This window comes from Numida meleagris, chromosome 4 (assembly GCF_002078875.1).
Source record: "Numida meleagris isolate 19003 breed g44 Domestic line chromosome 4, NumMel1.0, whole genome shotgun sequence".
In the NCBI taxonomy this organism is placed as follows: Eukaryota; Metazoa; Chordata; class Aves; order Galliformes; family Numididae; genus Numida; species Numida meleagris.
Genome location: NC_034412.1, coordinates 1,607,034 through 1,751,212, shown reverse-complemented (window position 1 = coordinate 1,751,212; position 144,179 = coordinate 1,607,034). Strand labels below are relative to the sequence as shown.

Sequence of the window (144,179 nt, the reverse complement as noted above, 5' to 3'; positions counted from 1 at the left end):
AGTTTTGGAAGCCTAAACACACTGAACTTTGCTGCCAAACGCATTGACTCAGCCTCCCTGGTGCCTTCTTGTGGTGGAGCTCCCATCGGATCGTTGGGTAGGATAATGCACGGGAAGCAGCCTGTGTTCCTCATAACAAATGGGTTTGTTGCAGCCCAGAGCCTACTGGGAACCCACCACCGGTCCAAGAAAACACACAGCCTTTACCTGACAGAGTAGGGACTTCCAGGAGCCCCTTCTGATGAAGCTGCTGAGTCCCAGGCCAGGCTGACTGCTGCTATTATGCAGCTGGGGCTTTGCCATGGAAATGGTGCTAATCTGCCCTGCAAAGCAACAGCAACGCACGTTTCCTCTGAACAATAGCAGCTCATGTCATGGATTTCCTTTAAGGAATAATAAAAAAAAAAAAAGCCTCTAAAGAGCAGCCCCGTTTCCCGTCCCCTGCACAAGCATCCTGCCACCGCCATGGGACGTCACGGCCACCGGGGGACCATGTCCTGCACAGGGCTGGGCTTCCCATCTCTCAGCCAGGAGCAATCAGTGCGTGCCCCACACGACCGCCTGGCCCCAGATTTGATTCGGGAACCCTTTCTCACCCGTTGCTCTCCAGACACCAGAGTTCTCTGCCACGTATCCCCCAGCAGGGCTGGGTCAGCACGGTGCTGCCTCTTCCCGCAGCCCTGCATTTCTAAGGGAAAATCACCGCTTTCTGAGAAGCTTTTTGAGAGGCAGTGATTTTTTCTTTTTTCCTGAGAGGCGCACGCAGATACCATGGTGACAGACACCTTCCCGTACCGCGAAAGCAAACAGGAACTCAGAAATTTGTGTTTTAAGGCCAGAACTATATATAGGAGCAACGCACGCTCGACGTCTTGCCGCTGTTTCCTATTAGTGCTGTTCGCTTGATGGATCCCCCGCAGCCCGGCCAGCGCCAGGAGGCACCGCTTGGGCTTTTGGGGCTGCGCTGGGGAGACTCAGCAAACTCCGTTCGCATTGGCAGGTTTCAGGATTTAAATTTAGCACATTAATCCTTTGCTTAATTTAGAGTGGGGATGAAGGAAGAGGAGGAAATCACGCCCTGCATGCTGCGGTCCCGCTCGAGCTCTGCTGCCGGCGGAGGAGAGGCAGAGGGCTTCTCCTAAGTATTGCGTTGGACTCGTCTTTAAACATCTCAGGATGAACTCGGTGACAAATTCCCATCCTCCCAACTGGGAAATATTCATAGGATGGCTCAGGTTGGAGGGCACTGTGAAGATCATCAAGCTCCAAGCCTCTGCCCTGGGCAGATAATGGCAGGGAAGGGAAGAAAACGCACGCCTCTGCTTTCAGAAGAACCCAGTGCACCTCCCTGCTCCCGGTGGATTATGGAGGAAACAAGAAAGGAACAAATCCCCTTCAATTCAAGTTATTTCTTGGTCATTTCAATAGGGCAGAATGGCAACCTGCTGGAACCTCCCTGGAGCTGTCTTTCTGGAGGCCAAACCAGCAGTCGGGATGGCTAATCGTACTCCCAAACGGTGTGAAATGTGCTGATACACACACCAGAGGTTTTATCACTGCTTTGGCAAGGGGGGGAGATTACCACCCGAGTATGGTTAAAGTGAAATTATGCTGAAATCAGTAGAAAGCAAATACCGCCTCATCGCTTTAACAAAGGTGCATTAAAGGCAATTACCAAAAACCACTCTTCAAGGAGTAAATGGGCTGCAAGGAGGCTGTCAGCAGCCCAGCAGTGCGGGTTCTGCTCTTCCTTCACCCCCCTGGGGAGATGCTGAGTACCACAGGGAACCAATCCTCCCTCCTCCTCCTCCTCTACAATGAAGGCAGCGATGTGCCACGCTCACACACTTTCCCAGCAAGGACGCATCGATGAAACCAGTGGGGCTGTGAGTTCCCCTTCCCCTGTTTCCTCTCCTGGCTCCAGGAGGGCCAGCAAAACACCCAGGGCAAACACACTCAGTAAACACGGAGGGAGGTCAGTAGGGATCCCCTTATCTCTGCACAGGCCTCTGGAATTTGGTGTAATCTCCAAGGCCACGTGGAAAAAAAAAAAAGCCATTCTATAAACTGGTTTCACAGGCACATTTGGTAAGGAATGTGAGCGAGGAAATAGCTGAAATAGTTCAAATGCACGACGCCAGCGCAGCACCACCGCATCTTGATGTTCTTGCAGTCACTCTAAACCTATTAACCGACCAATTCCAGCATGCACAGAGGAGGTCACATGGAGCCAAAGAGCAGCTCTGTAATGAAAACCCTCCTGCTCTGCTTCTCTGTGTGCATGGGGAGCAGAGGGGGGGTGGGATGGGAGGAACCAGCCCTGTAATTACGTGTCACTGAGCTCAGGCTGCTGCCTCCACTGCCCCGTGGATGCTGTGCAGGGCAGAGAATCACAGAACCATAGAAGCATGAAGGTTGGGAAAGACCTCCTAGATCCCCAACCCCAGCTCTCCAACCACGTCCCCAAGTGCCACATCTCTGTGGTTCTGAAGATCCCCAGAGATGGTGACCCCACCACTCTCTGGGCAGCTGTGCCCGTGCCTTTTGGAGAAGAAGTGTTTCTCAATATCCAACCTGAACCTCCCCGGTGCAACGTTGAGCCCATTGCCTCTCGTCCTGTCGCTGTTCCCCGGGAGCAGAGGCCAACCCCCCACCTCGCTGTGACCTTTCAGGGACTGTAGGGAGCAACGAGTGTCCCCTGAGCCTCCTCTTCTCCAGACTGAGCACAGCACTGGGTACAGTGGGACCATCACTGGGAGCCGAAGGCACCAAGGACAGCAGAGAGAGCAGCGCCCTGGTGCATCCCTGCTACCCAAGCAGACAACATCTGGAGTACAAACCAACACTTGGCAGTTTCTCCAGAGGAGTCCTGGCCAGAGATGGCCCTGCAGGTGCCCTCCAATGCACAGCTCCAGCTGCACCACTCAGCCCAAGCACCACTGTATCCCAAATCCACCACTGCTGCTGCTTCCCACCTCCCAGCCAAGGGCAATTATCTCCCGCTATTCCTTTGCCTCTGCGTCTTTACGAGCTGCTCAGCATTGAGATGCAGTTCAGGTTCACAGGAGTACAGGCTGCTGCTTTGCTTTTCCCTAATGATTTATGATGTGCTTAACGCAGCCGTTTGCAGGAACGTGCCGCGGAGCAGCAGCGGGGCCGTGCCCAAAGCCCCCAGCCCCCAAATTGCTTTTCCAAACCTATGGGACAGACACTCAACAGAGGGCAGATGCCAGCTCCGAGCCTCCCTGGAGTGTCACCTCCTGAGGCTGCTCGCCCTGCTGCAGTCCCTGGGACATGCCCCAGAGCCAAGGGCCGCCCATTTGCCGTGTTAGAATCTGTCCAGCCCTCACTGGAAAGTCTTCATAATCTGTATTACAAGTCAGAAATATAACTTCACAGAAAAAAAAACAAACCCCAAAACCAACCAAAAAAAACCCAATGCAACTGCACACAGACCCAAGGAAAATAAAATACGTAACTACAGCACATGGAGCTGCGAGGAAACAAAACCTCTTCCCTGATGATAAATTATACTTTGCTTGCAACAGATGCAGCTCTTTATATTTGTTTTCTGCATAAATCTACATATTAGCCTGAAAGCAACTGTATGTGCTTTGTCTTGCCTTGGTTACATCAGTCACTGCTCATTTTAGCTGATTGCCTTCGAGTGCCGGGCTGGGTCCTCTGAGCACAGCTTCAGCTCCCAAAAATGGGCCCCTTTTGGAGCTTTACCAGCACCAAAAGTGCATGGTGCTTCCCCAGGGGCCATGCCATGCCACCTTGTGCCGTACCATCCCATGCCATGCCTGGGATGGAGCTGCCTCCCCACCACACAGGTACGGGAGCCACCAAGGTCTGCTTCTACAATGGCACTTCTCACTCATTTATAATTAATTGCTGTTGCTTAATGAGTTGTAGCGCTTGGAAACGCCTCCTGCACCCCGGTTGGCGGTGGAGAAGCACGGGGTGACCGTGCCCACTGCAACCCCAGTGTCCTTGCACAGAGACATGAGGATGCAGTGGGGAGGGGGGAGGGGGGGGATGCTGCAGCCGCCCCAAGAAAGGGAAATGCACGGGGACCCAATGCAATTATGTTATTAAACGGCGAGCGCAGTTTTTCAGCTTTCCATAATCTCATTTAACGCCATCGGTGTCGAGTTAAATTATTTGTAATTGTTTTTACCAAACGCATCTGATGAATTTATGCTTTTCTCTATAGGCTCGTAACTCTCGGGGAAAATTTCTTTTCCTCTCCTCAAGGAGCGTTATTTCATATCCCTGTGCAGGAAATCAAAGTGACGAAGCAAGTCAACAATTACCGCAGCGCTTCGTTAATGGGAACCGGCCCGTCCTACACCCTCGCCCTGACAGCAGAGCCCTCCTGGCTCTCACCCGTGTGAGATGGAAGCAGCTCAGGGGTTGGGGTCACCGCATGGGGCTCGTGCTGGGCAGACGCCAGCCCGTGGCTGAGAGGATGCAGAAAAATGTTTTCTTAATTAATTGAGAATTTGAAACATCTGCAGCTGACAGCGCCGATGCACCGAGCAGTGGGTCAAGTGTACGCTGAACTCAGAGCATCGATGCTGGGGGAGGACGGCAAAAAATAGAAAGCAAATTGCCGTGACCTATTCCTGTAATGAAAAGGTCTATTTCTAATCCATGCGCTATTTAAGCAGAGGTATTTCCAGTTAATCTCCGACCATAACCCACTTAAGGCAGAGCTGTGTGCACGAAGCAGTGACTGTGCCCTCAGCACACTGCAGCAGAACAGACTGACACTGCTGGGTCGTGATAGGGAACAGTGAGCCCCTGCTGGGCACGGAGCAACCCCAGGCCTCTGGGCTGTCCCAGTGGGTGGGGGGAGCTGACCCTGCTGGGATGGGCAAGTGGATCCTCCAGCCTGGGCTGCTTGGATGAGAGCTCTGTGTCCTAATCTCTGCTGCTACCATCGGGGTCATGCTGTGTCTGATGCAAGGACAAGAGGTAATGGCCTCACGCTGCACCAGGAGAGGTTCAGGCTGGATATTAGGAAAAATTTCTTTCCCAAAAGAGAGGTAATGCACTGGTACAGCTGCCCAGGGAGTGCTGGGCTCATTGTCCCTGGAGGTGGTCAGAGCCATGGGGATGTGGCACTGAGGGACGTGGGCACTGGTCATGGTGGGGTGGGCTGGGGACCTCAGAGGTCTTTTCCAACCTTAATGGTTCTGCGATTCTGCTCCTGCAGGTGCTCCAAGACAACACCTGAACAAACCAGCCGTACCTCCTAAACACCTTACAGATCAGCGTGCCCAGCACAGGAGCTCCATGACAGAAGAAGCAATAGATTGGACTCAGCTCCTGAGAGCTCCCGCTGTTTGTTTTGCACAAGTCCTGCAAGGCACAAACTTCAGCTATTCCGAAGGAGCGAGGTAGGCGGGCTGGGTATTTTTGAACACGCTGCAAGAAAGCCTGGTGTCAACATTTGCATTCCTCCTGCAGTGCTACAAAGCCCGATCCTACATTATGCAGCAGAAAAACCTGAAGCTGACTTCCATGACCTACCCAGACTAGATAAAATGGGGAAGGCACTGAAGGAGCAGAAGGCGAGGAGGAGGCAGGAGGGGACGGGCTGCTGCGCTCTGCCCTGCTGCTGACCCAGGGGGTTCCCACTGACACTGGAACCAGTGGCACAGAAAGCCAATAATCCTCTTACCGGCCTGGCACTGCCTGTGCTGTGCTCCAATTAGCGGCGGCGGCTCAGCCTCGCTGGGGTTGTTATTAATTACGGGAGGAAGCGGGATGGAGGAGATTTAGAGCACGTCTGCTGAGGGAAAGGAGGGCAGAGGGGAAAACGATTTGCGGGTTTGTGCTGTCCCACTCTCACTCCACTTTCATTTTGCCCCCAGAACAGATCCCCTCCCCCATTCGGGGCGTAAGACACTCCACAGAACACACCCCAAGTGCTGCTGCTGCTGCTCCATTTGTCACCGTTCCATTTCAGTATTCCCAAAACATTTCCACCCTGGGGAAAAGCCAGAATCCCCCACCCCAGGCAGGCATAGGGGGAGCTGCCTTCCTCCCCCCAGCAAGAGGGCTGCAGGCCTCGGGAAACTCCTCCCAACACTCAACACACAGCACAGCCCTCCCACTTAACAGCAAGGAACCCTAAGCCACGAGAACCTACATAAGGTACGAGGTGCCAGCTGGGTGACACAGGGAACAGCTTTGGTGGGCACAAATCTCCGCTTCCTGCTGCTCTGCCAGATAAAATTGGGCACGTCCCTAAAGGGACGCGGTGCTTAAAAATAGGGTGCTCTGTCCCAAAGGCGTTTTAAGAGAGCTCAAGGTGGTTGCATGCATCACACCCCAAAGGAGGAGGTTTTTCTCTCAATCTGTTCTTGCCAGAAACAGACACGGCGTTACAGAGCCCGAGCACTGACCTGACGCTGCTGCCTAGAGGAGGAGACACCATCATGTTCCACGTGAGCAAGCTTGGAGCAGCATTTTCCAACCCCACATTTTGGTCAACAGGCTCCAGATGCCACTGAGAACGTGGTGCAGAGACCACGTGGTGCCGGCATCGTTAAAACTAATGATCCCTGCTGTGCACCGGCACGGCAGCGCCAGTGCAGAGGGTTTCCCATGGGAATCACTGAACCTTTAGGGTTGGGAAAGATCTCTGTGATCCCCAACCCCACCGTGCCCACTGCCCACGTCCCCTCAGTGCCACATCCCTACAGTTCTGAACACCCCCAGGGACGGTGACCCCAGCACTCCCTGGGCAGCTGTGCCAGTGCATCACCACTCTTTTGGAGAAGAAATTCTTCCTAACATCCAACCTGAATATTTTTCCTAAGATCCAGCATCCCCTCTGGGACAACGACAACCCAACTGTGTTTTATTCTCAAGAGCCCTCAGCATCAAAACCCCGCTCCCAAGAGCCAAACAGCACCCTGTTGCCAAACCCTGCTGGAAGCAGACCCAGGTTGGGGTACCACTTGCCCAGCACCCCAAAATTGTGGGGAGATCCCCCTCTGCCAGGCAGCACTCATTGCCCTCACCGTGCAGCCTTGGTTCTGCCACCCCTTTCCCTGCTTCCACTGCTGTACCACGCATGCATGACATAGCACAGCACAGTTTTGCAAGACACGGTGCGTGCCACACTTATTTCTGCAGCATCACAGACGCGGTCAGCACTGGTTCATGCTCACAGGTCACTGCCATGCAGCCCAGCACCTACGATCACAGCAATACAGGATCTGCTCCTCCTCGTACACGGGGACTGCAGGCAAAAAGCAGAACCTAATGCAACGAGATATCCAAGCACCAACTGCTCCGGGAGGCAGTCAGATGCCCAAAGGCTCTCATTACACTCACAAACGACTGCCACTTCAGAGCCAGCCTGGAATTATTTGCTTTGCCAGACACACAGGTCAAGTCCAAGTCATATTTATCAGGAAACAAAACAAGGTTAAACATATTGCCTTAGGGTGCAGTAGGGTCTCTCTGGAGGCTCCCACAGCTCTGCCTGAAATACACCCAACGCCTGTGCAGGATGCACCCACAGACCCTGCAGGTTGCTGAATCACATCTGCGAGTTGCAGCACATTTTGCTACAAGAAGCCCCAGCCCCACATGCTGCTGAAGGCACTGGGGCTGTGCTGAGGTCTGAGCTGGGTCAGGACCAGGAGCAGGACTGAGGGAGCTGGGCACCATGCTGGCTCCTCGCACCGGGCAGGGATTTTCCACTCGCACCCTCAGGCACTCAAACCATTCGCACGATCTGCCTCCCAAACCACATTTCTGCACAGAAAGGCAAGGAGCCGCCTGAAAGCATCTGACGTGCATGGTACTCACGTTCATCTTCCAGAGCAGCCCTCCTCTTTCAAGCCATTTTGTGAGAAAGCCCGATCGCTCACCGCCGCCTACGGCATCGCTGCCTGCGTGCCCTGCAAGGACCTGGGCTCCAGAGCAGCCCTTAATCCATCCAGCACCAAAGGTCCGGGCTCAGCCCTGCGGCCGAGGGATGCCCAGTGCCACCAGGCTCCACCGCGCTCTCCTCGGCTCCAGCCCGCGATGGATGGAGGTCCCCAGGCAGCGCCGAGCTCTCCAAAGCCGTCCCTTCTACGTTCTCCGACCTTGCGAGGAAAATCCTGTCTCGTTTGAATTATTCATCATACTTTCTGTTCTGCCAGCTCCGGCATACGTTCTGAATCATTAATATGTCATGACTTTTTATCTCTCTTTTTTTTTTTTTTTTTTTGACTTTTATCTTCTCTCCGACGCGGCTCGCTTCTTTAAAAATGACACAATCACCGGTACATTAATTAGCATTCACCTGATTTACCAAATAAAAAGCCGTCTCCGTCCTGATGCACATCCTTCCTTGTGGGAAATACCACTTTAACAGCTCCGGGAACTGGGCTAGCGCTGGCTGGTTCTATCTAAAGCACTGCAAAACATGTTTGGATTTCACTTTTTGGCAGCATTTCCCCAGCCTGCAAGCCGGTCTGGTGACGGAAACCAGGGTAGGCTTCCAGGATAATAAAAGAAGAACAAGGTAACGGCACTGGGAGTGCTGTCAAACAGCTCATCCTCCTCCTTTTTAAGCAGAGCTGATGGCAAACCACTCCAAGCCATGGGCAGCAAGGGCAGCAGGGCTGGCTTGGCTCAGTGCTACGCTACTGCAGCGGGGACGCTGCTGCTGCCAACACCAGGAGCTGGCCCCACAATGTGTACCCGGACTCACATCTGTCCTATGGGGCCCATTGTATTTTGGGAACGCGTTGAACCACCCCCTGGATCCTCCCCACCATGGCTTGGCTCTCCCTTATTAATTTCAAGTCAGATCCAACAAGCCGCCCTTCCCGCAGCTCCTGCCGTTCTGCTCCTGGCTGGCAGAGCTGCATTGCTCACCCCGTTCTCCAAAGAGCTGAAATGACATCTCAGCAGCGGGAAGCTCCTGCCAATAACATCACAGCCTGGCCTCGTGGCTTTCATGAGCCCCTACATTATGTTCTGTGCCAGAGGTGGCTCCTGGAGAAGCCTGGGCTGGGGCTCAGCCTGGCCCCAGTGCCTGCAATCAGGGCTGGGAGCGGACGTAACCCACCCCGTTCCAAACACATTCCTTTCTTTACAGATTTTACACAGGAACCGCACCCGGTTTCATAAATAAATGCAGTGGGAACCTGAACTATTCAGCCCGCTGACCTGACGTTGGGTCTGAGGTTAATAATTCATTTACATGAGCTGGGATGGAGGTTTCTAATTCAGCTCACTTCAGAACCCAAGAGGACGAAGGAACACATCACAAAAGTTAACTTGCCCCGGGGAATCTGAGCATCCCAGGTAACAGCAGCAGGATGAGAGGTGATGGCCCCACACTACACCAGGGGAAGGTCACGTCAGGTATTAGGAAATATTTCTTCTCCAAAAGAGCAACGATGCACTGGCACAGCTGCCCAGGGAGCGCTGGGGTCACCGTCCCAGGGGGTGCTCAGAACCGTGGGGATGTGGCACTGAGGGACGTGGGCAGTGGGCACAGTGGGGTGCACCGGGGTTGGGGATCTCAGAGGTCTTCTCCAACCTTCATGGTTGGAAACCATTGGTTGGAAGCAGCCTTCAGCAGCATCCAACCCTGTAATTCAAAGCACTGGAAAAAGTATTTCTCCGATTTCAGTGGAATTTCAGTATCATTGAGGCTGGAAAAGACTCCAAAAATCCTCAACCCAACCCACCTCCATCATGCCCGCTGCCCATGTCCCCCAGTGCCACATCTAGGCCAGTGTTTTGTGACTGGAGCAAACCGTCAACCCACGTAGCCAAGAGCTGCTTCCTCACTTCCATTGGGCGACGGAAAACAGATGCAGGAGGAGCTGGGGCAATGCTGGCTGCCTGCATGCATTTCGGGAAACCTGCTTCTCCCACTGCTAACCTCCCATCCATTTGGCTGGGAACAGCCACTGGGGCAGGTAACTAGAATCACAGAATTAGCTAGGTTGGAAAAGACCTACAAGATCACCCAGTCCAACCATCCACCTACCACCAACAACCCCTCTAAACCATGCCTCTCAACACAAAATTAACAAACAGCTCACAATGCACCAGAAGTTCAAATGCTGTGAAGCGTACAGTGCTTTGCTGTGCAACCTGAAGTGACAAAGCCTTGCTGAGCTCCGTGTATGGGCTGTGCCCCCGAGGGGGCTCCTGCTCTGATCACACAGCACCTATGAGCTGCTATGGCCGGTGGCTCATTTCCAGCCCTCCCCTGGATCCCAGCTCCCACCCTGCTGGCACTGCAAGGCCCGCGCTGCGCTCAGCCAAGGCAGGTGCAGAAGCACTGCTCCTTTTTGCAAGGCAGTGCCACCCTCGTGCCGCTGGATTTGCATTTGAAGCTGCTATTAACCGCCAGCATAATGAGGAGCATGTGCGAAATTGGGGAAAGCAGAAGAAAAAGCCAAAGGAAAGCAAGTAACCCAGCGAGTGTGCTGGGACGCGCTGTGCTGGCAGCCGATGGGGACATCCTGGGGGTGAGGAGCTGCCCTGCCAGGGGCACTGGGGGCTGCCCACACCCACCTGGGTGCCCACATCCACCCCCTGCAATCACAGCCCCCATGGGAAACAGAAACCAAATGCAGCCAAGGTCCCACGCCATCGCTCAGGGGCTGGCCGACGGAGCAAACCCGCATCTTATCTCTATTTTCTTTAATCCAAGGGCTTTGCTAAGTTGACCTGGCACAAATTGATAGCACGGCCAGCTCGCCCTGAAGGGAGCCGCATGCATATTTCATCCTCTCACCTTTAAAAGTGCTGAAGCGGCAGCGCTGCCACAGCCCAAAAGAGGCAGAAATCCACCTCGTGCTGCCCCAGGTCCCTGCTGTGTGTATGGGCAGCAGCCGCTGACCACACCAAGCTCACACTGCCCTCATGGAGGGCAGCTGCCTTGTGAACATGCCCCATTGACACCTCCCAGACTGCAGCTGCTGTACTGGTTTGTCACCCCTCTCCAGTGGGCATCTAGAGGTCCCAAGGAGCTCCAAACACCATGTCCTGTGCTTCAGGGAGCACCCCACAGGGGAACAGGAGAGCTGGAAGGTGCCAGAAAATGAGCAAGGCTGGAGAAGACCTCTAAGAGCATCATGCCCAACCCCACCTCACCACATCCCTCAGTGCCAAATCCCCATGGTTCTGGAGCACATCCAGGGCCCAGCATCAGCAGTCCTTTTAATTAAACTGCAGCAGGCTGACGGACAGCTGTCACCTCTGAAAGATGGACGGCGCTCCTCAACCCCTCTGCAAACTGCCTTCCTTGAGGCTACACCCTGAGAGATCACCATTACTCCTCAAGCATCAGACACTTTGGGAAGCTATTCACACCCGTGCATGCTAAATCACAATCTTCATTTTAAATCTCTTATCAGAAATACAGTTGCGTGGGGCAGCACTGCTTCCTCCAAGGAAGCCCAAGCGCTGTAGGAATGGGGTGCCCCAAGCACATCGTGGTGGGACACACAAGGATCTAAACCCTTCCATGACTTGTTTCTGCACTGCCTGGCCACCTGCAGGGATGCATAGAATAAAAACATTTTGCAGGCCAAGAATCAGCACTTAGGTTGAACTCCCCATGCTTTGGGGTCACCCAGTGCCGTGCTGTTGCCTGCAATGTGCCTTCAGAGTCACACTTTTTGCTGAAGCAGTAATAAGGTGTGATCCCTGATGCATGTAAGTCTGTGCTAGCAAGCCCCATAGCAGGGGAAGTGCTGGGAGCATCCATGGATGCCAAATACAAATGTATGGGGTTAAGCATTTCCAGGCCTGGGGAACTTTCCCTTCCAAAGCCACATTTTATTTCCCCCAGCTGTTTTCAAAATGTATGCGTTGCTTCATTTTCACGTCTTTGCGTTGTTTTGGGCTTTGAAACATCTCCTTTGCCAGCTGAAGCAGAGCTTGCATCGAGCCATCAACATCAGCCAGCCAGAATTAACGCCAGCTAATATTTCCTTCATCAAAAGAGATCATTTGAGAGAGATCCTAATAATCCTTCATCTTCTGCAACAGCGCTGGGATGTAAAAGCATTAAAGAGCAATTACATGCTACCTGGTATGTAAACTGCTCTAGTTTGAATTTATGAATAAAAGTGCCCTTCTCCCACGGCTGAGGTGTGCAGGTGCTCATCAGGCAGGTGTTGCAAAGCACCTGGGCTTCCGTGCTCAGGATCAATCCGAGCCCAAAGCAGAGGTTGCAAAGGGTTCCTGGGTCCTGTCCTGCAGATGCGTGATGGAATGGGAGAGACCTTCTCCAGGCCACAGAATCACAATCGTTACAGATGGAGAAGACCTCTAAGGTCACCGAGCGCGACCATAAGCCCATCCCCACCACGTCTGCTGCATTCTGTTTCTTCCTTAGAAAAGCTTTGAGAAGCGGAATCATTCTCATCAGTAATGGGTAAGGCTGCTTTGAGTACTAAAAAGCTTTTTTCCTGACGGAGCCCAAAGGAAGCTTTTAGAGCTCTGGCCACAGATGTAGGGATGCGCTCCTCCAGGCTGGGAAGGTGGGGACCCAGGGGAGGTGTCCCCGCGTGCCCCATGCACTGATGCATGCAGAACATGCCAGATGGGCGCCTTGCACAGCCTGCTACCTGCGAGCATCCTCTGGGAGAAAACCACTCTATTAGAAGATATTTGCCCTACATTACGTTTTGCCATTGCTCTGAAGCCTTATGGGATTCCTTCTGGGAAAAGATGCAGGGAAGTTTCTTAAAGCGATTAAGAAAAGGTGGGAAAAACACTATTTGGTGGGGGTTCAACTTACAGCAATTAAAACGTACTCTCAGGGGAGGAAACCACAGAATTTGGCATTCTAGGTCCACCTGCTGCTGCAAATATACAAATATCCTGACCATATTCTGGCTGCAAAGTGTCTGCAGCACAGCCAGCAAGTGGGAAGCCCCAGCAAGTAAAGGATTGCCATGCTGAGAGGGCCAGCAGGGAAACACAGACATAAAGGATCCCAAAAACAGAAGAGATAGGGATGGTGGTGGCAAAGAAGGTTAACAGTGGGAAAGAGAAGCCTGAAAGGAGGCTGTCTGAGGTCTCTCTCCATGGCCTGCGGTGCTGCTGAGAAAAAAAAAAACCCACGTTAAATCCAAAGGTCATTAATTATTAAATGGCAGGGAGGATTAAAAATTGAACGAAGTGTTAGATAATTTAAAAAATAAAACAGGGCCGCGCTGCACAGGGTGCTGAGAGGGATGCAGGGCTCTGAGGAAGCAGGAAGAGACGCTTCGGATCGGTAAATAATTGATGCTGCATTTAATTTATTCATATTTCTTTACTTTGCTAATGTTGCAGGGAGGAAAGCGGGAGCTAAGGGCTGCGGATGCCAGCGATGCGGCCGCTGCTCTTCCCAGGTACAAGAGACAGATTTCTCTAAAGTTGTCAAAGCACGCTTTGATTTCCATCTATATCAGCCAGGTGTCTCAAAATCAGACCCATTAGAAGGCACCGTTAATTACATTGTCCCTTGTGATATGGCTTTGCCCACTTTTTTAACATACAACAGAGGAAGAGCCACCACTGACCGTCTACTTCTCATCTTCCTCCTCAACTTTTTGTAACTGCCTCAGTTTGGGGAGCAGAGCACTTCCCTCCGACACACATAATAGGCTCAATCAGCACAGCCCTGTCTTCCCATCCCCTAATTTGCAATGTGATATGATGGCACTTTTTGGCAATAGCTGCGGTGATCTATAGCCACGAGGATACAGCCCGCGGGTAGAGGGAGATTTATGGCCCTGGCTATAAAAGATATTTTACTGCTCAGCAGCAATAAGGGTATGGCTGAAAGCTCTACAAAATCAAAATAAATGCAGAGAACGAGGAAGCTTGTCAGGTAATAACAGGAGTTCTTTAAATCAATGGCAAGTTTAAGGGAAAGGTGACTGAAGTTGGTGAGCAAGTGCTAGACCGCACTCTTGGGCTCGCGCAATCACTTCCTGCAATGCAGACTTTTGCCCCGTCCAGCTGTGCTTAATCCCACATCTGTTTTGTGGGAGTTTTGAGCTTCATTAAAATGCTTTAATAGATAACACTATTCAATTTTGCAGATCTCTCTTTGCTCCATAGCAAACAACTACCAAACTGTGTGCATAAACGAGCACCATGTCTAGACCAAGGGTCCCCCTGGCACCAGTAGGTTACAGTGAGACAAGGCGGGGAGATCAACGGCACAAACTGGTGCACGTGTGCCTCCAGCTGAACAAATACACAGTGTTACTGCTGTACCATGGCTTCCCTATCTGCCATCCCTTTTTCATTCCCATTTCCCCATCCACCTTTCCCACAGCAACTAGAAAAAGCACAAGCTTGGAAAGCTCATGGACATACTTTTAAGTATTTACTTTGGAGCTGGGACTTGCAAGGCATCCATAGGCTTGCCATCAGAACCTCCACCCACAGCCCAACCCTGCGATTAACCAGCTGATGGTCACCCCTGCCCTGCACATATCACACGCCATTTGGGGCTGGGTGCTCCTCCTCAACCCCAGCTAATGAGCTCCCAGGCCGTACCCATCAGAGAAACATGGCAGGACCCTCCTCTCATTGCTCCTTGTTTTGCAGGGCTGGTGCTAGTCATTAAAGAAAAGCAGGCATTTGTTTCCCTCAACAGGAGCCGGTGAGGGCCATCAGTAACGGGAACCAGGACGCGAGCAGCTGGTGAGCGCTTAATGATGCATTGCTGTGCTGTTCACATAAAGCTGTTACATGCCTTGATAAACACATAACAGGCCTGACGAAATTACAAGAAAATTAAAACGTAGATGTTTACACGAGATCTATTTCCACTCTGTTTTTTTTTTAAGCACTCGTTCACCTGCACGGCAGCTGCGTGATGGTGATGCCCCAGTGCATGACATGGCCATTCTGCATGGTGAGCCCATATGGCAGCTGGTGGATGGGAGGGGAAGGGACACCAGAGTCCCACTGGATTACCCACGGTCTGCTCCATTGGTAATTAGTCAGCTAGCTGTAACAAGGCTGTTTTACTGCAGTATTGTCTCCTAGCATCTCTACAGCAGAGCCACGGATTGATGCTCAGGCAACATGGAGCGCAGAGCAGGCTGCTCCCAGCCAGGACCGGGCAAGAAAAGTGAAATACATGATATAGCCTCTTCCAATTCAAAGATGATTCCTTCATTAAATCTACACTAACTGCATGACTGGAGCCCAGCTTGATGTGAATGTGGGACAGGGCCACTTCTTGAACAGGGTCCATCTCAGGCAGGGAAGCCAAGGGGTCTTGGGCATAGATATCCAACCTCTCAGCTCTCCTGGGCTGCACTGAGTGAAGAGGATTTGTCTGGGGCCACATATACGATATATGTGGTAGCTACATTATATAAGTAACATAACTTTTTAATATATTTTTTTTCTATGAAAGCATAAAAAGAGGGTAACAAAAGCATAAAACTATCAGGTTGGACACGTGTGGTCTTGGGGAAAGGCCACTGGTCACACCATGTGTGTCGTGTCATTAAAGCCATGGCTGTTTGCTGGGCTGTTGAGCAGGAGCCCATAAAAAAGAAGCAGAACAAAGGAAGAGCATGAAAAGCTTCACCCAACACAGACACCCACGCCCGGCCAACCTTCAGCAGCACTGCCCTTCTCAGTAACCATACTAATGAGAAAAAAATAAATTCTCTTTTAATTAACACTCAAAAGATGCCTTCATGTAAATTGTGTTACATTTCCCATATGTCTTCTTCCAAATGGGAATCTTTAATTTGCACCGCAGTGCGGATCATCCCCTGGCCCATGGCGGTGTGCGGGTCAGGTCACCGAAACCATCACACATCATCATTAAAAGACCAACAACACAGCACCACAGTCTCGTGTTTCCAACACAAAAGGCTCCACTTATGAAATAATTTTTTCCCCTTGGTTGATTTTTTTTTAATATAAACTTTACACAAGGAAAAAAAAATCAACTTAAATTCAACTGCTGTGGTGTTTTAATAACAGCCACCCATGAGCTTCCTGATGCCAGCCCATAGAGCTGCTTCCTGCACCAGAGCAGTATGAGGGAAAAGAGCAGCACCTTCACCCCAGTTTGTTGGCCAGAATCACAAAGAGCACGGAACAAAACCTGAAGTCAGCACAACTCACTGGTTTCGGTCATTTAAAAAAATACTTGACCACTGGAAATAAAAACTTGAGGAAGGCCACTTAACAAGCATTTAAGTATAGAGGAATTTCCATCAATGCTTGCATAATGTTTTAAGGCAAGAGGGAAGATGTTCACTCATACAGAAGTGCCTGGGTTTGTCATACCCATTTCGGATGAATTTCACTTTGTACTGAAGAGATTTTGTTTCCATAGAACTTTGTAACACAACTGTGCCCTGCAATCCGTAAGAAGCAGGACAAGCCCGGATCAGCTCGTCAGACCTCTCCCTTTGCAAATGAAGGGGATCACGTAGCAGAGGTTAACTTCATTTTCAGTGTGATGCAAACAACTGATTGCTTCTGTACAAATCCTTCCTATTGATGTATGTCTCATCATTAAACCCCTGCACATCGTTCTGAGAACACAGCTCTTCTGTTCAGTGATCAAAACAGAGCAACGTAAACAATAAAGACCTACTCTACAGTAATCAGTAAGGGACAAAATGATGTTTAAATGCTGAGCATTAAGGGCTTTGCACAGGCAAAAATCACGCTCTGCCTGAGCACGGAAGAGCGCTGAATATTTAAAGGCAATAAAGTTCTGATCAGTCTAATGCTAATTTATACTACGACCTATTTTGTATTTATCAGGATGCTTAACTGGAGAAAAGGCCACCTGGTTTTAGATGATGCAAATCCAATCAATGGGATAATTCTATTTTGCTAAATGATAATCGTGTTGTAAGACACAGAAGACAAAAGAAATACTGTCAGCGCGCATCCCCTCCTGCCCTACCGTCACACCAACCTGCTCTCAGCTCAAATAAATATTCATATTTCATCGCCAGCGAGCTCAGGTAATCAGTGCACTCAATTCAGCTGTAACGAGTAAGTCAGCAAATATGTTAATGCGGATTTTTTTTAGGCAGCATCACTCAGCAGCACTGACAAAGCAAACCTATATTTTCTATTTGTGAGCGCCGGGTGCCTATTCGCTGCGTGCAGGGCTTGGGTACCAGCAATGCCACCATGCTGCTGCCTAGGGAGGTGCCACCACGGCCACCAAGCCAGGCTCTAAGCTAGAAGTCAGCTGGACAAAGCACACACGTGGAAGTGCTGAGAGCGCTTCCCCACCGATTTTGGAACAACATCCCAAGCAAAATTGAAACATGCAAGTGTGAAAATGCCAACATCAGAGAAGCTGCACGCAAAGCTAATTGCTTGATCTGCTAACGGAGATCTAATGGAAAACAAGGAGTTGCACTTCTGGAGCTGCTGCTTATCTCCTTGGGGGCACATCCATCAGCGTGGGGTCATCTCAATGTGCAAGATGTGTCGGTGCCCTTCTCTGAGGGTCAGACTGTGCTGCACAGCTGCCATGGGCACTGCAGCCATCCATCCCACCTGGATGGGCTATCTGCACACCAGAGAACCCTTCCACACTCGGGGTTTTCACTGAATTCTGACTGCAAAGCCCGCAGAAACACACAGACATGCACGTGCAACACGATTCAACCAAAATGTTGCATTTTCACAGTTTAATCAAGCTGTAAAATTAATCGGCGCTGTGGCTTTTCCCACACCACTGCTGACAGAGAAGCGAATGCAATTAAAGCACTGCCCAAATTCGTCATTGCTGAGCTGGGGTAATAAGCAGGCACAAAAGGGGACCCTTGAGATACGCAGCTGGGCCCCAAATTGCTTTTTTATTCCGGATGAGCCCCAGGGTGGCGGGAGCACCGAGGGCAGCACAGCCCTCACAGGCAGCCTCGCTGCTTCAGCAAGACCTGCTCTGTCTAGAAGTAAATTAAAAAATAATAATAAAAACACCAGCATTGAGATCAGAGCTGGTGGCAACACCCATCCTTCACCTGGCAGGCCCCCCCAGGGATGATTTTAAGTGCCTTTCTGGGAGGAGGAGGGGATGGCACCGGCTGCTGAGCTGGGGGAGGAGGGGAAGGAGCAGGAAGAGCTCAGCCCAGGGCTGAGGGGGTGCAGCTGGGCTGCCCCACAGCTATCAGTAATAAAGGACAACAGGAATGAACCCAGTGTGCCATTAACGGGATGGAAGAGATAGAGCTCTGGCTTGAACTGCCACTCCTGGGCTGCACGGGTACCCTGCAGGCACTGGTACTGAGTGCACAGAACTGGTTATGTGAAACAGCCAGGAACAGGTCGATCGGTGACAGTGGTAATTTTCTGGTTAGTGCTTGGCTATCTGCCATAAGATCTGTGAATATAACCTGTGAATCATTTCCATGTTAAACAAGTACTGTACAGGCAGGGTTAAAGAACTGGAATCCTCCAGCCATTGAAATACACAAAGTATAATGTCTGGACCTGACCCCATGCAATACAAACTCAAGAAATGGGTATGATCTTCCATACCAACCACGAGAAACTCCAAGACAGAGCTGCTGTGAAGAATGACCTTTTACATCTCAGCGTGACCAAGATGCCTCTTACTCAATGTCTGCCTTTCCACATCCATTTAATGCAGGGAGATGCAATACTCAAATCCCGTATATCAAATACCCCACAGCTACAGCACAGAGCAGGAAAGGACCATTTTTTCCAGCATCTTCTGCCAAGTGTACTTGTGACAGTGACACCAGCATTGCACAGAAAAGCATCTTACAAATTTGATAGCTCGTGTACTCCCTCTCACCCTCTCCACATGGCATTTCTTGGTTAAATCACTGGCATAAGACCGCTTACTAGGTAGTTTTAACCAAGGAGCTTTGTCCAGCTGCCTGTCCTGCATCCATCTTTTCATCTCCAATGGATATGTTGGGCACCGTGCACTTGGGCATCTTCCTCCAATTTGCAGTTATGCAAACCCAGGAAACCCAAACTGGTGCCCTTGAAAGTCAAACAAAACCCAGTGCTCAGGAGGAAGAGACAGCATAGTGCATTTAAAAGAAATTAATGCTACAAGTCCTCAGCTTCCCCAGACAGACTAACACAATCTGGTTTCCCTTTAAGGTCCCTAACCTAATAAACTCAGCATTAGCAACAGACTCTAACGGAACAGTAAATACTTGCAGTTACACCATGTCAGGAAGCCACTACTTGATCTGGTGGTTCATCACCTCGCCTAAATGCTTTGTGGCTGGAGGGCACCAAGCACTCCCTGTTAATGGCTGTGCCACCTTCCTGCCTTGCAGCCGCGCAGGAGTTAACACTGTGACCAGAGATGCATGCTACTTTGCAATGATTAAGAACAAATAGCTATTTACAGAGTGACTTCTTCAGCAAGTGAAAAGGTAATCAAGGTGCCATGCTGTATGGGGCAACCCGGTCTAGGGGGAAGTGTCCCTGCCTACAGCAGGAGAGCTGCAACTAGATGATCCTAAAGGTCCCTTCCAACCCAAACCCATTTTACAATCATGACAATGCCACATCATGGAGGGGAGGGGGGAATGTTTGGTGTCAGTTCCACAGGTCCTTATGTGCTATCCAAACCCTACAGCCAAGGGAGGTCTCCCTTATCCCTTTGTGACCCCAATCCCCTGGTTCAGGCACAGGCACCACCCCTGCTTCCCAGAAAGAAAAAAATAAACAGGATATGGGAGCAACTGCCTGCACATTAGGAATCATCAAATCAGCAAGGTTGGAAAAGACCCCTGAGATCCTCCTCAAGCCCAACCCCACCCTCACCATGCCCACTATCTGCATCCCTCAGTGCCACATCTTCATGCTACTGTAGCACCTCCAGGGACAGTGATCCCAGCCCTCCCTGGGCAGCCTGTGCAAGTGCCCCACCACCCAACCATGTACACATTGCTAACACCTGGTCACAGCAGCTACACCACAGACAACACTTAGGTCATGCGCTGGTCCTGCATTTGGACACCAAGAAAACAGATGGGCTTGGATAAATAAAAACAAAAACAACAAAAAATAATCAGTGAGCTAGCAAAGGCTTCTCTTGCTGGATTGGTCCAAGCCCCCGGGCAGCAGGAGCAGCAGCACGCAAAGTGAGGTTGATGTGGCACACATACGAGTTTCATTCACAGGAAATACAGTATCAAGGAACTAACAGCAGAAAAAACACAGCCCAGACTATCATTGACCCTAAAGCATTACATGAGAGCATCAGATAATTTAATGAACACTAAAGACCTTTAAAAAGGAACACCCTGTTTAACATCGTTTCTCTCTTTACTGTTTGAAGTTGCATGATGCTATACATCCCATTCGGCACATGTATAACACTCATTGCTTAAACACTGATCTAAAAACTATATTTGGGCTCATAAATTCTTATAGTATTTTCCTAGACAAGTTATTATTATTTTCTTTATTAGATACATTACTGGGGCTTCTTTACCACACAGCATGCACCTTCTGCAGCACTGCACAAGCAGCTCTGCATATGCTTGTCATTGAAAAGCCTCTTAAATAACTCCTCTTGTGGTCCTCATGAGGCTGCCTTTATATCCCCAAAAGCAACGGTCCATTTTTCATCGACTTCAATAAGAGCAACACCCAACCTAGGTACACCTGAAAATTACTATTGTGAGGAACATCCCCACAATCACACAGCGATGCATCAAAGACACCGGACTTCAAAATAATATTGATCTACTCCAGAGATTTACGGCAGTTGTTGAAATATGTCTTTGAGATGTACACAGCAAAAGCTCCAAGAACTTAATGTGCTTGAAAACGCATGGGAGGGCATCACAGCCAGCAAGGTTTGCTGAAGTCAGCCAAAGCCTTCTTTTTCATCCCTAACAGAGCAATGCTCCCAAGCACTCATAGGCATGGTGGACTCCAGCCAAAGAGTTATGGGTGAACTTCTGATGGTTTTGCTCAACAACAAGTCTTTTAGTCAAGGCGCGGTATTGATGGCTGAAGGAAAATACCCACAGTAGACCATGGGCATGGCGCTGGGCCACCAGGTGGCTCTACTTGGGTAGAGAGACCAGACCAGATGGCCTCCAGAGCCTCAACCACTCAGCAACGGCTTTTGTCCCCAAGATGTACAAATAGCAGCTGAGAAACATGCCCAAGAGCTGCCTGCAGACTGACCCCCTTCACCCAGCGAGGTCTTCCCCAACCAGCCCAGCCCCAAGGCAGGTTGTGGGATGGCACAGGGATGGGTCCCCAGCACACATAGCATAACCCAGCATCGCATACAGGCCAGCCTATCACACAGTGAAAAACCACAGAGAATGTATTACTATAAAGCATTACATTCACCACAGCTGAACTTCAGGGAATCATCAGCTCGTCAGGCCCAGGCACGACCACAGGTGCCTGGCTTGCTTCTAAAGTAGCCTGTACATTAAAATGGTGCTGAGTTGCACCCTTCTGCTCCAAAAGGATCCTTTCTTAACAGTCTGAGGGGTTATACAGGTTTGATTCTACCCATCCTAACTCCTGCATCTCTGAAATTTGCAATAATTACTTGTAGTCAAAAGCAAAGTTTCTTTCTAAGAAAACAAGAAACAACGAAGTGCTGCACAACAAAGAATAAAAGCAGTAAGAAGTGGAAAAACAGACACACATTTCATGACCACTTCTGATGAGCAGTTTCCAAGCCATGGCCTATAACCACAGCCACTCAAGCACTGAGCTCTCATGCAGGCGTTACCCTCCCCAATGCATGCTGAGGACTAAGCATGCAGTTTTCATTTCTTCCCCACATCCCCAAGCACTCCTGATCCCAAAGAGCACACGTGCTCACACTGGGCTACAGGGTATTTGGACAGTTCAGCCTTAACTTCAGTTACAAGCAGCCTGCAAAGAGGCACGCTGCTTCATGTCAGTGCACTGAGGAAGGAAAGGAGAGCCTGCCCACACGGAGGACACAACATTAAGCAGGGAGACTGAGCAGAAAGCAGAAACCCAAAGCCCTACCTGAGGTCTCCAGATGCACTCATTCTTCAAGGTGAAGCCTGCAACTGTTCCTAGCCATCTCAGCACTCCAACGTTATCCCTCTATTCTGGGCTGCAGAACCACCACCACACTCTGAAGTCCTCAATGTGTTTCAGAGAGGAGCACAACTCAACATGACCTACCACAGCTCTCTTACCATCAGCACCAATCGGCTCCTTCGCTCCCATCACCCCCCCAACCACACACAGGTGGGGATGGATGAGCCCCAGCTGAGGACCATCTCGTTAACCCACACTGCTGCCCTGATCTACTTAACAGCCCACTAAATCCAGATGGAGTCCAAAAATAATCCACAAAATCACTGCACCACTCAACAGCTCAAGGTTCAACCTGTACTCGACTCCTCAATTCGCTATTTCTGTGCTATTACTGAATGCAGTGGCGTTCATTAAATGCAATTACACGTCTCCTGATTAAAAGCTGCACACGTGGCAGAAGAGAGCCCAGCTCTCGTGGAAGGAGCTGCCTTCCCCGTGCACCGGGGAGGGGATGCTCTTGCTGTAACAAGGACAAAATGCTGACCAGCACCTTCCAACTTTTGCCCTTGTGCCATGGACCCCCCCCCCCCGTGCTCCCACCCTGAGCTCTCTGCAGGCAGCCAGCCTCACGTCGGCATCGAGCGGCTTCCATTCGATGACGGCCATAATTGGAGCAATAAATAACATCAGATAGCAGAGAGCCTGCGGATTACCCTAAGTGCCCCAGCTCCACCTGGGAAAGTTGCGTGAAAAGAACTTCCACAAACAATACAATATCTGTTCAGAGAGATAAACGATCTCCACAGTAATGACCTTTTTCTATCACTGGGGAGGAGAGAAAGGAGCACTGCGCTGGTTTCCATTTCTCAACCTTTTCAGATGAGCAGTGCCAGGTTCAGCTCTCACGTATTTAAAAATCTATTTGAGCCCACCACTCTCTGGTTTATGTTACTCACGGTGAGCGTGATTTGCAGCTCTCACAGTGTCAATTTTTTTTTCCTATTAATTGTTAATGAAACAGCCGGCTCTCCCGGGGGCAGAGAGAGGTGTTGTTTTCTAATTCCTCAAATCAAGAATATTGTAATAATCCCTCATTAACTCAATCATCTTTCTGTCAGGTAACTGCTGTGTAATTTGAGGGGTAAGGCTTTAAATAGAGATCTTGGCAAAACCATCAGACTGATTTAAAGCATACCCTCCATCTGAGAGCAACTCGTATCAAATTAGTCTGAAAATCAAAGGGAGTTGGCAACAGAAAGTCATAACTCTTTGAATATACCTTCTTTACTCTCTTTCTTCCTTTACCTCAGTCTCTTCTTTGCTCAGCAGCAATGTGCCCCAATGGAAGAACCTCACTGTCTTTTCCAACCTTGGTGATTCTGTGATACTCTATCACTCCTGGCAGACAGGACCATGTCTTATTTTGCAGCTTGTCTAGCCAAGCCAACCGAAGTTATCAAAGCTGTCCTGCCTTAATCCTTCTTATTTAAAGGTCAGCACATTTGCTGGCACTTCATCTGAAACATGAGCTCCTGTTTTAAAAATATAATAACAATTAAAATAAAATCATTCAACACTTTGGGCTGGTGTTGGGCAACGTTACATCATGGAGAAAGGGTCAACAGTGAAGCTGACAGTATTTGACATGAATACATTGTTGGGAGGGTACAGAGGAAGCCACCTTGTGTCTTACAGTGATGAAAATCATCATTTAATGCAATTCTACACTTTATTTCCCTGAAATTGCTGCAGGTGATGAGAAAGCTCTTTATTTTCTGAGCCTTGAAATTCACTCAGCAGGATGATCGTTTTAACACGCCCCATCAAGTCATTATTTGTAATTAGAACTATGAGTCAAAAGGTAGAGATACTTGAAAATAAATATATTTCCTAAATGGCTTCTTTTGTAGAAAGAGAAAAATTGGATAATTCAAAGAGTTAAGATGCTAATAGGTTACATAGATGAATAGAGGAAAGACCCATGCCATGTTTAACCCCAATGGAGAGCACCAGAGGACAACAGGACGCTGTGGGTAGGACAGGCAGGCCACCAATAGAGACAACCAGCCACGGGCAGAGGAGGCAGAGGAGAGTATCTCAGCCCTGAACACTGCAGTGGCAAAGGTTGCTCTGCTTTCCACATCCACAAACGGCAGCTTTCCAAAAAAAGACCTCTGAATCTGGAACAAACCTCCTGGGAAGCGCTGTAAACCTGCAGGTTCACCTTCGTTCGGTTTTAAGACAAGCTGTCTCACGCAAGAAGTGCAGAGAGCTCATCAAAATCCCGGTCTGAAAGCTCAGGCTGCCAGGCACAGGGAAACGAGGTTTGAGAAGGGACCTGCAATTAGAGCATTCTCTGGATGCACAGCACTCAGAGGCATAATTAGCATTCCCCGAATTGCTGGAGCCCCGAAGTCTTAAGAATTGGGTGCTGTTTCCTTTGGCTCTGCTGAAATATGCATCTTCAGGGCATAAACAAGCTCAGACACCTATTTCACAAGACGTGTACTGGCTAACGCAGCACAAAGTCCTTCACATGCACTGAGAGTTTTAAATGAGACCTCTGAGATGGAGGGGAAAGGGAAATGGATGGGGAGACTGAGAGGGTGTGAGCACCTGACCACCAATTATTTGAATTAAAACCCAATAAAAATACGATGATGAGGTGGTGGTGATGAGTTCAGAGGCTCCAGAGCTGTTTTCCAGCTGTTCCTTAATAAGCAGTCCAGAAGATTTGGGGTCCTATGGAGAACATGGGGAATGCAGCCCGTCTCTGGCATCAAGACTTACTTCACCTGTGGCAGGGGGTTGGAACTTGATGACCCTTGGGGTCCCTTCCAACCCAAGCCATTCTATGATTCTGTGATTCGCAGCCCTGCAAATATTGCCCTTCTCTGTAGTGATTCTTGCTCTAGACTTCTGCAGAGGTACGTTTGAGGTGTTAATATTTTTAGGATTGCATACATTATTGCGAGAGGATCCAAATATTTTGACTTATCTTTAAATTTCTCTTAAGACCTTAAAAAATGGATGTAGGATCAAATACTACGGACACGAAAAGTCCGGCCTTTTCCTATTTCGGTGCCAATATTATCACACGTGGACAAAAGCCATTACAGAAAAATGTCACGTACCCTCTTCTCCCATACTCAAAGAGTTGCTCACAGCCTGGTGGTGCTGGCTGGGAGAAGGCAAAGAAAGGCAGCAGTCAACAAGTTCGGATTTGTACAGTGCCTTCAGGGCCAGAGCAGGTTGCTGCTAATTCATTTGTTCAGTAATAATAGATGATAACATCACATGGCAATAGCAGAAAATATATATGTGGCCACAAAAGTTAATCTGGATGGCTTCATTCGTACAAAATCATTGTTTTCCTAAAAATGAGGAGCAGATTAAGCTCTGAAATGGCAAAAATAATTCCTTGAAGAGCCCACATTGCTCTCTTAAGACTGATACTTATCAGCTGAGAGGAGAGCATGTCCACTCTAATGGAACAATTTAAATGCATAACTGTTAAAATAAACTCCTTAAAGTCTGTCTGCACATTCCTTATGATGACTAGCGAGACATTGCTTTTTCATAAAATACCATAGAACTGAGAGCAGTTAGAGATGCTGTCTGTCCCTGCCTGGTCTATAACAATTTCTGCACTTAAAGGCATGATTGATTGTGCGAAAGGTAAAGCTAAAATGCACTTCACATAGCTCTGCAGATTTCAGCCTCCTTTTTGGTTTCCCTTATACATATGCATCGTTCCGGGGGCATACATATCTGCAGGGAAGAATAAGGTGGCAGGGAGTGTAGTTAAATAGGTTAAATAAATCGACATCCAAGCAATTTTATTATCAGGATGATTCATTGAGGATGGAAACCTACGATGGTTAAATCCAAGTCACAGATAGGGTAGAAACAAATCAATGAATTAGAGCGATCAGATCTCCGTCATCAGCCATAAAACAGATCCACGGATGGGGCTGCAATGACAAAGAATTATGGTCTGTCAGGGGATTGATGGAGGCTTCACCTTTCTTTCTCTGTCCGCTCCTGACTTCAGCACGGAAGGTGTCTGGGGGAAAGCACCTCGAGTTTGACCTCGCACACAATATCTGCACACGCAATTGCTCCAAGTGCCAGGCAAGGAGACTTCTTTGGGAGGACTGGAGACAAATGGACTTGGCCAGTGGAAAGAGGAGAAGTCTTCAGCCCACCCTGCAGCCAGGGAGCAGCTCAGAAGGGAACAGGTCCATTCCTGTGCCAGGTTTGGGCACAGCAAGACCCCAGCAAGGACACCGCAATCCTGTGCATGACACGGAACAGCGGATGGCAGCATGGGTTTAGTTGCACCCCTGACTTTTCTTTAAAAAACCCGGAAAAGCAACCAACTCTTCAATTTTCAACAGAAAAGTGGAAAATACACATAAAAAAGGACCAATTGCTCCGCTGCATTTCCAGCACAGCTCATAAACCCCGAGCCCCCTGTACTCTGCAGAGCCATTGGCTCCCACGTGCAGCATCACATCCAGTGCACCATGCGAACAGCCCTCGGCACACCTGAGCTCCCATCCCTTCATGGCAGTGTGCCTGCAGCTCCTTCCCGCTTCAATACTCCAACCTGGTGGGCTCTCTGAGTCAGATAAAGCTTTAAATACCAGTCAGGAGAATTAAGAGTAGCTATTTCCACTAATTACGGGTGATATCAGTCAGTTTTATACACGGGTGGTTAAGGCACCAAAGGCTATAAAATCATATAACAATGAAAAGAACAATCCTAACAGCTTTTATTTACTGCCTTTTCTATCGCTGGAGACCACAACCACTGTTGTAAATGTGTAAACAATACCAGTGAAGGCTTTAATGCATTTGATCACCAATTTCCATTGTCAGGAGGCTGCTGAGACAAGGCTTTGTGCTCTGTCTATTGTGTAATTAAGATCCTTTTACCGAAAAGCAAAGCTAAGACAGTTAACAACTAGCTGATGTAGGAAATGAGAAATATCTAGCACAAAAATACATAGCAGAGAGCTAAGGCTTTTGTAGACATCAGATAACTGTGCCCATAAAACACTTAGTTGTGTCAGGGCTGCAGGCAGGGCCCACCCCAGGCCGCCACTTGTGTTCATGGTCAGAGAACGGTAAATCCTACTGAAACCAGCAAAAGGAGTTGGGTTTGAGCTGGGTAGCTGGGAAACACAATCCATGTGGCACATGGGGACAGCCTCCTCCTCCTCTTCCTATGGCACACAATGAGGGGAGGATTGTCCCACACCCCCAGGGCTCCAGGAGAGGGTCAAAGAGGGACTGTGCAGATGAAAAAGTGGTGGGGGGAAGCTCAGGCACCATCAAGGTGATGAACTGTGGTGACACTGTGTTAGGCAGGATTGTTCCAGGTCAATGGCTTTCCTGATGGACCTTCTGAAGGAAGATTAAGGACTTGCTGGCCTTGCCCACAGCCGGAGCTGTGCTACACAAACTGCCCGTCCCCGTTCAGGTCTTGTGTTGGACCTACACCAGGCTGGATTTAAGGCTATCTGCCCAAGGAAATGTGAGAGAAACCTATCTGGAGGAGGAGAGGAAAGGCCTTTGGGGGAAGAGATCTGCCCACGAGGATCAGAGGAGCTTGGGTGCCCCCAAGAGAGGGAATGGCAATTAGCTGCTCCCCTTCCTCTGTGGGACCCAGATGCAAGTCAGGACCAGAGCATAACTAATTGCCTTCAGCAAAATGCACCTGATGTTGCCCTCTTCCCCTGGGCTATTCTGGGAAGTGTTTGGGGTACTCTGAGACCTTAGGCTTGGTTGTGGGAGGTTTTCTTTAGTCATTTCACACAGGTTAGTCAATCTACAGAAAGGCTTTTTTTTATAAAAGTTACCCAAAGAAAACATATTTCACACGTTTTCTAAACGCTGTCAGATGCCTTCAGGCTAAACATTCTTGAATTAATTCTGTTACATCTTTTTTGACAGAACTGTAATTATTGCTGCAGTGGGGATGAGTCATCACTGGCTGTAGTTTACCTCTGAAATACAGCGTGTACTGTACCTACACTGCGTGCACTGCAGCTAAATCAGCCACTTACTCCCATATCTTTATTACAAACAGAGAGCCCAGGGCAGGATCTATCTGTCATTCACATGCAACGTGTAGCACAAACCCTTAATTTGTACTTTTCTACAAGCACTGTAATAAGAGATTTGATCGTATGTTTAACCACCTCTGTGTACCATGTGTGCAAATAAAGAGCAACGAGCTTGGGAAAAGAAACTGAGAAGCTGCTGGAAAGAAGGCATAAGGGAAAGGAGAAGCCCTGCCCTGGTTCTATGGCCCTCGGCACGGGGAGGAGCAGGTGGCCTCACACTGAGCCATGCTCCTCAGGGTGACCGTCCCCATCTCCTCCCAGAGCAGCCCCTGGAAGCTGGGTGTTCATGAGGAAGTACTGCCTCAGTGTTAAGCTTTTATCTGTACATTGGCAGAAGTTAAAAAATATATATATACTTGGTTTCATCTGCAGCTGAAGCACCTTAATTTAAGCTTCCCCTGTTTTGTTAAATTAGCTTCTACATCCTAATTAAGTACTTGTGCACTTCAGGACGGTAACCTCCTATTTAAAGAGTAATGGCTCTTTCCTGTCCTCGGTCCCACCTAATTTGCTCTCTGCAAAAGACTTTAGAGATAGCAGCTTTTAATTACAAGACAAGGTAAGTCGCTGATGTGTCCGTACCACCTTGTTAAGGATTCCCTTTGCAAATGTTATCTTAGTGGCTTACTGCACTGAAGCGTTCTGGGATCTCCTGCTATTCTTAATGGGATAACCAAGGAGCCGTGTCTACTTCTAACTTTTGTTTTCACACAGAAACCATCTAAAATTTCTCTTTTCCTTAACAGAGGGTCTGCCAAAACGTACCTGCTAGAAGCAAACCTGTCCCTTCTCAGGAAAAGTAAGAATACTGCCATGACCACATCAGCTTTCCCCAACCATTTGTGCGTACAACACAAATTTCAGCTGCCCTCCCCATGTGCCACTGGGAAGGTCTACACTGCCCTGCTCCTCACACATGTGGGCAGCGAGGAACTCACAGCTTAAACTACCAGTTCTCATCTCCACCGTTGAGAAGTAGGCTCTGGCTTTCATCAGAGAGCTAAATTAACTTTCAGTTTGGCTTCTGATGGATGTATAATGAACTGTGCATTGTTCAGCTGGAAATCTTTGAGCTATTTTTCATTCCAAACGTCTTCCGAGCAGCGCGTCTGACAGGTTATTAAGATTTCAGTATCATTGTGGAAACATTTTTCTAGGTTTCATGTCAAGGATCAGAGGGGCTCACTGCACCTTCCCCTTCCCCATGCTGTGGCCATCCCTTTACCCAGTCTCCAAAACCAGCTGGTCTTCAAAATTCCGCTTTTTTAGATGACTGACTGAAGGAAACATTTTATAAGCTGTAGGAGCAATGATTTCCAATCCTGGTTTCTTTGGCCTAGTTACTGAGCTGCACGGAGAAGGGCCTTCACATCACCTCATGTACCTACTTCAGCACAGGTCGTTTTAGCTGCCTACCAGTCTTTGGCAAGGTCGGGTTCTCTGAAAGACCACCAAACTGCTCTCTGGTCTGAAAGGAGAGGGTTTTGTCATCTGATTTTCTCAACCCCCTTCTTCTTGTGCACTATTTCCATCAACCTCACTTTCATGAGGTTTTCGTGATTTGCTGTTTTCCAGGCAATTTAAAGAAGGCATTTTGGGTTGCTGAAAGGGCATCCGAGCCAAACTTCACTTTTTTTCTCATGTACCGTGTCCTTAGTACTTATGTACTAAACTCCAAACTTTTCAATCATCAATCATGATGAAAATAGGGATATTTTTGGGATAGAAACCAAAGAAAAGGTAAAAATGGACACATAATGAAGGCATGCCAGCAGGAGAATATCCCAGCCTCCCTGAAGCCCACGTAACCATCAACTTCTGCTTCTCCTGTGTACTCTTATTGTGGCTACCACACTTTCTGGTAACCCAGAGCAGAAGCGTTGAGGTACAAAGTGAAAATCTTTCCTGCTTAAGAGTGAAATTCCTTCCTGTAGCTCTCACAAACAGGGACACAGAAGCCCTGCTGCCCCCGAAATACACCTGCATGGGATGGGTGCAGCAGGAGAAGAGGTCCAAACGGAGAGGTGAAGGATGAGGTGAGCCCTGACGGAGGAAAAGTGAATGAGAAATGGGCTGCAAAGGTGGTTTCCAAGGCCTGCACCTGGCAAATGAATTCCAGAGTTCTTCACGAAGCATAATCTGATGACACAAAATACTGCTTTCTTGAGTAATAATGACAAGATGGATGCCTTTTGCTCACTCTGTTCTGACATAACTGTTTTTCGCTGTCTGAGTCATCTTGTCAGACTGCTCAGCAAGACAGATATCCTTACTGGTTTCCAGTGCCATTGACTCATGCCCTGTATTTCAGAACTTTCTAAAAGAAAGGATAAAAGAGATCCAATATATGTATGAAAATGGCTTTGCACTGTTGGGTTTGGTTTTTTTTAGAGAAGGTGCAAGGAACTTACAGCATCCCAACATCAAAGAAACCCTGGTGACAAACAATTGATTTTCTTCTACTCCTCAGATTTCAGAAATGCCACCTCTTACCTCTGATCCACGCAGGAATGTTGGAGGATTATGAAACATATGAGGAAGAATCACCCACAAATGCAAAGATGGATTGCCGAGCAGGTGGGGCACCTACTACAGCAGTGCTGCCAATCTGCCTAGCAGACAGCAAGCAAAGCAGACAGCCCTGTGCATCAGTGTGTCACGGAGAGAGATACCAGTCCATTAGAGGCAAGGCAACTCTGCAAACCCTTTCTATATAATCCTGTATTTATCAGCTTCCCAAAACAATAAGGCATCTACCAGGCACAGCTAATTATTTGTATAAAGCCTCTTGTATCTGCCAGGCTCAGGATTGCTGTGGGAGAACCACGTACCCTGTGCTCTCTTGCAGTGTTTCCAAGTTGTACGGACAGGGTTCAAATGCAGGGATTCTGGAATTCCACCCTCAGATCATCCCACGTTGGTCTGGACCCCGGGTGTGTGTCCCATATGTCGAGCATATGACACCAGTGTCCTGCCTGAACACAAGGCTCCCTTGGGCCTCAGCTGCCCTGTCCTGAGCCTAGCCCTCACCCTGAGCTCAACCCTCAGTCACTGACACAAAGCACACAGCCCGAGAGCAAAGCTCTGAAAACAGCAGGTACAAGCTTCCATTGGCATTTAAATAACTTGGTACTCTGAAGGCCCCAAGTAACTAAGTAGAAAATAATTTCAAACAGTGAATTATTCCTGCTCAACGCTTTCATTGGCTTCTCTCTCCGAAAATGAGAGCACAAAATATTATTTGCACAAGAGGAGGAACAAGGAAGGTGTCTGAGCTCCGAGGGTCATCTGAATTAATATAACTCCATGTTCAAACCTTGTCAGCTCGTGATGAAGATTAAACTGTAATAGCTTTGCTTTTAACAACCATAATCTCCCCCTCTCACCAGTAGGTCTGATTTTTGCACCAAGATACTTGATGAACGAAATGGATTTTAATATTTTCTGCCATTCCTCCCCCCCAGTGTTATAAATCAGCATTTTATGAATGAATAAACCCCATTTGCCAGCTGTTAAAAACCTGCTTCCAAGCTATAATATCTAGGTCATCCTACTTCGTGACTCTGGTGTTACCAACAATAAATAAACTTGTTAATGGAACCGAGGTTATTTTAGTCTTTCTTTCTCCAAATGAATTGCTAAAATAAACTGCTAACTGCCCAAGGCATTCAGCACTTGCCTTAAAAACGTCCCCTCCCCGTCAGGCTTGGCCCACCTTTTGATTTACCCTCTCCTTGCTCAGCATGATGAATTAACACTGTGGTGGCCACAGCACAGCAAACTTGGGAAATCAGAATCACAGGCCATCCCGAGTTGGAAGGGACCCACAGGGATCATCAAGTCCAACTCCTGCCTCCACACAGAACCAGCCAAAAAATCAGACCGTATCACAGAATAGTAGGTGTTGGAAGGGACCTCCAGAGATCATAGAGTCCAACCCCCCTCCCAATGCAGGTTCCCTACAGCAGGCTGCACAGCTCAGTGTCCAGACAAGTCTTGAATATCTCCATAGAAGGAGACCCCACAACCTCCCTGGGCAGCCTGTTCCAGTACTCCGTGAAGAAGTTCTTTCACAAATTGGTGTGGAACTTCCTATGTTCCAGTTTATGGCCATTCCCCCTTGTCCTGTCCCCAGAGACCACTGAAAAGAGGTTGGCCATGTCCCTTTGTCTCCCACACTTAAGATATTTATAAACATAGACATAAACCGTACACTTGAGAGCGCTGTCCAGACACTCCCTGAGCTCCAGTAGCTCAGGGCTGAAACCATCGCCCTGGGGAGCTGCTCCATTCCCACCCCACTCCAGTGCAGAACCCTTTCCTATATCCAATCTGAATGAGCAGCTGGCCAGTTGAGATAGAGATGAAGGAGGCCACATCTGAAAGTGCTCTTGAGCTACGTGCTTGAGCATCTCTACATCGATCAAAGCTTGGAGGACGGTCTTACATGAGTTTCAGCGTGTCCTACATGAGCCTGGACCCTGTCGTAGTCAGCCCTCAAACACAGCTGGACAGCAAGTATGCTAACATTTGGATGAGGTGAGATCACTTGAAGAGTACGCTGAACGCAGAAGTAAAATGGCATATTCCTGAAGTTTGAAAAAGCATGTGCACGCATTACACCCTTTCCCTGCATCCTGTGCCCTCTTGTAACAGGCATGTTGAGCAGAGCTTCAGACCTAACGGATATCTGTCTGAAAAATGTGTATGTCAGAAGCTACACGGCGCTCTGCCTAATTTCCGTGTGAAGTTATTACTTGCATGGGCAGCTGGAGCCACTGCACGCGCAGGAGATTAATGAAACGTGTAAAAATCCCACAATTGGTTGCTCCGAGTGTCACACTATCTTAACAATGAGCATACACCCTCCAAAAGCCAGCTGGAGCACTAGGAATCCCTCCCCATCACTTTTAGTATGCACTCGATATCCAAGACTGTAAAATGTAAAATCACAGTTTCTTACTGCTAATATCCCTAACGTTCTGTTTACTTTGGGTTCTGGTCAATGCTCACTGATAATATTGTGTAATATGCTAATGAACCCTAAGATTAGAGAAAGCCAGCTATTTCCATGCTGGTCCTGAGCTGGTATGACATTACCCAAGAGAAAATCCTTCCCCGGTGCACGTGCCCATCCCAAATTGGAAATTGTTGTCACTAAAATAATTGATGTTCAGCACTTCTTGACATGTCTGGTTTTAATTAAAGCCTATTTTAATTAAAAAGGGAGAACAATTTTAAGGGAATCTGTCTGCCAGATGGTGATCCTTAATTTACCTCAAACGTGTCAGCTGCAGCGTGATGCCTTCCTGCCTAGCTGAGGTTGGTCAGATGTGTGAAATTATGGTTTTGCTCTGAGAAATAATTTGAAAAATGTCCAATTCCCCACAAAATGACCACGTGTGTCTGTTCTTCCACTGATACTTGGGCAATTCAGGAATTCTGCCTTTGTCCTTAGATTTCTGGTGTGGAAAGTCATTGCTTCAGCAATGAGGGATACTGCGAGGACTCCTTCCTCCTGGTCTGCAGATTGGCAGAGAACACACTAATTATACTCCGTTAAAAAATTACTTGCAATGAATCAACTTAAATGGGACTCAGCTTTTTCCACTGTTAAGACTATTAATAAAATACAAATTCGGGGCATATTTTCTCATCTACCACGTCTCTACTTGGAAGTAATTTGTACAAGTTCTGCTTCTGGCCCATGGAGTTCACAGCTTCAGCTCCAGCAGAACAATTTCAAAGATGTAATTGGAAAATCTGTGCTGCAATATGGATGAATATTAGAAGGCTCCTCTCACTTCTACGTACTTTCCTTTCCGCCAGCTCCTAATTTCGCATGCTCATTGACAGGGAATGAAATGACTGCACAATACTGAAACAGCAAATTGTGCACACAGTGGACATTAACATTTCCAGCATGTAAAATACCCCTTGTACATAAGTAAAATAGTTGCTTTAGAAATTAAATCCAGCCAAATCTGGCACTGTATTAGCAGGCTATGAATTGCCATTTATCGCAATGGCTGAGCGCCAGTCCAAAAACTCTCCAGTTTTGGATCACCTTCAGCACGTTTCAGACTTCCACTTTGCTCTGTGGGATGGTACGTGCAGATTTACACTTTTTGGACTGTCACACTTTTTATTTTAAACACTGAGGATTTAGGCTTATTGCTATGCCAGAGCAGGTGCAGGGCTGCAGCAAGGGGCCAGGACACAACAAGAGGTGGAGAGGCCAACGGGGCAGGATGAAATACCGTGAAGTTACAGGGAAACCAACTGCAGTTACCACATAAAAACTTCACAAGCTAGCTGAGTTTATGTGAGGGTGTAAATCATCCTCAAACAGATCCGACCGCACGCATCGAGGAACTGGTGTTTTATGTATGGGGATGGAGGGATGTGGGAATGGGCAGAGCTGTGAGCGGGCAAAGTGCTGCTGCCTTTTAGCTTTCCTGCAGCTGTTATCTCTTTCTATGGCTGCATAAAACTTCACCTTATCAGTAACTCGCATGAGGTGTAACTGGTAGGAAATCAGATCTCCGCTATCTCGATGTTTTGCTGCTGTATTACTGTATCAAAGGTCAGTTGATATTCCAAGCCCCAACCCCACAGCAGGGTTGTTGAGAGCGCATCCCATGTTTTTGGTTTTGCAATCAGGGCAAACTCCCAATGCGTTAATTTGGTGCTATTTACACATCTCTTGGATCCTAAATGCTTTCCCCCTTGGAAAGAAGTGATGTTCTTCAAAAGCTCGAGAGCTTCCGTGGCGCTCACCCAGCAAAGCAGAACGGCCCCCCAGCACAGGTGGCATTTGGAGATTTCCAGCTCACATTTCACACCATAATCATCCTCTCACACACTGCCACGACAATACTCAGGAGCCAACACAGCTAAATGCTTCCCTGCATATTACTGTATATCTTAGAGGGCGAGGTTTTCGGCTTCGAAACCTCTTTAATTTGAATTTCAAAGTAGCTATAAAATATGAATTCCAGTGCAAAGCATTAGCATAAAGCCATTCAGCATTATATATGCTGTCAAAAGTGCCAGGGAGAATTCCACAACTATTGCATTTCCATCTGGTAACATCTTTCTACCCCGAATATTTGCATAAAATATTTCCGCAATAAAGAGAAATTATGAAATGTAAACTCTTTACGTTATTTCAAATAGATAACTTCCCCACAATTGTATAAGCCGAGAAGCTCTGCAACTGCCAGCCAACGCCGTCCCTCTTCTCTAAGTAAGAGAAGTAAGTAAGTTGGTGCAAGGTATCGCTTTTTCCCCTGCTACTTAATCTACTGAATTAGCCCTACATTTTCATAGCCACACCTCTTAACTTCTGGTGTTATCCTATCTCACAGAGTTAGACTTTTAACGCTGTATTTCCAGCGTTCTTCCAGATCTTGGGTAGCAGGGAAGAAAGTTACTACGCGGCTGCAGCAAAATGTAGAGCAGAATAAAGAAATCAAATACATGCTCCTTGAGTTATTGCTCAGCTACTTCTGTCCTCATGGAAACCCTGACCCCCAGAAGTCAAACCATTGGCAGGAGAACTTGTTCTTATTGTGATGCACCTGGTGGGGGAATGACTGACCTTGCAGTACCTGCAGCAAGAATGCTGCTCTAAGGATTCTCCATGTATCTCCTTCATTTTCTGCAGCATTTGAACAGAGCAGTGTAGCTGTATTTGTACACAGACGTAGATATGAGGTGCTTGTAATGGTGGAGATGAATGCCACGTTAAAGCAAGGGAAATAACCCAGGCATTTCAGCACTGCGTGAATGTTATTCACACTAGTTCTCTTTAGCGCTTATTTCAGCAAAAAGGTCATATGTATTTCTGCCAGAGAAACCACAGATTTTAATGCAAAGCTTATTTTCTTTCTTCTAACACGCACATTTATCCAATCCTTTCCGTGATTAGGTGACAACTTTCAAAGACAAGGAGGAAGGAAATACAAAAAAAGAAGTGTGTCCGTGCTTTGCACACCTCCGTGCAGGTTACACGGAATGGGAAAACGTCTTGCTCATGCAATTATAAATTACTTCCCAGTCATAAATAATTCTATTAAAATATAACTACACCTTCCACTCGGCCACGTCGAGGTTAATTCTCAAACCTCATGCACTCGTAGGCTTTAAATGAAGTTGAACAGGAATCACCTCTCTCGGACACGAGGTGCTGTTCACCGAGGGTGACACCCTATGCAGGACGAAACTGCAGCTGTGGTATCAAACTTCTGCTTAAGTTCCTTTTAAGTCCTAATTTAGGGGGAAACAGATGAAAAGCATGAGAATATGACAAAAAATGACTTCTAACCCAACCACATATTGAGTCTAGACTTGCACAAATTAATAATAGCCAAAAAACCCCTCTCTTTGAAGAGCCACACTGAGAATAAAGCAAGACACAGGCTGAAGCAAGCCTGCCCAGACGTGATTCATTCCGGCATGCTCCAAATGAGCACTTTCTACCAACCTACTTCTCTTTTAATACAGTTTTATGGTCATGTTGATGCAATAATGCTTTATTTGCAGCGAGGTTTGAGTGTCCAGCCAGATTCTACCAGTTCTCAGGACCTCTCACGTTGCTGGCACCAACTACTCCATCACCCAAGAGTTACAGTGTACGGCAAATGCTTAAGACAAAAGACAGTGATGCTGTAGAAGATCCAAATAATGCCCTTCAGTGATGCTAGAAAATGCATTCATTGAAAGCCAGTGGGGCTGGCATTCTTCTGCTGCAGTGAGAGGGATGCAGTAACAGCCTCTAATTTCTTTGGCATGATTACACAGAAACCCAGTTCTTCTGCTCTGCATGACCCCTAACATATGAAATAATGCTTTTCTGTTCAGCCGAGAGCCAGGACTAAAACATGGGGCATGGCAGAAACGCACTCCCAAAGACAAGGTTGAAAGGACAGCTATGCCACAGACAGTACTCAGCAATACAGATCTGTGCTTATGCTGAAGGCTATGAGGGAAACATGGGCAGCTAAAATTAGAGTATCTCTTCATTGAAAAATGTGACTATTCTTAATTTTCTGGATCACTGAACCCCCTCCTGAGAAGTGAGTTAAGAAACCTGGGGATATTTTTACCACGCCAAGTTAGGTTTGAGGATGTCTAATAACATTTTGATTCAAGCTCGCATTTGCAGGAGATTAGTGTCTTCACAAAGCTTCCTCCGTGAGGGAACAAGAGTCTCTCCTGAAAGAAACGCCACAAGTAGTGTCCGAACACCAGTTGCCAAGCTTCCTCTCGTTCAGGTTAAGGGTCACAAAAGGATCTGTTTCATTAGAAGAGAATGAAGAAGACCAGGTTGGATGGGGCCCTGGGCAACCTGGTCTAGTACCGGATCTGGAGGTTGATGGCCCTGCCTGTGGCAGGGGGTTGGAACTTGATGATCCTTGGGGTCCCTTCCAACCCAAGCCGTTCTATGATCCTATGATTCAAAGAAGTTCCTGCAGACACACTGAGCAACTCAGTGTATTGGGATTAAATGTACTGGATGGAAATAGAGAAACAGAAAGCACAAACTGAGAGTGATTTGTACGTGCAAAATCTAAGCTCTCCCGAGCTTAACGAACGATTAACGCCTCACTCAAGGTCTGTTTATTGTTTTGGGGGATTTTTCAGGCAGATTCAAGAAAGCTGAGAAATGCGAAAGGGAGGACAGACCTCAGAACAAAGGACAGAACACATCTTACCATCAGGAAGAGACACATCAAAATGGGCAAACGGACACCAAGAGGGCAAGAAGCCACACTGGGATTTCCAGTGATGTTGTCTACAGAATTAGAATTTTTCCCACTCTGCATGCCACCACGCACAGCACCAGAGTAAAACTGCTGATTTCTCCATTGCACATCCACATAGCATTTCAACTCCCTTTCAGGTCGGAAGGCTGTTTCTGAAACGTGGCTTCAAGATTCAATCTTTGGGTTTTCATCATTCCAACTTCACAAAATTATACACAGAATAAAATTTAAATAACGAGAACTCTGGGCTGCTGAATTTTCAGGAATGTGTGCAGCAGGCTTTTACAAGTTAGGATAAACAGCTCAGCGTTGTACAAATATACCATGCAGTTAGCATGTAAAGTGTTAGCACATGAAAATATACTTACGTTCCACCACTGCACTTACTTTATTTAAAAATAAAATTGTCAGGAAGGATTTTATTCCTGCATGCAAAGCTTCCTCTTCCTTTCCATCCCCAAAGTGCTCTTTAGAACAAGATGCTCCTTCTGCTCCTCACTAAGATGGTAATATTTTATCCAACAAGCATTTCAATATCTAAGACTTCTGGACAACATCATGATCTAATATAATAATATGATATTCTTCTTATCTCCTCAGAGTATCAAAGTCATTTTATTATTTTGAAGATGGTGGTTTGAAAGCATTTTAGCTGCATCCTTATTGAAGCAACACGAACGTCTTTTAAGCTATCCCAGTGCAAATGCATCAAGAACACTCCTGAAATTCCATGTACCTGAAAATCTGTTTGAAACATATCCTACTGTATTGAATTTCTGTCTGAAGCAGCTGATTTAGGCAGCTGATGGAATATGGCAGATGCCCCATTCATTGCGTTATCATTTTATACAATCTGCCCGTAAAAGCCCCAAGAGAAGGATGCACTGTCTGCCCATGAAAAACAACCCACTGCTGTCTGTGGCTTATGGGAACAGCAATAGAATTTTAAATACCTTGGAAAGACCAAAGCTCGACCATTTACATTATTCTAGCAGCATTTTTTCTAGCTGAATGGCCATATTCAATCTCACAATGAGAGGAGTAATGCAATTAAACCAGCACCATAATGAGGAACTGGAAACATGGGTCTTAGTTTGTAAAACAAAAGCTTCTAAATTTTAAAATAATGAAGTAACATGACTGCTGCACAAGATGTGAAGAAAGCCTTATTAGACACAGCGGTAAAATGTCAAATATAATATTCCACAGCAATATCCTACAGTTCAGATTTGGCTCTTTTTATACCTTGCACCCACGTATCGCCTGATGTGAACTGCCCAGTTTTGGTCCCCCCAGCAACTGCCCTGGTCCAACAAGAGCAACTCTGCTTAATTAAATGCCCCCAGCAAGGGACAATTAGAGAGATCCAGGTGTGCCCTAAGTAACAGCTGTCCCATGAGCAGGTGGGCTGAGAGCTGACACGGCTAACTCAGCAGGCAACTCAGCTCTGCGCAAACCCCAGTGCACAGCAGGGGATGCAAGTGAAAGGGTAAGATGTTCAAAAGGATGAAACCACTCCAAACTGGCAGAACAATGTCTAAAATGTTGGAAGCCAACACTGAAGAAAAGGTTAAACAGCAGTCAAGAGGGATAAGTGGACAACGAGTGTGCTGGTGAAGCTGTTGATCAGCTCCTTGAGGAGAACACCAAGAGTTTGTGCCATCAGCCCAAGTACAGTTTTTGGAGACCCGGACACAATGAACAAAATGTTACTGTACAAAAGAGCATGAGATGAGAACAAAGTAATGGGAAAATCCTTCAAAATACACTGTTTAACTACAAGAATGGGTAGGAAGTGGAAGCTTTGGGATACCAAGTTGAGGAGGCTCGTCATGGCGGGGGCTTCAGAGGCAGGGGAGGAGCAGTGAGGGGAGGGGGGCAGCCACCTCAAAGAAGCAGAAAAGAAGGGACTTCTTCCCTTAGAATAACACTCCATGTTCATTAAACATCTGTTTGTAAGCCTCACCATGGAAAAAGCCTAAGAAGGAAATGGCCAAAAGCAATTAGTGGCAACACAAGAAATCCCAAGGACACACAAGAAGGGAATGCGAAGACTGGATCCCCAGCCTAGCAGTGGATTCCAGGTTCCAAACTGACCTCATCCATACCACATGGTTAAATTAGAAGTGTCTTACACTTGACATCTTGGCAACTTCAGCATGGCGTAGATATTGGACAGAAGTCACTTCGTGAACCCCAGCCTGAGGCCGATGCAATCCACTGTTGCAGTGTTTCAGGAAGGAATTTGTTGCTGATGGGAAGCAATTTGTCCAAGGCTGCCCTCCACACAGTTCTTTCCCAGGGTGTGACATGGACCCCATGTACCCCAGTCTGTGTATATGCATGGTGTGGAGCAGATGGAGCAAGTCTGTGTTTAAATTTATGTTATTAAAACCCACATCATTTGTGATGGCATATTCATGATAAGCGTTACTGAGCATGGCAAATTACGTGATAATTTCATACCCGATATCCGCAATATCACTTCTCAAACAAAACAATGACCAAAAACATCAGAAAATTGTATCTTAATATGTTTAAGAAAAAAGGTTATTACCTCAGGGAAGGCTCTGCTTACAAAACTATTACTATTAGCACCCTGTTGTGCAAGAACTCATTTTTGAAATGATTCTCCACTGTACATTAGTGGCAGAGAGAAATAATGCGCGATCATTTTTAATAGAAAAATTGACAGACAGTCAGTATCAAGCTGATTTTATAAAGCAATTTGTTCTTGGAATTTGACCAAAGGAAAAATGGATAGAGAGCATTAAGAGGTCAACCAACCACACAGTAATTTACACTTAACAAATTCAAGTTATGACTAAGATTTGATAATTCCTGTATGGAAAGTTAATACATCACCTTAATGCTAAAATTAAGACCTTTTCAAGAGTACTCAGAGCTCCTAAAATGCTATTCATACAAAGTCGACCTGTGTTCAGTTCTGCCGTGCAGGTGCCAGCCCATCACATCAGCTTTATCGTTACGCCGCTCTCTGTGTGGTTCGCCCTACACTTCTTGCTGTGGATTTAGTACAGCCACCATGTGGGGCATGCTGCTGGAGGCATGCTACGCCATTCAGCAGTTGGCAGAGCTGCCAAATCTTCTCTCAAGAGCAGTGCTCTTGCAGCCTGGGCTTACCTCTGCAGTGCGTGGAGCAGATGGGGAATGAATCACCCCCAAGGAGGCGATTCTCCGCTGCGCCGGCTTTGTCTCTGCTCAAATTGCAACGGCTTTTCTTCCAATGTGGAATAATTCCCCACTTTCAGAGAAATTACCTAAGAAAAGATGGGCTTTTTCCTTAAATATATTCCTTTGGCAGAACTGCTCAGCACATTCACCCTCCTAAAATGTCATATACATCTTACTGATGAACTTGAGCTGACCCTAACAAGTTATTTCATATGCGTAAGCAGTCAAGCTGGCTCAAAAAGTGTAGTTATTGAGAGAGATTTAGAATCTCATGAAGTCCAGAACAATGTATGCTATTTGGTTGCTTAAATTTGCAGCAGTGAGAGAAATAGCTAAAATTGTTAGTATTTATTCAGGTAAAAGTATGCTTTCCCAGTATATTTCACCTAAAAATTTATTTTATGAGCAGAAATAAATACTCTCCACTTTGGGAGAACATAACATATTTGGAAAGATACACTGTTCTTCAGTAATACACATTTCACTACTAATATGGCCACTAACACAATTTGATGGCTCTGGCTCTGGCTGTTCTAACAGGGCTCTCCCTACATACTAAAATGTTTCCATTACATCTATTTTATAGACTGAATTCCTTCTGGTCCTAGCAATCCTGATTGCGTTGGCTATTACTTTGCACATTTCCCCCCCGTTTTGGTAACATCAAAATGTAACTAATAATCACAGTAAGCAAAGTTACTCACTCCAGGGAAATCCTGGTCTCACGCAACCCAGAGTTGAGCCATACCACCATTCACTCTTCCCACACAACTGGTAGAGAAATTAAACAACAGCACATCAGCAGGAACATCCAAAGTTTTTAAACAAACTTAATGTTTTTAAGACGTATCACCAATACCAAACGTGGTAAACCTGTTGTTAGATGCCACCCCAAAGCCACCCCCTGTTCCAGAAGTACGCTGGAATAGTTCTACTTCAACCAAGCAGCACGTCCCTGCTGACTATTCCCACACAATTATGGTTCAGAAATGTCTCATTAGACATTTTGTCATCAACTGAGATCATTTTTGAATTGATTTTGCCACTACTAATCTGAAATGTATCAAACTGTTGACTAACCGCATCAATAGCCAACATTCAATATACACGCATAAAGAAATCTATTGGCATTCTGCAACCACCAGCAAAACCGAATTGAGACGGTCCTTTTGTAAGAGAGCATTACACAGCCCCAGGGGAAATTACTTGTAAGAGTGTTAGATGCACACAGAGTGATCTGGAACGATGATGTTATGTACACAAATATATACAAACACATCGCAGGAACTATTTCTACGTAAAATGCCCATTCAGAAGATAAATGTCGTATTAGGCCAAAAGCTTTGTGTAGACTCTCTTGCATATAGGGCTAAAATTATCTGAAGTAAATTAAAGGAATTGAAAATAACATTTGTTTCCATGTTCACTTAATTTCAAATGCTTTCTGATAGCCCACATCAGCATTAATGTTCCTCACAAAATCATCAAATATTTGATTTCTAATTAAGCCCTTTTCTTTCCAGTGGTTGATTTGTCTTCCTGATCTTTAATTACATTTCCATCTACGTTATTCAACAGCAAATGCAAAGATTTGCATTTTTATGTTATACAGAAATCACTTGGTAAATGTTTATCAAAGACAGCTCCTTCTCTCTTTTGCTGTTCACAGACTGATGAAAGCAGCCTTATAGACACAAGACAGTGCTCCCTATAGAAATATTCCTCTTCCTTCTACGTGTATCTTTGTAAATTCAAGAAACTGCTTGTTAGGATTGCACTTGCTTAAGTAATTCGGTACTCCCCTTCACCTCTGCCGTCTTCTCATTGCTCCTACGTATGCAAAATGTGATTTGCAACCAGTTTCAAATGTACACCAGAGGACAGTCACTGACTTCAGCACAGGGATCCACAAACGTGCAGAAGTTGCAGATATATTCTGTTCCAGTTTTAGAGCCAAACCTTCATAATTCACTGGGCCAGAAGAGTGCAGCTTTAGAGGTACCACACTGATGAGGAAGGACAACCAACCAAACTGGGTTTGTGGGAGCAGAAATAATTCAACACTCAGTCTTTTTCCAAGTACACCTTTCCTTTCCATCTTACTGCCTTCATATCATGTAAAACCTGCTTTTATTTCATAAACCTCTTAGTTTTGGATTCATTTTGCCATGAGGGCCCTACTAATCCATCCTAGACAATCAGAAAGAATAATTCTCTATTTGACCTTCTGGAACAAAATTATAAGATTTTTTTTGGCAAGGGGATCAGTATGTTGCTACAGAGTGCTTTGATTTGAAAATATGTAAAATGTTATTACCGTGAAGAATATTAATTCATTTATCACAGTTAATGTCTCTGAGCTTCCCTGCAATATAGAATAACAGATTCATAAGAATTGAAGCAAGTCACGCTTTCTGTTTGGCTCTGGAGATCATTTTGCTAATCACCACAAATTACATTAGCTCATGGAAGTTTCACCTAAACAAACTACTGCCCTACTGCTAATAAAGCTCTGTTACTGCCAGAGGTAAAAACCTATTTTTACAGTCTCAGCTTGTACCGTGTATTGCCTTCATCCACGTCTATTTAAGATTGCACTGGATTACTGGGGCATGCTTGAGCAATTCCTGCTAATAGTTTAATATTTACTCTTGGAAACAAATTAGCCATGGAGAAAACTAATGGCAGTAATATTTAGCTTGAACAACGGCAAAGCAACAGGACTTAGCATTACTAAATCATGCTTATAGATTCTATTCTACTTTCCAGAAGAATAGCATTTTTCTCAAACACATCCCTCCCACCAGGGCTGTCCTGCACTTGGTGTCAGACAGAGCATGAATTCTATTTGGAAAGCTGGAACTATATTTGTAACCTAAACGTGGAAGTCTAATTTTGTCAGTGTAACTTTAAATGCATGACAGTGTATTCTATTTATTTTAAGTAGGACAGAAGGGCAGGAGCTGTATGTATTGCTTAAGCAGCTAGAAGTAAGGAAGAGAACAGGAAGGGCTCCAAAGGGAAGAAAAATGGGGAGAGCATCAATTGAGGATCCCCTTTTCAGACAAGAGAGACAGCTTGCAGTGAAAGGAATGTTTAGTGTACTTATGCTATACTCAACTTAAGCCAGAGAACATTCATAGTTGCACACAGGGGAGGCCGTGAGCGGGGGGGGATGGAGAAAGCAGAGAGTGAGGGAGGGAATAACAGAACAGGAGGAAAAAGGGGAGATGGAGGACTGTGATGCACTGAGGAAAGTCCCAGACAGCAGGTTCGATGAACTTGGCCTCCTTTCTTGGTGCACCACCTTCAGTCAGTTGTTAGAGCTGCTCCAAGGGATACTAAGCTCAGGGGCATGCACTGATTTGCTCTGATCTAGTGAGAACTAAAAAGCTCCATGGTTTATGTCATTAGGTCAGAGTGCGAGTGCTGCAACAGAGCAGTAATTAAAGTTCAAATGGCACTATAGTGTAGGATATCACAGTCACAGTTCTGCTGGATACCTAAAGGAGTCAGTGCTAGAGACACCTACCCCTTGCTTTGTGTGCAATCTGCTATGGGGCTGGGCAAGAAAACGCACCTGATGTCATCCAGTTCTGCCACTTCCAGATTTTGTATCAGTCTTTTAACCAAAGCTTGTTGCAAAATCATTTCAGACAGGATATAGCAGGGAACATGCAAGTCTCATGGCTGCAGCACAGACATTGTTTAGCCTTCAATATAAACAAAATTAACATTTGTGCAATCTATGCTACAAACGGGAACAATGAGACAACGTCCCAGGGCCAAAAGGTCAGGGCCCCTCCAATAATAATATACAAAATCCCAACATCCAGATATCCTCCAGACACAGGCCCCGGAGACCTGTGACTAGGCTACGTGAAGCCAAAATGAGCTTTAAATCTGCTGTGAATGGAGGCTAGATTTAACACTAGACCTTTTTCTTGCTTCTAAATAGCACTGCCTTGCAGTATACAAAGCCAAGATCACTTTAGCTAAAGGTGACACTATTTATAAATATATGACGTTATAAAGCATTGAGAACACTTTTTTCCTAAGCCACAAGGGCAACTCTAATGCTGTGCTCTAATAAAGCACTTTAAATTTGGAAACATATGGCATTGCCCAAGACTTTTTCCAAGAAATGACACATTTCTGAACTCTCAGGCTACACTGCAGTCCCAGATCATGAAAGGTAACCAGTGATAAAACAAGGGAAAATATATTTAAACTCTGATTCTCATTTGGATGAAATAACGTCTATTAAAAGGTTGGGAATAGCTATGAGGAAAATGAACTGCTAAAGAGTTAAATAATTTTCAGTGAGCAGCATGTGGTAACAGTGTGGCCACTGTTTTTTTTTTCTTTTTTTCCATTTACAGAAGTTTGGATGTTGTGACAAAAATGATCTGAACTGCTGATTTGCTGGAGAGATGTTCGCCCACACAATACAAGAACTGGCACAATGTAAATTTTATGATTTAATGAAAAAGCCACTTCAGTTCTGGACACAGTGAGTAGTTATTGACTTTACTAGCAAATCTGCATAAAAATAACTATTTTGAGTTTGTAGTATAGAAAATGATGTACACACAAGATAAGTAGTGGAACCCAGCAAAGCCGTATATGCATGATTATTTAAAAATGAATAATAAAAACTTTTATGAAGAAATGAAATACCATTGTCATTTATCTTCTGTTTTACTCCCTCCTCCGATAGCAATCTTAGTAAATTATCCGCTAATTCTTACCAAGAGTTTTTTCTTATTGCGGCCCAAATTCTCAAAGCTACAAGAAATTCAGTCAGATAAGAGTCTTAATTATGAATACAATGAGTTGCAAACATGTCTTTGCAGCTGTCTATATCATCTCCGATTTAATGTGCTCTGTGCCCAACTATTTTGTTCCAATTCCCACCTATTACTTTACAGAATCAAAGAATGGCTGAGGCTGGAAGGTACGTCTGGATGTCACCTGGCCCAATCCCGTGCTCAAGCATGTCTACCTCGAGTGAGTTGCCCAGGTCCACATCAGGTGGATTTCCAATATCTCCAAGAAGGGAAACTCCAGAACTTGAGCAACCCGTGACGGTGCTCAGTCACATTCACGCTGTAAAAGTGTTTCCTTGTGCTCAGACAGAACCTACTCCATTTCACCTTGTGCTCATTGCCATTTTGTCCGGAACATGAGAGCATGAATATTATATACTGGACATTACCATTGGCTTGAAACAGCATGACTTTCCTTGCCCGGGAAGCCTTGTGAGGCAAAGTAGAAATCTTGTGTTTAATGTGTATTGTTTTTGTTGTATTTTCAGCCACTCCAGCTTAGGGGGAGGGAGATCTTGGAAACAAGCAGCAGCCCCCAGCCCCAGGCGGGCATATGCGGTCCGCGCCGGGGGGCGGAGCTGTCCGCAGTGCTGAAGGGGCCGCGGTGCCTCTGTCTCTGTCTCCAATAGTGGAGGGCCCCGGGGCCGCTCCTGCCCAGAGTGGGGAGAAAAATTCATTCACTTCCATCCCAATGTTTCGGATTAGATTATAAATAAATAAATAAATAAGAGTCAACATCCCACCGCGGTTCTCTGAGAAGCCTGGACTCAGAGATGTCTCGCGCTAGCTTTTGCCTGTCTGTTGAGGATTATCAGGTTTTCTGCGGCTTTCACAGATGATGTCTTTGAGATAGAACCGTTTGAAGAGACACGATGTTATCAGAAAGACAGGTCATACCCACAGCCAACTGCCAGAGGGACATAACTGGCATCATCATTTTTTTTCTGAGTAACTATAGATACTGCTTATTTCTGATGGAAAATAAAATCAGGAACTTAGCCACAGACCACAGAGGAAGGTAAATTCTGCCACCTTTCTACACAGTAACAAGAAAGAAAGAAAAGAAGATTATTTTCAGATCTTTTTGTCGCTCCTTTTTTTTTTTCTTCTTCATTTAAAATAAAAATCTAAAAGGAAAACAGAAGTAACCGGATCTGGTACAGATGCTTACTGTGCGCTTCTTATACAGTAATCTGACAAGTGATTGACAGTAGGTATTTTCCAACAGCTAGAAAATCGCCTGTACTACATACACACACATAGTTGGCAAATCCCTTCTTCGTGGCCTACGAAGCTGTAGTCTAACAGGAAAAATCTGTTTCCCATCTCATCACTGAAGTTACATCCACTCAGCTCATTATATCTGCATTCTACTGGGAGGAAGGCCCAAGGGAACGCTGTATGCTACAGTACAAACACTTTGAGATGGCCTCATTGCCTTTTTTCCCCACTGTCAAGAATGATATTGGGGGAGGGAGAGAGGAGGAAGAAGAGGATCTGTTACTTTCAGGTAGAACTTTACTATTATGTAACTGGTATCAATTATGGGCAAAATCAGTAGAGTCAAATTCACATAAGAGCAGTTTAGCAGGCACTTAGACAATTTGGCCTGACATTTTAAAAGAGAACCAATTTATTTTAAACAAGAAATGAAATCACACTGTGAATGTTTACAGGTCTTTATCCTCTAAAGTTTATCTCCAAAATACGAAAAAAAAAAAAAGGGCTTTAAAATGTTCTGCTGGCATTTGTAGGCAATGACATAGAAGGCATTCATTTGTCTTTTAGTGATTTATGGTACTTTCTTACTGCTTGACTAAATAGCAGAAAATCTTCTATGCCTTTGAAACTCATCTTCACCATTTCCTTCTCAGTCTCAGTCACAGGTGTTTATACTTTGGGGTTAGAATGATGTTCTCTGGTTGAGGGTGCACTGCCCTTCCCCCCATGCTGCACTCAAGCTACATACGTTTTGCAAGAAGGCCATGCCTTTGATTCTGAGCATTTTTGACTGAGTATACAGGCCTTCACAGCATTTCAGTTTCCCAGTTTCAATCAGTTTTTCTACTACCTATCTGCACATTATGTCTTATTCTCTAAGAACAGAAAAGTTTCAAGGGCAAGGGAGACTCTGACTTTTATCAGCCCAAGTAATTCCCCATTTCCCCTTACAAATGCCTCAGGAGGTTTGGAGTAATAGTGGAAAACAGCTCAAAGATCTTCTCTTTCAGCTGCAAATGACCCAGCATTATTCTACACTCTCCAGCCACAGACCTGCTGCACATGCTGACACTTTGTATTTAGGTATTACACACCCAATTAAGAGTCTCAAAATTCTACCTTACCACAGCTGCTGGTCCCATGCACAGGTACAAATAGACATTTGGTGTACTCAGTTTCAACATCTATCCTGCTGCAGTAATCTGCATTTGTTAGCCTACAGGCTCTCATTTGTTTTGTGGACGTGAGATTCTTTCTGTCTTTCATTATTCAAGTAGTCGACTACTTCTTCACCCCCAGAAGTATGTACGATGCAGCTGAGCAGAGCACCAGGAGGCTTGCACAGTGAAAGGAAATTGAAAACCAGGATTAGATTTCAGCTGAATTAAGTGGCTCTGTTGTGACAGTGGTTCCTCAAAATACCTCATAAATTTTTCTCTCCCATCTGCAAATCACTGCTTATTGCTAACATATTTTGGCATGCTAGTTGCATTCTGCCTCTTTGGAAAAGAGATGAAAAACCTCTCCAGGGAGTCCAAATTTCATTTTGACTTTCTCTCTCTTCCAAATTTTTATTTGGGAGACTCCATACTGCTCAGCACAGTGTACTTGTACACAAAGACTGGCCATAAGAATATTTCTTAGGGCAGCAGCAACACTGTTAATGCAAAATAAATGGCATTATAATGTGTTTGCCCCATTTCTCTAAGGTCTTGTTCTGAAATGTGGGCCAAATACAGGACTTGGCAAATGGACTGGTTATTTCCTCATTCTGTTCACCTGCTTCTAGCACGGATCTCCTAAACACTGGATGGAATAACAGAATCATGGAATGGCTTGGGTTGGAAGAGACACCAAGAATCATCAAGTTCCAACCCCCCTGCCACAGGCAGGGCTACTCTCAAGCAGTTCTTCTCTCAGTCTTTGCATATACCTGGGATTACCCTGACCCAAGTGCAAAGCCTTGTACTTTGCTTTGTTGAATCTCATTAAGTTCACATTGGCCCACCTTTCCAGTTTATCAAGGTCCCACACATGAAGCTTCAGGAGAGTGTTAAATTTACAGATGGGTCCAGCAGCAGATTTTCCACTTTCAGATATTTTTTTTCCTTCCTTCATTTACCTTACACTGGAGCAGAAAACCCAGCTCACAGTCCAAATGGTGTGTTTAATTCTGCCCAACTCTTTTTATTTGGTTAAGATAATCAATTAACTCTCCCATCCAATTTTCAATGCTCCAAGGTAAATTGTCCCTGTTTTGCTCTGTCCTTATGCCTGCCATGTCCCAGACCTGACAGGGTCAACTCCAAACCCAGAGATTTGCAGTCAGGAGGGCATGTGTGTGTCAGACAGAGTCCTGTTCACCGCAGCATTAGATCACAATCTGTCCTCAGTGTATGCATCCAAGGACCAGCGTGGGTGACCCACCATCAGCATTGCCGTGCACTCTCCTGTGAGCTCACCATGCAGCCAAGACCACGATCCACAAAGGACCAGAGCTGTTATATTTCCTTAGAGGTAAACATGAAACAGAACTACCCTGGACAGCCCTTACTCATATAATGCCTCCCTGCCAGATCTCACACCTTCGACCATCTCTTCTTAGGGCACCCATAGGGTTTCTCCTCACCTCCTTTCCCTGCTCCTGATGCTCACGGTGTCCCCCAGCATTCTCTGATGCAAGCAGAACAACAACATAAATCAGTTGGTCTGGTTTTAAAGGGTTTGGGAAGACCTTGAAAAGCACAATGGCATTTTCTGGAGTCGTAGTGCCTCAGCTGAGAGCTGAGGGCCAACCTGCACACAGTGCGGGTGCCCCAGAACCTCGGTGCTGAGATAGACAAGGACACACACAATGGGTTCTTGTGGCCTTTGGAAATGTTTCCTGATTTTTTAAAGCTTATTGGCACCGGGCACTAGACAAGTGTCAGACAATATTCCCATCTTCCTTTGCATTGAACAAGTATGATGCCGCAGTGAGATGAATGGGCATTAACCCAATGTTAATGCAAAATATGGAGTAATTCTAGTGCCTCAAGCTGCATGTTTCACACCACTGCAACTCCCAGATGTACTCATCTTCCTGAAAGATGCAAAAGTGCCAAGAAAGCGTTGTTTTCCCAAGGAGGATCCCAGGAGGGTTGGGGACCCTGCAGGAGCTCTGTGTGTGGGGCGGGGGGGACCTCTGGCGGTGGCCATGCCTCTGCCCTGGGTAACAGCTAGCCCCCAGGTTATTTCTCTCATTACAGGAGCTTAATTTGCTTAACAGGAGAAACATCAGCACATAACCCAATACTGAGACACGCTTTATCATCCTGGCTTCCAGCAATGAGCATGAGGCAACTAAAAATAAAGCAGTGCGCTCTCAGTAATATTTCATTAAATGCTGTCAAACCTGATGCCGCCTGCCCGACCGCCGTGCCACAAAAATAGCAGCAGCGGGAAGCAGTCTGCCTCTATGTCAGGTTTAACCTGGATAACGCAGCCCGATGGAGGAAGGACTTGAAGCATCCTCCTAATTCACAGACCAGAAGCACAAAGAAGTCATGGCGGATCTCTGGGACCATGCAGTTTCCTACACCACACGGCATTTTTCCAGCTCTGGATTCAGCTAACATGCTCTGAAGGCAAAGTTCAACTAACAGTCACCACCTCCTCGCGCAGAGGCCTCATCTGTTTTAAGAACCCACTGTCAATGGCTTCTTTGCTATGCAGTGAATTTGGAAGCCACCACGCGCTTCCCTGTGACCACCACCAAAGCTTCCATAACTAAGCACCATGCCCTCGTGCCAACAACCCGCAGAGCGTGCCCCCAGCTGCCCCACGTGCTGCAGCCGGACAACGCGGTGTACCTCACCCTTATTTACTGGGACAGCCTGACATGCACTGCGGCCGTTTCTACCTCCTGTATTTTTTGCAACTACTGAATGACTTTCTGCACCTGGGTCCACCGTTTCTTCAAAACAGATGTACGCTGTCTCCAAGCTGAAAGCAGTATTTATAGGCTCGATATCTATCTGCTGATTTATTGACCTAAAAAACCCCTACGCCAGGGATAGTCACAAAGCCACATAGTATTTTCTAAAATTGGCTCTGTATTTGGGCTCCTGGTTTAGAGTCACAGTAACAAGAGAAGCACAGCCTCCACCAGTAGCTTCCCAGGCTGCAGGGTGGTGCATTTCTTCCAAAATCAAGTTTAATTTTTAATCCCCAGATCAACTTCCCCAAGTCTCTTTCAGTCAGACAAAAGAATGCCAGAAAACACCCTGATTTCTTGGAAAAACACCAGAATTTGCCACTTTTTCCTTTTGGAGAACACCAACACGAAATACCAAACACAAACTGAAGGGAAGATCTTCGCTTCCTGCAGAAAAACCAAAACACTTGGGAAACATCTTTTTTCCCCACCAAGAGCACCAGTGCTGTGTGCAGTGCCCAGCGCTTCCAAGATCTACGTCTCACTTGCACAAGACCGACACCCGGTCACGGCGCTCAGCCGTCCCCTTGCACGACACTGCAACAACTTCCACGTCCCCCCAAAGTCCTCAGTGGGAACCAGCAAAAAGGAGCAAAGAGATCGGCGCGCCCGAGGCCGCACTCACCGGGGTGCTGCTGTCGGAAAAGGTGTTCATGCTGATGGAGCTGCTCATCTTGTCGGAGGACAGGGAGGGCGGCGATGGGCTGCGCTTGCCCAGCTGCTCGGGGCGCAGGTCCTGGCGCCGCAGGTACTCCCGCCATGCGCGCTGGATGCTGGGCAGACAGCAAAGCACAGAGTTGGGGAACACATCGGCAGGAAGGATTTGCAGTAAGTAAGAATCACAGAATCACCAAGGCTGGAAAAGACCTCCAAGGTCATCCAGTCCAACCGTCTGCCTGTCACCACTATTTCCCACTAAACCGTGTCCCTCAGCACAACATCTAAACGTGGTGGTCTGATCTTTGTGCACTTTGTTTTGGAAAACTATCATGCACTGCTACCCTCTGCAGGAATTCCATCAGCCACTGCCAGCATACCTTGAGATACTTGGTAAGCAGATGGAATTCTTTCTTACCTCTGTAGGTCTTATATTATGCACTACTGGTGTATCTTGGGATGCCTGTTAAGTAGATACAATTCTATACCTCAAATCCTTAAATCACTTGTGTGAGTTTAAATCTAAGACTGTGCTTAACGCAGCAATTCTCTTACAACTTGCAAACAAAGAGGAAGACAATTATCTGCTTAAAGGAACAAATAGCATTAAAAACCTTACGCTTACACCAGCGGTAAAGATTGTAATGCAGATGTGGTTGGCCCTTCAGAGCCAGCCCAGCACCCTCTGAAATCCCCCTCCCACTGCCACTGGGAATTAACACAGCAACACGTGAGAGCACAGCAGGAGCTCCTTTTCCAAACTCTGAGCTTCGACCACATTCCTAACACCTCACCAGGGGCCTGTGAGGAGGGGGAAGGCCAGCCAAGCCCACAGCCCCTGAGCATCTGCCTGGGCAGTGTTCTGGAGTGGTTTCCCCAGGCTGCAGCTCGGCAGGTGGCAGTGCGGCACCGCCGGAGACGCTCACTATCAAATCTTTGCTGCTAACAACGTGGATAGGGAAGCAAATTATGGAACAACCTACCACCCCATGGAAAAGCAGGGCACAGTTATGACCTGAGACTCATCTGAGCTACTGCAGCGTAACGAGACTGAAATGCTCCTCTTTGGGATTTTTAAGATTTGATTCACTGGCAGACAAAGTCAGTAAAACCTACATGGTGCCAATTACTCAGGTGCAGCACCCCAGACCTTGGCGTGCTCTCAGGTGTGCAGGATCTGCAGAGCTCCCCTACGCTCTCCTGGCAGCACAGTGCAGTCCTGGTGCCTGGGTGCTCCTTGCTGTGTCCCCCAGCCTCACTCCTGCTGCCACTTTGGAGGTGTGAAATGTGGACCGTGCTCCTTCCTCCTGCAGGGAGCCTTACACGTGCTTTCTGGTGTAACCCAAAGGATCCAAAGCCTTTCCTACAGATGCTTGTTGTCCTAGGAATACTTTCTCCACCTTGCCTTTGTACTAGTGAAGGTGCCACTTCTGCTCCCACTTCTACAAGCAAAAAAAAACCCACACAGCCCCCAGATGTCACTGATAAGACCTCATGGCTCTCTCCAGCTCTCTGGCAGGAGGTTGTGGCGAGGTGGGGGTCAGCCCCGGCTCCCAGGCAACAGCAATAGAGGCCTCACGTTGTGCCAGGGGACAACATGCATTTTAGAGCAATTTGGGTAGGTCAAGCCCCATGTTGTTTTCATACAAAAGCTTTAAGATGGACAGAAATACCAACTAAAGCCCCAAGGTGCAAACGCCAGTGGGGGAGCTTCCAGTAAACTCATTTTACTTTGCATCACCTCAGCTCCATGCTCCACTGCAAAACATATACCAGTAGCATTTACATATTTCTGTTTACACGTACTTTCCATTTTAAAGCACGAGAATAAACTGACGTTAAGGTGCAGCCACCCCTCTCAAAAGCTCTCTGGGCTTTTCTTTTCATCAGCTTTATATTGGCACACCTAAAAGACACTGGCTGGATTTTAATTTGAAGCTTCATGTCCTTTTAATATTTTGAGACAGCATTAAGGTTTTAACAACATGTATAGCCAATGAGGTGCAGCTTTGCAGTTGAAAGTGAACTTCAGTAAGTACAACTGCATAACACCCCACCCTGACAGCTCAGAATTTTGCCAGTGACTTTGGGGCTCAAGCACAGCCTGCTCTGTGCTCTGCTTCATTACACTTAGAGTTGCACAGAAATATGGGATGGACACGACCTTGGTTTTGAGGTTTGGGAATTGGACAAACTCAGCAGTATTTAAATGCAGAAACCACATTCTTGGTTACTTACATTTTCACTTTTGTTTCCAAGGGCTGTAAGTTGATATGGTATTTTTCAATATTATTTTCCTCATCCATGGCAAGCTGATGGCTACGAAACAGAAGAGAAAATGGGTTTAATGTGTCTCAGCACGACACTTTTGCAATCACTGTGAATTAATTCAGAAAACTTGACAAGACCATACAAGAGCCGCTCATTTTCATGTGTTGCTGCCTCTGGGGGAAGGCATCTGGATCCCCGTGTCCAGCCCCACTTGGATTAACAAAAAGTAGGAATTTGGACCCAGTTCCCAGACTGGGGCCAGCTTGAGTCCTTGCAGACTTCTGCACTGAACCATCCAGATGCCAGCCCCAGAGACAGGCACGCCCAGCAAAGAAGCTGCTGCAAACAAAAACGCTGGCAAATATAGTAGATATTCTTGCTAAATTAACTTTCATCCCTGGGGCTACATTTGAAAAGCTGGAGAGTAAAATGGAAAGTAACAACGGTAATGCTGGCAGCAAATGAATTACATCAGCAAAAGCCATACGAGAAGATGAAGAAAAATTCTTTGTGATATATGGTGACTGAGGAGTCGGTGCTGCAAACCAATTGCTTTGAGAAAGCAATTTAAAAATGCCAGGAGATAAAAATCAAACATCTCGGGACACTGCTTTGGATGGGACTGGCAACATGAATGAAAGGTCTTCGCATGAAAATTTGTAAGATTAGACCCCAACCTGTGGAGTTACTTTGAGACTTTAACTGGACACTTAATTACACCACCCAATCAGCAGCAGTTTTCAGAAATTATCCTCCTGTAACCGAAAATAAGAATTGTTTATGGGATAGATGCAAAATCTTGAAGATCGAGCATATTACCAAGTGAAAAAGACACGTACAATAAAAAACACGTATGAGATATAGTGGAAATCACACCTTTACCTTTGAAGTGAGTATTTGCCATCATTGACCTGTTCCAGGGAGTTCTGGAGCCTTCTGAGCTCTTCCTGCAAGAAGAGAGAGAAATGTGTCAGTGTGCTCATGGGCTGAGACTGGAGATCCCCCTTCAAGCTCCCACCATTGCGACCAACCACAAAGCACAACGTTCCCTCAGGCAGCGCCTTCAGGGCACGCTTCCCAGTGTACACAGCCAAAACAGCTACACAGAAACCAACATCTTTATCAATACACCCAGCACGTAAATATCAGACTTACAAAAAACAACAGGCAGAGTGAAAGAGGAAAGCATTCCTTTGTTTGCTAGGTGCAAGGCTGCTGTGATTTGAGAGGAGATGGCCTTGGTAAGAGGTGATGAGCATCAGCTCACGCTGACGGGCACCTCCCTTTGTGCTGCAATCAAACTGTATTCAGTCGCATAATTAAGAGAGTCACTGGCTGAGATTTATAGCCTGACATCTTCACCAGGGTATTTGCATTGGATCCTGCTTCAATAGAAAGAGATGTCACGAGCTGAACTGCAGACATAGATGGGGTTCCCTGCAACCACACTGTGGGTCCAGGCAAAATCCCCCATGAATTTCAGCATGGACAAAGGGCTTAAAAACTAAGTTGTGTCTGTCTGGCTGGGCTATACCGTGTTCAGAAGGGGTGGGAGCTGAGGGATGGTGGAGGTCTGTAATTGAGTTAAAATTGAAAAGTATGCAATGTGAAATGCAACTTGAAATGCAATAAAAACAATTTATATATATATGTTTTAAGCAGGCACAAACCTAGAATTAAAACAGATTATAATCCACATTAAGTTGTTCTCTTGTTACTGGACCACCTCCATGGGCCACCACGGTGGTTCACTGCAGGATGGAGAATGCCAGGACACACTGCACAGCAGGGCTTGTTATCAAAGCCAATGGAGGAGAAGAGTGCTGGTCCATTCCCACCTGATTTACTTATGAAGGTGCATCTCTATCCTCTGTTATAATATGTAACACAAAGATATTGCCCTAGAAATACCCAACTGGTCAATAGCAAAAGCACTACGGGAGGTGGGAAGTCTGTGAAGACACAAAGATGTCAACCCATGGCTTCTCTTAGCTCATTATGTTGGGAATTAGATGGAAAAGCAAGAGCTACTTGGAGGCAGGGATGGGGGCAATGTGCCTACAACCATCTTGCATGGGAATGTGGGATTCTCAGGAGAGCTGAGAACATTAACAAGGAAAAATGGGGATATTTTCATCATCCCGGGATGAATCCCACACTTTTGCTTCCAATGCCACCATCGCCGTCGCTGGGGCCCAGCAGATCTGGCAGCGCTTTCTCAAACCCATCTGATTTTGTGAAACAGAGAGATTTCACCTGGTGCTTTTTAATCTTGCACACGGCTCTGTGCTGCTCGACATGAAGCGAGATCACAGCCGGTAGCTGCTTCGCTCCTAATACAGCTTTCATCTCCTCACAGCCTCGGATGGACCATTACCACAAAGCATGTTTAATGCATAGCCCAGAATCACCAGGCCGACAAGCTGGGTTTCTGCACAGCCCTGCTCCAGCCTTCGGCCTCGGGGCCGTCCCCCAACACGCTGACAAAGCACTACATGCAATGCAGGAGCCCGGCTGCTCCCCCATAACCTGTCACTGGAAATAACCCAGCCCTCAAACTTCTTGGCTTTGCCTTCCTTTTTTGTGCTCGCTCCAAGGAACAGTCTTTCCCAGCACATTAAAAATGAGCAGCTTCCAAAATTGTTTTCCTTGAAGCACAGTTTGGTTCAGAAGATAACCTTTATCCTCCCATATTATTCCGCTGGTCATTTTTTCAGCTTGTCCCAGAGCACTGTAAGGTAATTTAGAATGTGAAAACAATTTGCAATTGACTTTATATATAGCCCCGGGCGACAAAACCTGCACAACTTACATAAATCATTTCTTGTGTTTGACATCATTTTCTATTAACCTAAGGGTGAAGACAGAACAAAAAAAGTAAAAACCGAAATCAGTTGTGACATTTTTGACTATTCAGCCTTTCAATTAAACATCACCAGCCTGCCTGTCTAAAAGCCATAACACAAGGCAACTACAAAAGGGGCACAGTAACGTTTGCATAATTGGGAAGAGAAGGAGACATAAAATCCATACTAATTTCAGTTTTGCGTCATTAAACATGAAGCATTGATTATTGCTCCTTGCAACCATGGCTGTGGGCCAGCTCTGCTGCTGTGCCCAGACCCCGGGTGGCACCGGGCTGGGGGTGGTGACAGCGACCACCTGGGAGATGTTTGGCACAGGTCACACCGGGAGCGACCCAGCTGCAAACTCAGGCTTGGGAAAATTAAACTGGAAGAGATCCACGCTTCTGTTGGAACGCGCGATGAATTAACGGTGCCTCCATAAAACTTGGTAGAACGTAAACATACTGTAAAATTTATTGCAGTTTTCATTTTCCTACTTCAGTGGAATACAGATGTTAATAGTACTTGCGGAGCTGCAGAAATACGTTGAACCATTAAGGCTGGAAAACAGCTCTAGGATCATCAAGCCCAACCCTAACCCATCCCCACCATGCCCATTGAACCACGTCTCCACTGCACGTGGGGCTCCCCAACCCTGCCCAGCAAAGGAGGAGAGGTGACTTCTGCACAAGGCCACTGAGGAAGGAAAAAAACATTTCCTGGATGTTTCTAAGCCACACGTGCCTTTGGGGAATAAATATTCAAACAATAAACGCACTGGTCCCTGAAATCCTTCTGGAGAAGTTTGTTTCCGAAGGCCAATATTAACGTAATATTCCCTTATCTAAGGGAAGAATCCTGCAGATGCTAAGTCACACCCAGAGAAATATTTACCTGGAATAGCAGGCAGCGAGCCCGTGCTGTCGCTGTGCCCAAAAATACCCATTCAGGTCAGTGGAGCTATTTATACCCATGGGTTTGTACCAGTGCAGAGAAATCAGGGCACAGGACATGTATTAAAAATTAAGGTTCAGAATCCTTTTTGGACACGTATAAAACTGTTGGAGCTTCTCTGCCTCAGAGCTCTGTCCATCGCTGTACAACGGTGCTTCCCCAAGGGGCAGAGACTGGGGCAGAAAGCCCCCCCAGCTCAGGAGAACCCCAAAGCAGCAGCAGCAAAGACCTGTTTTCCCAATTTGTAACAAAGGGCAGTTATTCAAACATATCACAGAATCGTAGAGGGGCCTGGGTTGGAAGGGACCTCAATGATCACCTCGTTCCAACCCTCTGCCATGGGCAACCACTAGATCAGCGCCCAGGATCCCATCCAACCTGGCCTTGAACATCTCAGGGAATGGGGCACCCACAGCTCTCCGGGCAGCAGTGCCAGGGCCTTGCTGCCCTCTGAGTGAAGACATCACAGCTCTTCATTTCACTGATGCCCTTCCGAATTTCAATTGGATTTTTTTCCATTGGTTATTTCCAACCATGCAGGCAAACTTCAACTCGCGTGCATTCCTTCAGATACAAGGCAGTTCCCACTTAACAAAACCCCTGCCTGCTCTTTTTTGTTCTTTTTTTTTTTTTTCTGCTTTCAAGTCCATGAGGCATTTTGGGGCTTATTCAACTGCTACCTGATGATAATGTTTCCCCTTTCATAGACCTCCTTTTAAGTTTTATTAGTCTGTTCCAGTACAGGGATGAGTAAGAAGTTGGGACTGTATCCAAAAGAAAGAAAAAAAGATGGAACGGGAAATGGAAACGCTGGAGAAGCCACTGGGCTGAGGACAGAGCCAGCAGCAGGGAGCACTGTTGTGGTGGGTCCTCCACAAAAGAGGTTATGCCAGATCCTTACCAAGTTGCAAGATGTATTTTTTAAAATTCAAATATCACGTTACTCGGGTCCTCCTATCCCACTGAGTCATCGGCAGTGCTCGAGGGTGCTGGGACAGAGCCACAGAGGTTCACCAGTTTGCCTGCTGGGCTGCAGCAGCACCTCTGTGCACAGCACCTCTGCTGGGCTCTGCTTGACCATCGCTCACCACTGCAGTGCCTTGCTGAAAACCAACTCCCAGCCTTGCAAGGGTGTCGGAGCAAGAATCTGTTAGCAGAAACCTATTTTTGCTCAGTTTTCCCAAGGAAGACCATGGCTCCCATGTTAAATGATGGAGGAGCCCCAGCTTGGGCAGCCAGCAGAGCGCCTGCATTACTTCATACATTTCAGGGGTGCGTAGAGCCTTCCGCATCCCATTTAAGGGCTGCAGCACAGCAGCTAACACAGAGCCCTGCACACACTGAGCAGCCAGTAACATCGGTAATTAAACGTCAGATGGTGGCACGAGCTCCATATCTCAGAGCAAAAAGAGACAGCAGATGATGGAGGCTGAGGGTGGGAGGGGGAAGCCCTACTAGGCAACCTAATGGGGAACACTTCAGCTATGAATATTCAAGGAGAGTACATTAAGTGCACACGATTAACATAGCTGCAGGGGCTCTGCAATCCACAGCTGTCAGAGCCATTTACCAGATCACATTGAAAAAAACCACGTCGTCTACAGAGTCACCTCAGTCTACTTCAGTTGCACATACAGATTTAGGAACAAAATACGAATTAGCACGGTGGAAATGCATGAGCTGCTGCAGGGAGACATAGCAAGGCAGTCCGCTCAGACTCTGTACTGTGACCTCCAATGGCACCATGCAGCCCCTGGACTTATTATTGCCTCCATTCTCACATGTATCATGTCCATTTGGTTGTGGTACCTCCAGGGAAGGAACAGCTCCTGTTGTCCTGTAATCAGGATTAGTTAAAATGGACTGGGGTTATTAACCACTTATTGATAGCAAGCAACTTCAGACTCTCATATCACTCCTCCAGACTTTTCAGAGTCCCTCGGCTACAAACGTTGCTCCAATGGGCGCAGGGCAGTGAGCACGTGCCAGCTCTGCCCACACACCCATCCTTCCCCACCAGCCAAAGCCCAAGGGCTGTTCCCACGAAGGAAGCACCACACCAAACAGCAAATCAGGCCAAGGACAGGGCCAACACCACTGATGTGACTCAGGCTGGAAGGAGGTGAGCACTAATCAGAGCATAGCTGGGATGGGTGCTGAGCACTGCAGTTCTTCGGTGTAGATGAGCGTAGGGGAACAGCAGCCATTAGGCGATGAACACAGCAGCTTAGTGCTCATGTTTCTGGATACCAGAGAGACACTTTGCTCATTTCCTATGTTACTGAGCATCAAAGTTATGCTCGTAGAACTGCTCCAGCTGAGGATCTGCTGGGGCTTCAGAGGCTGGAAGCCAAGGCTGGGTTGTGGGTTGCTCCCTTGGTCCTTCCTCTGAAAACTCCACGAGGCAGAGGTGGAAAAGCTTTACTAGAGCAGCGAGGATACTGTTCTGCCAAAGGTAAACTCCGTGCTGCATCACTTCTCAGTTTTACTCATTATTGTTGGAAGTTCCCATGGGCCGTGATTGCCTCATATTCCACAGGACACTTCACACACTTGAATACATTAATCAGTAGTATTTTCATTTTCTTCATGTAACCTCCCTTCTTCCCTGTTTATACCCTATAGACATACTATCTACTTGTTTCTCTTCTCTATATTGTAAATCATGACGCCCTCTCCTCATCGTCATTTAATCAAGATAGGACTTGATATGAAATTAAGTGTGAAAGCAGCATAGAGACCAAACTGCTGGAAGCCCTGGCCTTCAGACCCCTGAACTGAGCTGGTGCCTAATCCTTGTGCCATCATCCTGGCTGCACAGAGGTTGCTCAGGACAGCTGATATATTAACAGTGTGGTATAAGGCCACGAGGGAAACGCAGCAACGCTGTGACATCTCCCAGGGGACAGGAGCACTCACAGAACGACCTGCTGAGCTCTTCTTCATTTTCTGTGATATCAGTAAACTGGTGTTTTTTTTCCCTCCTTCACTTCTGCCCTCAGGAAGAGTAATGTCCTGCATCATGGCTGCAGAGGTACAGCAGCTCTGGAGATCTCGCTCAAGGATGAATCCCACTAAGAAGCCAAGTGAGATTCTTTTGGAAAGCCTCTTCCTTCTGCTGTCACTGTGGTCAAGGCTTCCAACAGCACCACTTCTGTCTCAAAATACATACACTTTTAGCTTCTGCCAACAGAACAAACTGGAGAGAAAGAAGCCTCTTGACATCTTGGCTTCTCTGCAGCTGAAGTGCTTCTGAAACTCCAGCCAGTCCGAGCACAGAGTAAAAAGGTATGGAACAGCATGAACAACATGGGAGAACCAGGAGAGAAGGCATCTTAGAGGCAAGCAAAAAAATATAAGAACGTACAGATATTTTGTACACATGCACACACACATATATACACTTGGATTCCATTGCATGGCAAGAAAGCCAGTTTCTCACTGCAGTTCAGAAGTCTTTGGATTTGGATACGGTGGCTGCAGCAGAAGCAGCAGCAGGCATGGCACCATTCACTTACGGGATGAGGAGATGCTATAATCCTTCACCAGGATTTTAATCCCATCTTAGTGGGACCAGTGCAAAATCTCAGCAGCTGGAAATCTCTGCAGTTTCACTTATGCAGAGAATCTGTGGTATATGTTGTCCACTGTTCTTCACCTTTCCTACAGTGAAAACCTACACAGAGCTGGAGCTGTCAAGACAGCATGCTGCAGAAAATGGGTTTTTCAAGGCAAGTTTCCATTTGGAATGAAAACCAACAATCCTGAGCTCCTGGGGTACCAAATCCCACCACACAGTTAGAGCAACGAGCCTCTCTTGCAAGCCCTGGCTGCCATGAGGCAGCCCTTCGTCTAGTTTCTTTACAAGTGAAGGACACAAATCTGCACCCAGTGGAAGAAACCCACACTATCCAGCCACCCCGTCACCCTCTCTGGTTTTCATTGCAAGTTACAGTTGGGTCCAGCTTAATTTTGAGAGAAATATGATGAGATTGCAACCAAGCCAGGGCGGATTTGAGCACGCCAGGAAGGGGAAAGCCAGAGGAAAATATGACATGACAGATCCATCTTCCATACTCCCAGTGGAGGTTTCGTTCCTCCAGAAAAAGTAAGTGGCTCTTTTTATAGCTCATGTGCCTATTACTTCTAATGACAACAACAGATGACTGTTTTAAAACTGAAAAGAAAAATATTAATCCAATTTTCAGCTTTTCAGCATGTGGTTCTGTCTACTAATTTCCACAAAAGAGAAGACGGATGAACTACTTTAGGAATCAGAAGGCTACTGTACGAAAAACACACATCTATTACAGAAATGCTTTTCACACTTCTCACATCTCTGAAAGTTTCAGTGCAGGCCACGCAGGATGCATCTGGTCCATTACGAAAGGCGATGCCTTTCAGAATGCATGCACCAACATCCATCACACTGCACTGTGGCAGCACCTACTACACAGCCCCCAAACCACCAACTTCACAGTGAGTGCCTTCGCTTGGAGAAAGCACATGAGGGTTTAATGGTTGGAATATTAGGAAAAATTTCTTCTCCAAAAGAGTGGTGAGGCATCGGCACAGCTGCCCAGGGAGGTGGAGGAACCGTGGAGATGTGGCACTTCGGGTCAGTGGGCACGGTGGGGTGGGCTGGGAATCCTAGAGGTCTTTTCCAGCCCTAGTGGTTCTGTGAGTGCCAGGAAGCTTTGTCCCCCAGCACTGCACGCGTGGGGATGTACATCCCTGGCCAGGATGGGCAGAGAGGTCATCAGTGACACAGAAGCACCAGCCACCTCCGAGCCACCATGAGGGATCTGGATGCATGGCCACCGCGCTCTGCTCCTATTTTTGGGCATTTAAGACATTGTCATCAGCATGGTTCCCCTCTTGCAAATTGCATGAGGCAGAAGCACCAGCACAGTCAGTCGGCAGCCACGTGACATTTCTGACTGACCCAAAGGAGAGCAGCTGCAGCTACAGACTTTAGGTTCATGGAAGATCATGTGCACTCACAGAAACACCATTTCCTCTGCTATGATGAACTGCAGACGGAGCAGTTTTGATTAGGGTCTTAATCTTTATGTATATTGTAATTTCCACCATGCACTCTCCTGTTTGTCTTCAACATGAGAAATAGCTTTTCCAAGCTGATAATAATGAAACTACTCACTCATTCTGATGCTTATAACTATGCAAACACACCAAGAAACCAGCAATCCACTTATTAATTTACCAGCTGAGCTGTGCTCGCTGGAGACTGTAGGCACAAGTCAGGTCAGGCTGCAGCCCTGCGCAACCCTCCTTCCCATTCCCAGCATCTCTCGATTATAAAATATGGTGTTTTCTACTGCTCAGCCATAAAGATCACCACAGCTTCAGGAAGGCAGCAGCAGTCCTCCGAGGGCAAACCCCTCCAGCAGGACAGCACCCGCATCACCCAGCCAACGTCCTCTAGATGTTACACCCCAAACATTGGTGGTAACCATCTCCTCAGCACTCTTAAGAAATAAATCTACATCGTTCCCATTTTTAGGGTGGCCGTAAATATGCTCAGAGGTCGATTAGGTCAGGAAGATTAGCAAAAGGGCTGCCTAGGGTAACACGAACCCCGTGGTCCTTCTTGAATCCCAACGCTGATGGCATTTTAGGGTTAAGCTGACTCGTTCCTCAACTTCTCACAAAATGGATCCATTTGATTTAGCAGCGGGTGCTCTTCTTCTCCCCTGTATCCAGCTTGCTGCACGCAAACCTGATAGCAAATTCATCAAGGTAGGGACCCCGTGCTGATAAAACGCACAGAGCTGTATTAGGCTTCATATTTGTCGAGTACCTTCGTAATGGGATTTTTTTAAGCTCCTTCAGAAACAGAGGTTATATGTCCCCGCATTCCACCCCAGCATGACAAGAACATCTGCTCCATAACTTCAGAAGCAATCACAGCAAAACTTCCTCTAACTTTTGTAGCACTACTGGGGACCACTATAAAATGGCAACAAGATAATTAGACAAGTAATAAAGATGCTCCCCCGGCAATCTCACAGGTGAAATAATCTAATCTTCTCCATCCTGCCTTCCCAGTTAATCACTTGATAAGAGTCATTAACACGATTGTTCAGTCTACTGTAGTCCCCTTGTAAAGTGCATACCATTTACAAGCCCATTAAAAAGATGGCCACAGGTACATCTCAGAGGCAAATCACAAAACTGTTCAGTTGTGCTTTTAGCACGTGGGCTATAGCTAAATGAATCCTGAGAATCGATCAATCAATCAATCACAGAGCAGAGCAGGTTTCGGAGCAAGTACACCCACCAAAACAACTCCATTTTCTACATCAAAATTAAATACCACTGCAAATTGTGGGATATGCTGTAGTCAACAGCAGAGATTTTTTCTTCTGTGAATAACGACATAAAATAAGTACTGCAAGAGGGCAGAAGGTATGCAAAGTTATTTCATTTTAAAAGCTAGGATTTAGCTCATATCTTACGCTAAATTTCTGCCATTACTGAGCATTCAAATTCTTTCTGTTATGGTGCTGGAGGACGCTAAGCATTTGGCATTTCAAAATAATGGACAAGGCGAAGGCACTGGACCTTGAAAAAAATGTAATGAAACAAATGTTTGCCTTTTTCTGTATTTACACTTCTTACTATTGGTTTCTAACTTTCAACACGTAGAAGCAACAACATTCCCTTCAGCAAAGTGCTTTAATCCAGGAAAGTGGCTATGAGATGGTTCCAAAGCAGCAGCAGAACACTCTGGCTGTTGTCTGGGCTTCTCTAAAAGCTTCGCGGGGCCTGGCCAAGGCACCTGAGGTACACCCTGAATACACGCACACCGTGCAACGTCTCCCACAACAGAGATTCAGGCAGCTCAGCTATGAGTTTTTCATAGGAAAACACTTGGATTCTATTAGTTTTCTACACAATTTGGGCATCTGAGCATATCAGAGGTCAGAAAAGCAGACTTCCAGAAGTGAAAAGTATCAAACTTCCCAGTGTAAAAGGCTTTCATTCTTGCGCAGCCACCCCCTCCCCAACCTTCAGCAGCACTTCACTTTCCTAAGCACTCTCCACCCATTCCGTTTGTCTTTCCCAGTGGCAGGCTCAGACGGCCAGGGCTTCCAATAGCCATCCTCACAGGGCTTTCAGGAGGGAGCCCAAGGTGCTCATGGCCCAGGGGATGTCAAGCAACTGAAATTCTGACCGACAACAACGGGCTCCACGTGGGAGCAGCTCAGACAAACTCCTAGCAGAAGATGGGCTTGAAGTCATCTTCCAAAGTTCAACTACTGGGAGCCCATTTGAAATGAGCACTCCTCCAGCTGTTGGATTTGAGCTCCATTTGGAGGTTGGTGATGAGACTGTCACATATCCAAGGACAGAAGTCCCCAAACCCTGGAGTCAGAGGTTGGCTCCAGCCTCTCTCCCTCCTGACAGGTGCCAGAAACTCTGCATGCATTTTACAACGAGCACATGCAGGTCCTGTACCACCAACCAGGAGAAAAACAAAACCTCACTCCCAAGCTTTGCATTATCGGCGATGTAGCAAAGGGTGGAAAGGAGGAGGATCTATGGCAGGAGCTGCTGGGTTCGGGGGGTGCTCTTCTCTGAGCTCCTGAGGAGTTAAATCTAATTTCTTGTATACCGCAGATATCTAAGAAGAAGTTTTAATTGAAGGCAGTTGCTTAGCAACTGCATCCCGTGTGCTGCAGCGATGCTTTTCACCTGGAGCAGATAAACATCAGGATGGCACTTTACAAATCTGATTAGCGGCAACGAAATAGCTGCCTACACAAAGCGTGACAAGTTACGCCCCTAACCCGATACCCATCAGCAAGGAAAACCCAACAGAACTCCTCTGTGGGTTAGCAGAGCTCCCTTCTGCTCCCAGCCAGCCTCAGTCTGCTGCTCACCACTGGGGCTTATCAGGAGGCGACAGCATCGGCGGCACTTTCTTACTCGGAAGATTTTATCGCAGTTGAACACATAATGATAAAATCCGGGAGTACTCGCAATCATGCACAGATGTTTTTTTTCTGAACAGGACTACGATTCTTTGAACATCGTCCAAAAAAAGCACATTTTCCAGCACATAGAGGAAAAGATTCCCTCGTAACTTCTGTAATGGGGCATTACTGCTTGAAGAGCTGCCCTGCACTGGCCTTTACAAGCTGTTAAGAGCTGGTTCCTGGTGCTGCTGCTGTGTTTCCTACAAACGCCAAGCGCTTGAGTTGCTCATTTCCAACAAATTTGCATTATAACATTATAAAGCAAACATCCTTATTTTATGTTAACATTTTATCCTACTTCAGCTGTGTTTGGTGCTGCCTTGTTTTTGAGCAGCGTATCGCTAGAAAAACATTCAGACATTGAAACTCCCAGTTTTAGCACGACAGGTAGAAGGAAATCTTCCACCCAAGATGCAGCCTACACCCCAAACCTGCCCTTCTAATTACAGAGGACAGCCAACACCTGCATTTCAGGATGTCTCTTAGCCCCGAAAGGCGTTCCCTTCCCTCTGTGCCACCCTCAGACTTGATGAGGGTAGGAGAGTGAAACCACTGCAGCCCTGCGTGGGAGGTTGGAGGAGTGCTGGGATGCATTGGTGGGATCCATGGCCACATCTGCAAGGAGGGAACGGAACGGGAGCAGATCTGCACAGCCAAACCACAGCCCCATAAGCAGTCTGAGCTGCTGATAACCCCATCACCCACTGCACAAACAGCCATCAGCGGCTGCCAGCGCATCTTCGGCCACGACAAACAGTGGACATGGTGGTGATTGTTGGGATAGATGATCTGAGAAATTTTCTCCAACCTTAATGATGCTATGAAATACAGCCCATGCTGGATGAGGTGATCTGAATCCAAGTACATTAAGACAGGGCAATCAGGAAATTGGCTTCAAAGGTACCCTCCTGATCCAAACCAAAATGCTTACACAGAGGCACCGGTGTCAGCCTCAAGTCCTGTTAGCCTTGTGCAGGTCTAGGGCATTGAGATGCAGAAGATTTGTGAAGTCAACATGCAGCATTTGGAGCAAAAGTAATAAATGCCTTCTGCTAGGTGATAGCACTCCAAAGCCAAAGCAGAACGATGGCATTACTTCCAAGGTTTATTAGCTCTTCAGTTATTACATTCTCTTGCTTCCTTGGCTCACCCTCCCACCAGCTGCCTTCTTTGCTGTGTGAAACCCTCAGCATTAACTGCAATACAGGTTCTTAATGTTTAATGCGTGGCTGATAGAATCCCGCAGCATCCAGCGGAGCCTTTGTATAAAGGGCACCCTATAAAAAAAAACTTAAATGCAAACAGAAAAGCAGCATATGAAACCATACGATAGAAGCCGGCTGCCTTCGGTCTCTGAAAGCAAAAAGCCACAGTCGATATGAATAATTCAAAAACAGCCTCAGACAAATGATCCCGGGTCTGTAAGGAAATAGTAAAACCTCTGGAGTCTGCAGCTCTTTTTATTACAGCCTGGTTCATGCTGAATGCTGTTTTCTCTGGGGTTGTTTTTCACTCTTTTTTTTTTTTTTTTTGTATAAACGAACAGTCAGATAGGATGTTCAGATAACATACACAGCAGACCCCAGAGAAATAGTTTCATTTTACATTCCTTTCTGACTTGTAAATTATTCATCGACGTGGATCGGGCAATTGGGTAAAAATTAAAAATTGGCAAATTAGTTTTCATTTGTTTATGTTAATTATTTAGCGCTCTTCCTTTTTATTAGAAAAAACAGAGTGAGATTAGTCTTGTTCTGACGGTCCGCTTGCTCCCTAGACAACACACAAATTAGCATTGCTATGGCTACTTTTATGTAATGACTATAGAAATAGGATTCTGCTGCCCAGACCTGTTGCTGAGACACTGTGGCATATGCTGGGTTTCCTAATTGCAGATACGCCTTTGGATATTTTTCAGCCGTGCTTAGGAAAATAGGCTGTTGGGTTTTAATGTACAGATGAAGTCAAGGACCATTTCCACACCTGCTCTGAGCTCAGCGTGCTGCTGTCCCACCAGCACCCACACCTCTTTGCACCCTGAGCAGCTCCCGGCCATCAAGACCTCTACCTCCATGTGAAGACGCAGTCATTCCCCTTTGACGCTAGGCTTCAGAGGTGGGGGATCTCCTCCACTGTAACACCCCTTGTTGAATTTCGCTACAGATGGAAGAATCCAAGCTCTGAGTGCCATCATGTCACATGCAGCAACAACCCACTGAACTGCTGCAGGCTTCCCGGCCATGCACACAAATGGTATTCGCACATTCAGAAATGCTGCCCATTGCAACTTCAAAATCTTTGTCTTTCTTGAGGACGTCCCACCAGGGCCTGGGGACCAACCAGTTCTACCAGTCTTTCTCTTCCCATAGATCTTTGCAAGATATTTTCGCGGTTGGACTCGATGATCTTGAAGGTCTTTTCCAACCTGGGCAATTCTACGGCATCTCCCAGGGAGTTTGGATGAGAACAGAGAAATAAAGCCCCGAAGCCCAACGCACAACAAAGTTACGTCAAAAGGAATTTTCCAGTGTTTAATTTGAATGCGACATGTAAGGACACCGACTAAAAACATTTCTGAGAGTCTTTAATTTCATTATTTCTAGGAATTCTGACATCTGTACAAGCTCCATGTTAATCCAGTTGCTGCGGATTGATCCTCAAAGCAAACAACATCGCTGCTGCTTTCCAGAAGAAATGCAGCGCGTTCCTCCCTCCAGCTGTGCTAATTAGGTTGGGTTCGGAGAAATAAAGAGCAGCGAGGACTACCTGCTTTCAATCATCCATTTTAGCAGCTATGTTAGCACCTCTTCCAGGTCCTTAATAATCCTGGTGGGATGAGTGAAGTCACTGCTGCAGAGGGGCTGTGATTCACATCGACTGCACAGTGACTCCTTCCTTCCCTGCAGCACTGCTCCATTTTCCCCCGGGAGCACTGAGCCATGCAGGTCCTTGCCAACACCACAAATCTCTGCTCCCACTGTGACCATATGATCAGCTCCCACCTAAGCTTGTTTGTCCACGGCTTGGAGGCTTTCAAACTTGTCACAGAAGGTTCTTCCTCCAGGATAAATCTCAACACGTAAGCTCTTGGAGGAGAGATGCTGTTTCTCTTATTTCAGTGCTGTTCCCTAAAAACAACATGGTCTAAGACTCGTGCATCAGCCCAGCCCACAGCCCTGCAACTCCTGAGCCCCTCGGCCAAACGCTGAAGGATGGGCACGCACATCAAGCAGTCAGGGCACTTTGGCCACAAGCTGAAGAGAAACGCAGAATCATTAAGGCTGGAAAAGACCACTAAGATCACCAAGTCCAACCCAACCCATCCCCACTGGCCACGTCCCTCAAGCAGCCCACAGACATCCTTTGGGCCAGGAACACAGCCCTTCTCCCTCTGCTTGGAAAATAATGGAACTAATCAAGGTCCAAAATGCTTCTAATGAAAAAAAGGGATTCTCATACACAACAAGAGCAGACCCAAGAACATTTATGAGCAGCATACCGTAAAGGTGATAAGAGAATACTGGAAAAACAACTCATCCTCCCCCCTCTTCTTTAATGAGGAAGGAGAACTTCCATCTAACTAGAAATACACTTACACAAATTAAGTTTTGTGTTAATTAAGACTTGGCCACCAGGAAGCAGATGCATCCAGAAGACAGAGGTAATTTATGAACCCCAGCAGCCTTCACTGCAAAGTGAAGAAGTAGTTTCAAGCACTGTGTTGGTGGCACATGGATTGCTCTAAGTCTGGACTTGTGTAAACACAATAGCTTAAAGAAAATTAACGTGGAGAAAACGTTTTCATACACAAGATTCCACACACAGGTAAATTTTAGATAGAACTTCACCTCTAAAGAGATCAGTTATCAAGGTCTGTTCTCCAATACTACGGAAAAGGGAGGATTCCCCAACTTACTCTCTCTGTGTTTCTCCAATCAGTTATTTGAAAGTAAAAGCTCTATTAATTGCAATAATGATTTACCCCTGTTAGAAGTGTCACTGGAGCAGAGCTAACAGAAACCCTTCCCTTTTCTTAGCTGGCATAACTGGCACTGTCAAAGAGCAAGAGATAAATAATTAGTACCAGAATTCTGTAGAAGTTATTTACACATTTGGGCCCCAAACTGAAATTATAATAACCAACACTAATTCCCCAAATGAATCCACAGTTTCTCGTAACTCTAGAAACTGGGTTGTCATGGTGAATATTTATAAGGTTGATAAATCAGAACGACCTTATGGGATGTGTTCTCATTCAGATGCGAATGATGCACAATAGGCTTTTTCTTTCTCCCACAAAGTGGTCTGCTAGGAAGGTTGCCATCGCCCAACAGTTCCTGCACACCCCCTATGTGTCCACAAAACCAGCTTGCAACAGTGTAAGCTGGATGGCTGCTTGTGAACTTGAACAGCCTTGGCCTTAAGAGTTTGGCTGACTTTCCTCTCCTTCTGCACATACCTGAGACAGCATCACTGCACTGAAGGGCACTGTACAAGCGGAGCTCCCCGGCACAAGCGTATAGCTCTGAGCATCAGCTCCACGTTTTCAAATGGGAACGTTAATAATTTATCACTTGGATTACCAGAGCTGCCTTATCTACACTTCCTTGCGACTAAATCTTAGTGCACAGCAAACTGACACCACGCACACCATCTAACAACTCCATTCTTTATATTTACAGCTATGATTGCTGACAGGAAAAACCCGCTCTTTGAATGCTTTATTGAGTGATTTCATTTAAACTAACACCTTCACATGGGCCCCAGGCGTCTCACCTCTAAAAATCAGAACCTTGCTCCCTGCCCAGAAAGTTCTGAGCTATGGAAGTGGCCGCCTCCATTTTTTAATGTCGAAATTGTGACTAGCACATGCCATATCTTTGGTTGAAAGCTGTTCTCTATTAATTTAGAGGGAGATGAATGTATTCACAGTGGGATTGTATTTGCTGCTCTCCTCCAAAGCGTTTCCATCTCTGCTCTATCCCAGCGGGATTCAGGGACACCACTGCATACATCAACATCATGACATCACGTTTTACCCTCTATTATTTTCTTACTAATTACTGCCGCCGTCTTTTCTCCTACCAAGCACTGAGTTAACATCTCACAGAGCTATCCACTACAACGCTAACGCGTTATCACTGATCATCTCACGCTAATCTTAGCGCTAACCACCTTCCACGTCAAGCACAGATTTTCCCCAATGTTTAATTATTTAAATTCCCTGTAGGGAGCTTTCTTTAGATGTGACACCACCACAGCCAGCCAGGTTCTTTGGTCACCCGCAACCAAACACATCCGCTAACCCAAATAACGGGGCTCCCTGGGAAAGCTTTGGCACCTGTTATTTCAGAAAGTCATGGAAAGATGGAAGAAGTTCAGGGAGCCCAGGTAGAGCACCGGCAGGTGCTACGGCAGCAAATAAACCTCCAGCTAACCACATTGTATTTTTCAGAAGTGTCGTCCCATTATTCTTCACTGTATCTTCCAATGCTGACACTTCAAAGTGATAATTAGATGCACTTATTGACCTAAACTCAAAATAAAAGCCCATTTCTCAGGACAGACTTGCAGAGAAATTAGATTCTAATAAGACACGTACATTTTTATGAAAGCATTTCAAAGGAAAAAAGAATACGGAGTTTGTCACCTTGCATCATTTAATGCACGGGTACATCCTAATGGCTGGGTTACAACTAGATAATCATGCTTATTTTAATTCAAACTCCAAAGGGAGAAAAGATCTCTTGCTTCATTATTCATCATTCAGCAATCTCAGCAGAGGTACCTGTTCCGCTCAGCGTTACTTATGAGAAATGTGTTAGGAATAACAGACGTGTAGACTTCAAACACCAGGAAAAAGTATTTCTTAACCATGTAAAATTTAAACAGTTGCACCGATCTGGTTGCTCAACTATCACGATGAAGTCTTATCGCTGCTATCCCACCGTGCTGCAGGGTTATTTTTCCACCTCAGAGGTGCAAAGGACCAGACAGAGACATCCTGCTGTTGTCTTTCAGCTTTGGGATTCTATGGCCAACCCCAACACAAGTTTACACTTTAAAGGTTCCCTGTGGATTTGATTTTTTCCTGTAGCTCTGCCATCAGGAAACTGATTTGCACTTACAGAGGAGCCCCAGAAGAAACTAAAAACAAATATTTAAGAAGCGTTGAGCTTCTTAATTTTTTTTTTTCCATTTCAGCTCAGAGTTTTAAGTCTGAAAATTAAAAAATACATAAATAAAGGAGGAAGGAAGAAAGGGTTCAGCATCTTATCAGCTGCAGAGCTGCTCTCCAAAGCTGCTCACCGGCACACAGCCCTGCTGCTGGGCTTCTGTTGGCTTGGGTGGGATTCACGGAGATGCTGCAATGAAAGGCTGAGGGGTACTGGGGATCAATGGGATCCGAGAAAACCCCAGCACAGCTTGTTTAATGTTACACTATCATGGTATTAGCAGGAGGCAGATTCCCCTGCGGGTGCGGATCCCTAAGACGTGGCCACGTACATTAAGAGTTGACGCTAATCTTTAATTGTTTGTTTGTTTTCAAGTAATAAGAAAACGTGTACTGATGTTTAATGGACAGTGGAAATAAGATTATCTCCAGAGCAATTACGTTTTGGATTTTGTAGACTCTGAAGAACAACAGTGAGAATAAGCACACCACCGATGCTGGAGGCCCACTAACGTTCATCTTCTCTCCAAAAGTCCCCCCAGCCCTGCTCCTCAGCACGGAACAGCTTCATCCAGCTTCACTCGAGCTAACCCAGGGTTTGCTTAACACTTCAGAACATGTCTGCAGGGCTCCATCCTCAGGAAAAGCTCTTTCTCACACACAGCTTAGAGCCTCAACGCTTCCTGCCCGAGGGGTGGGTGCCCCATCCCTGTAAATGCCCATGGTCAGGGGCCAGGTGGGTCCTTCTCATACTTTCAGTTTCCTTCAGGATTCCTCGAAAGGCAGATTGAGCAGGGCAGGAAATTAAGACTCCATCTCCCAAACATCACAAAATCAGATAAAATTAAAAAAAAAAAAGGAGAAAAGAGAGAAAGGAGGAGGAAATAAAATGAAATCACAGTGTTAAATAAAAGAACTTCACTTATTAAGCAGCCCTGGGGAAGACAAGAACAGCCTGTTCATTTTAACACTGAAGTTTATCGCCATTTCAAGGAAGGAAATTTGCACCTAAGCCACAGATTCCATTAGGGCCCTGAGGCATGAGAGCTGTTCTGCGACTCAACCTGCCCCGCTGGAGCTGCAGTGGGCAGCCAGGTGTCCCTCACCCTTCCCCAGGGCACACCAGTGCTCCTAGTGATGCTCTCCTGATGGCCTCTGAGCAACAGCCAAGGACAGAAACCATGCCCCAGTTTAATACATTCTTGTAAATACTTGGCATTTCTTTCACTGAGTGATGAGCATCAGCAGAAAGACACCTGAGCATCGTTAGCAAATCAGGCAGGCAGGACACGTTGCCTCCATTTCCACTAATGAGCCTATTAATTTGTACTCTAAAAGCAGCTTCGCTGGTCAATGAGAAGAAGAGAGACTGAAGCCTTTGATACAGCGTGCACAGCCAGATAGTCCGGGGACATTCATAAGAGTTTGCTTTGAGACATCCTACGCAGCTGGGACTTCTATTTCATTCTGCTGTGAAAGATGCCATACAGCTGCAGCTTGCAGGCTGTGATAACGGCCATTTGAGTTCTAGATGGATTTTAAAAAAGCTAAAAAGAAAAGCAAGACAAATATCACCTCACCACCCTTCACTCACTGAAAACCCCCGGGGACAGCATCGTACTTGGCTATATTAGAAAATAACAGCACCGTCTTGCTCCAGAGCCACCCTTTCTCCAAACTAAACAAAATGCTGCAATAGTTCTTCCAGGTAAAAGCAAAGCCAAGCACTTGTTGACACGGAAATCCGTTTCCTCATCGTCTGGTGTCACTACACAGGTCTCTCCCATGTAGCAGCCCCTACTTCGGGTTCCCAATGGTAAAACGGAACGACTGAACGTGTTCCAGACAGAGCACAGCAAGGAACCTCGCGTTTAAGTGCCCCCATCTAAATGGAGAAAGGATGAAAAACTCAATTCACCAGAAGTTCAAAATTCCCTGTCATCAAAAAGCAAGACAGACCCCTTCAGTTCACACACGGAGGAACCTGCATGATGATGGATCTTCTTTTCGAGGTGCTCTTGCAGTGCCTCCAATTTTTAAAGGTAGCTCATTACAAAGATCTTTCACAGCTGAGCCTACAAGTGTAACATCCAATTTTCACCAGGTTTAATGCTACAGGAACGTAAGAAATACCGCTATCATAACACAGAACCGCTGCCAAGCTGCAGTAAGGTCACAGAAGTGAACTTTATTGACTCAAAATCTGCAGAAAAGGTCAAACGGTCACAAGGAGTCACATCCCTGCAGGTTCAGATCGTGCGTGTCTATGTATGATGGGCTGAGGGTGGAAGCTATAGTAAAATGTTATATAAATGTTAAGTTGAAGATGCTGCCTTAATGGTACGGTTATCTCTCTGGAAACTGCAGTATTAACAGGATGTATCTGTCAAAGTCGGGAGATTCAGGCTTGAAAAAAAGCAAACGTTGGCACTGGGTGTTCATCTCCTCCATTTATCATGGATTGTTGAAAGCGGTAAAGGTCAGATCGCTACTTCTGCAGAAAACTCCTTACAACTGGATAAACTTTGGTGACGGGAGAGAAAGGTCAGATCAATAACGGCATGTAATCTCTCAGAGCCTGCCAATGCTCATCATCTGAAAGGCTGCAAAGCTCGTTTTGTCACTGGGGCAGTTCTGTGTGTCCCATGGGGACCGGCCGAGCCAGGAAATCCGGCCCTTCCACCGCCCCATCGAGCTCCCTGGTGGGGAAGATGTGTGCCAGGGGAATTTTAAACACTTAGCTCTCGTTGGGCAAAGCATTACAGGCTGCCACAAATCAGAAGCCCTAAGCCCAGGACTTAAGAAGAGAGATATCTTGGAGGTGAGGGTTTTCTCTAGGTCTTAGAGCACCTACTTGCTGGGTAGTCCATTGGAAGAGGGAGAAGAAGCCCAAAGGCACTATGACCCCAGTGCCCCACAGCCCCAACCAAGCAACTTCTGCCAGGATCCCAGCCAGAGCCTTGCAGGCTCCTTGACCTGCTGGGGAAGGCAGCAGGTGCCTCATCCTGCTTCCCCTCAAAGCCTCTCCCAAGGAGCCCAAGGGCCAACCCATCCTTCTGCTCTCCTACATGGCCAATAGGAATTGCTGTGCTCCCTGGCTCCAAGCACAGCCAAGCTCCTCTCTGCACCGAAAAGGTGCCACAACTGAGATGAAGCGTTCTTCCAACGCCACATAGAGATGAAACTGCACATTAAGAGTGAAACGCTGAAAGGAAGCCTGGGTGTTAGCAGTATAGGTTCCTATCCAAATTGCTATGGATTCATGGCGATTTATTGCCTTCGTGGCAGAAGACGAGGAGCAAGACATATATTTGAATAGCACATCCAGAACAACGTTGGGTGCTTAGAGGAAAATGAAAGAATTTTTCAAGGAGGTTTTCTTGCCTACTTGAGAAACCCAAAGCTTCCAACAAAAAGAGAGGTTTCACTCGGGTCATTTGTTCCTGATCAGGATAACAAAAACTATTGCTTGTTACAACGCTGCACGATACGGAGAAAGACTTGTGCTTCTGCAGGAGGACTGACCACTGGGAAAGAGCCACCAGGAGGAGAAGTGCATTGTTAGAAGCGCAGAGAACTTAATTATCCCTAAATATAGCACAGAGGCAGTAAAAGCTATTGAGAAAGTAAATGGATTTCTATTTAAATCTTATGTTTTCCCTTTCTAATTTCACCAGACAGAGGAGGAGCACAATGCATTTAATCAATGTATCCAGGGTATCCTTATTGTATCCAGGGTAGCCATCCCTTTCCTTGCCATCACCCATTAGGTCATCACACACTTTCAAAACCTGGCTACCAGCAGCGGGGGCTTTGTGGGACACCCCTGGGTGACAGCCCTGCCTCCAGTGCACATGGAGGAGCTTTCTTCTGGGCCCAGCCCTTCCCACCGGCAGAACAAACTTTTCTACTCTAATCCCATTGGCTGCTTCTATTTAAATATCCTAAGGTTTGAACTCATACTCATGACTCCAGCAAAGCAATTTAAGACCATCGCCTGGCTAGAATCCAGACACTGACCCAGCTAGAAGAACGGGCTGCTGCTTCTTACATCAAAGCATCAAGTCACCCATTCATAGCAGTTTCCTATAATGGATTTTGAAGGACACAAAGCAGCACTGATTGCTCAGTCTCATTTGCTATTTCACACAGCACGCAGAAATCCCCCTCTCCCTTCCAGCACAGGAGAACACAGCCCTGGCAGAGAGGTACCAAGCCTTAGTTTGCAACGACCACAATCTTCTCTGCATCACCAAAGCTGTTGGATGACATTTTTTTTTAACAGTTACAGTGGAGGAAGCAGGGAGCAGAGCCCACGCTGCACACAGCATCCCCAGTACAACGAGCAGCCCTGGGATAGATCCACCAGGAAGCACCGTGCCATAAGGATACCAGGCAGGACGGCGAGTCACCGCCAGCAGGGCACGTTGCTGCTGCTCTTATCAGAGGATCAGAGAAGGTGAACCAGGGAATTGAAGCCTGAACTATTCCCCAGGCTCCCTCAGAGAAGAAAAAAGACCAACCTTGCTGCTCCATTAGCTTGGCAACATACGGCCTAATCCTCAAAGAAGGGAGCGTATGCTGCAAAGAGCAAACCTGATAAAGCTCCAAGCTGCAACACCCTCCTCCTCCTCCAGCTCTGAAGCCCTGGATTCAGGCAGCATTACTGTGGAAATGGAAGCTGTCCTCCCGGGTCCAGCCACAGCCACCAGTGCTGCCTTCACTCCAACACTGCTGACCCATTTCATTAAAAAGCAGTTTAATAAACAGCAAGAGAACGACGCAAGGCGCTCGGCGCCGCTTCACAAGTGATGAGAACAGTAAGCAAAAAATAGCACTGCGAAGCACTTATCCCTTCATCTCGCAAATAATTAGAAATACATGAGATCGCGTTATGCTTTTTAAATAGGCGGCCGTTAATGGCTCGTGGGAATACAATTCAGTGGCAACAGTTTATCATGGCAAAGCCAGCTCTGTGGGGCCACAGCGTGCAGAGCCTAAATGGGAACCATTTGTTTCCCTTCTGCACTGCAGCAGAAGCCTGTGGACTTTTTATGGGAGCATCGCTGACAGTCTCCAACTGTTATTTTTTTTTTTTTTTTAAATTAAACGCTGTGCCTGCAGAGCTAGCAGGAGAGCAGCCGGGCGGGCCCCCCCCAGGTCCCTGCAACAGTGCAAACAATGCTCTGTCGTAAGAGATAATAAAATTTGACAAAGCATTCTGTAATTACTGCTCTGCTTTACAGAATATTACTAATACGCGTACCGCGCTGCTCTTGTAATGAACGACACAGCACAGAGAGCCCGCTGCTGCTTGAAAGGGAGACGCACAAAAGTGGCTGAAACATAGACGGTGGGTTGCTGGAAAGCCAAGAGCTTTGCTTTTTGTGCCTGAGTGAAGAACAAAACCCCTCCCTTGCCAGGCAGCAGGCATGCTGTGCACAGGTGCTGTCCTGGGAGCTCTCGGGAGCTGAAGGGAAGGCAATACCTGCTCACAGGTATCAGGAGGATGAGAGAGAATGGCCTTAAGCTGTGCTGGCAGGGGGGTCTGGTTGTGTACTGGGAAACATTTCTTCTCCAAAAGAGTGGTGATGCACTGGCACAGCTGCCCAGGGAGTGCTGGGGTCCCCATTCCTGGAGGTGTTCAGAACCACGGGGACGTGGCACTGAAGGACTTGGGCAGTGGGCATGGTGGGGTGGGCTGGGGTTGGACTTGGGCATCTCAATTGTCTTTCCCAACTGGATTGGTTCTGTGATTCCATAAGCGGGTGGTTTGCCTAGAACACACACCACAGCTGTCATCAGGTGATGCAGCTCCATAACACATGCTCCTCCAGCTCACAGGAGCTCTTGCTTTGGCTGAGAACCCAGACACGTCTGCTCTGACGTTTCAGACATTGGGGTGGCCAACGTGCTAGAGAGCAACACATGCTGCAGCCTTCTACCCCTGTATGGCAGGAAACAATTATGGCAGCAGAACATATCCTCAGCCTTGTTTGCCCTCCCCAAAAATGTTAGGCTCCAGCTCCACAGTCCCCCCCCTCCCCTTACACCAGGTAGCCCTCCTGCTCCTTTGCATGCCAACCAGCGTGCAGCCAGCCCTGATCACAAGGAAGGCTTCAAACCACAAAGCAGGTTTCAACAATTGTTTCAGTCCCACTAAATTGAACAGGCTATTACAGAAGAATAGCTTCACCGCTGGACTGTAGCAGGTGAATACATTTTCCTGGCGCAGGTTGGTTTTATTCCATCAAACCCTCTGCCTTCCCAGCGATACTCCGTCCCTCGCATTGCCCCGACAGATTTCTGTATGCATAACTTTTTCCAGATGGCAGATTCAGCGCAGACAGCAATTTACATAATTTAGAGCTACTTACTGGCGTAAATGACATCCCAGCGCCCCCCAGTTTCCTCCCAGCCCCCCCCTCCCCGCACACCGAGGTCTCGGTGGTGCCCGAGCTCAGCGAGCACACAGGACAGTTCTGAAGGCGGAGAAGCTGAGGCACAGATACCTGCATGGGCAACTCCCAGCCAAGCGTGCTCCAGGCAGCAGCTTCAGGGTGCTAAGGTGAGCTCCATCAGCAGGCTTCGCTGGACGGCTGCTCAGGTGCAAGGAGGTGAAGCAGAGCGCCTGGTTACACCCCTAGGTTTTCGCACAAGCAAAAATACCAACGAGGTCGCGTTCCAAGCAGGCTGAAAATACACTGCAGCTGTGGCTAACTTCTTACTGGCTACCCCTACACAAGGGGAAATTAACTCCTCGTTATTTAAACAGCTTTAACTCTTGCTCTCAGTCAACACTTTTCGTTCTGATCTTTCCCCCACGCTCATCGTAATACCAGCAGGGCATTCCATTACCCACTCTGGGGAAGCAATGGAAGCAATCTCTTTTCTCAGAATGAATTGCGGGTGTAGAAAGAGCAGAGCAAAGCTCTCCCTCTGTCTGCAGGACACAGGCTGGGGTGCAGAGGGAAGGAGGAAGCACTGGGGAGTGCTTGGGGGTTCCTATGGTTTTCAGAGTTGAGATGCACCGTGAGCACCGATGCCCCATGGTCATGAAGGAGCAGCCAGATACCTAAAGACCACACCAGGATTTCCAAAACACACGACCAGAGTGACCACACACAAACACCGTCATTGAGACAGGATCCTCCAGAGCACTCAGCTCCATCAGGTGGGATATCACCCTTCCTCTACCTGCAGTCCCTCGTCTTGGCTGCACGCTTCCCAAGAGCTGCAATAAGCGAAGCTGTGCTCTGCCAGCTGTAACCTGCAGCATGGCACAGCCCTGCTCTGTCTGCAGGACCTGCTTGCAGCCCGCCTCCCACCAGCAGAAGGCAGACAGGTCAGGGCAGTCTCCTCTTTAGAATTCAGAGCAACATACCGATCAGAAAAATGCGTGTCTGCACGGCCAGTTTGGGTGAAATCACCCAGAACAGCAGCTTACTGCCAAATACAAAGTTATTCACCTTCCAGAGAGCTCCAGTTTATACAGAACATAAGTTTCTGTCCCCAAACATCCCCAATAGCAACCGAAACGTGAAAGCACTCAAAACAGAAATGTGCTGGCAAACGCGAGATGCAAATGCAGTCCTCTTCCAAAGAGCTGCACTGCGTGCAGAACAGAAGTCTGAATCCCAAAATAATACCCACTACCAACCAAAACACACGCACTTCCCCACATCTTGTCTTGCTTCCCTCGATTTAGCAGCATAATGAAGCAATTGCCATCGTTAACATATGCACTGTATTAAGGGTAGCCAAGATTTAACATTCCTTTGTTAATTTGGCAGAGGGGGAAGACACAATAGGAGAGAGCCCTACAATTTGCAGCCATCTGCGATACTGAAAACAGTAATAAACTTGAGAAGCGCCATTATTATACGTGCTATCACTTCTAGGAAGCCAACATCTCCCAACATTTACGTCTTTTATGTCTAAATTAATGCCTCTTAATTTCTGTAAGAAGAAAGTGTTTCCAGACATCTCTTCCCATTATCCGACCATTAATCTTGCCCACTGGTTTGAGCTCCCATAGTACAACACAATTTATGCTGTCAGAGATCACTGGGGAAGTCAGACTCAATTATAAATGTAAGATGCTAAATTACTTCATGCTGTTATTTTTGGGGTTGTGACAGGCACCACCAGCACCCAGAGTCTAGGGCCACTTCATCTTCCCACTGAGAGCACCTCCCAGCCCCACGGGGCACATCCATCACCGAGCCCATTGCTCTGCTTGTTCAGTGAACCTCAAGCTCTCTGACAGACAATAAAACCAATGTTTTAAATTAAAACGCATGCAAGAATATTCATGAGGCTTCTTGGAGTGGCAGGTCCTGATGGGATGGCCTTCCCCAGCCCTGCCTGGGTACGCTCGTGGTCCTGATGATGGATCTCCCATTTACCTTCTGCTGGGGGAAAACCGCGCAGCCCGCTCAGCGTGCGAGCACCGCGGGTCGCATCCATCATCCTCAGGCCTCTGTCTTACTTCTAAGTACACCACTTCACTCAGGAACGCTACTTCAAACCATAAACCTAAGGAGAACATAGCTTTTAATTTGCAGCACAGCCATTAAATTCGCTGCTTCGGTGACATCGATTTGCTGGTGCTCTGCGCACTGAGCAAGAGATGATGCTACACTGCTGCCAGGCCCCACGTGAGGAGGAGCTGGCCCCAAGTCACAGCTGCTTCACACCCAGTTGTGCCCTGTGCCCACGTGCTGCTCTGTCCCTGCAGAGGACCCTTTGCAATTAGCAGCAGGCAAAGTTACGGCCGCATGGTTTGGAACAGATCATTTAAACCAATCGTTAACGCCGGGACAGACATTTCAATTGAATGTCCCAGTTGGACGCTGCCCAGTGCGGGTGTTTTTATCGTGGATAAGCAAACCCCACTTCCATGGGATCAGAGGGGTGAGGAGTTTGACACAAATGCTCCCTGAGGTAGGAAATAACATTGCTCCACCGCTTCTCCTTTCATATAAATCAGCAGTTCCACCTAGAAGCGCTGCTGGTATCAAACTACCTTTGTGCAAGAAGCATTTGCACAGGGCAAATAAACTCTTTAAGAGAAGATATGCCTAAAATCCAACAACCTCTTACCAGAACCACGGCTGTTTGTCACAGAGAGCAAACACGGAGTCAGCTGGCACAGCTCTCACCCCACAGCAACGCATTTCTCCAGAAGCACAAACTGCAGATACCACCTTAAGCAAAAGCTTTAAGGAACTGCTCCTTTATTCAGTTATGAGCACATACATTACTTTAAAAACAGGTTGACTGAAGTGGTTTAAAGCATTAATAGGAAGTTCATCCTCAGTGCCTCAAAGCAGATGTTTTGTATTGATTTTTTAATTTTTTTTTTTTAAGAAGAAACTAGCTTAGAAAAGCATCATCCCATTGGGTTTTAACAAATGTAAGTAATATTCCAATAGAGTGACAAGACAGCAGTATCCGAGCAGAGGTGAGCTCATATGTAACTAAGGGGAATGCAAACCTCAGTGACTGCATGAAAGACTTGGGATGGGAGGAGGAGAAAGGTAAAAAATGGAGGAAAATCTGACATCAAAGGGTCTGATTTTCCCTTATTTCTTCTTTCCTTTTTTCCCAAGTAATTTCTGAGATGGGAGAAAAAAAATCTCTCCAAACAGGAAATAGAATTCTGTAGCAAGAAAAACCAACGGTTTCAAATGGCAGTTTATAACGTTTGTGATTAACTCACAAAATCTGACACAGTTTCAGTAATTTGCGAGACGCTTCTGAAGAGTGTATTATCGTTTCAAATCCACAAGCCAAAACATCAAATGTCACAAAACTCAATTAAAGAAATCAGAGAGATTCTGAACAGCTACAAATATTGGCCTTTAGACTTCACATTTGCCGGTTATCCTCCGCAAACAGAGACGGCCAGAAATGTATTTTTCATTAGAAGTGTGAAGCGAGAAACCTTGCAAAATGTGGAGCTGGAAAGCAAGTGGCAAGCTCTTCTTAAGGCCAGCACATCTACCACTGATCCCACCTCCACTGCACAAGGCCCTGCAGATCTGCACCATGTCATCAAGGCCAGGCTTCCCTCTTCCTGATTTACTCTTCCAGTACTCTTGCCTCTTCTTTGATGGCATAAAGCTGCTCCAAAACCTGCCTTTGGAATTCACACTAAAGCTCTGGGGACAACCTCTGTCTTGAGGAATTAAGAGCTGCAGTCACATTTTTTATTACTGCATTTCAAAGCTTGTTCTTTCGTACTGATGAGAGGAGCTTTACTTCAGTAAGGAAGGATGTTTCAGCAGGAAGCACCGTGTGAAAGAAATGGACAAATTAAGCATGTTCTATCTGGCTTTAACATATCCCAAAAGAGCTCAGAAACAGGACAAAACGTTGCTGTGATGTACTACTGCTGGTAGCAGCCAGGGCTATGTAAGAGCTTATGTGAATTGCTAGGAGCACCTGAGAAGGTGAAGAGTTCTCTCAAGGAAGAGAAACACAATGCTGCAAACATTTATGGAGATGGCTCACCTCCCATGAGAAACATCACAGAATCATTCTGGTTGGGAAAGACCTCAAAGATGCCCAACCCAACCCCAGCCCACCCCACCATGACCTCAACCACATCCCTCAGTGCCACATCCCCACGGTCCCTCAGCTACTCCAGGGACAGTGACCCCCCCGCTCCCCAGGCAGCTTGTGTTAGTGCCCAACCACTCTTTCAGAGAACAAATTTTTCCTAATTCCTACAAACTTCATAACTCTTCGAGCAAAAACTTCCCATCAGCTGCTGTACCAGCCTCCTTAATGAAATACTGAATGCACGAGAGCTCAAGTTTTGGAGGAAAGGTCACTCCTGTGCAGCCATTACTCAGCTACACTTAATTGCACTTTGGTAAGTAGGTTAACAAAATCTCATTGCTCAAAAAGCCTTAGGAACGACTGTGCCTTCATCACTTCGCACTCTGTATTCCTAGAGAGCCCAGGTATGTAATTTTTCAGAGGAGAAATGCCATTTGGTAATTAGCTCAAGTGATGCAACTGTCTTCCAAGGATAATAACAGTGACTTGTAGCATCTGATGCCTGATGACCCGTGCAGCTGGCAGCTTCATCCCACAGAAGGGCACAAAACCAAATAGGGAATGAGAAGTCCTGCAGCTGGTGACATGGGCACATCCCCTGCGAGCCATTCAGTACCAGCAGGTCAGCAATGGGACAGCCCACGGAGAATGCTGCTTTGGTTGCCCTTCACTGTTGTACAGCTTGTGCCACCCTGTCCCTGCCCGCACCCACTCCCCAGCAGCCCATTTCCACAAGGATTTCCCTCATTTCGGGTATTTCTCAGAGCTAGCAGTGTTCTATGAACCTGCATTTTTTGGACATATTTCAGTTTCTTACAAACTGATTCGCTTTTTCTTTGGAAATTCTCAAAACACACCCATTAGGCCAGGAACAACCTGCACTCTGTAACCAAAAGCTCTGCCCTGACCAGCTGCAGCCACAGATGCCCCTGGCAACGAGCCACAGCCCCAGCCACTTGCTGCTAAGGGGCACACGCTGATTGCCAGCACCTGGAGCAGGGTGTGCTCCAGCACCATTTATCCAGCAGGAAAGCTGGAGATGCAGAAGGACAAAGACAATGTTTGACAAAGGGCATCCATCAAAAGTATACCCAAAGGTTATTAAAAATTAGGATCAGGCTTTACAGTGATACACCACATCACATCTCACTCAAATGCTGCTGTGGAGCAGCTTGCATGAAGTTCATCTGCAGTTCGGTTGACTGCAGCTAGCCCTGCAACCATTCCACAAGGCACAGCTCCACCCAGTGCACCTTCAGCACAAGAGAAGAAAATACTTTGCCATAAAACTCCAGAAGGAGCCAAATCCCTGTCTCAGCTCCCCAGTATGCCTGTGCTGCCAGCAGAGCTCATAACCCTCCTAACACCAGCACCCTCTGCCTAGAGGACATTTCTATACAACAAGTTACACGTCCTTTCCCCGACACACTTTAAGAGGCAAACGTGAAAGACAAACACCTACAGGAGATGCCCATTCTGAAAGCAGGCACAGTGCCCACATCCTCGACCCACCAAGAAGAGAACAGGGGCTGCTCACCTGATCTTCCCCAGCTCCACTCGGGCACAGTAACAAAACAGAGGACAAAGGGCAGCTCCAACATCCAGCAGCAGAAGGACAAAGCTGCTGCCGCCCTGCTCCTGGAAGCACTGGTTCTGAACAGGGAGCAGGGGTGGACTCAGGGTAGGTCCCACCCACCCAATGAATGGAGGTGCAGCAGCTGGGCGATCAGGCTCCTGTGCCCCTAGCTGGGCTAATTACAGCAAGGACAGGTGCAGCAATGAGAGTCATCAAAGCAAAACCCTGCAGCAGAAACATCTCCTGGTTCTGGCTCCAAGCATGGAGGGACAGGAGAGGAGGCTTTCATACAGCCCTTGGGGGGGAAGTCAGAACTGCTGCAAAACCAAACCAAGTGGGAGCACTTTCCTGTGAATGCCTTCAGCAGCTCAGCCGTTTCCAGACACACCAGTTAAAACTGGGCATGGAGGGCTGATGGAACCCATTTCCACATCCAGAGGATGTGCACACAGCATGGGATACAACATCTGCAGTTCTGTGCAAGAATTACTGGAGGACCTGACCGTGTGCTCCTGTTTTTCTCAGTCTGATTCCTGGCCAGGAACGCTGCACGGCAGCGCGGTGTTGAAATGCACCTCAGCTACTCCTCGTGTTTAACAGCCCCGGTGAACACCTAGATTTTATAGGTGTATTAAACACTTATAATTTAATAGCCCTATTTAAACACCTCATTGAATTCTGAAAATAACTTCAAGTTTTACTACAAATTTCTTTTGCCACAGAATGGTAATAGAGACTTAAAAAATGAGTTGAGTTGCCTGATCCAATATGTGCCACATTCATTTGGATACAGAGCTCGTCACAGCTCTTTTTCAGTGCTTAAATAGTAAAGTTTCATTTGCCTCCCTGTAGAGGTTATTTTGCATATCATAAAAAAAAACACATACAACAGGAAAATTTTCCTACATTCAGCATAACTCTGCCTTTATCATCTTAATCATTACATCTCTTCACGCCACAGTAAGTAATTCCTCTCCCTGCCTTGAAGACCGTACAGTTTCAGATCGGTGAGTGGCTTCTGTTCCTTACCCCTTGCTTTGTAGCCCAGTTACGTGTATTTCACCCACTATGCCTGCCCCCAGCCAGCTCCTCTGAGCCTTCAAGGCAGAGGAGCACTGGCCACAGCCAAGGATCATCCTTCCAGGTGATGCTCGCAGCCCAACACCAGTTCCAAAGGCTGCCACTGTCCCTTTGAAGCCTGTTGCTCCAAGGTGCTCCTACCAACAGGACACAAACCGCCTGGGAATGCACCCAGCCCTGCAGCTTCATCCCCCAACAGCTCAGTCCAGATCAACCAGTCTGAGGCAATGGCCCATCTCAAGTCCTCCAGGCAAACCACGTCACATCAGCCCGGTTCCACCAACACCATTCATCATTGTTTGTGGTTTTCCCAAGGACTGTTCTGGCTATGTCTATCTTCACCTACTTCACATAACTTTAAATGAAGTCCACGTTCAACTGACTCTTATGGAGGTGTTGAAGAAGAGAAGAAGAAGAGAGAAGATAGCAGATATTCTCCTAAATGCTGCTTTTACTCAAAAACACATCACAGTCTTCAAAGGAACTGACCCTACTAAAAGAAAATGTCCCCAAATCTACGATCTGCTGAGTTCAGTGAGAGCAGCACTTCCTTCATCCATCTCACAACCAAACTCCAGTTAAACTCCAACAACATCACTGTTTCGTGAGAAACTTGCCCACCCCAGCATGGCTGTGGGTGGTTTTGCATCCCATATTTACTCACTGAGTGTGCTGGAGAGGCCGGTGTTTGGGCCTGGATAAATGTATCGGGCTCTTCTGGGTGGGCGCTAAGCTCTGCAAGGCCATCCCAGACTGCCCAGCATCTGGATGTGCACGGACACTGCCCGCCACGGTGAGCACAGCTCAGGCTTCCCAAAAGAGGAAACTGTTAAATACTGGGTTTGCTGGGAAGCTGACATGCAGGTCTGTGCAACAACTATGGCCATTTTGAAACGACAACATCCTGTTCAGAGAACATACCAACAATGTCATTCACTACAGTATTTTCTTTGGCATCCAGGGAAACTGCTGAAAGCCCAGAAATTTTCCTTGAATCTGATTCCATTTCTGCGCTTCGGGTCTATCCAAACTTTTTGATACAAAACAGATGACCTCACCGTTTGGCTTTTGGATAGTCCCCTTGGTCCTGCCAAGGTTACATGAGTCTACAAACATAAGGGTGAGAACCTGCGGGACCCTTTGGAGACATGGACCGGACTTCTCAGAGGGCAGGTTTTAAAGCAAAAGAAGGTCATGTATGGCATCTGTGCTCTGAAATGCACTGTGCAAGCAGGTGAGAAAACTATTTGGCACCATACACGAGGCTTTACACTTCTGTTTTGTGAACAGAGTGAATTCCAGCACCTTACTACCAAGGTAAATTCTCTATGCACCGTTCTTACTTATAAGACTACGTATAGAAGCAGGCAGTAAAGGGAATCAAAATATATTCAGCTGCAGGCAAATTAGATATTCCTAATGCATTCTGTTTTCCTGTGCAATTTAGCAAATGAGTTTACATGGTCTGACAAGTTGTCCTGGAAAACATAAAAGCTCAGATTAATTTTACCTTTGTAGGGATTATCGTCCCATATTTGCTTATTTACATCCACCCGCACCAGAGCTAAGAGCCGTATCTCCTGTGCCCTGTCAGATCCATCAATACCAACTGAAGGAAGGGAGGCAGGGGGATGCCACGCGGCGCGGCATCGCCGGGCAGCACACAACCCCAGCGCAGAGCTCACAGCACCCAGCTTTGTTTGTTGCCCCGTGGTGTTTACAGAGATCCATGTCAAGGCACCGTGTCCTGACCGACAGCGTTTTAATGATGCATACAGCGCTGAAGGGGTCGGTTTGGAGGGAGAAGAAAATGGAAAAGCGTCGTGGGCTGTTTCTTCGCTGTGGTGAGATGATGTATGGTTTTGCACCAGGTGTAAAGACAACGTAAGCTGTTCCTGGGGGAAGTGCTTCTAAAGGAAGGAACTCAACATCTGCTCTTCACTGAGCTCTGATGCTAAATGCACACAACTGCCCCCTGAACTACATCTCTGCCTATGGCAACTATTGTCTTCAGAATGCCAAAAAATAAAAGATCATCAATCCAGGATCAATTATTTCATCTCTTTGACCACTGTTGTGGCCAGGATTGGTCTGCACAGCGTTTCCTGACTGACTTCATATGGATCCGGCAGTCTGTCTGTACCGCACACAACAAACCCATCGGGTTTTGCACGTGGACAAACAGCCGAACTCTGGGCTGCAGGACCCTCCGTCGAGCTGCTCGCTGTTAGGGGCACACACGGAGAGCAGCTGCACCACCAGCTGAAACTCCACCGCTAAAAGCCCCGTGGGGTCAACCCCATGCACCGCAGCCAGATTTTGTTCCCAATCATTGCAAACCAAAAACAAAAGGGCAGTAAAACCTGGAGGAATCCCACAGCAGCAGCACGGCCATCACTCTCTGAATCCTTTTCCAGACACCCCCTTAAATTGTTATCATGCAAAGATGACACTTTCCTTCCTGAGCCTATGACATAACACAGCTGAAATTCCAGCTTCCCCGTGAACTTACCGCAGCCCTGCGCGCACCGCGAATCGCAGCTGCTAATCTGTGTTTGTGCAAGCTCCTTCTCTGAAGGAAGAAGTGCTGCTTGATGTGAGATTCCTGGAGGGAAATCTGCCCGCGCATCACTGGCTGCAAGTGAAACAAGCAGCATCCGCGTCCGATAGGCACCCACCACCCCCGGCATCGCCTCGTTTTAATTAGTTCTAAGGAAACTCATCTCTCTGAAGGCAATCAGAGCCGCACAGAGAAGCGCCGCGGTATGGATGTAGGAAACGCCATACGTTACCAGCCGCATCGTGAAGTTGCAGGGAAAGGAGGGGAGCGTTCCCGCAGCGCGCCGTGCCCGGGCGGCTCGCACTGCCAGCTGCACACCGCCGAGCTCAGCTCACTCCGTAGGCATCGGAAAAGCTCAAAGAGGGAAGGAAAAAAAAAAAAAAAAAGAGAGAGAGAGAGAGAAAGAGAGAGAGAGAGAGGCAGAGCTAAAGCGAGCGCGCAGCCCACAGACAGAGAGACGAGAAACTTCTGGCAACTCTCCAGCGCAGGGATGAACCTGCTGCTGTTGAGAGGCACAGGGCGATGGAAACGAGGGGAAACTCAGCGGTAGGGATGGGTCGGAGCCTGCTCGGAGCGCAGCAGAGATGTGCAGGAGGCAGCCCGGCGTGCTGCACGGCAATGAGCAGCCAGCACCATGCTGCACGCGCACACACACACATCTATCTGTGAGCACAAACTTGGAATGGATCATTCCACCGCGCTGTGAAGGTTATTAAATGCAGCGCAGAGGTAACTCCCGTTCCTTTCGTGTCCTGAAGTGGATTCACAGCGGTTCGGGTTCACAGCAACAGATTGGGTTTCGGCGTTTTCAGTCGTACCGGGAAGCCGAAATCCGTGCTGTAAAGATTATTCGCATGTTTTCAAGCAGATGACAAAAGTGTCAGCACGCTGAGACTGAACTTGTCCAAATATTTCTGCATTTTCAGCCAACGGAATCCAAACACCCGTGTCGGTAGCTGAGAGAAGCAGCAAGAAATAACGCTCGCCGTGAATTTGTCCTATCCGTGCTGCAGGACGCACGGCCGGCCGGGCTCACTCAGTACATCCAAATATGTAGAAATTGTAAAAATCAGTGTTTTTCACAAGAACGGGTGAACGTGGCGCTTCACCCCAGCTCCACTACACGTGGCATTTGGGCACCTTGCAGACACGCACGCAGAGTGAATGCCAACTCCTGGAAAACGTGCAAATAAACACTTTCTTGGCATGGAAAGGGAAGCGAGGCTCCACGCGGTGTGGGTTACGCTGCCGAGCCAAACTCAGCTCCTTTTATTCCCTACTCTGATAATGCACTAATTTAAAATCCAGTTCCAAGTTCAGACAGCATCCTGGTAAATATAGCTACTAATAAGCGCTGCTCTCAAAATTAGAAGTCAGGTTCCTGTAGCTTTGGATGGCTTTTAATTTAGCTAACAAAGAAGAGGAAGAAGTCAAGCTAGGCTAAATAACTGGAGGGATTCTCTATTGCTTGTTTTCTTCCTATTAATAAATCAGCCCTCTGTGGGAGGAAAATCAAACAGTACCAAACAAACATGAATTCATTAGAAGGCAACACCGAGGGAATCAGAAGATCTCCAAGACAAAGAGCAAAGTGTTTGCACCAATTTGGGGATAGGCAGAAGCAGACACAGCCTTCCTATCAGCTAGGGAGGGGTCCCATCCCTGGGATCATTTCTGTCCTCCTCTGGGCACGCTCCAACAGGTCTGCATCTCTCCTGTGTGCAGGGCTCCAGGTGAGGCCTCCCAGCGCAGAGCAGAGGGGCAGATCCCCTCCCTTGACCTGTTAGCCAAGAACGCCTTCATGTCAAAGCATCCTCCCAGAGAGAGCTGGTGTAAAAGCTGTCCTGGTGCCAACACCCTGACTTTGCAAAGCCGAGTCACCGTGCTCCCTCCATGCCCAAGAGGCTTTACCACGCACGGTACCCAGCAGCAGGCCAGCATCACCCCGTGACCACCAGCAGGAGGAACCATCCTGCAGACGTCCCATCCTCAGCTGTGCTCCCCGTTGCTATGCTTGTGCACGAGCACACCTGCCTCTGACAACCGGTCTGGCATATGAAAAGAAACACACTTTTTGACTGGGAAGATGCTGGAGCTGTCACAAGCCGTTAGGGCTGCGTGCTCCACAGTGCTTTGTGCAGGAAGGAATATCAGCAGAGCAGCCACAGGAATATGAGCTACACAGGGGATTTTCCTGCTCTGGAGTCTGTCTAAATGACACGTTGCACTGGAAGGCTGAAATTCGTAACGCGTTGGGTACATTTCTTTTTTAATTTCTCCTTTGTCTCCCGGGGACTGAAGACAGGTCATTACCAATAGGTAATGAAAGTTGCTGTGCTGATGAAGCATGCTGCGCTCTGAGCTAAGCGTGGTTTTGTTGCCGCTCTCCTGTTTGCTGCCTGGCAGCTCGCTGTGCACATCACTCACCCTTGCAGTGCAGCCCCCCAGCCACGCCACGGAGCAGCTCCAGCACTCCTGCAGTTAGCTTGACATCCTATTATTTTTCTCACAGCAAAGACGGAACTCAGAATACCTTGGTCTGAATCTGCATTAAGCTCTCTGTACCACATCCTTTATGTGCACTTCAGGTTTCTTCCCTGGTCACTGGATTTTTGCCCTTGGACACTTCCCCCCCATCCCATCCGACCGCCTCCACCTCCCTCCTCTGAGCGGTTCTCCTAAGGATGAAAGGGAGAGCAATATCATTTATAGAGGCAACAAAGGAAGATGAGTCTTCTGCACTTCCCCCACGCTTTCAAAAACTGGGCACGGCAGTTTTGCTCAGCAGCATCACTGCCAGGAGGATTTGGGCTTTAACTGCAGTTTGATATGGATCAGGAAAGCAGGACCTCTTTTCCATGAAGCTACCAGGCCCACCAGGTGCAGAACCAACCCCTTCTCTCTTCCTCCCACCACCACCCCCTGCAGCTCCCCAGCGACCACCAGGGGCAGGAGCAGAGCGGGCTCCCACCCCGTGTGCAGTGCTGATGCCTCCTCCCAAGCCCTCAAGGCCGCGCATGGAATCATTCCACGCTTTTAGCCAGCATCGGACCTAACGAGCAGACTTTCAACGTAATCTGGTTTTAAAAGCCTTGAAGGGCTGGCTCAAATGCGTTCATTGTGTACTAAAGAAATGGTATCCTATAAATAGCATATTAATCATTTATGGCGATCAGCTATGGCTGGAGATTTTAAGCTACACGCTCCTAGAATGCCAATGGAAGAGGAGAGCAAAGCTGGCTCCCCCCACTCACATCCCAACCCCCTGGGGAGCTAATTAGCCAGGAAACACTTGCTGAAAATTCTCAGCAATCTCTCAGTACCGTATCTGTTTGTGATTTCAGCTCTTGGGTAACGCAGCCAAACAAAAGCTACTGGACGGCTCCAACAGCCTTCATCAGATTTCAAGGAACAGGCTTTAATATCGCTAAAAATGCAATTATGGAGCTGCCTCTCTAATTCAAATATTTTGCCAAGCAGAAGTTCTCTCATCCCACCCGCGCTCAGAGTATTCATCCAACAGAGAACAAATCCAGCACCTGGCTCGCCTTGGCGGCACCACGCTGGGGCGTCGATCGGAACCTGCAATTCCTTCAGCACTGCAGATTTCATTTTAAATCAGCAGAATGAGGTTTCCTAGAATGCAGGGAGGCTTTCAGTATGCGCTGCTTTCACCTCAGCACCTCGCCTCCATGCCACACAGGGGTCTCTACGCCCTTCTCTCTTGTTGTACCATCCAACGTCGCTTTTTTGGAGAGGACTTGGGATGCTCCTATTGCCACGCAGCATCAGCAGCTACCTTCCGTGCTGACATTTTGGAGGCATGAAATCCCCTTCCCATCCTACCTTCAGCCTACCAAAACCCAATATTCAGAAAGATTACAATGGCTGAAGTGGGAAGAGGCTTTACTTTCCTCCAAACCCACGGCTGGTAGCACAGAGCTAGAATTTACTGTAGAGAAGCAGAGGTAAGCAGCTCCAGCTGTAATTTGCAGCTCCCCACGTCTCAGTACGGAGCCTGGGCTGATTGATGCACAAGTAGAGATTTACAATGCAAAGTAAAGAATAACTGATTAAAGGGAATCCACGGCGTTTCAGGACCTTAATGAGTTGTTGAAGAAAATTAATTTCCATGTGCAATATACGCAGAGACTATGAGGAAAACTTAGAATTTAATTAATCACAGTATTAAAAAGTTATTGGATATAATTGTAAGTAAATACTGCTTAATTATTCTTCTAACACCGTGGCTAATTTCAAAGCCACTTCCCATGATGCCCTTCCTGGTTCAGGTTCTTATATACTTAATGATTCAACTGTGGTTGGACCCAGTTTTGAAATAATGGTGCATTTTCAACATCTCCATTCTAAATCCAGCATATCTATAACACGAAACACCCCCTTACAGCCTCTGAGCAGAGCAATACGGTGCAAAGCCCAGGCTGGCCAGGAAGGCAGCAGAAATAATGCAGATTCACAGCCATTTCTCTCTAAAGTGAGCACTGTCACCCCATCCCTTTTACTGGTGACATTTGTAATTAAGCCGCCTGCCCAAGACCCATTTCAGCAGCGCTTCCCCCTGAATTTATGGTGACTCCTGCTCCATTACAGCTTTACAGCGCTTTTTCATTCAAGAGGTTTCCCAGAGCAATGGTTAACAGAAATCTGAGTGAATGATATGTATTTTCTAAGCTCATTTATCTCAAAAGTGTTTATTTTGAACGTCCTTGCGCTGTGCAAGGAAACAAGGGGAAGCCCTCTGGAAGCACAGCCAGATGCCCTCGCTCGATCCAAGCGCAATCCCCACCGACTCCCATAGGGCTTACATCAAACTGCATCACACCAAAGTGAGAACGAATGGAGATCTTCAAAATACTGCCCTGGTTCCTACTGACAGCATTGAAGATCTTCAGAATGCCCTTCTGACTCCTTTCAGGAGCGCAGCGCTGCAGCGGACCAGACCTTTGCTAGAGAAGCTGAGGTCTCAAGTCCAGAGGCAGTGGTTAGTGGGGTGTTACTGAAGGGCTTTTGGTTGCTGTTGGGAGACAAAGCCCTTCTATAACAGAGTAAAGATGTCACTGGACACACATAGCTATCTATTGCTGTTTAGAGCAGACCTGCCCATTGGCTCTATTACTTTATCGCTGTAAGACCACCATCCTTTCTGATTGTTTGCTTGAAAATTCACCTGGAAAAATGAATTACCATCTTATTTACATAGCAAACCTCCATAGAGGAGAAGCAGTCAAAAAGGGCACTGTGCTGACTGTGTGAGCCCCTTCTGGAGGAGCCCCAGGTGCAGAGGCTCTTCCAGGTGGCTGGGAACAGCCCTTTCTCTGCCTTTCCTCCTCTTATGGCTTTTACTCCTGTTAATTATGGTTTTTAATTAGTCATTAGCAGTGCCTGAGGAATAAGATAAATGGTCTCTTCTGATTTATAAAATTTCAAAGATTGCATCTAAACCGTGGAAAACCTCAGATTACCGCTAATTGCACTGCTTGCAGCCGGACAGCTCCGGGCTGCACCGGGAGCCTATGGGAAACCCCAAGGAGCACTGGGCACCATGGGAACAGTCAGGCATCCTCATCAGCCAAACACAAATCCAATGCGATGCACGACAACTCCGTGATCAGAACCAACACTCCATGTACAGAACGATTACCCCAGAAATAAAACAATTTCGAACTGGGGAAAGAAATCAACGTCTTCCTTTGAAACATCAAAATTCAACTCTCCGCATAGAATTGGAGTCAATGATCCTCATGAGTCCCTTCCAGCTCAGGCTATGCTGTTCTATGATTTTTTTCCCAGCCAGATGCATTTAACCAGAATTCTGCCAAAGAGTTTCCAGTAGGGACACTCTGAGCATCTTCTCCTCAAGGGACAGCTCAGGTGATGGTGAGGCACGGGGGGTCATGACACTGTCCATCTGCATGACATATGGCATTAGTACTATGAATAAAATCAATTTAAATAAAAATGCACTGTTTTGTACCCAAACTTTGCCTTCACGTGCGTTTCGCAAAGAATAAATATTTTAGTAATGCATTCATTGCTATGAAGTTCCCAAGCACAGAACCAGGAGCAGCTGGCTCTCATGGCAGATGGTTTTCTACCGGGCTTTCCCTGCAGCCATGTCCACATGGAATGGACCCAGCTTTCCCCAAGCTCATGCTTATTGTCAGCAGCCACAAAGGTGCTTTTATAGACACCAGCCTGAGGTTGAGGAGGGGGGTTTCGGCATCATCCCGATACGTTCAGCCACTGGAAGTGAAACGGCAGCAATTCAGAGGACTGTGTAAAGCACTGCCCAGAGCAAGCCCCCGGATTAAAACAATTTAACTTTCTAAAACCTCAGCCTGAAGAAAGACAATCTTATTTGTACTGAATTAATTTCTTTTTTGGAAGTGAACTTTGTTGAAAGACGCTTTTTACAAGGACACCAACCCACTAAATAAATATAAATTATCCAATTTAAAGCACTGTCTTCCAACCCAAAGGAATGCCAGGACTGCTGGGCAATTCCCCAGGGTGAGGCCAGGAATATAACGCACCGGCTGATATGTAATAGCTGTCTCTCTTGCGAGGAATGAAGAGCCATTTGTGGAATTTCAGCATGCAGGAAGACTAACACGTCTATTAAAAGAAAAATGTGAACTCTGGGTCTCTCATCAGGGACTCATTTAAATGCAATTTTGCTAAATTAGCTGCAGTAAGGAGCCAGTGGAGGAAGGCTAACTGTAAACCCAGATAAAATAGTACTTCTTTGATAACAGCAATTCATATTAAAGGACTCCAGTGGATAGTAAGTCATTAATAGGTAAACATTATTTTAATCCAATGTATCCTAAAGCAAGCTCAGAACTCAGCATCTGCTTCTGCAATTGGCAAACTGAGGTGTTCCCATATTTCACTGAAGAATTCCAAATGCGTCACTGGTATTTAGACATGGGAGCAAAGAGCGTGGGCCCTGTCAGTCTGACATCAAACACGTGTGAGGCTTCCCCAGAGATGCCAAAAGGCAAGAATGCCTGGAAAATGGGACATGAGGCACTACAGGGCTACCAAATGAGAGCAGGGCAGTGCAATACCTTTCTTTGATAAGAAAGTTCCATAGAAGGGTTGGTCAGATTTTGGTAAGGCATTCACTACGTGGCAAACGAGATAAATGGGAGAACAAGGAAAGGGCTGCTGGCTGCAAACCACACTTACTCAAAACTTACTCTTAGGATGAGATGAAAATAGCTGGCCCTTCATGTGGCTGCTGCTTTAGGGCTCCAAACACACATTTCCTGACTGCTGCACATCTCAGTTATATTTGTCATCTACTGGCTTTCACTGTGAAAAGGACATTTCCTCTCATTCTTTAAAAACGTTCCCCTTTCTGAAACGTAAAGATGGCAACGCTTGAAGACGGAAAGGTTTTTCAAAGTACTGGGCGGCTACTAATGATAATCATAAAAGATTAAATTTTCAACATAATTAGCCAGTGACAGGTCAATAAAATCCCTAAACCAGATGGCTTCCTAACTGAGTTTTCCAAGAAATTCGTTAATTATAGGAACCACCCTTAGATATACTCAACTTCTCTCTTTAATGGAATTGCGTTAATTCCAGATCCTGCAAGAGAGACCACGGTGAGCCTTAGCAAACTGAACAAAGACCCGATTCTGCGTGCCTCTTCACACCCATCACCCCTGCAAGAAACTCTCCCTTATCTAAGGCTAAAATCAATACGTTAATCCATACGGATCAGCCCGGATTAATGCGAGAGACTGCTTTCACATCACAGCACCGACAGATTTTCCTAGAGGCAATCTGTTACCACATACTATGTGACGGCCTAAAAAAAAAATAAAGAAAACATCATTTCAGCTGGATGAAAACACAAAGGTATTCCCGTTTGTGTGTGTGTCAGGAAGTGGATCTTCTGCCACCTCCCCCAGATGGTGCAGAGGGAGTCCATGCAGCCCTGAGGTCAGAGTGCCCCAGGCCTCAGCTGTGCCCACCTCAGCTCTGGGCTCAACAAAACACAGCACCTCCATCACTCCTCACACCTCTTGCCCTCCAGACCCTTCCCCATCTTCTCACCCCTCCTTTGGATGCTCTCCAATGATAGTAATCCTCCACTTAATGCTGGATGTCCAAATTGCCAGCACGGCACTGCATGTCATTGCAGCACCGGATGGGTCTGTGCAGCCAGGCTGCTTCTGCAAACTCTAAGGAAACATCACAGTGTGCTGGAGGTGATACCACTGCTGCTAACAGACGTGGACCTGCAGCCTCACGCTTTGCAGGTTCCTGCTAGTCAGGATTTGGGCCATTTAACTGAAGAAATTCTCTGCTCGGCAGCGGTTTGAGTAAAACACGCCCCTAAAGCCTAAGCAATATTAAAGCCACAGATTCCACGTTTCTCCCTCAAATGCTAACTTTTCACTTCACCCTCCCCCGTGACAACCCCAGAAATGAAGCTCCAAGCAGATGGGAACTCCCAGGCCACCAGCTCTGTCCCTGCCCAAAGGACCCGCTCCCCACACTCAGCATCCCCCCCTGCCTCCAGCACACGGAGCAGGCACGTTACCCACCACATCTGTGCTTTCCTACCTCCTCCAGTACTTGCAGAGAACAACCTGCCCTTTTTCTGCACCACCACTCGCTCTTTACAGAGCTCCTGGATTTTTTTTTTTTTTTTAAATGAATTTTCATTCCGAGGACTGTTTTATCATTTCTCCATCAGACTTGCCTGCTGTGCCTGTATTATTGAACAATCCCTCACAAAATTACATATGAAATACTCTATTCTAAGGGTTTGGATGTGAGCCATGTACAATACTACAAAGTCTCTCCAAAGTCAAACTCAGAAGACCAACAGTGCCCGACAGCTACGGCAGCGCTTGCTCATTTTCATAATTTGCTAAATGAGCCTAGCACCACAAAGAATAGGCTGAATGTTATCAACCAATATGGGGCCAACTATAGTCACACCAGATATTGATAGAACGTAAATGGAAAACTAAGTACATAAAAAATAGGCATTTCATAGAAGCAGATATCTGGGGTCTGGGGAGGGCTTGAATAAATGTGCCTATGAATGCTTCAGAGCATAAATCACTGGTGTGATAATGTACAGAAGCAATGTTAAATAAAACGTTAACCCATGTATCAAAGAATATTGTGATAGCTTCTTTATTACATTTGTATCTTAGCTCATTAAGGAAACGACCTCTCCTCCACCGTGAAGCAAGTGCTACATTTATTGCTCCTGACAGTTCATCAGTGCCAAGGTGAACCAGCCCTCACTTCTGCAGATCCGTGCAACTCTCCTTACAGTGCATGATAAAGACTCATGCACGAATCCTGCGGTGTCTGGGAAGAAGTGAGAGGTGTGATGAACTGTGGTTTGGACAATAAATCTGTGGCTGACTGATGACACTTTGACTGTTGCATCTTAAATAGGGCTTTGTAAACTGAAATGCAAAAGACCTGTAACTGCAGCATATATCACTAGACCGAGGCATAATCAAATTTGTTTAAATTCACGATTCCTAAGCCAGCAGAGAAGATCAAAAGAGACTTATGTTCCTGCTACTCCATCCTGCCACATCGTTTATTAACATTTTCCAGCAAAGACCTGTCCCCAGCCTCCCCATGCGGCTCTTCTTTGCGCCGTTTGCCATTTCCTAGAAAATAACTTTCTTCCCAGAGCTAGGAAAGTGGGAGATGCAGCTTTTTGTTAGCCTTGTTGTGCTTTACACTCAGCCTGCACAATCAGCATCTAAAGTCAAGCTCGGCTCTCAAACGCCATCATCATGGCAAATCTACTGATCTGCCTTTGTCTTCTGAACAAGGGGCACTAATTCTCTCCGGGGATGTGAAAAGTGGTGTATTCCTCAGATTTGCAGCTCCCGAAGGAGCCCTACAATCTCCAGCCCTCCTCCTGCCCAGCACTAAAAGCTCCTGCACGGCAGCCGTGAGCCCCCAGCCCTCCCTGGTGCCCTCATGCCAGAGAGCAGTGGCCACGGGAAGGGGCTGGCTGGCTCCTTGATTTACACCAGTAAATCAAGATGCTAAAACCAACAGGACCAGATGCTTGCTTAACACAAGCATGCACACCAGGCTCCAGTCTGTAATTTCGCTCACAGGGTTGGCAATCCTCCCCATGGCAGAGGCGCTGGAACTAGATGAACTTTGAGGTCGCTTCCAACTCAAGCCATTCCATGATTCTCTCAAAGGAGAGTTGCACAGCTCCTCCAAAATCTCAGCTAGAGAGAGGTGTTTCTCCCTGTGGTCTGTCTCTCCCATCTTTTGTTAACATTCCTTTTCAGCCCTCAAAATGAACCAAATCTGCAGTTCTGGTAGGTGCTAGGGTATACACGATGATCTACTGCTTACCCATGTTCAGACCTGGCTCTCCCAAGCTGGCTCACTGTCAAACATCACCTACCAGTGCATCCTACACCTAACCTGCAGGTGCAACTGGACGGACGCTGAATTCCCCTTCTGTAAGATAAAACACACGAGGTTTTTGGACCAGCTAAATGTCAACATGGCCTTCTCCAGCCACAAAACAGGCAGACTTCTTCCCCTTATTAATTACTTTCTCTGAAGTCTCCTCATAATTCCACCCACTGTTGTAAGTCAAGCATTTGTGTCAAGTTCTTTTGATCTTCCTCCTCAATTACAGTGAGCAATTAGCCCCTCTGCCGAGCTCCTCGGCCACCTCATCGATCTTCTCTCTTCTTCCTCCCTGAATCTAATCCTTTCGGCCTTCTGGAAGCTCACTGCTAAGACAGTGCTACACGCTTCCCAGGAACTCAGCAACCATATGTCATCTCAATGCTCCGCTGACATCAGCGTTCCCTCTCATTTGCCCTTCAATTAATTTCAGAGACGAGGTGCACCCTATCACGACTTTGATCTCCTGCCTCCAAGGGGTCTTAAAGCTTCTATCATCAAAAATGTGTTGGCTCTGATATCTGTATTTATAATTTTTCCTCCCGGCTGAAGAGCGCTCAATCTCTCCTCCCGAAGCGATTAGCGCGGCGCTGCAAAGCCTTCCTCCCGAGAACCCCCGGGGGGACGAGCGCTTCCAGCCGCCTGCCTGACACCCAGCGCAGCCATCCTCCCTTCCCCATGGCAGCTGACACGGTGATGAAGCAAGAACCTGAAAGGATGCATCTTAAATGCGCGTTAAGGCTCGGGCAGTCCTGGGGAGCGTGGAAACTCATGTCCTTGCTGGAAAAGGCCAAAGACCGTGCTGGCGCAGGGACTGACCTCCTGAAGCTAACTGCAAAACAATGGCACTGTTTTTGTAAAGAGAGATTTTGCAGTAGGTCAGGAATTAGTGAAGGAAATGGAACAATATTTATTCAAAAACAGCACTGTTCATCCATCATTTCTTGTTCTCAGCTGTTAAACGAACATGTTCCTAACATGCAGCATTCTGCCTCATTGCACGCATCAAGTCCATAACTTCCAGCATTCACAACATTCAGGTTTATTTCTGCTGGAAAAAGACAGTTGCAAACATGTTAGCTTCTGCAAATCGTTATTATCTGGGAGAACAGTAACTACCTGAAATGCATTTAATACACTTGAGATGACTGGAAAAATAATGCAGAAGAAGATCCGCATTATCTAAAAAGAGAAAAAACATTCTTTAAATACTGAGTGAAGATGTAGACGGAAGAATTGGCTTCCACGGTTTTCTGTTCCACCACTTAACTGCTTTTTCAGTTTTTGCTCCATTTATTTATCTCAATGCCAAGAGTGGGAGAAAGACGACGACATGAACGGAGCACAGGAGACCACATCAAGGTTTACTGGGAAGGATTACAAGGAGCGGCTCCTCACCAGCAGTCACCTTCCATTTGCACTTGCAAATTTGCCCTGGTGGGGCAACAGAGCTGGGTATAATTTCGGTGTCTGACCCTACGAGGCACAAGCACAGCCAGCACCGTGCTGCGCAGCCTCTCAAGCACGTCCCCTTTCCTGCAGGCACCCAGCTCGGGAGCCAAAAGCTCTGACATTTTAAAAGCAAATGCTGTTGATTCCAAACACCCAACTTCTGGCATTTTCATCAACACAAAAAGTCATTCATGTTGTTAATCACACAGTAATTCTTCTTTCATAATAATAATTCATTGAATCAATTTAATTACGGACTCCGGATCCAGCAATTTAAGAGGTTGTTGCCGGAGTGCGTTTTCTAACTGCGAGAAGAAATTCAGCTAAATAAGATGTGCAAAGGCAATAAAACGCATCTTGCTCATGTATGGACTAGTTAATAATCCATGCTGTTTCTACGTGCCATGTCTCATTAGAAGTATTCCATTTGTTGCGTTCAACACTAAATAAAGCCCATAACCATATAGCATAGACCACGAAGTCTCAGGTGTGTCCCCCGGTGGGGTTCAGGTGCAGGCAGAGGTGGGAGATGGGAGGGAACTGCACAAAGCACAGCTCCGTGCCTCTCACCTTCATCACTCAAGCTCTGTACCAAAAACTGCCCTTAATCCTGCTGCTATAGGCTCCCTTTGGCTTTAGCCCCCTGCTCAGGGCAGTCGGCTGATTCACTGTCATCAAATACAATTTCATTTTACAGCACACAGATGTACTCCAGTTGAGCCCCAGCCAGATCTTAATGACAATCTCTCTTAAGAGCTATTTAGCAAGTTAGAGGTGAAGTCTCATGCTGCAGCAAAGAGCAAACCAGATGCTGTGCGCATGTTTCGGTTTTCAATCACACAGCTCTGACCTTCACCTGGGACACAGTATCAGCCTGGACGAGCCATGAAGACCCAACCCTGGCCAGAACACCATCACCAATGTCAGAGTGAACGGCACCAGGTGCACCTGAACCAAGCTGAAATCCCTCAGTGCCACACAATGCCCTGCAGTCAAAGGGAAAGCAAACCCTGCGGAAGAAGCCAGCAAATGAGGCACGAGTGCATACACATGAAAACACACACCACCTGCAATGCCCTATGGAAAAGAGCCTACATTTTCAGGGAAGGTGCACACGGAAAACTTAACAAACTCAGATCCATGTCTGCCCTAACACCTCCCCTCAGCATCAGTCAAAGCCCCGTGGCTGCATCCCGAGGTAGCTCCTTCCCTTGAGCGCAGGAACAAGGTTTCTGAGGGGCAGATGAAGCCCAAACAAGGTGTTGCTCACAGCTCCTCCTGGCATGCGAATATCTTCTCTTTCTTACAACCTCACACTGCCAATTAATTTAATACTTACAAACACTTGCAGGGAAATAACACGGCAGGTAAAGGAATTTACAGGGGACGTACAAGGAGGCTGTAATCAGAGCCATCTCCGCAGTAACACCACATAATTTCTGTGTCATCTTTCAATCACAGTTCCCTTAATGCATCCTTGAAAAACGAGGACCGCATCAGTCATGGTAGATTTAATAGCCAGGTAGATTTATACTGGAACAAAGCCAGAGGCAACTTCCCATGTAGAATAGCAACGCTGGGATTATTTTAAATGCTACTATCCTGCTCACTTGGGTTTTTAAACTGCACTGACAAGCCCAGGAGATTCTGCAGGACCACAGAGCAGTAACACAGCTTCAAGAGCCCTGGCTCCCTCCTGCCTGTGCAGCAGGGAGAGCTCAGGGCACATCCTATTTGTATGGCAAACACTTGGGCAAACCATGGTCAGACGCTCTTCCAAAAAAAAGCCCTGACAAAATAAAATGCACGTCACCAGCAATCTCTAACTTGATGTCCACTCTATTTATTTTTCCCTCTGGATTTATGTCCCTTTAAATCAACGCTCTGAAATTACAGCCTTCCCATGGGCATGCAGATCCTGTAAATCTCTGAGTTTTAATACTACTTTATTTCAAGACTGACAAGCTGCAAGCCTTGTCACAGGGGATAATTCAGGAAGTTATGCTTGGTGCCACCAGGCCAACACCCTCGTGGTGCATCTGTCCACCCCTTGGTCCCCAGCAGGCTCCACTGGATTTAGTGTGCAGTGAGCAATGCTGGGCTGAAGCCACCCCCCTCCCTCTCCATCCTGCCCCACCATTTGGGCAGCATCCTGCATGCATCGTGCACAGACCCATGCCCCAGACCCACATGGAATCTCCCTCCCCATCCTCCAGCTCTTCCCATTTGCATTTAGCTCAGGTGTGCAACTTAATGCACAGTATAAATGGAATTTCAAAAACCAAACAGAGTGGTCTGCACACGCACTGGGTTTCTATCTAAAGAAAGACATTGCATTTGGGCAAGGCACGTCCTCTTTGAATTACTGCTCAGTAACTTCCATCCTCATGGAAGTCCTGACCCACAGAAGTCAAACCCCAGGCAGGAGAGTTTGTCCTTATTACGATGCACCTGGCGGGGGAACAAGTGACCTTGAGATGCCTGCAGCAAGAACACTGCTTTGAGGATTCTCCATAAATCTCCCTCATTTTCAGAGCATTTGAGCAGACCATTGTAACTGTATAGATGCGCACATCTAGACGCACATTCTTCAGGAGTTTCATCAAATCCCAGCACACACTACACCCTGGTCCTCTGATGCCCACTGCAGACCCTGGGTAGGATTTCCTATGGGATTTTTCTCTTTTTCCACGAAACCAGGCCCCATTGGCCAGACACACAGCTGGGCTCTCAGCCTGCGCTTTGCCAAAAGCCAGGCGAGCTCAGCGGAGCAACCAGGGCTTTCTTTAAATGTCATTTTTAATATTTAATCACACCGGATGGCCTCAATATTTACAGAATAAGCCATTTCATTCGGAAGTTAAACATATAGCCGAGATATTTAAGGAAACTCATTCAGAGCCACAAAGATGCAATTGCACTTAACGTGACCTGGGAATGATATCACTCACGTACACCTTTCTGCAGGGCCCTTAAACCCCATTCTGAATACATTACGCCAAGTCAGTCTCACCTGGTGTGTTTCCTGGGTAGCATTCACTAGTGCTGTGCGAGCATCCCAGAGCACCCAGGCTTACGAAGAGAAAAAAGGAAAACAGGATGGAGGTTTACAGGGGAGCTTTCATAAATAACTACCTGTTGGGCGAAGCAGCCTCTGAAAATGCATTTCCTGAACCAGAAACCAAAATGCATAAAGAACAGTAAGTGAAAGAAAGGCAATAACCAGTAAGGAATGCAGTCAGCAGTAACAACAGGAAGCTCCACAATGGCCAGAAAAGCACTGGGAGCAGCCACAAGTTGTCTTCTCCTGCCATCAACAAAACCACAGCTTGCAGAAATGCTTAGGAAACGAAACCACAGCTTGCAGAACCACTCAGGAGGAGACCAGAGACACATAAACTGCAGTTCTATTTAACAGCGATATGGAAAACTGTCAAACGTTTTATCACCCGTGGCAGTCAGGGCATGATACGCGCTGATATCAGCCGAAGACTGTAATGCAATGGCATAAAGTCTTATTGGAAAGAGAATGGGAGCCAGAAATCTTGGCTAGCGATCGCACCTACCTTTGTAATGAGTTTCTGCGCCAGTAGGAGTGAAATTGCATGCCAAAATCACAATGTAATTTATCCCTTGTTTAAGCACGCACTGGCAACACAATTACTATTTTCAGACTCGCAGAGCTTCACTTATCAGTGTACTATTGAACAAGAGTTCTCTCGTTTCCCGTAACGCGGCTTTAACGAGCGGCGCAGTCCTGGCTGCGGCAGCACACCGCACACCCAAGGTCCACCCTAAATGCACAGATTTGCTGGGGAACTAAATTCCTCAGGCTCCTTGAAAGAAAGGTGGAGGGAAGGAGTTTACCTTCAAAAACACCTATCTAGATGAACGAGTGCTTCCCGAATGCAGAGATTAATTACCAAGAACGACATAGGATGCAAATAAGTTTTGGGGAAGCAAAACCCTGGCAGCTGCCCCATACACCCCATAAATCAGCTTCCCTCTAAGTTCTGCCCATGCCTAACACTGGGGTGTTCCATGCCACCTGACACCACGCCAACTTCCATCCTTCTCCTGTGGCACTGCGTGGCCATAGGAAAATCCACAACCAGCTGAACTGAGGCACGGCTTGCTCTGGTTTCTTCAGAGATGCTCTGGGCATAGAAGGAAGAAAAACATCAGGCACCCTCGTATTTCAGCATGGGCTGAAGCTACAAGGCACACCATTCCCCTGCAATGTTACTATGGTGATTTCTGTGCGGACAAAACACCACGATGGTTCGTACAGCTGTGGGTACGAGCCAAAGCTCACAAGCAAGATTCTAATCTGCCCATTAAACAATACCGGGCTTTGTGAATAATAATCAAAAAGCAATTACACAACAGATAGACTATCAGAGCTCACCCCACTAAGCATGAAGGTCAAATACATCACATTAACTAGGTATCTGCCCGCCGAAAACCCACAGCCTGGTGGACAGAATCATTACTTGTGGAGTTATTAATAATGGAGAGGATTGCCAGCACTGCTTCATTTACTTAAACCAACATGAAATGGCATAAATATTGCACTAAATCACACACGCAAATGATCTGCACGCATAAGATCGAACTGCATGAAACTACTGAGCTGTAGAAAATGTATCTGTATATGTGTTACATATACTTTCTGTACTTTATAAAGACAGTGAATTTTTCTGACCGTCCAGAGCTCCTCATTACCAAGAATTCAGGAGCCAAGCGTACTACTCGTTTTGCCAGTTCATGCTATACTGCAAATCACTCTTTCATTAAAGGGTGTTTGTGACATGGCAAGATGCTGTGGCTGCATGCTGGTTGTCATTTGGGCTGTTTGTGCCTTGTTGCTGTGCTGGAATCTTCCTCATTTGCTTTCTGGCAAAGGGTAAATCAGAGAACAAAGCTCCAGAAGGACTTGCATGGGTCTCCCACCTGGAGCCATGCATTCAAAATATGTAAAGAAAGGAAAAAAAACAAACCAACAAAATGATGGAGCTCCCAAATCCCTGGCAGAGCAAAGGCTTGAGCTTTGCTGAGCAGGGAGGATGAGAGCTGTGTTCCTGAGGTTGGACCTCTGGCTCACAAACCTCTCTTTTCTCACCTAATCCCAGCCCGCAGCATTCACACATGAGCAACTGGAGAAAGTGGCTCCATAACACGGAAATCACACGGGATGCAACTGCAGACAAAGAGAAACGCATGGATGGCCGAGATGTTGGAACTGCAGCCTGCAGGATGAGCAAGAACCTGCTATCACTCTAACAGCAGCAACTGCCCTGGAGCATTTGATGATTTACTGCCCCAACCTCTGCCCCCACCTCTCCACCCCAGTTCTTTTCTCCTGGGTGACCCAGGATGGGGCGGCCCCAGCTCAGGGCACACTGCAGCCTCGTCCTGGGGACAGGACACTGAGCCGCGGGATAAATTCCTGCGTGCCAAAAATATATGTAATTTCATTACTTGAGTGACAGAAACCTATTCACTGCTTACACTGGGCCTGCTATTAAAGCAATTACCTGGGATCAATGCAATACGGCAGCAGGATTTAAATCTTGCCTCGCAGCAAGGCAAAGGAACTGCTTCTCCAGGCAGGTCAAACCCATAACGTGCTGTTCCCTCTGTGCAACCTTTGCTGAGTCCTTGGCCACAAACCTATATAAAAACACCCTTAAAATAAACAGCTGGGTCGTGCTGCTGCTGCAGACAGTGTGCAGCACAATGCCAGGTGAGCATCAGCTCCCCCTGACAGCAAGCACCTCAAAAACAGCTGGTAGGTGCCAGGAGGACAAGAATTAATATTATTATTTTTAATGGGAACCCAGCCACCCAGGCTGCATTGTTTTGGCCAAGTTTGGGTTTGTTTGGGCTTTTTTTTTTTTTGCAACTTCACTCTATTCCCACAGGCTTTCTGGATTGCCAGGCACACCTGGGCTTGCCAAGGACATGCCACAGCCAACTTCTGATACTGAGTCACTGTCTCAAGCAAGTGCCTTTCAGGAGGTCTTGTAACGCCTGGGCAGTGTAAAGCAGGAACTCGTAAAAATAATTAATCACAATTTCAGAGTTCTCCAGGCTCTCTGTTATTCAGCACTTCTTGTCTTACTGCACACCAGTCTGCTAACTGCCGGCACAGGGCTCAGGGCTCTCCCTTCCCTCCTCCCTCCCTAAGCCCTGCAGACAGCAGCAGCCTGCAGACACTTCCCAGCAGCGTATCTGCAAACCTCAGGCATGTTACAACGGTGGCAAATTGCTGCCACGTGCAAAGATCAAGGCAGCTTTAAAACAGAGGCCACGGCCTGCAGCAGATACCATCAGAAGCTTTTGCTAGGCTACAGCTTATTTTCTGATAAGGCTGGGGATGCAAGGCATGCACAGTGAAAGAAGGCATAAGAATGCAATCGAGGAAGCTCCGGTGCAAAGCAAAGGATTCTGCAGGAGATGGACTTGGCCACAGGAGCCCAGCAACGATGGGAGGGAAGGATGCTATCAAAACAAACAGCTATGCAGCAAGGTGAGCAGACGAAAGATAGCCCCCCCCCCACAGCAGATGATGCAGCTGTTTGCCTTCATCCGTTTTCCATATGTTCAAACTCAACACCAAACAGCTCTCCACCTCTGTCGCACTGGAAATGCCACTCTACAGCTGCACCAACACAGATGCACAGCAACGTCGTATCTCCAGCCCAGGCATCACAGCATCCAGCGTGCCTCTTGCCAGGCGAGGAAACAACCTGCAGTGCCTGCCCACGCCAGGAGGGGAGCCTCAGCCCAAAGGACCAGGAGGAGAGGGGACGCATCGAGGGCTGGAGGACAAGGCCTGATGCCAAGGGCTGCGATGGCCAACCGCTGCCGGAGAGCTCTTCACACTCCCATCCCATCCCAGTGCTATCTCCAAACACCATACCCAATGCCAACCCAACCCATGGGGATATGGGCTGGCATCCCACCAGCACAGCACAGCAGTCAGCCAGCCTGCCAGGAAGCCAGCGGGGCCAAATGGGATAGAAGACAGAAGAACCGTGGCTGCAGAACCTGGTCACCGCCTGCTTCTCATCACAGCAGCCTTGCAGCACTAGGACCTGGCGTTAACAGATGATGAGAGCAGAGCATTCATCTGGGCTCTGTCCAACTCAGTGAGCTGAATACCTGCTGCCTCCTCCGCACAGATCGATTTTTGCACTGAGTTTACGAGGAGTAATTAATATTCATTCAGAATTAAGCAGAATAAGATTCCCAGCGCATGAAGATGTTTATTATTTATTCATATTTAAGGCTTGTTAGATTAATCTATTTTAAATTACTGCATGCTGCCAGGCACAATTATTATAATTTATTGGGATAATTTCAGTGCTTTATTTCCCCCCAATGCAACCTTGCAGAAGGTGCGTGCTGCCTCTCAACTGCTCGGTAAAGCAAGCCCTGCTGCTCAGAGCCACAGCTGCCATCAAGATGCGGGCAGCTCAGGCCTTACTCTGAGCAGTGGGAAGCAATGAGCATCCCCTAGTGATGCCAGGAAACCCCAAAGGATCCAAGAAACCCCAGAGCATCTTCCTGTCTCTGCTTCTTGGGCATGACCACCTACTGCTGACGTTTTACAGAAGCAGTGCTTGGAGCAAGGGGGTGAGAACGTGGCAATAAAGTCTTCGGCTCCGTGCTGTGCAAAAGACTTCATCTCATTACTTTTTTTTTTTTCTTTTTAAAAAAAACCTACATACTTGCTTAAAAGCTGCAGTAACCATTATTACATTTAATTGATACCCTCAGGGGCTCAAAGCTTTTATGAAATTTAATTATTTTCCATCAGGACTTGCACGGGAAAGGTGCAATTACAGCAGAAAAGGCCGTGGCTCACACAGAGCAGCCCTGTGCCAATGCCACCGCCGCCCCGAGCTGCACCACCAGGCTCATCTCTGCTGCAGCAGACACAGACCTCTCCTCATTTTGGCCTTTACATAGTAATTAAAAATAAAACAGACCAATTTGATTCAACGATGGGCATATCACTCTGCGTATGAAGCTGTCATGTCCAAGCAAGCATTCACCCAGGGATGCCCCTCAGCACTACCAGACCTTGCAGCAAGTGGATCCAGAAATGGGATCCCCCATGCCTGAGATGGGCTTGGGGTAAATCCTTGCCCCATCGATAAAACAAAGGAAATCATGCACACATGCCTGGCTGCAAGCCTACCCATCCATGCCTGCACAGCTCTGTAAATAACACTTTCTCACCTCTGAGAAGCCCCCCGCTTTCACTGACCCGCAGGGGAGAGCACTCCGTGTGCTGACGCGGGAGGAATGAAAGCCAAGGGTGTGCTTTGAAACTGCAGGGCTGGGCTGTGAAGCCCACCAGCACGCTGCGATTCCTCCCCAGGAGGACTTGCACTGCAAACTCTTTTGAACCGAGCTGCTTAATCAGAATCTCCTGAGAGCAAATGCAGCCAGGAGGAAGAGAGAGCAACTTTTTAATATAAAAGAAAAAAAGACCTCCTTTGAGTAAAACAAATGGTTTTCTAACAAAGAACATCCTGGGGACAGGAAGACAATGTCTTGCTTTTGATGCTACAATACTGTATTTGAAATTAATGGTTTCACAGCTAAGATTTTACCCCAATTATAAATCTCCCTTCGCAAGTCACAAAATATAATTTAGTCTTCGCTAATGGCAGGCTAAACTTTAGCTCTGCTTTCACCGCAAGTTTTCAGGCAGAGAATTTAAGAGCAAGCTCACAAAATTATTTCAGCGTGCCCTTCCTGGAATGCCTATCACTTGAAACTTACGCTTTTGACATGGGGGGCATATTCCATCAGCAATAAGCAAATAACACCGGGGTGTTTACGTTTTTCTCCCATGTGGAGCTACCTCCAGTTTCCTCTATGCTGATTAACAGCGGAGAAAGTTCCCGGTCTCACTGGGGCCAAACTCCCAAGAAGCCAAAAGCTGATCATGAAACTTCGATCCAACCAAAGCCACCATGCAGATTCTGCCCAGGTTTGAAGGGAAATGACCCAAATCTGAAGTAAATGCTGCAGCCAAGAGGACAGCATCGCTCCTTCATGCTGGTCCCCAGGCCCCAGTGCAATGTGGAATCAAAATCACCACTTTCAAAGCAATGGCTTTTTCCTCCGGGATGTTTGACCAAGCAAATACAAAACACATCCAATATTTCTGACACCCGGTAAGCTGTTATTTTAAACACAGTTTCAATAAACTACAAAAGTTGATACTGTTAGGGGCTTGAAAATATACGATCTCATTAAAAAATGCTGGCACTTAGAAAGATCTCCGGTGGCCAATCACCGCTTGGGGAGTGCTGTAATTTATAATGTTGATCCCCACAGCTAAAGCATTTAATCTGATAATAAACATCAATCACTGACTTTTATGGCACCATTTTGCAGCCTGAGCAGAAAACCTTGCTCCTGCGGACAAATTAGGAACCCCAAAGTGACTCTTGCAAATAAATACTGACTTTAATATTCAGCAGTATAATTCCATGGGATCAATTTTTTTATTTAAGCGCTACTGGAGCTAGGAAAAAGTTTGGAACTACAAAAGTATCTACGACGACAACTCAATGCAGCGTGACGGCATCTGGCGTGCTGGAGCCTGCCTATCTAGCAGCTCAGTGACAGCACACACTTACCTTTATGTCTGCTGCTGTTGTCATCAGAAAGTTATTAAGTGTGTCCAGATATTCTGCATGACAGCCCATAACTCACCATTAAAAATGATGCAGGATCCTATTACGCTCCCATGCAGGCTCTGCGTTGGCTCGAGGTACTAATCCACAGCCTACCACTCAATAGCAGGGGAAATGGATCAGCCAGGCGTAATACATCGTGCGATGGACAACTGCCAGAAAAAACAAATCAGATGGAGCCCATTAATACGTAATGATGCCCAAGCTACCATTAATTCAAATACTCTTTCCCAACCAGAGAGCTATTTCAGAAGTAACTGCAATAATGCTTTTCCTATGGACGCACCAAACGTCATCACTGCTTTGTGCTGGACTCCTGCAGTCAGTGGAACAAGGCAGCTTTTCAGTACAGTTTCCAAAATGTTTTTCTGTAAACTAACATTTTCCAATATAGGAAGATATCTCACATAATTAAGGTAAATTATTCATAAAAGTTCCAGTTCAAGTAGAGATGGAAAATTATGAACCGCAAAAAGAACTTTCCCATGAATACTTGCAAGAGCAAAGCAGGTAGTCAGCGTTGAGAACGCTGAAACCTGTCAGTTACACTTTACTTTAGTGGGATTAGCTGGGTTTCTGCTTCTGAAAAGGTAAATTCAATTTCAGTTTTGCTGCCCCAGAATGCACTTAGTAGAAATGACAGCCTTTTTTGGAAAAAAAAAAAATCTGTTTCTCCCCCCCAAAAAATACAAATGAAGGAGCTGAGCAAGGAGTATTTGTCTTGAGACACATCCCAGGAGGGACTGAAATGGGCTTTTACATCAGGTCTTTAAACCAACATTCCCATGTAATCCAGGCACATCTGACCACATGCAAACTGTTCCCCATGCCAACCCAAGGGCCATGAGAGATGCCTCCAGCCCCAGCCAATCCAGCCCAGGGCTTGGCATCGTGGTATGAAGACAGAGAACATGTGCTCAAGTCAAAACTCAATCAATTCGCACACATCAATACCCCTTAATCAGCTCTCTGGGGCATCCTCTCTTCCAAGGGGCTCTGCTTACATGAAAAATGCAGCACCTTTGTGCCAAGCATGGAAAATATATGAAAGCACTTAAATTCGTGCCTCTTAGTCTTCAGGCTCCATGAATACATTTTAGTTACTGATTACTGGCGTTGGGCCCCCTCGGAGTGAACTTTCCAGTAGTCTCCAGTAAGCTCTCCAGTGTGTACATAAACTAGCTTTAATAGAGACTCACATCGGCAATTTTGTAAGTGTTGCATTAAATCTAGACGGTGTTTTTCATCTCAAGACAGAAAAAATACATATTAATCCACCAGCAAAGCAACGTACTGCGAATTTTAAACATTTCTGTCAGTATCAGAAAAGCCATAATACATTCCTTGCTAGACAAGATACTGAGTCATTTTGGTTCATTTGGAGGCCATTTGCTAACTTTATTAGGCAATATTCAGATGATGGATTTCAAAAGGATATTCACTGTAGAAACAGGCTTTGTTTCTGAAGACAGTAATTAGGTTAACCTCATGAATAAACCCTTTATATCAGCAGCCTGTACAGAGCCAAAGTAGAAAAATGCAGGAGAAAATGAGAAAGGAAAAATATAATTTCAAACAAAGGGAAAAAAGTTTAATCTTCGCATAGCACCCTACATCTCACGCTTGAAAAACATTTCATACCTGAATAGAATCGTAGAACCATGAAGGTTGGAAAAGACCTCAGAGATCTAACCCCAGCCCATCCCACTGTGCCCACTGCCCACGTCCCTCAGTGTCACATCCCCGTGGTTCTGAGCACCTCCAGGGATGGGAACCCCAGCACTCCCTGGGCAGCTGTGCCAGTGCCCAACTGCCCTTTTGGAGAAGGAATTTTTCCTGATATCCAACCTGAACCTCCTCTGATAGAAACGCTGCCAGAACCAATATGCCAAAATGCTTAGCTATAGCATTATGGAAGCAACTATAACCTGGAGGCCATCTCAGTGTCACCAGGCAGAGGGGCCCTGCACCAAGCTGCACCACGAGTGACGAGCCACAACTGCCTCGTGCATGGTACACACAGAAGCTGTCACCAGAAAGATGCTCAGGGTAAAAAGGGGTGAAAGCTTGTAAAAAAAAATCACAAAGACTTAAGCTAAAGTGGTACAGTTTGGCTTAGGCAGACTAATGCAAGCTGAGAAACTGAAGATACTCAAGGAAAACCTTCAGTTAATCTAATCTGGTTCTACTGCAAAGGTTTGTTGTTGCTGTTGTTTTTCCTTAAACAAAGCAACCAAAGTGGACACAAAAGGATATGGAAAAAGAGGATTTAAGTCTGAACTGAGTTGGAAAGCTCGTGCTGGAGCCAAGAGAGGGGGAACAGCAGACCTGCTGCAAGCCTGTGGCACTCACTGACCTCCACTGGCTGCAAGATCCTGGTCCTGAAGATCACACTGCAGCACTGAACATCCAGAGACCTGACCTGCAAAATTCAGAGCAGAGGGTAAGGAACGAAGGCACTAAATAAAAAGGGTGAACCTCATTTGCATGCAAGTGTTCACTCAGTGAATGGCTGTTCTTTCACCCCAACACAACTTTGGGTTCCTCCACCCCTAGCAAGGTCAGCTCCGAAACAAGTTTAAAGAAAAAATCATCACTTCATGGGTTTAGGGCAAGAGCACAGCCCACAGGTTTGTAAACCATTAGTTTTAGTAGTACCATGCACACAGTGCTTGTTACAAAACTGCAATCAGCATTACTTACTAATGTCCAACCTAATGGCAGAGGTAGGGTGGATGCAAGGACCAAAAAACCAGAGGTTGTTTCCAGAGCCATTACAAAGTATCTTAAAGAAAGAGGTTGTTTTGATCATACATCTATAGGCTTTCCCCTTCAGCAGAACAAAGCCTTATATTTCAGCATTAACAATGAGATATTTTTCCCTCGAGTCAGCTTTAAAATAATGTTGACATTATAGTCAATACATTATATATCACTATATTTATGTCAGAACCTCTTGGCATAAAAATAAATCAATCTAAATGCATAGTTTTGGTATTTAAATGAAGTCTGGCAATGCCATATCTTTCCTTCAACTTTCACTCTGCCTCTTATACGTAAATCAATCATTTCTGACAGATTTCATACGCTGGGATATCACCTCAAGTCTCACTAAAAACTATTTTAAGTGAATTTCATATGCAGAGGCTGGAAAATTTGCTTTTGGAAGCTCTTTTTATAAGCGATATAGTTTTTGATAGCTTAAGTTTTATCCCCAACCTCATTTAAGGCAGTCTGCATTGCAGGACAGTGCACTCGTAAGCAAGAGGCAACCTTAGCCAGCCGACCTGCACTGAAGCAACCCATAAGGCAATGCAGCTGGTTTTGGTCTGACTAGCAGCTGGACTTACCAGGAACAGTGGCCAGAAGAGACTGCCCAGTCACCATGCACAAGAATCCAGCCTCAAAGAGGCACCAGGCAAATGTTTTAGGAGACAACTCCCCAGCAGACTTCATCTTGAGCAGCAGATCTAAGCTGATACGTTTTCACCACTACTCTATAAAAAGAAAAAGAAAAAATGTCAAGGCAATCTGTAAGATGTTGACCAGCTCAATGAATAAAACTGAATTAAAAACAGCCTTAAGTCTTCAGTATTAAGTAGGTTAACCAATATCCCATATGTGACATCCAGGATTCCTCCAGCAGTTTGCAGCAGCCGTAAGTGACCCATTTCACCCAGGATGCCATCAGGCAGTTACCCCACTTACCTTCATTTGAAGTGGCCGGTTATGTTCAATCGCCGTTCCAGCTGACGAGAGAAACGCAGCATGCCAACTCCACTCTGAATTACTGACATCAACAGCTGTTTTACATCTACAGACAGAGCCTGTAAACACGTAAACAAGTCAGTTAATTAAGATACTACAGTAAAACAGATTTTAACAATTTGAGGTCCAACCTGACGTTTATGGATCTGCAGATGCTATATAAGAACACATATTTTTAAAAAATACCAGAAAGAGCAAAATTGGCTTGTTTGAAGGAAGCAGACAAGTATTTTCTTCTGTTTGCTGAAAGGCTCCACCTTCTGCTTGCAGAACAGAAAGATTTCAGCCCATTCAGGAAGGAAAATACTGCAGGAAGTCCTGCTCCCAGCCCACTACAGCTTCACACTGGGCACTCTGCTGCGGAAATGGGCAGCAGCCTCTTTTCTGCACTTCCAACTGTTGCTCCTGCTAATTATCTTCATTTGCATATGGGCACATGCAGGAGAACACTCATGGTAACTGCTGACCCACGCAAAATCAAAAGGGTTTTGGGGGAAAGTAACTACCCAGGTGGTCATGGAGACCGAAACTCCATGCAACAGAAACCTTCCTAAACCACTGGATCCATCAAGGCTACGCCACCAAAATGAGCTCTTGACAGAAATTAGAGGAATTGAGAGCATTTTGTGATGGGTACACCACACCCTGACTGGGAAAGGCACCAGCAGCGCTCTCCCTGTTCAAACACGTGCCCATATAAGAAACCATTGAGCGTGCGACAGCTCTCTATGAAGGACGCGATTTAGGTCTTAGACTGTAAAACACGGGGACTTTTCTTGATCATTTCTTCTTCCATCTGTTGATCAGAGGGCTTTTCAGATAGAGTTGTTTTAAATAACTTTGCTTCACACACGTAGCAGATGACAAGGCAGAGGTCACTTCAGCAAGAGACTTGAACTCACGCCATTTTAAGCAACTTCAGGCCTCACAAAACTCATGAGATTGGAGTCAAAAGGATTATTGTTGAAGATGCCAATGCTGCCAGTCAAGAGCTCTGAGTTGGGGAAGAAGACCGAGGCAGCTGGCAGGAGCATAACCATGTATTTCAGGAAATAACCACTCTGTGAATCTGCTTAAATACATGTACAGGTATAAAACAACCAGACTTGCCTGTATGTTGCCCTACTCTATTTTATATGCCTCTTCTTGCTGAAGGCAACTGGTTTTAGCATTAGTCTTTGGAAAACAACCTCCAGAACAGTGTAAATAAGCCACAGGAATGAATGACAGCAGCTGCAGCCTTGAAACAAGACTTGTTGTCCTAATACACAAAACGTTTCTTGCATATTGATGTTGCAGTGCTGACCTCTAGCGACAAGTATCCCGGAACAGAGCTGGGACAAACCACATTGCTCACACTTTCCCTCCTCACTGCGTCTCCTATTCCATACCTTTGGAGGGGGAGCAAACCCCGTAAGCACTCTGCACCAGCCCTGGGCACTGACTCCCAGGTAACACTATGAACGTGGTCTCTTTAGCAAGCAAGACACTTTTTCAAAATAATAAAAGATAATTGAGTGAAAATCATTTGCTCAAATGATGTAAAGCAGAATATGGAAAAAATGGTGCAGTAATGCAAAAGCCAAGCAGCATAGGCAGCACTGCTCCTAGTTTGGGACCTAGAGTATGAAGGATGCAATGGCCAGCGAGGACCCAGAACAGCCAGATTCACAGTAGAACGTGGTGCAGATGCAATGACTGACAATAAACAATCCAGCTGGGACACTGACACATCTACATGAATATCAGAATCACAAGAAGTGGAGAAGTAATAATGGTACGTGCCTGGGAAGCAGCAGCGACATGGGAACTGAAAGCAAGCTGAAGAAACTGGGTCCCGTTTGCTCTTATCCTCTTCATAACACCCAACTTTATGGAGCTCAGCCAAAACAAATCTGTTTTTCCAAATCATCTCTGCAACAGCAGAGGCAGCTTCTCGCAGAAGGGCAGACCAGATGGCCAGGACATGGTGACTACTTCAGCAATCCAACTTTAATGTGCTGACACAAGCTGGAGCCCAGACTAAGCATACAGAACTAATTTGACTTATTCTATGAATGTTTTCTCTCTGCTTGAATAAAATAAAATCCAATCCCTTTACTTCAGATGTTCTAGATCCCACCTGTAAGAATTCTGGGCAGAGTTGCATTAGACTCCTCTCCATCTGTGCACAGGTGGCGTGACTACAGTAACATGGGCAAACTCAACTCAGGAATCCAGATTTAGGCACCCAGTCAGCCAAGGCTTCCTCTATTTCTTTCTCTAATTTTCACAGAGCCTTGGCAGTGAGACAGAGCAGCTTGAATTTCCAATCTGTTGAATCTCATTCAGCTGAGGTTGGAAATAAGTGAACTCCACCGCTTCTGGCAGCTGTTGAGCAGGCCACACAAGCTGGTTTCAGTACAGCTCTTTGGATGTAATGACAAACAAAACCATTCCTGGTGTCTCGCTTGGAAGCCACGTCAGTGGCAACCCTTCTGGGAGGTTCAGGATGAAGACCTTCTCTAACACTGCTTTTAAGAGACTTCCAAGGTCCTGGAGGACCATCTCTGTGGTACAAACACTTTTGTCACGCTGTTCTCAGTGACCAGCATTTACAAAAAAATATCAAACCTTCAAAAACCTGGAGAACAACGTGAGATCTGAAGCACCGCAGTGTCACTCAGGGAGCTACTCCCCTACTGAAAGTTTAGAAGAGATATTTCATGATGTGAATGCATGGAAAAGTTAAATATTTACGGAATATTTCTACGCTTTAAACATTTCATTTTGAAGAAGCCTGCATGATAGAGCACTGTGTGTACTTAAATCTAGGGCTTTCTGGCTTCCCAGTCCTGCCAATGCACATCTGCCTCATCCAACAGAACACAGCAGGGACACAAAGAAGAGATTTCCGCATTACTCGGAGAGGCAGCTCATTTCAACTACCGACACAACAGGACAAGCAATACAAAAACACCTACGGTGGAAAGATACACGATGGAGTATGAGCCTATTTTTGAAATGAGAATGAGAGAGGCTATTGAAACCTCCAGTGATAGCCCCTGAAGAAAAAGATGTGTCAGAAAGAGAGAAAAAAAAAAGAAAAAACATCCCCCAGCACCTCTGGGCACTCTGTGTGAGCAGCAGTGGAGAGACTGATAACCCCATTTATGTTTTCGCCAAGAGACAGCTTCCTCTGAAATTCACCTAGATGGTTTTAAAGAAAGGCTATGTTGAACTACTGTCACATTAACTGCACCTGGGAGAATAGCTTAAGTTGTCTTATTTCTTTTACAGTAGCTTCTATAAACATCTCCAGACAAGGGTGCACACCCACTGGCAGAGCTCAGATGGACCACTGCAGCCCAAAAGCAGAGCCCAACCCGTATGTTGTATTTGTTGAGTCAAGAAAGCCATAACACACCAACAGCTTCCCACTGTCAGCGATAAAAGCCATTAAGGGAAGCTTTACAGAGAAGAAAAAGGCAGTCTGTAAAGATAAGCAGCTTTCAGCTCAAGCCATTCCAAATCCACTGCAAACAAGACTCAGTTACAGCCAAGTAACAGCCCAGCAGCACGCACTGACAGCTCCTCCCCTAGCCAAAGCCAGCAGCCCACTGACTGTGTTAACTGCAGGCCTTATCCCTCCCACAACGACCACAACCACATTTTCACTAGCAGAAGGAAACCTTCTCTCAGAGTTGAAAACCCCCTTTTCCCATTTGATGGTCAAACCTGAATCTAAAACTATTCATCAAAAGCCTGAAGCACAAACACAGCAGTAAGCATGAAAAAGCAAGGTAAAAAAAATCTTTGAGCTGAAAATTGTCAAAAAGGAAAGGGCTGGGAGTCTGGACTTTAGCTAGAGATTACACCACATGCAGAAGTCCACCACGGTACTTTAGCAAGATGCTCAGGAGTAAGAGAATTCAGGAACTCAAGAGTTTCAAGAAGACATTAAGTTCCTCACTGCTGTCTCACATGAAATACGTTTAACAACAGAATAGTTGTCTGCAATCAAAATACATTGTTAGAGCAGAAGCAGAGATCTGTGACTTGCAAAAGCAGACAACTGAAGGTGAGCAATAGCAGCAGCAGAACTGTATCTAATTTCCTCCCTCTCCAAGAAAGAGAGATAAATCAACACAGCAGCAGAGGAACGGGGAAATTTCACCTTTGGATCCTCAAAGAGATGCTTCCCCAGAAGCTTCCTTAAATTTTTCTCAGGGGAAAACAGAAATCACACTTGTTTAAAAACACATCTTAACTACCACCAAGGGCAAGAACACATCACAAACCAGTAAGAATGCAGGTGCAGCATCCGTTTAAAGCTTTTATTTTAAAAAAGACCCAGAATTCACAAGTTCACAAGCAAAAAATCAAGCAAACTTACATCATCTGTTCTCACAGAGATAGCGTTTGGCTCCCTAAGGGAGCACAAAAAGCACCATCAGAAGTTATCACAGGGCAGTGCACTACTTCCCTTCAGCATAGCTCAGTCTGTTGCTTTGTTTTCCGAGATTGTTCTTTGGAATACCTTACTATTCACCTAAATGGTCCTGGCTTAGTGTTTCAGTAAGATTACCTTTGTCTTCCAGGAACGTAAGCCTCTACTGAGAAGTATCTTTAAAAACAAGACAACCAACCAAACAAAAAAACCTTAAAACCACGACTTCCAGATCTGTTCAAACTACCACAGGCAAAATACAAACAAACAAAAAAAAAACCACAATTAATGTAACGTTTTTATTATAATAAAATACTTTCTCTGCAGTCAACCAACTTTGCAGAACTCTACTGAGCACTGTGGCACACAAAACTCCCTGAAGTCAGCCAAGAAGAGCTCACACACCCCGTGCACCTGGTGCTCTACTCGTATAGCAGCTCTTTGCTCAGTGCAACCCGTGCTCAAGAAAGCCAGATGCTCTTGCCTTTAAGATTAATGTTTAAGAACTTACGTCCAAATCCATAAGTGAGATTTTATGGTTAACAAAAACAAGAGGAAAAAAAATGCTGGAAATTCACTCTGCAGGAGTTAATAGGAACCAGCTCTCCACAGAAATTACAGAAAGAGCGTAACCTTCACGACAAAAGGCAGCAACTTCTTCCAGAGTGCCAAAACTCAGTTCTTACATTTAACTCTTTCCATGTTTTTCAGTTGCAACCCCTTAAATAGATCCATTTTCACATTAATCCTCATCTACATGAGGTTATTGCTAAGCCTATGATTTGGTATTAAGTTGAAGGGCTTGTACTTTTTGAATGGTAGCATTAGAATTGTATAGCTTAACTTCCTCAGAAATATTTGCTTGAGCCAAAAAAAGAGGCAGTCTTTCCCGTCATCTTCTATAAGAAAATGAAACAGACTGTTTTCAATATGGTAACAAAGTTGTCCAACTTGAGAGGCTAAATATTCCATGCTTAAACCACAACACATTGCACAGCAACTTGAATACTGTAGGAAAGCTTCTATGTTTCAGTCACCATTGCATAAAGAGAAATCAGGTCTCTGCTATTGGCTTGAGCCACTCACTGAATACTTAAGGATGGCTTAGCACGTAGTTCATGCGTTCAAGCGAACAGCCAGACGGTTCTTCCTCAGTATCTGTGTGTTATTTACCCCAAGGTGCAGAAAGGAACTTAAGCCACATACTTTTAAAATGAGATCTATGCTTGCAGAAAAACGTGGCGTACCATTCTGCCTTCGCTGCAGTAGTTCTCAGTACTGGAAATAAAGTTTCGTGTACAGGAACATCAGCGTATTTCTGCTCTTGCAAGTGGGGCAAGATGCTATTTCAACACGCTTCTGTGTGCCATTGTCGATAAATAGGAAGAGTAATTATCTGGCAGCTGCAAGAAAATAAAATTTGAAAAACATGCATCATAACAAGTGTGCTCCTCAGCTTATTTGGTCTGATTCATTTCCATTTTCCTCATTACATTTTTAACCACCATTAGCGAGACCCTTTCTGAGAACAAACACGCATTTAGCATTTTACTGAGAGGTTAAGTTGTTGGCTATTCGGAACAATAAGCCAAGTTCTTAAAGCAGACCTTTTAGTTTCTAGTCATTACTGTTAAAAGCCCTCCTTTGTTACTAATACCTGAGCGCCTAGTCTGGAGAGGTATTTATTCCTTAAACTAAAGTCATCATCTTTTGGCCGTAATTTAGCCAAGTCATCTTCATTTTGACGTCTGAGTCTCTCTTGTTCTTCTGCTCTGGAAAAGAAAACTCATTTAAGAGACTTGCACTGAGGAGTGCAAACCCAGCAACTCTTATCTTACATACAGCAGTTTTATTTCTTACAGCTAAAAATCCCTCCGAAGTTTGTAGATGAATCTGAGGCATTAGATTAAAATAAAGCTGTGAATGGATTGCACTTATTCACTGTAAAGAAAGAGAGAGGCTATTTTCTGCAGTTTCCTTTTATTTACCTCGCAAGACTTCAGGAGAAAGAGAAATCTTTGTTTTCACAGATTACAATGTGCTCAATGAGCATTTGTAACACAACTTTATAGCCCTTTATTAAACAAACTTTCACTCCTTCAAATGCAAGATTACAATACAAAAGCATCAATAGTCAAAAATGCAAATTAAAGACTGCTCAGCAGTCTTCAGAATTAATAGCAATTTCCTACAAAAGAGTCAATATTTGACCAGACTGTTGTCAGTCATTTTCCACACCATTCGTAGAGGGAAACAGGACTGAACAAAGCTCTGAACGTGTTTATCTTAAACCAGTGGTTTGCATTAAGACAGTGAGAAAGGCAGTAACAGTGATCCACTTCTAAGCTCTGGAAGGCAGTGAACCTTATTCCAGTACATTAAATGCTGTTAGGAAATCTCCACCCACACCACAATGGTTCAGTACTGTACACAGAAGACACTTCATTCTAGGCTTTACTTTGAGATGAACACGTTTGTCCCATGCTGCAGTGGCCTCTCCCATGAGGCAGCTTCAACAGTGTAAAAGGCTGTAAACCAATTTCTTCAAGTGTTAAGAGATGATGTGGCATTAGTTAGAACTGGTTACAAAGCATAAGATTTAGCCATTTACTGAAAAATCACCAGCACCAACAAAAATCAAGTTGTTTTTTTTTTTTTTCCCCAAAAGAACTATTGTCCAGTGTTGATCAAACTAAGTAACACTACAATTCTTCAAGTTGACATGATGCTCCCCATCAAACGCTCCCCACTTCTGGATGATATTTGCTATTCAAATTTCTTTTCTGCAAAAAACATTTTAATAGAAATTACTGAAAACGTTGTTCTAAGGCACTACATAACCCACAACGTACTCCAAGACAAAGCCACCTCTCACAGTGAATACCAGCAGGTTACACACAAGGTCCAGGCAGGCTGAAAAGCAGCTGTGTTTGGACACAGATCTCCTTTACTCCAGGTACAAGGTAGTTTTTCATCATTGCTGTATTTGTTTTAAGAACTGACTGTTCTGGCTCAAAGATGAGACCCATCACAACTAAACTTGCCTGCTCACCAGGTCTGCTGAGGTTTTAATTTCCTTCAGATTTCCTCAAGACTGATGTATACCACAAGACTGATGTACCCCACAAAGTAGGAGGGGAAACAAGACAATATTACATGCCATCACAAGTCATCTAGCAAGATTCTGCTGACAGGTTGGGGTTTCATTTATTTACTTTTAAATTAAGTGTAGACTACATAATTATATGGTTATTTTAGAGAAATCTATGAAGTCATACATAAAAAAAATGTGTCTCATCATCAAGGTATTTATCTGCAAAGAACTTACATAAATGCTGTGATTTGCACAGTACTGCAAGTGAAATGTTTTTACCTACCAAAAGGTAAAGCATTTCAACATCACATGCCAACAGACTTCCAAAACCTGAAGAATAGGGACCCCACTTTTAACCCTGACACACCACGTAAGAGGGCACTTTTTATAGTAAAGGATGCAAACTTTTTGAAAATACACTTGAATTCTGCTCAGCTGGAAGGCAACTGAAATTAACAGAGAAATAGTAAGGAGGAGGAAAGCCAGGAAAGGAGATACAGTTAATTGTGACTTCCTCTATTCACAGGAGGCAGGAATCCTGCTACTACCTTGCAGGAAAGAGAGAAATCTTCAATACAAATGGCAGAAGTGCAACAGAAACTATGTTCAGATAGTAATCTAATTAATTACTTTAGGTTAAACATTTTCTAAAGGACAGTGTTCTTTATACTTACTCATCTGCAGCTACTTTTTGCAGTTTTTCCCTTTTCTTTGCCGACCAGTTAAGATCACCACCTGCAACAGAAATAATACCTACTATGAAGCTTCCAAAACTGATTTCATATCTCGTTACTTGAGGAAAGAGAACAGTAGTTTTACGAAAACAGAAATTGATATAAAGAAAAAAAAAGAGATTTGCTCACAATCATACAAGCAAGCGAAATCAGGAACCAAACTAAGATCTCAAGCTTGACCCGTGTTTTTGCTGAGTTACAAAGAAATTTCTCCACAACTCATCACAATACCCTGTAAGATTAGAGGAAGTGAAAGCAACTTGGAAATAAATAAATGAATGTTCTCCTCTAGATCTTTCAGGAAGAAGCTAAGAAAGTAAGAACACTGCTATTTGATGAAACGCGTATTTGCAGGTACATACAATTAAGTAGTTTACGCATAAGCAGTTTAGAAAAAGCCATTTTAATCTCTAGAATATCCTACACATTTGTTCAACTTAGCTGAAGAGGTAGGTACTCTGCCCTGCTGATTAGATTTAACATCACAGCAAGGCCCAGTGAATTACGTGCTACAGCACCAAGGAACTATACACTATGAGGACAAGCCCTACCAAGAGATAACACCAAATCCATGCACTGCATCATCTGACACCCAGCTGTACTCCACTACCTGTAAGCTGCTCAGCTTAGCAACTTCAGGAATTATGATGAAATTACAAGAAGCAAGAGAAGCTAAAAACCACCTGACTTACCTGTTAGGTGATTCACAAAATACAGCATGACTACAGCTACCAGTGACACTAACAAAAAACAAAAGATTAAGCTGTTAGTACATTTACCTCAATGACATAAAACCAGCTTCACATCCAACCAGCAACAATTAAGATCTCTTGTGATAGCTGTAATTTTTATCAGCAGCGTCTCTATCAGTTTTGAGAACTCCACTATGCTCCCCAGGAGCACAGTAACTCAAATTATTTATGTTAATAAGAACCCTCATACAAACATAGCCTTAAAGAACGTAACTCACTCATGCTTCATTTTTATCAAACATTCCAACTACTAAGTTGCTTCGGAGAAAGAATAAGCTAAAAGAACACAAAACACGTCACTAGTTATCAGTTACCTTCAACACTGCCTCAGCTGAAATGTCTATAAATGTCTACCCAACTGCACAGTAGGAAAGCAGTAACTAGCATTTTTACAGGAAGCATTGAGAGAGTCAAGAAGAGTTTCCTCAATGTACAGAACATGTTATTCTTGATGTTTTCACTACTTACAGGAAACACAAGCACTGAAGAAGACTTCAAGAAACAGGTATCCTCTTGTATCCAGAATCATGCCAGCTGCTATAGCAATAACTGCCAGGCCGAGATTCTGGATAGACTGCATGCTAACATAAACAAAGGATTATCATTGTGTAGAAACAGTTTAAAGAACAAACAACATTTTTATTACACAAGATTACCTTCTCCTCATATTTTAAATGGTAGCCATTAAATCTGCACTTTTGCAGATGTCACTGTGTGTCTACTGCAACCACACATACACATCCCGAAACTACAGGAGACTTCCTCCTAGAAACAGTAACCACTAACTTATTACAACTACTTAATATCAAGTGGTTCTACAATATGAGAATGAACAGATGGAAGTACTCACAAGCCGTAAGCAGTTCCCAGCTGATGTTCTGGAACAACAAAGGCCACCATGGGCCACAGGGCACAGGCAAGCAAGGAGTAAGCCACTCCTAGTAAGCACTGAGAAATAAATGAGTAGAAAGATTTGGATGAGATGCATTTTTGCTATAAAGGTCCAAAAAATGAATTAAAAATGAATCTTTAGGCCAAAGACAGCTCACATGAATTTAGCCTGTGTTATGCATGTTTTCCTTTATCATTATCTTCACTTTTAAATTCATTTGCATACTGTTTATCCTTATAAAATCAGGAACATTAAAATAACTTTTTAACCTGAACAGTCAGAAGACAGGGCTAAATTTAGGCACAATAACACATCAGCAACTCAATTTCTTATTTTGTCATATTTAGCTATCAAGGTCTCCTTGAAGAATTGGTTACCATTGCAATCCAAGGGTTCCAGAAAGTGAAAGCCAACATAATATGAGAAGCAAGTGTCGTTACTACAGCACATAAAACCCAGATGATATTCTTTCCGATTTTATCCACCAGGATTCCAAAGACAGGGGACATGGGTGCCGATATAATATACACAACGCTGCAGAAGAGTGAAAAAATGAGAATTTCCCTTGTAACTTGTGAAACCATAGAAGAATACATTAACAAAAACAAAACAAACAGACTCCAGAACTCAAAATTCCCAAAACATCTGATGACATGAAACTATTTATCGTCCAAGATGGAAACAGCAACATGCTTAGAGCTCTTGGAATCATATGCCATCAAGTGTTTTCTGTTTTGCCACGTCACCAATTCATCTTCCAACAAGGAAAATTTCGTTTATTTAGTGTTGCTATTTTGCTTCCACCAACATTAAAGGGAATTGACAGATACCAAGGCAATACCCTTCAGACAGAACTTTTCAGATTAACATCTTTCTCTCAACTGGAACATCTAAGAAACCGTAACCTTCCAGTTATTCCTCATGTCATATGAACTCTATCCACTGAAGTGCAAACTGCTTACATCAGCGGATCCCAAACAGTCAGAGCCCACAGATACACACTTAACCCTTAAATCCCAGCAGCAGGGCATTTACTTATTAAACTAATCGAAATATACCTGTTAATTGCACTTGCTTCTTGAGATGAGAATCGGAATTTTTCAATAAAGAAAACCCTAACGATAAAAAAAGCACAAGTTTAGAATTAGGCACGTGTGAATGAAGTGAAAGGAAAAATTAAGCTAGACGAAGTAAATACAAAAAACTAGTTTACATGCAACTTGTAAATACAGCATTAAGAGTTGACAGATTTTTGTCCAAGGACCATTCAAACTACATTTTGAAGGAAGCACACAAAATATACAACCAATGCATACAGTAGTAATGAGGTATTAGTAATGAGCTTTGGGTTACATGCAAAAAGTGGAAAAAAAACAGGTAGCTACATTATTTGGAGAGGTTTTAACAATCAGTCTCAAACTCTCATCTCACAACATAAAGCAAGCATGAAGCTCACAAGGTCTGTCCCTAATTCCAAGTACATTTGAAATCTATTTGATTGATTTATTAGATTAAGTTTGATTTAGAAGAAAACTACATAGGGATGCTTCAAGTTTCATCTTTAAACATAAAACTCAGTAACAAAAGAGCTTCAGTCCAACACTGTAACTATGTTTGAGCCCCACCTCACAATCAATGAGTATTAGAGGAATTCTGTATGACAGCTGTTCACAGCTTTCTGCACCATGCTTTAGATCTATATCAAGTTTTAATCTGAGAATGGAACATGCCTTATGCCTCTGAGTTCTGACAACTCAGCCCCTGCTAACAAATGGGATTTAACACAAATCTCAGCAGATAAGAAAGCTGGAAGATTGTGATTATTTCTGTCACATGTACAGCAAACAGTGCCACACAAGAAATGAGAAAATAGCACAGATTTCCTAAGAGTCCAGTGTGGTTCTATAGCCATCCAGAATTTTTAAATATTAGCCAGCACTTCCTCTCTGCTAAGTCACATTACAGTTAGTTATACCTTGGCCAAATTCAAAGGGAAAAAGCTATGTTATGTGAGACACTTACTTTCCAAGCCCAATGAAAGGAAAGACCGCTGCGTAATAGCAGACGCAGATTACAAATATAAGCCACAATGACAAAGAGAAGTTCTTCACATCAGTCAGCTTGATCACTTCACCTGGAGAGGAAGCAAAAGACAACATTGTTTCAGCCATCAGAAACATACCTGAAATTAATGCACACTGAATAAATGCTAGGGTGACCAACAGTCACTGCTGAAGTATTATAATCCTGCAGCTATCTATGCTCTTGTATGAAATTTGCACAGTAAGCATCAGACCAGAATGTACAAGTCCTAGATCAAGAGTACCAAAGACAAGAACAAACTCAGCATCTCCCATGTTAAGATGAATGTCTAAGTATTCTGAAGCTCCTGAAAGTCTCGTGCAGAACTGAATTAAATACAAACCACTTTCTTCCAAGGAAATGTTTAATCTGCTTGTGAAACTTGTGCCTGAAATCTCATGTCACATGTTTTAATCTGGTTTTCAAATTTATTTTTAAACTGGTCTAAGTTCTCCCACACAAAAGACTCAAAACACCACAAGGAGAATAGCTGCATGTTTTTACATACGTATTAAAGGAAATAAAACCAATTCCAACAAAACAGAGTGGTAGTGGCAAAGCACAGACCAAACTGATGTGAACTGGAAGGCTCTCCACAAACTCAATTAATAAGGCATTGTGGAACTGGGACAATCTGCTCTACAATGAAAGAATGAATTCCAAGGCACGTTTGCCCACACCACTCACCTGTTTTTCCTTGCTCTTTACAAAGGATCTTCTCTGCTCTCTTGTCCAGATAAGCAAGGATTAGCGCACAGACCAGTGAAAAGAGACACGTTATGCCACCTGCAAGAAGGTAATGTGACACGTTTAGATGCAGACCAAGCAGTAATCTGCCTTTTAGATGTACTTTAATGTAGTGCACCTTTACACATCTAATGCAAATTCAGTTACTTTAGCACCAGTTTAAGCAGAAGACTCAAACTGTACAAAAGGGAGAAGGTATAAGCATTGAAGCCTACCAGGTGAGACACCTGCCTTGAACTGCAGTACTAACACAATTTTATTCAGTCTGCAAAAATTACCACCATTACCACCATTCCCACTCAGTGAAGCTGAGCTGCTTATCTGTACCTTGCAATAAAAGAAACAACGCCAAGGCCTTGCTACCAACCTCAACATGTTAAGTCCCGTGGTCTGAAGGAAAGGAACACTGCTCCAAAGGCAGCTGCAATTCCCCTTCTACATGTCAGGCAGCTACACACAAGCTCTGACATGATGCCTTTTCAAAAAATGTTTCAAGTCTGCCCTTTACTCAAAGTACATTAAATATTTCACGGCTATAAGACACAAACTTCAATTTGGCAACCATAAAGATCATGTAGCATTTCACAATAGGCATAAGCACACTATTAGCCACTGATACAAAAAGCAGTCAAATTGTTCTTCCCAGTCCCAAATCCATCTTTCCTACCTTCCAGATAGCAAGAATTCATTAACATACAAATAGTGCTTGAATTCAGAAACCTAAAATACCAGATGACATCAATTCCAAAATATTACAAACCTATCATGAGAGTTAATCCAAGAGTAGTGTGACCAGTATGCCCCAGAAGATCTTGAACTCGCGAGTATATCCATCCCATGATATTCATGTTCACTGTGCTCCCCTAGGCAGAACAAACTTAGGTGAAGAAAGATATTTTTCACAGTTATCTGAATCCACTGCACCACAGGCTGCTAAGAGAGCCCCAACAGGACAGGCATGTTTCCACTCACTCCACTCACAAGGACTCTATGAACCAAACAGCACAGCTGAGATGCGGCCAGGCAGTTCTGGCACTGCCCCACTCAGCTACTGACACTAGCAACCACACCAGGCTCCTGCAGACACTTGACAGGTTATAGGAAATCTTACTAATTCATTTCCTTTTGTATCCCCTTCATCTACCAACCACAAATTTTCAAACATTTTAAATTCACATTCCACATCCATTTTTATCTATTATTTCCGAGGAAGCATTAGAAATGCTGTTTTCTTGCTGGTCTTACTGCCAAGACAAGCTACATACCTTAAAGTCTACAAATTAAAGCTATACAGTTTTAAACTTACAATTCTGGCCATGCTCAGCTGTAATCCAAACACAAGGTTTAACTCCTTGCCTTTAAACCAGCTGACTGCATATGTGTTTTGTGCCACTGCTAAGGATTCTCCACCTATTCTAAAAAAAGAAAAAAAAAAGAAGGTACAAAACAGAATACATTAACTGCAACAGGAAAGTAACAAGAAAACATCCCACCACTTGCTGGCAATACCAAGATGAGAGTACTTCAGAGAGTAACTCCTCTGGCAACAGGTAAATCTAATGCAATAACACAAAGAAACAGAAGTCTTATAGACATGATTCAGGTAAGGATTGCAGTGTCTTAAGCATCAAGAGTACAAGGTATCTTAAGTACTCTAGAAATTATTATAATTGCCTTAACAGAAGTTTAGCAGGTAGGCAGCCGCTTCTCATTTCTCTTTTGCACAGGTAAAAACATTGAAGAACCAAGTGGTATAGCTGCTGAGTAGTTTCACAATTTCTGAATTCAACAGACAGCTTTTCCCAATTAAAAATAGTAGCTAAGGAGATCTATTTATTTTCTAAAGCTTTTGCATGTCCCAGCTTTAGAGGTGCTCCAACATTCAAACTTTTGTCTGAGAGGGCAGAACAGTAGCAGTTTTCAAGGGCACAGAAAGCTGGTCATGACCTTAGAGGGCATGCAGCACACGCTTCTACACTTACCCAAATATAAATCTGCCCACTTCCATCAGCCAAAAAGCATTAAGCAATGCTCCCAAGGCAAAAACCACCTGTCAGAAAAGCATTTAAGAAAAACTGTCATTTCTTAGTTGGAGTAGAAAACAAACTAGAACCATCTCAAAGCAGAAACAATAAATAGTTTCCCCTCACAGACCTGAAAAGATAGTTCATATCCTCTTCCTGCTCCTAACTTTCTGTTTTGCTTCTTCTGCCTTATGCATTACCCTGCTGACTACACAAAATCCAGCCTGACTCATCCTGAACTGCACTCAGCAAGCATCTCTAGAGGCTTTCCCCTACACCTCGTACTCCACCCAAATATACCCAGAGTAGTTTCACATCAAACATAAAATATTCGTTTCCTTTCCTTCTTATTTCACTCGTCGTTCATAGCCCCCTATCTCCAGGTACCCCTATACAATTCAGACTCCTATTTCCATTCTCTTCACCTGCATATTCCCACCTGAATCACACAACACAATCAGAGAAGCCTTTTGAGCCTTCTTCCCCATCTCACTCCCAACAGAGCTGCTACAGATATCATCCATCACCCTCTCATCTGCACGTACCTGCCCAACACAAACAAAGATGCTGAATATTACAGTGCCCAACCTGTAAGAAAAAGAAAACAGCTTAATGAGAGATTTTTTTCCCTGTACAATATGACATTGAACCTACAGCAAAGCAAAAGGGCAAGGTGATACCCAATAGAAATTAAAAATAAATGCTACAACTTGACAGCTACATTAAAAAGATGGCACAGATGAGCATTTTTAAAGCTACTTTACTGAAAAAAATTGGTTGTGTCAGTGGAAACTGTAGAAAAAACTATGGTATTGAGTGTGGAATTCCCCATGCACTTAATTCTACCAACCACTGAACATGGACAACAATAAGATCACACTTACCGTATTCCAAAAACTCTGTCTATTAGAAAACCTCCAAAGAAGCAAAGAACCACGTTGGGCCAGGAATACCAGGCATAGAGTGCCATGAACTGTGCTGTGTTCACCTTCATATCCTACAGAAAGCAAATTTGAAAAAAAATAAATTCCTAAATTAATTCTGAGGACACAGAATAAGCATCCAAGTAGAAGTACTTAGAAATAAGCATGCCTTCTGATCAGAAATCACAGGGCGCAATTTGATGACTATCTGTTGGAAACAGACACTTTAGAACACGCCGATCCATACCACTTTAACACAGCAGGTGGGGTTTTCTGGAGGGCACGCAGATGCAAATCGCACCGCTCTCCCCAGTGCGGGCACTGGAACGCCCCACACCCCCCGCAAGGTCCGGCTCTCCTCTTTTAACCCTTCACACTCGCATTCCAGAGCTGCTGCACGAACAGAACCGTCGCAGAATCCCAGCCTTAAACAAGGCAGCCCCCGCTCCGGGCAGCACCGCCCTCCGAGCACACAACCGCGTCCTCACACCCGCCCCAGCCCAAGCGCGGACCCCCGGGCAGCGACTCACCCCCTGAACCTGCGTCTGCAGCGCCGCCGGGTTGTCGTAGCAGAAGCAGCTGCCTGCAAGGAGAAGGGGAGGGAGACCTCAGGGCCTCGCGCCGCCGCGGCCACGCGCCCTCTCCTCACGGAGGCCCCCGCCCGCCGCCACGCACCGAAGCCGAGGAAACACATGAGCGCGAGGACGAGCAGGCGGTGCGGGAGGCGCCGCGGGTCGCACACGGCGGACAGGGCGCGGGGGGGACCCGCGGAGCCGCCATCGTCGCCGTTGGGGCCCAGCAGGGCCCGCTCCTCCTCCTCCTCCGCCATGGCTACGCCGGCACCTGGGCGACGCCGCGTGACCGCGCGTCACGTGAGCGGCGCGGCCCACAATGCGCCGCGGCTGCCGTGGCAACGGGCGGGTTCGGCGCGGCCTGCTGGGCGGCGCGAAGGGAGAATCCTTCTTCAGGCGAAATTCAGCCTAAAACGTGGCCCTGAGGCGGGAACTTTAAACTCCTGAGCGCTAGGCAGTGTAGCTTCTGAGGCCTTCTGCCTCTCCTGCCTTCTGGACAGGGGAAGGCTTGGCCTAAAATTGCGCCCTTTTGTGCCTTCTAAGAGACCCCGCTTATTCTACCGCCTTCTCCAGTGCGTTTTCCTGCGGCCTTGCAGGACATCACAAATCCTGCCCTGCGCAAAACATACCAGGATATCAGCTGCATAAAACGCCCCTAGCATCTCGGCAATGACAGAATAAGCACACTCTTGGATAGGCATTATTTCAGTTTCTCACACATAACCCGCTTGTCTACGTAGAGGTGTTTTAGTGGCAGGCCTAGCACAAGCACATTGGCAGCACGCTCACCTGTCACAAATTACCTGACCTGCTGCGAACCCACAGGTCCCCTCTCCAGCACTCTGTCATTAATTTCAGCAGCAGCCATGCAAGCAAATCAAAATAAGTCTTCAAAACGCACTGGCATAGCATGCAGACTACTGCTGAGAATAAATTGCTCACATTTCACTTAATATGTGTCTTTTAACAGCTCCTCATCTGCCAGTAGACAACTGTGTTATCAAACACTTGTCTTTCTGGAAAAGAGAAATCATTGGTTCACATCCTCAGCCTCACAAGCTGGCCTGGATTCCCTGAAATCAGTGCAGCTCTTTCAGTTCATTCTAGTTCTTAAAATCACTGTCTCGAACTGAACGTTGTTGCAAAAGCGCTGTCCCACGATCTCCATTTTGTGGCCGCTGGAGGGAGCTGGAGGGCAACGTGTGGGCTTCAAGGGCTCAGCGAACGTTACATAGTTCACAGACACAGATTAAAAAAGGTAACTTTGAACAGCAAAAATGTTCCTAGTCAAAATCTGTGCACGGAATGAAAATGTATTCTTGTTCCCAGCTAACAAGCCCAGTTATTTCAGGAGGCCGACACCACGTCACTCAGCACTTTTTTAGTTCTCTCTGATCCATGGAAAATGTTTTTTGGCTGTGTACGCACTCTAGTTTCCCTCCAGGACACAAGTGTGGCTGTTGTGAAAGCCTGAAGTTCCCAAACTTCTCTCCCACCACAACTCTCAGACGGAAAATAAGAAAAACCTCAGGAGAGCACTGGACCCATCACCGGAGGGGACAACTGGAGCTCCAGCTGCACTGATCAGCAAGCACAGAGCCAGAATCAACAGAACCAGCTTCCCTGGGGGTCATGGCAGCTTCCCCAAGACCTCCTGCCCCATTCTGAGCATCACATGAACCGCAGGAATGTCTGAGACATTGCAGTGTTGGTCAAGGAAACTCTCACAAATAACAAATGAGCTGCACAGTCTATTCTATAAAATGATGGACACCAATTCAAGGCTGATGTACTCCACAAAATTAAATGTACAAAATCTGTAGAGTGACATACTATTATCCTCAAAAAGATAGTGTTATTTTACCTGTTGCAATTTTTAAATGTTGCTTCAGATGGCACAAGTAAATAGAGGGAAGTAGTAGTTAAAGCTGAAAAAGAGGCAACCAATACACATACAAAGGTGCCGTTGTAATGTTTTGTCGTTGTCTTGAGTAGAAATACTTTGATTCCATTGTTTCAACTATAACACTGCTATATTAATATCAAATCAACTCAATGTGTATCTCGAGCTGTGACATGACACCAGCACTCTGACTGCAGGATCTGTCAGAAACTGTCTCCTGTAACTACTGATCAATTAGAATACCCAGAAGATGTAGAAAAACAGATTTTATCTTCTAAGTTTCAAAAAGCATCTCCAGCCCATAACCAAAGTAATAGGCAACAACCCATACCAAGTAAAAAAACTAAACTGCAATTGGTGATTTAGGATGACATTATTACTGTAGAGCTATGTACAACACTGTGAAGAATGGAAGTGAAGAGCTCTCAAAGGCTCTGAGGTTATCCTGAACACAGCCTTTGTTTGTTTGACCTCAATTAATCAAATATTAAGCATACAAAATTCCTGCAATCTTTAGATGTGACTGTGTGTCAGGATTTCTTCCCCAAGACGTTGTTGCAAGTGTTTTGCTTGCTTAAGACCAAAGCATACACTGTGCAAGAGTGTTGTTAAAAGCTTCTGACAACCTTGGCAGATTGTTTCTGCCAAGTACTATGACAAAGTATTCCTGGAAAAGTGAGTACTCGGGGAAGAACATCGTTCTCACTTTCTGCTAACTGAGCAGCAGGACTTTAATACAAGGTACTGCTTTCCCATGTTCTTGCCTCATCTAAGTTCATGCAAATCTTTATAGCGTCATAGTCTTAAGTTTTCCTTACCATAAGAAAGGTGATATGCCACTGTAGAATCAATATGTAGCAGAAGCATTATGAGACAGAGTATCCTTCCTTTTCCTGTAAAAACAGTGAGACAGAAGGTTAGTTCAGAACACATCACACTTCAAAGATTGAATTTTTTTTTCAGAAATCTAATTTTACTGTTTATACAAAGGCATCCTGGATTTACTTTCCTTTTTTTTTTCTTCCAAGTTTAAATAATCAACCAAATTAGCTGTGTTAACCTGAAAATTTGAAGTTCATGATTTCTTGCTGTGTCTTGCTTTTTCTTGTCCTCTGTTCCACTTGCTTTTGGATACAAGGGCTCTATCTGAATACAGTTATTCTACGATTTCGTACGTGTTAAAGTCTCACTTTGCCAATGAAGCCTTTGTCATCTGTCATTTATAATACCAATATTACCTCTCTCATATTCTATCACTATCACAAAAAAATATGCAAAGATGGAATGATTAAGACAAAATGCTTTAAAAGCTACCTAAATCATTTAAAAATTATTACTTACTTCATTATTCTTAAGCAGGTTCCACCAAGTATAATTGATTCACTATCAAAATAGTAAGAGTAATGGTAGCAGAATTCTTCCCATGGTGCACAGCCACGGCAGGTTCTAGAACAACAACGGCTTTCTGTGCTTTCATTCATCCTTGAGGGAAATTGTACAAACCTGAAACACATGCAATTTCATGGTATTAATTTTCAAATATGCCAGAGGGTTTTTCATGCTATTTTCATTCTTGTGTGCTTAACTGTTTCCATATTAAACAAGACTGCATTTGTACTTTATCTTGTTTGGTAAAACATAGGACTCTTTACAGTAGAGTAAGAAATTACTGTATCTGGAATATTTAACAGGAGAAAACAAGTATTTTTCCCTTTGCTGTTACATAATATGGCCATGCCACCCCTTTCTTCCCATTCACTTCAGACTTCACCTTGGATGTGACCTTGCTATGGCTGAAGTGCAGTGTGGCTGTAACGTGCAGCGTGAGTTAAGTCTAAGACGATTCTTAAATGCATTGCTGGTGAGAGTTTATGCCACAAATAAATACAGTAGATTACTCTTAAACTCAATCTTTAGAATGTTTATTACAGATGCAATTTCTGTCTTAACATAAATCAAAGTACTTAAAGTGCCATATGATACCAAATGTTTAGTTTAACGGCATAAAATTGAGCAAAAACTGTATACAGTACTTTATAGATGCTATAAAATTCTTGTACTGGTGGCCTCACCTCTTTGCATTCCTCAGATCAATCAAGTTCACTGAACACTCTGGATAGTAAATACTCACGTGAACCAACGATTAGCTTTCAGAGTTTGGTTCTTCTAAGCTATCACTGTCTCCAGTGAAAATGCTTCAAAATCTGACCAAATTTCAAAGCGGGGACTGTATTTAACATGATTCAATTTACTTCACCATCATTAGACTATTAGGCGTTGCCTGAAAAAAATTCTTCTGCTTTGCCTCCAACTTATGTTAGCAACCTGTTGTAAAAGATCTGTCATACACAGGCATACAAACATTTTAAAAACACTTCATGCATTAAGGAATGTGTTATTATAAATCTCCCCGTGTCCTGTGCTCTTCCTGCCTCACTAAAATGTTACTGGACTCATGTACAATCTCCTTAAGACATGTCTAATTTCTGTAAACTCTTTTACAACAGAGAAAGCTGAAAAAAGGCTGAGGAAGCATTTCTGAACCACCAGTCTATGTGAGACCAAAGATTTTGGCGTAAGAAACCTCACAAAGTTCAACAAAATGACTGCCAAAGCAAACACCTCCTCCCCTGTCAGCTGAGTCAGAAACAGACCACAGAACCGCACGCTGCGCCTTTATTGCTCTTCTTTCTGAGTAAGATCATCAAGAAGGATTGCTCTTCATATTTCCCCAAATTATTTTAAGCCTCTAGATATCTCTTAAGGGAAGTGGGTATCGGGCTGTATCTCCAACAGCAAAATCTACTCAGGTAGTTTGTAAGAAAAATGCCTGCAGTGAGAGTGTATGAGCGGTCATTCATGATGCGCTGCTTCCTTCAGCACTTTCAGTCAGCTTTTTTTTTTAGCATTACTGTCTGGATACTTTGACCTGGGAAGAAGTCAAGAACCATACAAAACAAAACAAAAACTCTGCTGTATTAGGCTGGTGAGAGTCTACAGACCAGCAGAAAATTGTGCACCAAGGCTGTCACTAAGGCCCGACCATTCACCCTTTGGAAACACAAGCATTTAGGGACACAGATGGGGTGGGAGAAAGCAGCTGCTTCCTGCTGACTCCATCGCAGGCCCTGCAGCCTGCCCTTCATAGCTCTATAAAAGTGTAATGCACAAAGTTCACCCGCAGATATTCTGAAACTGATGTGTATTATTACTACTATCCAGCAATGTGGCTAGCAGGCTGTGACACACACAAAGCAGTTGGCAAGAACTTCTTTCTAACTGCAGCGTCAATGCTCGTGGTTTCCTCACTGAGGTCTTCACTTTTCTCCCTTAGTAACTTATATTCCAAATGCAAACCTCCTTTCAAACTCCTTTCCCTCCCCCCACCAAGGCTGAGTATTTTATGCACACCAAGCAGTTCCTCTTCAGGCACTTCCTCTGCCCTCAAGTTACTGAGCTTTTCTGGAGAGTTTCCAAGATGAGGGTAAGGTATTTGGGTTTTTTTCCTTCTCTCTTTAGACTGCAGCCCAGAGCTGAACAGAACTTTCCAAGCAAACAGCTTTGCTCCATGGCACTGTTGTTCCCTGAGCTTTGGGACTCACTCCTGTGCGGGATGTCTGATCCCGAGACTTGTTTGGAATTCCTCTTCCACTGCACAGCCTCCGAACTTGGGATCTGTTCATCTAGGTACAGCGCTCTGCAGAGAAAGGGCTCTTTCCTGACAACACCCAGATAAGTAATGCCCCACTTTACACACACTCCTATCCAGCAATTGTTATTCCAGGAGACACCCTGCTATCAATTTTTAGTTTCCTGACTGGTGGTCATGTCCCTTTTGTTCCAGAGCTCCAGCATTTCCATGCCTTCTTATTCCAGCTGCAACACTTCTAGCAGGTGCCATGCCATAATCTGATATTTTATCCACTCCAAGTGTTCCCAGAATTCAGTGTATGTGCATGGACTGTTCGCAGAGCCCAGCAAAGACAAGTGTGATGTAGTTGCACACAGTAGTTTATTAAATAAAGGAATATTCTATACCTGTATTTGACTGCATGTGTTAAATATTCATACTGGATTGAGACCTTTCCAAAATAAAACCAAGAAATGCAAAATCAGTAACGTTCCAATAATTCTGAGTCCCCTCCACATACCCACTTTTACCTCTGAGAGCACGAAGCTTTGCTCTGTCTCATAATCCCAGGAAAGTGGTATCATGAGAAACACTGCAAGAAACAAGTAGGACATTTAGAAAAAAAAAAAAAAAAAAGAAAAAGAAAGAAAGTAAGAAAAGAAAAGAAAAAAAAATGCATACCTAAATGTGAGAGTTGCAAACCAGCAGTTTATCTGTCTGAATACCTGGAGAGGGGAGGAAAAAAATTCAGAATCCGACAGCCAAAAATTAAATGAGGACCAGACATTCTGCCTAAGCATTTGCTTAAGTGAGTGGCTGGAGAGGGGGCTGTAAAACACGGTTCTCTGGTTTACTTCCTTCAAAGAGTGAATGAAAAATTATTCTGCCCAGCAAGAAAATAACTTGTAATATAATGCAGAAAATATATCGTTTCCTTTAAAAGCATCTTGCTCAACACTTGATTTCACGTTTTCATTCCTTAGAAATTACAATTCTTTGCATTTTTATATCTCTGAGTTCACCAGCTTGTGGTTTTGAAGCACAAACAACTTCATAAATATTACTCACAGCATTAGAAAAAAAACCAGGCAGATTCATATTCTTGCGCATAAATGACAAGTGAATAAATACAGGTTGTACGGGTGACTAACTGAAATATCACAATCACATTTCCTGGCACTATGGAAATAACAGCATTGCTGTGCACAGAGGTAATCGATACTGAGTTAATGTATGTTAAAGTTAACATCATCCCAAAGCGTCAGTGGCCAAAGTTTCAATGAAGAGTCATTCTATCTTTGTTAGCTTTGAAAATTTGGTTTTCATGACGTCTATAGGACTCCCCTTCCTTCAAACTGCAGCGTGATGCCAGTGCACGCCCCAAGCCAGGTGTCCTTCCCTGGCTCACACAGGTAAGGGAAGTCATGCTGCACGTGTCACCTGTTTGCTAACTGAGTGTGACCTACCCGCAGCAAAGCACAATTCTTCCTTTTACAAAATGGGCTCTAGGTGGTTCCCTTGGAAGGAGGAATTGAGCAAAGTCTCCTTTGAAAATGGCCCTGTTTGAGCAGAACCGCACGAGTGAAACAAAAGTTTGGAATGTTTCTCACTGGAAATTATGCTTTGTTTGGATAACCTCATATTTTTTTTATTTACATATAAACATCTTCTGTTTAGGCAAAGCCTGAATTATGGCATCCTCTTAGCACCTTGCAGCAGGGCAACACAGCAAGAAGCAGATCACAGTGACATGGGCTGAACTTCACCCTGCTGCACCAGGATTCCCAGCAACATGAATATTTACCATAACTGGCCATACATATCATGATGCCACTTGGATGAATAAGGCAAACCATTTTTGTCAGCTGCCATGAGCTGGTTTTGGGCCTTTTCTGTGGACTTGATACATACATGTCTGCATCCTTCAAAGCTATAATGAATCATTCACTTTATCTTTGTTTAACAGAACCAAAGTCTGAAGAGAAAGAACTCAGGGAAGAGCTCACACACAGGCACCTCTTTGTCTCTAGAACCACCCCAGTGGCCCCATCAGCCCAGGCTTGTGCTGGCTCCACTCACCCCAAGCTGCTGGAGTCCTTCCCTCTCCGGTGCTCCACATATGAATGACTGCATGCTCCAGCTCCATCTTCCTTTCCTGCTCTGCTTGTGCATTCCATACCCTGCATAGAGGCTGGGTAAAATCAAGCTCTCTTAAGAGGTTCCCTTGCACATTCACTGCTTCCTTCAGTGCTTTTCCCCCACCTGTTCCCCTTCTCTACTTCTTACATTTCTCACAGGTCCAGCACAAGAGCCTCACCGTTTGATAACACTATCTCATTCATTCATCCAATCCATGCCTCAGGAATGCTTAAACAGCTTCAGAGGTTATTAAACAGGTTTACAGAATTCTGAATACTCTTTTAGGCACATAGGAAATCAAGCCTGCATGTTCTTCCCAGAAGGGAAACTTCTTGGAGTAATTCTGTTACAGCAAAACATGGGAAGGTTTTTTTAATGCTGAGTTCCACCGCAAAAGGCTGCCAATGATAATGGGACATTCTGCAGGACTGGGTAAGAACTTGCCTAAGAAATAGCAGTTATGAACCAAATCCTGCTAACACAGCACTAAGAGAAGCAACCTTTTCCTATGATTCCAGTCAAAAGCCAAGGTTCTGCATCTGTACCATTAAACTAAGCCACAGTGTAGAAGAAACCAAAAGGAAAAAAATATAAAGTTTTCTTCTTCTCTCTTATCTGGAAAGTCATAGTAATTTAATTTTTTTTTCTGGAAACTTGAGCAGTCAGTTCATGCAACATATCTACAATGCTATCCACAATCACCAAGCATTCAAATAAAATACAACAATGCAGTGAACAGCCGTGAGACTTATTTCAAATATCTACCATCTAACAACAAATGCCAAGTATACTGCTTCGTAAAATAATAGGGAACATAAAACGGAAAGAGAAAACTCAGGAAAAGGAATAGATAAAAATCCTGCTTTTGAGAATGAAGCCAAGTAGTAACGTCCCATCCTGGCCCCTGTACAGGATCAGGAGAGGTTGCTTCCCTTGGCAAACTGAGAAATCACACTTCTTCCAGCTTCTAGTTACACTCTAAACAAGGAGTGCTTTGGGGCAGACTGCATTTCTGAGAGCTGCAATCAGCCACCCTGACACTCAGTTTACATATAACCCACTGGTGAACAAGAACTGACCCTTAATTTATTTGGGGAATGCGTCTCTCGGAGTCCTTCCACACACTGGTAATAACTGTAATTTTGGATGACTTCTCTCTGCTGCATGAGAGTGTTTACATCACCAAAAATGAGAAGAAACAAACAATTAGTGGTTTTATAACTTGTAACATGATTTTCTAGGAAATAAGACAGCAAATAGATTCATCAGAGGTGAGAGGGGCCAAACAAACACTCTCACATCCAAACCCTGCTCTGGTACGTGATGTGGAGGAGGGCTGGGACCAGTAAACTCAAATCATTCATGCTTCCTTCTCCCCCTCTTGCATCCAAGCTGCAGACAGACACAGGGCTTATCTCACACTGGAGCCAGGATCATATTTTTTCTCTTAAAAAAAGGAAGGAACATTTGCAATGACATTTTTTTTGTGTCATTAAATTTCATAAAAGGTGGCACCGTCCCTGGCCATCATCCCTCAGCTGAAAGCACGTGTGCTTCCCAGGAGTTAAGTTTTCCCCAGTAACTTAGTCCTGGATCCTGAAAGGTGCCTCGATATGACTCAGGGTCTAGACCTGTCAGTCTGATGAGATTTAAAACAAGAGTTAAAATACAATTAAAATAAGAGTTAAAACGGTCAACAATTACACAGATAATAGTGAATGTACTAGCCAATAGTGAACAAATACTTAAATAAAATAGTGAACAACAGTTCACACTGAGCAAAAGCCTAGCTTTGACAGTCAGCTGTTCAAAAACTGCACCATGTAGGAGACAAAATCTTATTTTCCAAAGCGAGTTCACATGTACCAAAGACACACTGCAAACTAATCAGAATTTCTCATCTTCGTATTATTTTTTCCCCCTAGAATCTACATTTGCAAGTTTTCCCCTTAAAGGCAGCCATTTACTCCCTTCAGTGAGCACCAGTCAGACTGTTCACAGTGTATCAGCATGCTCAAACAGATCTGTCATGGTTATTAAAAACATTATATAGGCCAAATAATTTGACTGAAAAAGTAAAAAGACATTGCCAGCATCCCGAGATCCCTCTCTGCTGGAAGCTTTGTGATGAATTGGCCCAAAATAAAATTACATTGGTGGTTGTTACCACTAGCAGCCTGGTAATTTGGTAATTCCATGGCAAGGAAGGGTGAGGAGGAGGCTCACCAACCCAGATCCATGGCTTTGAGCATCCCATGCTAAGTGAAGGGACAGAGGGCAGATCCCCAGGCAGCAGCGATGCTTTAAGGAAGATGTGCATGGAACAGCTCTGGGGTACAGCATGGACACTGAGAACTGAGCAATAGTTGTTTGGTTTTGCAACTCCTGATAATAATCCCTGCGAGTTTGCAGAAGAGGTGTCAAGCATACGGTTGAGCAGAAAACACAAACTGCAGGTTTTGGCTTCCACACTTTGCAGATTTTGCTTTTTTGTGAGTGTAACAGCAGAACAAAAGCCCTCAATACATGCTTGCTCTTTAGTGACTCTTTGTGTAGCTCTGCCAAAAATGACCATCCTGCCTCCATCCCCAACTGTCTCAGCATCATTTCAGATTCTGCTCTGTGTCCTCCCAGACCTGGTTCCCTTTTTACTGTGCTTTCTGCCCAGCAAGCAGACCAAAGTTTCTTACAAGTTTACTGTGCCAAAATCTGAAAGAGCAGTGCTCTCCTCAGCACATTTCCGGCCTTTATTCCCTGGGATTATTTCCCACAGATGGCCACACACCCAGTGCCCTCCTCACAGAAGTCACTGTGCTATAGAGCTGAAACCTCAGGATTTTCAGGCAGATAACACTGCCAAGGTTACACCCAGGAGATAACAACTCGATCACCAGCAGCGGAGCGCAGCCCAGCAACCTGTCCCAAACACCACGTGCTTCCAGGAAATGGGATTGAAACAATCTTTCACAGCTCCCAGGGGACTGGGAAGAACTGGTGGATGAATGAATCACTGCTCACAACTCCAGTCTTCAAGGCAGTCAACACTGAAATCAACAGGACCATAAATCATAGAATCTTTAAGGTTGGAAAAGATCTCTGAGTTCACCAAGCCCAACCATCAACCCATCACCTCCATGCCCACTGAGACTCGTCCCACTTGGCTCCCCGTGCCGAAGCCTGCAGCATGTTTCAGCCTCCACCACACTGCCCGCACGCAGCAATGTGGTGGGAGTTTGGGCAGGGGTCTGCAAGGACAGAGACTGCATCCAGCAGCAAACAGGCTTGCTGACACAGATGGTTTGTTGAAAACATTGGTGCTGTTGCAATGCTTTCTTCATTAGCGCATGCAATCAGCAAATATGGATTTAGCAAGCAGGCATTGTTAAAGTAAGAGACGTTCTTCCTTCAAGATTTATTTTGTACGCTCACAATTAATAATTTGCCATGGCACTCCTGCAGACTCTCTGAATTAGTGCTCAATATTGGCTGCAAAGTGACAATTTGCTGTTGACACTGTTGCCTTAGGCTAAGCCAAGGAGCCTGACAAACGCTGCTCAAATCTCTAGAAGCAAAACTGAACCAAATGCTTATGATTTTAGCATAATAGCTAGGAAAAAGGGCTAAATGAGGAAATACTGTTCTTCAAATCAAAGCTGAGATGTCTGAGAAAGAGGATGATTTCAAGAGGGAGCACTGTGCATAGCCATACTCAGCACGTTCCCAAAACTGAGGCTGCGAAACTGTTTTAAAACTTGATGGGTGCCTTAATTACCAGCTTCCTTTCTGGGACACAAAGAGTTCATTTGGTGGTTTGTTGGAGTTCTGTTTAGTTGTTCCTTTGGTTTTGTTTGTTTTTCCTTTACACCCAACTCAGGGTCCAGCATAGGCAAGAGGAAGAGTCCTGCTGACTTCAGGGCTTCACCCTTCTATGCACCTAAGCTAGGAAAGCACATTTGATGCATTTAATACACAGTTACTGCAGGCTCTGACCCTGCAGCTGACAGCAGAGCTGGGATCCCTAAAGAGCACATGGGTGAAATACAAATCACTCAGCTGTAAGACCAGATACTAAATCACAAGTCTCAAGTTTTATAATGTTTGCCCTGTCAAAACCACGGCTTTTCCCGTGATAAACAAACTGCTTTATTCTCAGAAGGTCAAGCAGTCAGCACTGGGCTACCTGACCTCCTCAGGTCTGTTCATCCCACTGTGTGTGATTCTTGGTGTTGATCTTCCACCATCCCCTATCTTATTAACAGAAGAGCAAATTTCTGTTCTCTCCTCTGGGCTGTTTCAAATTTTCTTTAATTTCAATGACCTCACTCTGATGGTACGGTCTGCTAACTGGGTCTTCTTTGGATCTGATTTCATAAGTGAAATATTACTGCTGAAGACTCCTTCGATTTAGGGAGCTTAATTACTGCAGCTAATTGCCTCATTCCAAAAAAGCATGTTCTCAAGCCAATGGCAAATTTACTCCACTCCTTCTAAAATGCTGCCTTCATTACAAATATGCAAAGTTGCATACTAGGATCCAGAAAGCTAGAAAAAACAATCATTAAAAAGAAACGCCTAAATCATAGCAGCTGCGTGATCTCAACATAAGCTAACCTATTCCAGTAGGTTTTGGTTCTTCTACAACTGCAATGTTGTGTACAGAAAAATATTCGTATTTGTCTTCACCAGAAGTTAGTCAGCATGTCTATTTTGCAAGACTATTTCTTCCTACCTTTGTATGCACTGTGTTTCTCTGTCTTACTATTCCTAACTCCTCAGTTACAATCAGCCGTGTGCAGATCTGAGAATTCACCGCGCTGCTACAATCAAGTGCCCTGAGCAGTGCCAGTGTCACAATGAGGCACTTTCACAACTGAGACATTCTTAAACAAGGTCACACTTCATGGACTTCACATTACAAAGTCACAGAATGACACGGGGCTCCATCTAGAAGGCTGCGTGAAAGCCCTGCATGAGTTACACGAGGTGAAATCTGGAGCCTTCTGCACTGACAAATGTTCAGAACATAAAGCAGGGATTACACTTATGCCCATGGGGAAATACGGTTAAAAAGTACCATCCTCCCTGCTTTTGCTGTCTCCAGTGATGTATTACTAGGCAAAACTAAATTGCTCTCACAAGTGCTTTATAAAACCCTTTGCATTCTCCTCTGTCCATTAACGCGTTTTGCCCTGCCTGCGTTTTATCTGTACAAATTTGCAATTGCAATGTGCGCAGGGCTGAGCGCTGACTGCCGAAAGCAGCCAGCTGCTATGGGACTGCTCCATTTTTCTTCATCTCTGTCTGCAGCTTGTGCATTATGGCGAAGTTATAACAGTTAAAAACACACTTAACATTCCAAAGACAGCCTGCAGGATCTAGCACAGCAGAATGTATCAAAACAAGAGCAACGAAGGAACTGGCATTCAGCAACTCCATTTAAATCAAGGCTTTGCCACATCAAGTCACTCTGGGACATACTTGAACACAGTCGGTATAAAAGCCAAGTTATTAAAATTAAAGTTGATTTATTATTGTACGGAAGCCAAAAGCACACAAACTTCTCGAAACCCAATCTCCCGCTTCCCAAAAATGTGAAGAGGAAAAATCCAGGAAGTATACACACAACCAGCAATGTTCCCGTTCGAAGTGAGCATTATCAATCAAGTATTCTTTAGAAATTCAGCTGGAAGATGTTACTGAGAAAAATCTCCTATTTAAGATCAGCTTGTGCTTATTAAACCACAACATGTGTATGGACTAAAAAAATGGACTTACGTCCTTTTGCGATGAGATATCCTTGTACCTTCAAACTGACATCACTAAAACATATACGTTTTTAATATTACTAAAAATTACCTTATTGAAGGGGTCACAGAACCAGAGCCCAGCTGTGTAGGGACAGTGACAAGCCCTAGGTTTTGCTGGAGGAAGGCAAAGGACTCAGTGGAAACAGGAGGTCCTCAGTGCTTCCCATGGTTGTGCTTTCAATACACTCGGCGTTGGCTCTCTTGTTACTGTTTTTCACGTTCACCTTTGGGAGCAAGGTCAGTCAAGCCTGCTTAAGAAAAATCAGAACAAAATGTCATTACGTGCTTGAGACATCCCATGGAAGACTCTGCAATAATAGTCCCATCTTACAAAGAGGAAGGTAAAAGTTCCCCTTCATTTTTGTTCACTCAGTAATTTTCTTTAAACGGTTTAGGAGATCTGTTTGGACAAGACCAGGCACGGCATACTCATCTCGGTTAAAAATTATTGGGATGGGTGGATGGGATCAGGAATTCTGGCAGGAAATCTTAAACACAGTATGCACCAATACTTCAGGGACGCGTGTTACAGCTCCATCAGTACGTCCAGCTTTATGTCATACACACGTGGCAAGGTGTTCTGCTCACAAACGTGTTACACAACTGATGCCCAGACCTGCTCTCGCCTAACAGAAGACTTGCTGCTGATTTCTAGTGGCACTGGGCAGCTTAAATTCTTGGAGATGTTGATACGAATCCTTCAGCACACCATCAAAACACCTAACAAAAGTTACATCAAAAAAAGCAAAATACCACCACTGTGAATTGCACCTCCTCCTGCAAACGCTAACAAAAGCCTCCTGAGCATACTTTTTACAGCAGAACCCAAACCCCACATCTCATGCTAACATTGATTCAGGATGGACACTGACACTGAAAAGTGACCACCCCCACAAAAGGAAAACGGCAGCGGGTTTGTTATGCACTGCATACAACCCCTGATGGGAACGTGCCTCTTCCCAGGCTTTCATTGCTAATGCATTAGTGTCAGCAGGAGAACCAGAGACCTTCCAACAGAAAATGTCAAATTTGCATCTGTGAGATATAAAATATTAATTTGTTTTTTTGCTACAAATTGCATTTTCTTAAAGCCTTGGGAGGGTATCAAACCCAAATCCCTGACATTTCATTTTGATTTAGTGAAACAGCAGAATAATTTCCCAGATCACGTTATATTCCCGTTGGAAGGAGCTCAGCTAATGAACTGG

At 45.7% G+C, this 144,179-nt stretch overlaps 2 protein-coding genes and 1 long non-coding RNA gene across 6 annotated transcripts; all 3 read right to left on the bottom strand.

Moving 5' to 3' along the window:
- Positions 50,389–109,625, bottom strand: IQCJ (IQ motif containing J). The gene is made up of 4 exons (XM_021393668.1): positions 109,494–109,625; positions 54,965–55,029; positions 54,050–54,130; positions 50,389–51,927 (listed from the first exon to the last, which is right to left on the bottom strand). The coding sequence occupies exons 1-4, from the start codon at positions 109,494–109,496 to the stop codon at positions 51,723–51,725; spliced, it is 354 nt and encodes a 117-aa protein (XP_021249343.1). The 5' UTR covers positions 109,497–109,625; the 3' UTR covers positions 50,389–51,722.
- On the bottom strand, positions 77,658–84,347 carry LOC110397419. 2 transcript variants are annotated; one of them, XR_002437757.1, is made up of 3 exons: positions 84,167–84,347; positions 78,573–78,703; positions 77,658–78,007 (listed from the first exon to the last, which is right to left on the bottom strand). It is a non-coding gene; the product is annotated as an uncharacterized LOC110397419 (long non-coding RNA). The 2 variants fall into 2 exon arrangements; XR_002437758.1 differs by having other exon boundaries at positions 77,658–77,837.
- Positions 117,532–133,908, bottom strand: MFSD1 (major facilitator superfamily domain containing 1). Of its 3 annotated transcripts, XM_021393658.1 has the most exons (18): positions 132,736–133,908; positions 132,213–132,287; positions 129,450–129,502; positions 128,881–128,993; positions 128,542–128,584; positions 127,955–128,022; positions 127,279–127,387; positions 126,733–126,835; positions 125,913–126,011; positions 125,166–125,277; positions 124,202–124,258; positions 123,521–123,677; positions 123,102–123,199; positions 122,720–122,832; positions 122,192–122,239; positions 121,440–121,500; positions 119,329–119,443; positions 118,934–119,074 (listed from the first exon to the last, which is right to left on the bottom strand). In XM_021393658.1, the coding sequence occupies exons 2-18, from the start codon at positions 132,259–132,261 to the stop codon at positions 119,015–119,017; spliced, it is 1,458 nt and encodes a 485-aa protein (XP_021249333.1). In that variant the 5' UTR covers positions 132,262–132,287; positions 132,736–133,908; the 3' UTR covers positions 118,934–119,014. The 3 variants fall into 3 exon arrangements, with proteins under 3 accessions (XP_021249332.1, XP_021249333.1, XP_021249334.1); XM_021393657.1 differs by lacking the exons at positions 132,213–132,287; positions 132,736–133,908 and adding an exon at positions 129,595–129,796 and having other exon boundaries at positions 117,532–119,074; XM_021393659.1 differs by lacking the exons at positions 118,934–119,074; positions 119,329–119,443; positions 132,213–132,287; positions 132,736–133,908 and adding exons at positions 119,635–120,454; positions 129,595–129,795.

Coding starts and splice junctions, on each gene's coding strand:
- IQCJ (XM_021393668.1), bottom strand. Junction 54,131..54,964: donor GGCAAATACTCACTTCAAAG/GTAAAGGTGTGA, acceptor TCTGTTTCGTAG/CCATCAGCTTGCCATGGATG. Junction 51,928..54,049: donor TTGGAAACAAAAGTGAAAAT/GTAAGTAACCAA, acceptor CTGTCTGCCCAG/CATCCAGCGCGCATGGCGGG.
- MFSD1 (XM_021393657.1), bottom strand. CDS start 129,748: ATGGCGGAGGAGGAGGAGGAGCGGGCCCTGCTGGGCCCCAACGGCGAC. Junction 123,678..124,201: donor GAAGCAAGTGCAATTAACAG/GTATATTTCGAT, acceptor ACTCTTCTGCAG/CGTTGTGTATATTATATCGG. Junction 119,075..119,328: donor TCTCCAGACTAGGCGCTCAG/GTATTAGTAACA, acceptor ATTTTCTTGCAG/CTGCCAGATAATTACTCTTC.